Source organism: Rhipicephalus microplus, chromosome 7 (genome assembly GCF_043290135.1).
Source record: "Rhipicephalus microplus isolate Deutch F79 chromosome 7, USDA_Rmic, whole genome shotgun sequence".
Taxonomy (NCBI): domain Eukaryota; kingdom Metazoa; phylum Arthropoda; class Arachnida; order Ixodida; family Ixodidae; genus Rhipicephalus; species Rhipicephalus microplus.
In genome coordinates, this window is record NC_134706.1 from 79,165,396 (window position 1) to 79,309,170 (window position 143,775).

The following is a 143,775-nucleotide window of genomic DNA, read 5'->3' on the forward strand; positions in this document are numbered from 1 at the left end:
GCACTCTAGAAAGGGCCGCGGAAGCATTTGCGCCATTGGCCATTTCCAAAAAGAGGCCGATGGCACTTTTTGTGCAAACTGTGCTACCTGCAGTGGCCTTGAACCCTCTTTTCAGCCATAAAGGCGCTACTAGCGAGCACCGAGAAGCCATGGCGCGGCTAGTGTTGCAAAAATTTAGCCGTCCTTTCTTCTCAAACTACGTGCGGGACAAAACAGCCAAAGAAGGAAAGAGAAAGAGAATAGCCGAAAAGCCAAAATCTCGCAAGATTTTAAAAGTTTAGTTGCATGCCTCCATTGTATCATGTACGCGCCCAGAACCTTGCTAGCACATTTTATTGAACTATGACCCAAATGCACGCAGCTCTGTACGCGTACATATGTTTTTCTTTATTGCAGACACAAGCCGTCACTGTGTGCCAGCAAGTAGGATATTCTTCGAAAGTGCAGAAACTTTGTTTGAAACATCAGCTTTAACTGGCATATTGTGGCACGCATAAGTAAAGCGACAAATGTGTTTTGTTTCATTTTGAAGTGCTGTAACATTGCTCGAATCACACGCATACACTCGCCAAATTCTTTTAGCAGAAACCTTGATATCACTTTGAGGGATCTGCTTTTCATTGACAAACGAGTATAATGGCACATTTTCAGCATGTGTACGCGCCCCAACTGCGGGTGTCGCCCTTGGGCGCTATCAATCAAACATAACCACTAGTACAACAAAGGCGGTACTATTCCGCCCTAAAAATAAGTCTGTTAATGAAAACATACATTTCAAGTATGGCGATACTATTATTGAGTTAGTAAATTGTATAAAAATTCTTGGAGTTACATTTTCGAGCAATATGCTTTGAAACGATCGCATTTACAGTGTGCTGGGTCAGTTATCTCGCGTAGAGGGCACGGTGTACAGTGGCAAAACTGTTCTACTATACAAGGTAAAATTCTTACTTTATAAATGACTGTTCTGTTGGCATCTTGCTTATTGTTTCTTGGTATGAAGGACTACGACTAACACGCGCTTACAAAAACTGTACCTGATGCAAAAGACGTATATTAGAATAATTTTTTACTGGTCGTATGATGCTCGCAGAAGTGAATTGTTTCAACAGGCTGGAATACCACCCCTACATCGTCTCTACGATTTTAAGTTAGCATTGGTGGTCAGGCGTCAATTTCAAGAAAGTCGACATTATTTGTACGACCTCTCGAAACTGCAGCCAAATAATTTGTTCGAAACATGACATAAAGAAACATGGAAAATAAAAACTTCGAGAACAAACTACTCCACAGATAGGTTGTTCTACACAGTTTCTACGTTAATTGATAAATATGTGAAAGCTGGCATAGATTTCTTACTCTGTACCCGAACTCAATTGCACGATATACACATGTATAGTTTTCAAGATTTCTTTGCAGTTGCTACATTGTTATCATGGTTGCTATTTTTATTTTTAGAATTTGAACTTGATATTTTTGTAATTGTTGCTTAGATAACATTGCTAACTGTTTGCCAGTGCTGTCGTGCTAAAGGCGTCTGTGGGCCTATGTCAAGCTGCCTCTTTCGAAGAGCAGCTTTTACCTGCCGCTGTCCTTCATCAAACTATTGATGAAAAATAAAACATTATTATTATTATTATTATTATTATTATTATTATTATTATTATTATTATTATTATTATTATTATTATTATTATTATTATTATTATTATTATTATTAACTATGCTCGACAAGATGATGATAATGATGACGATAAAAACTTTATTGGGGTCGCAATGTGTTGCCCTCGATAGGCACATCACTGCCTTTACCATATCGTCTCATCGCACGGACATATAAAATCATAGAAACGCGCATCGGCCAGCGCTCCCCGTTCCAGCAGACAACCTCCCGTAGCGAAATTTGACGCACAATTTTTGTTGTGTAGGTCACAGTAAGAGTTAAAGCTTCAATTCCTGTGTCTCTCCTTGATATGCGTCCGTGGGCGTATGTGCATTATTCTCTTCTATCAATTGACTACAAGTGTAACACCTGTCCAGGGCGAGTGTCCAAGGTAAGTGCTCAACAGGGGCACTGCGTTTCACCTGACGCGTCCTAAACAACCTAAAATCAGTTTGATATTCTATTACCAATGAGTACATTATTAGTCAAAAGCTTTATGAATACTAAATTGAAGTTTTTTTAGGCTGGAATGGCAAAAACAACCATGCAGCAAGACATTTCTACGCAAATATACAGCTTTAGAAGTCAATCAACCAGTATAGCCTAACTACTAAAATGTAACACATAGCACACGTTAGCCTTTTCAGCAAAAAACAATCACACGTATAGGCAGTTTGTCACAGAAGCAGACGCATGGTATCAGTCCGTCGCCCTCCTGCCGGCCGCACAGTAGCAGACGAACAGGTTATAGGTAGCGCCACCTACGGCGAGCGATTGAACGAGAGCGGGGACACGCGCTCCCATAGGAACCCCGCTATCTGAACAGGTCAGGAGTGTAGTAGGTCATGGTCTTGATCCCAATCAGGCCTGATCGCGTTGGGAAGGGACCGTGTAGCAGCACCTAATCCTTAACGTGCTTAATTCGTATAGGAACTGATCGCGATTAAAGTGCTCATGTGACACCGGTACTATTGAAGCTCGTGTGGTTGATGGCAACTGACTAGCTGGTCAGCAAGCTCAGCAGCAACGCTATTACAAGCAAGAACCGCTAAATAAATGTACTTGGAACAAGGACGAAAGCCTTGAGATACTAGCATACATTTTATAAAGAAGTAATGAAATTGGTCACACTTAGGAAAGTTTCAAGTAGAGCTTTGTGTGTATATGCGTTTGCTCGGTAGGTCTGTAACAACATATTTGCGATAAGATACGATGGGCGAGTATACAATTGTTTCGGTGGTATCTTGTACCTTTATCTCCAATACCTCTCCCTTGAGTAACTTGTATCGTATCGCGATACAATTTCAGTGCATATTTGCCTAGCCTTGGCTAAGGCCACGAACGCGCCGTATTATTTGTCTTTCGGGAAAGCGCTCGTGGCGTACCTCTCTCGCGGGCGAGCGCGCATTCTCCCGAGCTTTTTCCGAGTGAAAAGGCCGTCCACTTACTTTACCACGACGGACGACAATAGGAGGCAACGTGACGGGCTACGTAAACAGGAGACTCTGATAGCCAGAGTGCACGGACAAAATGCTTCAGACCTAAAAAACGTTTCATTATTCGCCTCTACTCCACCGAAACTTAGCGTGTGAATATTCAGCAATGCGACGCGTATTTTAGGCGTGCTGTGACGACGAAAATGGCGGTATGTAAAACTTCGAGCTAGACAGTGACGTTTGTTTTTATTACCGTCCAAAGTCAGCGCCTTGGTGTGCGCGCGCGTGTGCCTAATCACTACCATAGCCTGAGGAGGCTATGTCGCTACATACACCCAGAACAAGGAAACGAAACCGGAAGCAAAGTTATTCAAACACCGACTTGCGCGCCGCCATGCGGCCAGTATGCAATATGGACTGGTCACGTGATTTTGTAATGCCAAAAAAACGCCTGTAGAGGAAGCCGCCGTTTACGAAAAATGTTGCCGTGTGTACGACAACAGTTCGCAATGTTGGCGAGTTCCACACTGTCCGCTGTCGGTATTTAGCGTTGAGCAGCCATGAGTCCCCCGAGGTCGGGAGGCGGCGGCGAAAGCTGCGTCTTGTTGCGCAGCGACATTGTGTTCAAAACGCTGCAACGGAAAGACTCGGTGCTGTTCGACAAGCTGGTGCGACACGGCGCGCTCTCGGACTTCGTCCTGCCCGACTCTGACGATGGCATGACCCTGTTGCACCTTGTCGTCAGCGTGGACGATTTCTCTGCCGAGTTCCTCGACAAGCTACTCGACAGCGGAGCAGACCCCAACGCGGCCAGCGCAGACGGTGTAACCGCCCTGCACATCGCCGCTGCTTCGGGCAACGAAGAAGCGCTACGACGACTCCTCGAGCGAGGCGGTGACCCTCGGCGTCGGGACCCCGCGGGAAATGACGTGTTTGACATTCTCGTAGCGAACGAACACTGGGACTGTCTCAGTATAGTGAGGGGGCTGCTCGAACTCCCCGTGAAAGACTATGGCGACTCCGCAGCGGTGGCTCCTCGAGTGAACGGGGCGTCACCGAATCCCGCAGAAGACTTGAACGACGCTTCCGTTGTTTCGGACGTCAACTTGAACGTGTCGCTGTGTCTGTCAAGCCCGTCTGACGTAAGCACTGAAACAGAGTCCCTTCTTAACACGGCCTACGTGTTCCCGCACCCTTACCTATCGCCCGTATACGTCAACGGCGAGAGGGCCCAGCTTAGGAAGCGTCAACGAGGAACCGCAGCTGACGACTTCGACGCCGCCCACCAGGACACGTCTGTCTGGCCGGCGACGTCCGAGTCGTCTTCGTTCGACGGCGGCAGCTACTACGACGAAGTCGCCAACTCGACCGACGATTCTGTGCAGGTGTCGTCGAACTTGTCGCTGGAGCTGTTGCGACTGAGCGACGAGGAACTTCGAGAGCAACTCGCCGCCTGCTGCGGTCACGACGTCGGTCCGGTTCTCGACTCGAACCGCAACGTCCACCGGCACGCGCTCGCCCACTACCGGTTGGGACCACGAGCGCGAGTCCGGCTCGCCTCGCCCGACGCGTCGTATGGGTCTGCTTCCAACGGCATCAACAGGGCCGGCATAGCGCGAACGTGCGACTTCTGCGAGGTCGTCCACAAGGACCCAGAAACCGGGTTTGTCCTCAAAGAGGAGCACTACCACTCGTCCTCGGAGGCAGACTCGAGCGGCACCTCGGTAGTGAGCAGCAGCGGGCCCGAGAACGACACCGTAGTCGTGCCTCCGGAACTGGCGTGCCTCACGAATGAACAGCTCTTCGCCAAGCTCAGAAGTCTGGGTGACGCGCCGGGACCCGTGACGGACGGTACGCGAGTGGTGTACTTGAATCGGCTCGCCAGGCTCACCTCGGGCCTTGTGACGCTCCACAAGTCCCGCGACATCGTGTCCCCGGACATCCACACGCTGGTGCTAAACGCCGCCAATTTGGATGCCTACGCGGAGCTGGAGATCGCCATGATGAGCGACTTCGACGCTCCTAGACCCAACGGCTACTGGAGGGAGGGCAACGCGAAGGGGTCCTTCACATACCTCCTCCTGGACACCAGGGTCACCCGGAACCTGCCCCTGAGGGCCCACGGCCTGACCCTGGCGGAGCGCATGGCCGACTTCCTCAAGGCGGTCTTCTACGTTGGCAAGGGCAAGCGGTCCAGGCCATTCAGTCACCTCTGCGAGGCCCTGCTTGTCCGAAAGGGCATGGACAAGTCGTTGCAAAAGAAAGAGGTTGAGAAGACCCGAAAGATCCTGCAGATCTGGGACTCGAGAAACGGTGTAGTGTCGCTGCATGTCTTCCAGAACACCCTGGCCGTCGAGGCATACACGAGAGAAGCCTGCATGATCGAAGCGATCGGCCTGCGCCGGCTAACAAACCAGAAGAAAGGAGACTTGTATGGCATTGTCCGGTCGTGGCCTGAAAAAAAGCGCCGGAAACTAGGGGCGTACCTTGTGTACAAGGCGCTCAACATATTCCTCAGCGAAGGCGAACGACATTTGGGACCGCTGGACTTGTGATTTGTGTAGTTTTTAAGCCGGATGCTCCTGGCACCGGCTTCAGTGCCAAGCTGAGAGCACCACTACATTCTGTTAAATTCTCATGCGACTGTTGAAAATGTGGACTCAGTGTGGTACACCAGAATATGTGCAACAGCAGGGAGCAAGCTGTTTTCGTGACATCATTTGCTTTCTTTTTCTTATTGCTTTTTATCATGACCACGCATTTTATTCTTACAAGCTTATTTTACAAGTTTTATTCTTACAAGCTTTTAAAAATTCTATACAGACTATGCGGACATTTCAGCTCTTTTTTTCATGCAACTGCAAAAGAGCTTCATCATACCGTCCATTGTGCAGCTTGTGTCACTTTCATTGGATTTTTGAAACCCTCGAAGATACTGCACACTGTGATGTGATCTTTTAACAAACTTTTCATTGTCTTTCCTGCAATCTCTGGTTGCACCTTTTTGTTTAGTATTTTAACGTAGACGTATTTTAAAGTATAAGCAATTTCTTTTAACATCCGTCTTCGTGGATGAAGGTTTTGATCAAATTGACTGCTAGTCGCACAAATAGTCTTCAGAGAGCTGTTATGAGTGTTATGAATTGTATTGTATTGCTTTTATTTAATGACTTGGACATAAAGTTTGTGTTTTGTATGGTGATTATACTGTATTAAAACATTCCGTTTCACATGTTATCTGTTTGTTGTGTTCTTGTGAGCCACTTCTTTGGCCACAATATGCAGTAACTATAAAAATAATTAAGGATGCACATATAATTAATTACATGTTCCACTAGTCACTTTTGAGTGGATTCTCACCTATTTTAGGGCCAAACAAGGGCACTTCACACAATTCAGAACTGCTACTGGAATTCACAATAAGTCATTTGATAATTCATAATTATAAGCCGTATTATCTGAACAAGATCATTCAAAACCACTAACATGAGCATTCAAGTAAGTCGGCTGAAAAGTATATTTGTTGCAAACTACAAAACAAAATAAAGACAAATAAAGACTCTCTCTCTTGTGTACGCAAAGCGATTCACTATGAACCAACTAGTTCTCTAATGATATTTGTTCAAAACTTTGTTCGACGTATCCTTTAATAAAAATGAATGATCAATTTGGCTTTTATGTCCCATGGCCATGATTCGATTGAGACACGCCATAGTAGAGGGCTCTAGAAATTCCTACCATCTGGTGTTCCTTAACGAGCGCCCAAATCTAAACTCATTGGCATCTGGCGTTCGTGATAAATTCCAGGTTCATTTTTATTCATAAATGACGATGCAACAGTCATTTACAAGACCACAAAAGTGTTTCAAATCAGTCAATGTCAAGCTCCGATTTTACAAACGAAAGTCGAACACACCATTACTGTTGTTAATCAGTTAAAAGGCTTATTTTTGTTGTATTGCATGTAGTTCTCATTCTCAGTTATTGTGATACAATGACTTACTTGGCAAGTCCCTTAGTTTAGGCAAAATAATTTTCCTCAAAAAGGCACATGATATGTTTTGATATTTTAGGAACTACACGAGGTAATATAAAAACAATAGCATATTTGAAATCTGCACACAATTATACACGAACTCACCAAGCTTTATCAATATCGATTTTTTTTAATGTTGTCAAGAGCAGTGACCCCCTTAGAACATGTTTTTATATTTGATTAGTGTATGTAAAAATGTGCGCCATTAAAACAGGCCATCGTTGCTGGTAATCAAACTCGCAACCTCACATTTTGCAGAACAGTGTGCAAGCCACTATATAATAATATCTGAGATTTCATGTCCCAAAACCACGATATGATAAAAAGCGACGGCGCAGTGGAGGGCTCTGGAAATTTCGACCACCCGGTGTTCTTTAGCATGCACTGACATCGCACAGCACATGGACTTCAACTATTTCACCTCCATCGACATGCAACTGCCGTAACCGAACACGCGACCTCTGGGTCAGCAGCCGAGCACCGTAGCTGCTACACTGCAGCGGTGGACGCCATTGAACTACCTCAACGGTAGGCAGGATAGTATTGCTGTGAGCTCCAGCATTATCCAGAGAACTTTATCTAGTACCAATTCTTTTAGTATAGACAAGGATGGTCATACCTGTTCATAAGCTCCGACAGTTTTCAATTCTGGCCAGCCAAGACATAACAATCATAATTAGCTCAAGTATTTATCATATGTAGAGAAAAATTCCGTAGATTTTCTTCACTTATAGACAATTTTACATAGGACATACGGAAGCCACCATGTTAGCTTGGATGTTCAACAAATGTTTTCTTATTTTGGTATACCTTGACGTAAACTTACAAGGTCAGCAAACGTGGAATGCACCAACCACACCCTTTTTATGAGCACAAGTCCACTGTTGGACATGTAAGATGGGGACAGGAGGAGGTACGACAACACGTATGGTAACTGACGCGCGAACTTTCGAAAGGGTTCCGAAAGAGCAGTTGATGTTTTGGGCCGTTCGCTATATATGGAGAGGAGAAGGTTACAGCGAACGTCCCAAAACATCAACCGCTCTTTCGGAACCCGTCCGCCAGTGTATGCACACTGGTCTGCACTCCACGGCAAAACGAAAGAGAGGGGGGGGGGTCATTAGCCGCCTCGCGACTGCTTTGAAGACGCCGTTGCTACGTAGTCCCAGTTTACCCTGAGGAAGGAACCAAGTCGGTTCTGAAACGTCAGGTTTCTTCACAAACTTTTTGGTCGGAGTTTAAATCATTTGCCAGTTATATAGTGTATGCTCTGTCATGTCACCTTCTTTTGCTTATATATTATCACAAGCTAAGTATTTCCCTTGTTGAAAAATTGTCATGTCACATGAGGAGGACTTTTTGGTCTAGTTAGTATTGCTTACCGTACAACATTTCGTCGCTAGTAAAGACAACACACACAAGAAAGACCCCACCATGGCGTCATGCTTGTGCCTTTCTTGTGCGTTATTTTGACTACATAGCAGCGAAACAGCCTACACTTCATGGTCCCCTACAAAACGTAATAATCTTGTGCAGTACCTCTGACATAAACCAACGTGCCTAAATAAAGATATTTCTTTATTTGCTGTACTACTATCAGTTACCGTCTCCTCGGCGTCGTACACAAGCATACGCGCTATTGGCTGGATTGCGAGTGACGTTATTTATCCCATAACAACCAGGACACCAAGTACGTGCGCATCTCAATTTCTACTAAGAACTTTCCCATTGGTAAACCATGGACAACTCTAGAAGAGCACCAACAGTGTAAATGTGAGGGAGCTCGCGTTCCCCGGGCCAATGGTGTAGTCCGGGCACAAAAACAGGCCCGGCAGCCTTCCAATCCGCGCTAAATCGTGAACGAGAATTCAAGTGGCGGTAGCAGGCAGATCCTGCAAAGCATGCCACTGAGCTAACTCACAAAATCAAATGCATGCAACAACGCCACGCTGAACAAGCACCGTTGCGGGCATGACAGCGTCAACGTGACAATAGCGAGAGCGCATTCGCCAGCGAGAGTTTCTCAAGCGGCACTTTGGCTTTGGTCACGACAACTGTGACCACCTGTGGTTCAAGGACCACCACAGTGATTTACGCATTGCGAAATGCCTTTAACCGTTCATTAGACTCCTGCGTGACCATGATCATGCGAAGCACAATGTGCAGCATGTGAAATAAACACTGTGGTAAACCCAAGCCAAACGTGTGCCTAATCCCATTAAAAAGCATGAATATGTAACAATAAATTGCGATAAGCTTAAGTGCCTTGTCGGGTTGAACACACTACTAAACACTGGGGCCGAACGTTTCAACTTTCGCTGGTCAACCGTTTGTACGAAGTGCTTAGGCGGTGATTATTATTATTTTTTTACTACGATAGCTGAATCAGTGAATTCATCTTCTTATGTTGATCTATCGCTCACCAAGCAAATTATTCTCACACACGGGTGACATTTTTATTCAGGCAGGAATACGAACACTGCTATACACACGTCTATGCACACGCTGAAGACACAGCGGCAAACACTGCATGTAATAACACAGCAGCTTGCTTGTGGAAGAACAAATACTGACAGTTTCTTTCCGTTCAATTAGCACTTCCAGAACTATACATGTGCAGAACTATAAAATGGCAAGAGATGAAATTCGGTGCAGTGGAGACAATGCCTGTTTTTCAGCAATGAATGACAGCACTAATAGAGGCAGGCACGTTTGAATGTGTTGTGGTACCCCATTATCAAATCAGCTACTGGAACTAACGAGCCAACTATTTAATAATTATTCTAAGGCAGGTGTTACAGTAGGGAACCCGAAACCAGCCCGAGTGTCAAGATGTCCCTCCCCAAGCTTGCCGATAAGTATGGTGCTTTAATCTGCATTTAACCCATAAGCATCGCTTCTGCAATACAATTATAAAAGGCAATAGAACGTTGACAAATAGCGTAGCACGACTACATTAGACCTGGCAGGAGTCTCAAGATTTCTCCAAAGTGAGACTGCTTCGTGAACTGGCCCACTTCAATAAGGCAAATGCAACATGAACGCTGCCTTGATTACTTTTCGAATAGCTATACTACCTTGGCTTTGTTCTAATTGTTAGACACCATCGTAGACTGTCTACGCAGACGGCTTAGAAGACAGCACCAAGCCCATGATGTTCGAAAAATAGAACACGCCTGGACGGTTTCAATGGGACAAGGCTCTACCTTGCGTCGAGAAGAAAAAGCTAAAATAAACAAACATAACTGTTATGCTTTCTGGCTTATTTCGTATTGAAATAAAAAAAAAATTGAACGCTACTCACATTGAGAATTTGAAAAAGCGCCTGCTTGCGTGCAGACGACCTTTCCGGTGAGATTGGATTTATCTGAGCGATTCGCTGAGCCGCCATCTTGTTTGGGCAGCAAAGTAGCCTGGATCGTGTTTGTCTACGATGCCATCTTCTCTGATCTGTCTATTTTGCCGGCTATGTGAGAATTGGAATGAGACTTAAGATGGTCGCCATCCATTTAGACATCTGCGGTGAGTATTGGAACACATCCCTTGACTACTTGAGTACCGAAGTTTGCCTACCATAATGCACGTTTTATGATTCCATGGGTGTGAAAACTACCTTCGCATTACAACCACTTGAGACACAATGAGAACAAAGTTTCTTATGCTGGCCGCAGCTTACTATTACAGTCACTATTATCAACATTCTTATCAAAAAATAAAAATCTAGAAGTGTTTTTATATATAAATTGCTAGAAACTATAGGTTTTCATTATGAAAGTATGGTAAATAATTTTGTGACAGTAGAGTAGTGTCCTGTCTTGCATAAGAGAAACTTGCATGCACTGCAAGACAATCTTACGAAAGGTTCATATCAGCTACCTCTGTAATGTATGCTTTAGTCATTAAAAAAGAAACAGCTATCTTAAATACAATTTACAATGCAGCAGTTGATAAGCAGTGACAGGAAGGAGACACATTACAAAAATGACTCAGAACAAATGGAACAAAAATACACTGTACATCTTGCATTTGTTGCCAGACTGGAAGCAACAAATAAAGCTGGAACACTTGTAGAGCGCCTCGCATAGCTTGAACAGTGACTCATCAGTCACAAGGACGCTATGTTCACTGGTCATCCTCGTTGCGTGGAACACTGATCCCCATTGCCGAGAGAAGGTTCCCAGCAGGACCGGGAAGCCCTTCCTGGGAGCTGTACGACTCGAGAATGTTCTTGAGTGCAGTCAGGTTAACGTCGATCGGCCGGTATCCGTCGCCACCCGCAGCCTCTTCATCGTCGTCGGAGTCTAGCTCATCGAGGCTCTCTGCCGTGGCTCGCGGTGCTTCCTTAGCCTGTTTTGGAAATAAATTAGTATGTCACTACACTCAAACGTCGATATATCAAACCCAGTTATAACAAACTAAATAAAAAATGGCCTTGCAATAGATACAAAGCTAAATATACACCTTCATGACGAATTTTTGGATATAACAAACTTATTTACGCGTATTATGCAATTTTGTTATAATGAGGTTTCAGTGTATTCAATAGCAAGACAGAAGACTAAGTGAATTGGTATATTATATATACCAAAACAAACCAATAAACAAAACGCACCACGAAAGATGCACCCCACAAACACAAAAACAAATGCTAGGCAAGTAGATATTCTATAATACTATATGAAATATTGATGGATAGGAGAGCAATATTATTACTCTCCTATCATGCTGTCTGTATTTTTTGTCTTTTCGTAAGCACCACTGTTTTTTACACTATTACTGTCGTTAGCTTCATATCACATTCTACAGATTAAGTTAGAGTGGCAGAATTAGCGCACTACACCTTTCTCGATTTTTCAGTCACAGACAAGATGATTTTTCGCTTCACAAACAACAATGGCTATATAGACATCGACGCTAGAATTTCGGCGAAACGACAATAAACTCTATTCCTTAAAGGACCAGTAAACAGCCTTGAGGTCCAAAAAATTTTTAAAAATATATATGTGCCCTTCTTCTTTGCGAACTTGGCGCCGCAAGAATTTTGCAAATACGTGCTATATTAAGGAAGTTGCAGTGATTAGAACATCGGTCTAAGCTGGTTTCAAATTTTCACGCGGTCTCGCTCCCCTTTTCCCTTTCATGAAGGGGAAGGCGTAGCGCATCGTCGCTACTCCGCCCACTGCGGCAACGTGACACCACGTCAGCGATTGACGTCATCCGCGAACTCGATCAGTCGCAACGCACTTCCGCTTGCAGCGAAGCGTGGTTGTTTGTTTACCGTTTGCCATGGGTCAACCATGTAAGCGTCAGGGGCGAAGTGTTGGCCACAAACGATCAGGTCCCCAACGTACGTCGCTGGATGGCCGATTCGCTTCAGCCATGCAGCGCGCAGGGCCCCATCGTGAAGCTCCCGGTGCCTATGCTTCTCCACTGCCCAGTCGCTGAATTTGCAGCCGACGACAGAGCAACGCTTTTTACCCGTGTTGCTCATGTCAAGGGCGAAGTACGTTCGTATGTGCGCACAGGCGCTGTAGTTGAGCTAGGAGTGGACAAGAGCACGGGACAACTGCGAGACTGGTTCTTTCACCGCAGTGCCAAGAAACAAGGGGCAGTTTCGTAGCTGTGGTTGGAAACAGAAACTGAAGTTGACTTCACTAGTGTTTTTTACATCTGATTTAGACCAATCGACGAGCTGCGTGCTACGTCACGTCGCCGATCGCTGAGTTGACGTCACTGCTCGTACAAGGGGGTCGGTCAGGCGTAGGATAGACGGGCAGGAATTTTTTTTCAATATGGAGGCTCGGCGTGGCACGCAGCGCTGCAATATTCAGAAAATGTGATCGCTGCGGTCTAATCTATGAATTACCAAGCTTGTATGGGGGGTGTAAAAAAAAAAGTCGGAGCCTGTTTACTGGCCCTTTAAAAAAAATGCAACCATAATTACGACACTGCTTAATGTGAATTCTGAGCGCAGCTTCGTGTTAGGGAAAGGCCAACTGTTCAAAGTTTCGGCTTTCTGAAAGGCATCGACTACGACAAAAAGTCACAGCATTGCCACAAAGGCAAAGCAATGAACGCAATAGCAACAAATTAGAAGGTCACACGAAGAATGGCAAGCAGATTGAAACAAAGCCCCCAATAAATTCAAATAAACGTCTCAGTTGTTACTTCGCTGGGTCTGAAAAGTGCGCCCTTTTTGCGCCTGGTAACTACAACAAAATCATTCTGGTGAAAGCCCTAGACGTACAATTATCCCCACTGCAAGATAAGTGCGCACACGCGTGAGCGTTCATCCTGCGCTCCTCTCCATGGGCAAAGTACACATAGAAGATAAGAGAGCGCGCCGCCACGTCGTGACGATCTGGCGACCCGCACTCATTGCTCTATCTCCCTGGAGATGCTGAAAACACGATAGCTCCCCCGGGATGGCCATCGCCAGCGGTAAGTGGTAGATATATATATATAGCTTGTCGTTTCAGTGTAGAACGAGGTACTCCTTCGTGGCTCAGAGGTTAACGCGTCGCACTCACAAGCCAAAGGTCGGACGTTCAATTCTGTGCCCCGCAGTCTTTTTCTAAATTATTTTTCTTTCTTGAGTTTTCAAATATGTACATATAGATACATAGATACGTATACACATACAGTGTATGACGCCGACCCCGACAGCAAACTCCAGTCGAGGGTGTCCATATAATTGCTATCGCAATAAAAATCACAATTTCTATGAAGGACAGAACCTACTACGCCATTATTTGTGTTTCTGCAAATAAGGAAGGTAGCGCTATGCATTTTTAGGGCATTATCTGCAACCTTGTTGATGCTGTATGTGGCCAATGAAAAATTATAGAGCGAACAGAAAGCATTAAACCCAACACACTTTGTGCCATTAGCATTTCATGAAGGTTAAACTGTAGTGCATTCTGCAGTCTTATAGTTCACATCTCAGAAAACAATGAGCAGAATTTCTTTCACCTTGGGCGGCAATGATTTGGCCTCTGGATCAGCCTCCTCCTCGGTTGCTGCCGGCTTGGCGACCGGCTGACGTTCGAAGCTCAGCCCAACATTGGTTCCGGCCAGTTCATGGTCCATAAGTTCCATGTAGCTTTTCATATCTAACGCAAGGCGTGAAAGGTCCACTCCGGGTCCATTCAAATCGCCATCTTCGTCGTCACTGCCATAGCTGTCGTCATCACCGTTGATTATGTCGGCCAAGCGATCTGGGAGATTTAAGAGAAAAAAATATCGCAGAGACCATACAAGCTGTGGAAACAAATGTAAGAAAATATTGGTCAGCTTGGACGCCTAAAACCATACAATCATACCTGCCAAGTTCAGGGATTCTTACCGGGAGATTTCCCCAACAGGGGGCAGGGCAAAGGGTGCATTTAATTGTTTTTCACCTTTTTTGCACCAAAGGAGAAAAAAATAACACCGAAAAAAAGGGGGGGGGGTGCGGGTCACATTGTTTTATTTGTCCCTCCTTTTCTCTCTCTCTCTCTCTCTCTCACACACACACGCACACACACACACACACACAGACATCTAAAATAATGGGGGTAATGTATTGATTTATTCGCCGCCCCCCACCCTTCTTTTTTTGCACCAAAAAACAACAGAAAAACGCAAGAAAAAGGGCTCTAAAATTCAGCGTTGTGGTTTTCTGATAGCTTGGAGTGGCCGAACACACGAACTACAGCAGAAGCCCCGAGTCTTAAACGGTGGCGAAAATATTCGTATCTCCAAAAATTTCCTGGGATCAAAAGCAGCTTAGCAAAATCTATTTCTGTCAAAAGAAGTCACGTCTATTCCTGGGACACACGTAATTGGATGGAACGGCACAGCCAGCTGTCAGTAAAGTGCAGGTCGAAGCGTTGCTTGAGACCAACTGAAACCTGAATGCCAAAGTATAACCTAGGTATGCAGATCGAGAGGAAAAACTTGTGTTACTAGATTACAGTAACTTATGTTACTAGATTACAAGAACACCGAAAACTTTCTGGCCTTTATTTATGTGTTTATTGCCTTTAATGTACCACTACGTTAGGCACGTGCCCTCGTTTAGTAGTTGCTATTGATGATCGTGTTGCCAAAATCACGGTTTCACTTGTGGTGGTTGCAAAAAACGGTAGTTCCGTTTTCAATCCACGTGCGCTGGCTGCGTACATGCTTTTAAAACCAAGTCGTTTTCAAATACGAAGCATTTCTTTGCGTACTGCCGGATCTTTTGGCATCTATCTAAGTATCTATCTAGCCGCCTATGTCTGGGTGCTCTCATGATCACCCCTTTAAGTTGCGGTGATCATGATTCCAAGAGAAGGCAAGCGGGTGAAGGGAAGACAGAAAGTTAGGTGGGAAAATAAGATTAGGGTAGGACATTTTTTAGTATAAAGTGGCAGGAGCAAGCGCAGGACTGAGTTGACTGGCGAAACGTAAGAGAAACCTTTGTCCTACAGTGAGTGTAGTCAGGCTGACGATGATGATGAAACCAAAAGTGGTATCGGAGGGTGAGATGGTTTGACGAATACGACTCACTGGTAATGACATGAAAGATGACACAACCTCGTCTGATACGTAATCAAACACTTTCTGCCAGACAGTGGCACATACTCACGGGTGGGTGTGTGCCACTGGTATGCGGGTATGTGCCACAGGCGATTGACACTTCATATCTACCCATGAATGGCAAGAATACACATGGGTAATTTCAACGCGTGAGCATCAAAGGCCAACTGTGACAAAATTGTGCACACCACAAAAATCCAATTTATAGGCAGTCAAGCTGGAGACAATGCCACCTGCCGAATTTCACCTTCGAAACACATGGTTACGCAAGAAAAAAAAACTCGTCAACAACACAATTTTTGATACTGAAACTAGAAAAAACAACGGCATTACAACTGACCAGAAGTTTCGTAGACAGCAGCTCGAGAGACCGACCGATGCAGGCGAATCGTCTGCTCTGAGCTCCGAAGCATGCGCTTCGTGACCGCGCTCCAGAGTTTTCTTTTTGAACGGTAAGAGAAAAACAAGTAATTTAAACATGCACCGTGAAGGATACATGATTGTAAGAGCTTGTTAAAGCGCATATTTAAACAACTGTCCGCCTCGCACCTACAGTCTTGTCCTGATGTCTTGGCAAACTCACCAGTTCACAATAAATGATGCCGCTCGCTTACGCTTCAAATTTCCTCATTTCATTCATAACTACACATGATAAGAGAGGCTGTTTTCAATACCTATGCTCGGTTTTGCACATTCCCATATCTGCCAAAAGCGTCCCTGAATTTCTGTAAATACTTGTTTGACTGTGGCCAAGACATTTACAATAAACCTAACATAGCACAATTCGTTTTCGTATAATACGTTTATGTGCTTGAATTTCTTTGAACTGAGCACAAAATATTTCTGTCGAACTTCGCTGCTTTGACTACTCACAACTAGAAGCAAGCCGATCAGCTTTTGGAGTTTTGATCAGGTGATCATAGATGACGCTGGAATGGTGTTACGCTATAACTTAGCGAGCGAAACGTGCTAATAAAAACAATTTACGCTATACTAAAGCTGTCTAATATGAATACATTTCGTCACCGGTGTTTCTCTAAGCTCCAGTTGGGGCATCGCACTGTTGTGTTTGCAGTGGCTGAATAGTGAACGCACTGCGTCAGCATTCAACATTTTTTTCAACAGTATTTCGGCGGAGAGACACCAGTTGTACTTATATTCGTCATCTTTGAAGTGCACTGCATAAAGCACCACGCTCTTCAGTACCTCCCATTGCCATAGACTCATTCCAATAATCCGCAGCTTTTGGAGCTTCACATTTTTTTGGAAAAGCATGAAAGCTGGTCGCAGCCATAACATATGGCCACACGCGTCTTTCCGAAGCTTCGAGCACGCTGCTCTCGACCTTTGTTCGACGGTTTCGGCACTAAAGTTCATACAACCAGCCACAATAAGGAAAAGTGTTCCGAAAATCTGAATTTTGGCCCAATGAACATTGTGAAACTTGACTAAAGAATTTCTGGAATTTGTATCTGCTGGTGTTGCATCATTGAGATTCTACTGTACGTTTAGATTCAAGCACTAGGATATCGGCAGAAAATTTTAAAATGGTATTTCTACCTTCATATTCTCAGCTAATGATGAATTTATGATAGTAAAACATGTAGCATTAGAGTTTTTAAAGTGCAGCTCGTCAATCTGACCCAGGTCATTGTTTCTCTTTAGTGTTCCTTCAAAATGGTCCCTGCAACAATTTTTGAGCATGGTCAGAAAGTGCTCCTGATCGGTAGTAAAGGCTCCAGAAAACATGCGAGCGAAATGTTATGGTGCAGCACGCGGCCTGAAATCCACAATAAATTATCAAAGTCAGCTAAAAATTGCTTTGTCTTCTCTCGACAAATGACTGAAGACGCTCGAAAATCACTTGTAGCAAGCCTATTCATCAGCCATTGGCTGATTTGAACATGGTGCGCTTATTCGTTACAAAAATCTTCGCATGACGCCGCGACATGTCTATGCGTGCGCGCACGATCACACTAAAAAAGCCGCGCATTCGAAGAAAAAAAAGCCTCAAGGTCAGAAGGTGCGGATGAAGTATTTCATTGCCCCTGCCATCCCTCCCTGCTTAGCTTCCAGCGCTTCGGTCGGGACGAGAAAAGAAGGAATACAATTGCAGCATGCGACAAATCTCGATTGATTGATTTATTTATATGTGGGATTTAACGTCCCAAAACCACCCTATGATGAGAGCCGTAGTGGAGGGCTCCGAAAGTTTTGACCACCTGGGGTTCTTTAAAGTGCAACCAAATCTGATAACACGAGCCTACAACATTTCCGCCTCCATCGGAAATGCAGCCGCCGCAGCCGGGATTCAATCCCGCGACCTGCAGGTCAGCAGCCGAGTACCTTAGCCACTAGACCACCGCGGTAAGGCATGGGACAAATCTTTGTAAATCCACTCGCACGAGACGAATTCTTAAAATTTTTGCAGAGTTGAATTCGTAAGGCAATAAGCTCTTATAGCGAACTCATTCTACGGTTACTTGAAAAAGTGTTTCAGGGCCCCTTTAAGGCATGTTTCCACCTTTTCGGAAATCTTCTTCAGATTTTGATTGTAAACTGATCGATTTGTGTTTGCCTTAAGAAGGGCTGTTTAAAGTCACACTTCAAGTATGCTGGGCAAGAGAAGTGCGACTAATCACAACTTTATTATGGAAATAACCCAAAATATGCCCATCACGCAAAGAGCGATAAGTACTGATCGTGTGATACAAACCAACCTCGCTTTGCAGGAATATAGCTATACAAAAAGCTGTGCAATGAACTAAAATATTTGCACTGTTGTCAATGTTATGTGTACTGTGGCCAAAAAGCCCAGAGTTGTGTAGATTAAAAAGGTTGTATATCAACCGAAACCTTGCAACATCAAAAGTTAGTGGTTGTTTTAAATTACCCTAGTTCATGGCATATATTAATGTTCCAGAAAGCAGCATGAGAAGTTTGGTTAAAAAATGTTGGACCATTCAGAAGTTATGGCTCTTGGTGCATTACAACAAATACAAATAATGTTTTGCCAAGAACAAGAAAGAAGTATTCCAAACATGTTATATACATAAATGGAACCTTTTCGGTCGCTAAAAGCTGCCAGGCTAATAGCTGGGACCTTCCTTAGCTGGCTCAAGTACACTTTTAGGTGGCTTAGCAGCTTCTAGTTTTGTTTTGTTTTTTAAGCTTGCTTTTGATCAACCGTTGACTGGCAGCTAACGTTCTTAAAGATAGTTCGGCACTTGCTGAGGCAAGCTACGGTGATGTAGTAGCCAAGATCGACACCTTCCTGTTTCAAGACAATTAGTGTGCCACTATTTTTATTGCCTAACTGACATACCGTATACACGTGTGTAAGGACAGCACCCGTGTAAGGGCCGCATCCCGTTTTTAAGAAGCACATATTAAAAAAAAATTGCGTGTAAGGGCCGCATCCGCACTTTCCTTAACCCATACGTATTCAAAATGCGCGCGCGAGTGTGAGTTACTAGACGTTCTCAGTAGATGGCGTTAGAGAATGCAATTATCATCACCACCATATAGTACGTCATTAGAATAATTTGTTGGTTTTCTTCATGCTAATATGTTCATGAAGTTGGCTAAACATTTTAAGTTTTTTCAGTAGTATTCATACACCCGCCAACTAAAGGTTAAAGCGGGATTTTATCTTTAACTTCTGACACTTCTATACAAACGTGCTATCCATATCTGCATTAGCATCACCAACTTTAGTATTTGTGCGTTGTTCGGTTATTGTGCTGTTCAGCCTGCCATGTGCTAGAGTTTTGCGCACCGTTGTACGACTCTGGGACTCTAGCTAGTTTTCTGCGGGACGTTTACGATTTGACACGATGGGCAAGCAGCTGAATAGCTATACAGCTGGCTATAAGTTGAAGGTGATCGAGTTTGCTCTCGAGCACGGGAAACAGGCCGCCAGCAGAAAATTCGACGTTGACGAGAAGTGTGTTCGACGTTGGTGCGCTCAGAAGAAAGCCTTGCAGAACACCAACATCAAAAAGCGCGCTTTCCGAGGAAAACAGTGCAAGTATACCGATTTGGAAGAGGAGTTGCTCCGGTATGTGACTGAGATGCGGAACGATGGTTTTGCGCTTACTACCGAGATGCTGCACATGAAGGCACTTGCCTTGGCCCGTGCAAAAAATATACCGGCCGGGGATTTCAAGGCTAGTGCTGGCTGGGTGCGAAGGTTTCTGAAAAGAAAGGGACTCTCCTTTCGGCAAAGGACCACGCTGTGCCAGCGGCTGCCAGAAGACTATACCGACAAGGTGCTTAGTTTTCACAAGCATGTCATCGGCCTGCGCCATCAGCACAATTATCTGTTGTTTCGAATGGCGAACGCTGATCAAACTCCTGTGTGGTCTGACTCTCCCGAGAACTACACAGTCGAAGTAAAAGGCAAGAAGAGTGTCGCCTTGCGGACAACCGGTGCTGAGCACCACTGCTGGACCGTGATGCCTTGTGTGACCACGGACGGGCGGAAGCTACCCCCGTACGTTGTTTTGAAAAGGAAAAGAATTGCCAGCGAAGTTTTCCCCAAAGGCATCATAGTTAGAGCCCAAGAGAAGGGATGATTTAGTGCTTGACTGGGTGAAAAGTGTTTGGCAGAACAGACCGGGAGCTTTGTTGGCCAAACATTCACTTTTAGTGTTGGATAGTTTCCGCGGCCACCTTAAGGCGGCCACCGATAAGGTGAAAAAGCAGCTGCGCCGTGTCAACACAGACATGGCCGTGATTCCAGGCGGCCTCACAGGAATGTTGCAACCATTGGATGCGAGCGTGAATCGACCATTCAAAGTTGAATTCCGAAGACTCTACACGGGCTGGATGGCAACCGGCAACCATGAGCAGACGCCGACCAGACAGCTGAAGGGGGCACCGCTTGCTACTGTTCTCGGTTGGGTATTGTCAGTGTCGACGGACCTTGTGTCTTAAAGTTTTAAGGCCACTGGGATATCCAACAGCCTGGATGGCACCGAAGATGACTGTTTGTGGAATGATAGTGCTCCGCAACACACCATCTCGTACTCCGAGTTAGAGGACTCGTCGAGTGACGACAATTAAGCGCACATGCGACATACTGCAATAAACGCTCTTCGTTCGCTAACTGGTACGTTGTTTTTAGTTCACAAAAAGAAAAAGTTCCGTGTATGGGCCGCACCCTGAAAATTGGCCCTCATTTCCTGAAAAAAAAGTGCGGCCCTTACACGCGTTTATACGGTATCCTCTTCTGATTCCATGTACATTAAAATGCGAATTTCTTTTTTAATTGTTTTGAATGTTCATGCTTCTGCTCGAGCCACCATTCTTCATGCCATCGTATTCTCTATCATGTGGTGTCATCTGGTCAGAAATACAATAAACACTCTGCAGTGGAAGCCATGTTTTTCCAATTCCAAACATGGCGGAATTCTTCACTTCAGCATTCTACCGGCGGTATCCTACTAAGTCCGAAATTACTCAATAACCATCCAATCATATTTTTCAATGGTTGTTTCAATATACTTAGAAAGGGTTTAAGAGTAATTCCCGCTCGTCTTATAACCCCAGCAGCCAGTGTTTTTATTACCATAAGCTGTTTCCTTCAAATGTTGTGATGAGTGCAGTGCGTGCATTAGGTGAGCCTTTGGTGAGACTGAGGGTGCACTTTATGTTGACATCGCGGGTCTCACCTCATTTTGTTTTTGTCTCTTCCCAATTTACTTGTCAGTTCACCTGCACTGATGACAATGTGAACTCTACACAAGATGAGGAACTCGAGTCGCAAGCGATAATGACATTCCACGGCTGGAGCAACACGTCTGATGCAGATGTGTGCATGTGCGAAACTTTCGCTCTCTCTCGGACTGTGGTTTTCTCAAAACGAAGGGCACGCAACTTTCTGCTTGAAGTATTGACTGCTTCTGGGTCACGCAGACATTTGACAGTTTGCGAACTTGACCACCATCAAACGATTTACCCGCCATGCTTGTTTGATGGTAGTGAAGAAGCAAAATATGGGCCACTCATTTACGTTCACATTCCAAGAAAGTTGCTATACTTTCTTTTGATCAGGGCTTTTCAAACACAGAAAGATGGACTATGGATGCATCATAAATAAGGCATGTTGATACTGACACAAGAAAAGAGAACACAACGGAAACTTGTCTCTTTTCAGTGGCACAAGCGCAGAGTGCCATTTTGGTTTCTCTTTCAAGTACTCACCTCCAATTTCGAGAATATGTTCAAACCTCGTTATAGGAGACACTGACGTCAGAGACAAATTGGTAGATGTAAATGATATAAGGGACAAAGAAGAGACACCGGTGTGGCTGCAGTAAAATGCGGGTAGAGAAAAAAAGGCATACGTGGTACACTGCGTATAAGAGGCCCCTCCTATACAGTAAAAGACTAGAATTGCTCCCCAGCGCTTGTCTCTTACAAAAGGTTTCAACTGTATATTCAGGAAAACTATACTAAAAATGAAAATCCCATGGTTCTGGTTCAAGTTATAATGGATACATGTGATCAGAGCACATGTTTACTTAAGGTAAGGATCAATTAACTGAATAATAAGTTAACTGAATAAAATTGACTGAGTTCACGAAAAGAGCGAGCAGCTGGGATCATAGCGCCACCTGCCTGTGCAGATCTCAACCCTGCGTTTCTTTCCACGCAGCCTCTGCTCCAGCAGCTCGACAAAACAATGTTGCCCCAAGAAATACACCAGAGTACATGAACATCAATGCGTGAATGCCACTACGAGATGCCGAAGCCAAGGAATAGAGTCGCCTCCAGAATTTTTTTGCACCTGTGTTTCTACACCACCTACTTTAAACTAAAAATAGTGCAGCTAAGGTATTGGGACCACTGCAAGAGCATTGACACTTGATTTATTCACGCAACCTGCGGTCTCCCAATTTTCGTTATGCCATATATGCTGCCTCCCTCCTGCTTTCACAAGACTAAACTTACCATGAGAATCAACTTCGTCTCCATAGCTGCTCATAGAAGAACTTGACTCATCATCTGACTGAGGAAGCTTGAAGTCTGGAAGTATAAACATACACAGCATAAACGAGTGAACTTGCCACAGTCACGCAATGCAAACAGCTATAGCGACAAGATCGTAATATATGCGAATGCATTGAAGAACAGATACTATTACTTTCTGTGCTCAGCACGAATCTCTGAGTGACGTAAGACTGTTGCCGACTGATGTGTTCCACATACCATATTTTCCTGTGCATAAGACGTGTTTGCTTTCAAAATTCTCGAAAATGCATCAATGCTACCGTATGAACCCGCATAGAGCTTGCACCGACACACTGTTTAAAGTGTTTTTCAGTAATAGCAAACGCGTAAAAAGTTTTCGCTCAACTGTAGCCACAGGAAAAAAGAAATTGCATACATTTATATACACGCTCATTCATCGTCGTCTGATGTGCTTCATTCCGAAAATCCCTTGTCGGAGATGACTTCTCACAAAACCTGATCCACAGTGCCATCAAGGGCATATTGGGGATGCAAACTCAAGCATCGGTGACCCATGCGCACAGCATCACTGAAGAGGTCCATTTCATCCATCCGGCAGGGGTCACTTTCGTCTCGCTAGACCTTATCCACTCCCAATGCAGGTGCTTGATGAGGTCTTTAAATGGTTTATTTCGGTGCGTATCAACATGCTACAGCTAGGATGCCCTCCCGGAATTACAAGCTCAACGCTGCAGTCAAACAAGCTCAGCACTATAGTTTGTGTAGTCGAAGTTTGATGGTGCGCATGCCTTAATGTCTGACGATTTTTTACTTCTATTTTGTCTTTCAATAAAAAAAATCTGTTGATGTCTAGGACCCGTCCTGTGTACGGGTTCCTTCTGTGTCTGCATCTGGTTCTTTTTTGTGTTACGAATATGAATACAAGTCAGCGCTGTAGTCACGAAGCAGTCTCTTGAGGGAGGTCACACCGAAACGTGTCAAGTACGAGTATAGATGGGAGCCCCAGCATTGCCGAGCTGCTTTCAAAAGAAGCCCACTAATTTCCATTCAATGTGGGTAATACTTCCTTTTACAGCCCCCAGAAACTATTTTCTCAGGCTGCTGCCCTCAAAGAAGGCTTCTTTCTGTTTCCTTCACTGCACATGCTTAGCTTGTTTACCCTTAACAGCTGCTATGCAATGGTTGTCGATGGTTTCGGCAGCTGAGATTACCATTGTTTTAATGGCAGCCACATATAATCATAACAGTAGGACGTAGGACTAAATGCTACCCTATGCAGAAGCTTCATGATGATAATGAGAGCAGCATGCAATGCTGAAACTGAAACCGTGAGTTTGGGCCGAAAATTCTTGGTATTCGCATATAGTACGGGGCAGACATTTCTTATGAAATCTCGAGGAAAAACCTCGGACTACACATCGGCCTTTATGGTATTGCCCATTGAAAAACGGCCCCATAGGCCCGATTTCTTTAGCAATCCTAACAATCACATCCCAGATGACAGTGCACCACAGCCATGGAATCATTGTAGCAAGTAACCCACTCACCAAGAATAGCACCGAGCGCCTCGACGAAGCGGTCAGGATCAAAGTCAATGCCGTCTGCTTTGGCTTGATGGCTGGCTTCGCTTGACTGGGACTTCCCTTTGGCCGCCGCATTCGACGGCACTTCCGCTCCTTCGTAGCCGGAAACATGACGCACAAAGCGGTCCAGGCTCTCTGTTATTGTCTTGCCAAGGGTTTCTTCTGTCTTCTGCACAGGTCTAGTGAGAAACGTGTTCAGCCATTAAGAAATGCATTATAAATGACAACCGTTTTGTGGCTGACAGCACGAAAACCCACACATACACTAGAAGTGGACGTGGCAAAGCACTGTGGCGTGTCCACTTCTAGTCTATGTCAGGGTTTTTACGCTCTTAGCCACAATAAACCTGCACCAACTCGCCCAGTTTTCCATCTTACTTAAGTAACCTCTTTGACATACTGAAGAACAAGGCATGAAATATCAAACAAACACAGTGTAGCGAAGCCTCCACACTCTGAAATGGGTCGAACTCTTGAGTACCTTCTACTGGGGCTACCCAACGAGGACGCCGCTCGCGCTGAGAGCCTGTGCTTGGCTGTGACTGTTGCCATTGTATATTCTCGCTCGTTGCCGGCTAATAAACGCCTTAACAATTTGGTGGAGAGTGCTGCGATCCCTGTCTATGCCTTTGGAGCTACGATCACGTACCCTGCCATCTACTATGTACCACGACGCTTCTCAGCAAACGCCTCCTCCAATGCCACCCCCTTGTCCCGGTGTCCCCTGAATCCGCGATCCACCCATCTTCACTGGCGCTGATGGCACTGACGTAGAGGACTGGCTCGCCATTTATGAGCGCGTGAGCGTCCCCAACAAATGGGACGAGGACGGCAAGCTGACCAACTTGGTATTCTACCTTACAAGGGTTGCCAGTTTGTGGTACAACAACCACGCGTCCAATTTTGCCACCTGGTCCGATTTTAAGACCGCAATCATCAACGTCTTCGGCCGCCCTGCTGTTCGCAAGCTGCAAGCCGAGCAGCGCTTACGTGAACGTGCGCAGGAGGCTGGTGAGTCATTCACCAGCTATATTAAAGACGTCCTGGACCTATGGAACAAATCTAATCCCACCATGTCCGAGTCTGACAAGATCAGAAACATCATAAAAGGCATTGACGATGATGCCTTCACGATGCTGCTCGCCAAAAACCCCGGCACAGTGGCTGAGGTCATCACACTGTGCCAGAGCTACGAGGAGCTCCGCCGGCAGCGTTCGATGACCCAACGCTCCCCACCACGAGCTGCAACGCTTGCTGGCTTGGAGGCCAGTTGTGACCAAGTGGCGTAGATGGCAGACCTAAAGTCCTTCATCCGTGAGGAAATCGCGCGTCAGTTCTCGCTCCTGCCCTTTGCCCACCAACCGACTGTTCAACAATCGCCTACTACCCTTCTTCCTCCCATCCGTCGAGCGATTGAACAGGAAATAGCGGAGGTAATGCCTGCGTACCACCCTCCACAGCCTCCGGCTCCTGCGCCCCTGAGTTACGCGCAAGTGGTCGCCAGGCCGCCCCAAGTCGTTCCAGCAACCGCCCCTCTGACTTATGCCAAAGCTGCCGCTCGACCTCCGCCTTTGCAGCGGGTGTGCCCGCTACGTATGTTGACGTAACCCCTCAGCCTCAGCTTCAGTCCACCATGCAGCCATCGTTCCGTCCATCAGCCCTTGCGACATGGGTGAGACCTACCCCGGTGAACAGATGGCGCACACCCGACAACCGGCCCATCTGCTTTGCCTGCGGTTACGCCGGTCACGTGGCCCGTTATTGCCATCGCGCACAGCCGGCTCCAATTTCTTCACCTGTTGCTGGCCAACTCAGCCGTCCTTATCGCGAAGAACCGCCGTCTATGCCACCTCGATCTCGCCCAGGTCCATCTCGAAGATCGCCGTCTCCACGACGTCGTTCCCTGTCCCCCATGCGGCCAAGTGCGGCAGCTCATGAGCGGGAAAACTAGTCGTCGCAGTCCTTGCCTCGGGGACTGCGACGCTATCGCAATGTGAAAGCCCTCAGAGCAGCCCCTCGAATGTCATTGACGTGCTTGTGGATGGTGTTTGTGCATCGGCTCATATTGACACTGGAGCTGCCGTATCAGTTATGGACGAAAAACTCTGCCGCTTACTTCGAAAAGTGACGACGCCACTTTCTGGGCTATCCCTCCGTACTGCAAGTTTGCACCGCATTCATCCTACAGCAGGATGCACAGCTCGCGTTGTCATCCAGGACGTTCTGTATGTCGCCCAGTTCATCATAATTCAGTCATGCTCTCATGACATCATCCTGGGATGGGACTTTCTCTCCCGCCTTGACGCCGTCATCCATTGTGCCGCCGCCAAAATTGAGCTCTCACTCTTTTGGCATTTGACGCCAGAAGACAGTCCCCGACACTGAGCAAGATTCTAACGAAAGACGATACAACAGTGCCTCCAAACTCGACGACGGCTGTGTCTGTCTACTGCGCTGGTCTGTCCGACACCATTGGACTTGTTTCGCCATCTGACATATTCTTGCAGCAGGAAAGGGTTGCTAGTACCTTTCGCGACCGTGCAGGTCAACCAGGGCAACACTGCTATTTTTGTAACCAACCCGTCCCCGTACGCTGTTACCTTGCTTCGAGGGGAATGTCTCGGCAGAGTGGAACCAGTCGACGACGCACAAGTCTTGGACGTACCCGATGACACGCGTGGTCTCAGGTCGTGTACCGTCAATGCTGTTTCCACTTCTGATTCGTCATCTGCTGATGTTTTTGGCCCCTCCATCGCTGACAACCTTACGGCCGTACAGCGTTCCCAACTTCTGGACCTGTTGCAAGAATATCGTTCTTCTTTCAATGTCGGGCGAAGTTCTCTCGGTCGCACGTTCGTTGTTACGCATCGCATCGACACTGGTGCCCATCCACCTTTACGGCAACGTCCATATCGCGTGTCGCCTGCTGAACGTCGCGTAATTAATGATCAGGTTGACGATATGCTCCGACGCGACGTTATTCGGCCCTCGGACAGTCCATGGGCGTCTCCTGTTGTTCTTGTTGCGAAGAAAGATGGTTCTGTGCGGTTCTGTGTGGACTACAGACGGCTCAATAAGATCACTCGCAAGGATGTTTATCCATTGCCACGCATCGATGACGCGATTGACAGCCTTCATAGAGCCGATTTTTTTTTCTTCTCTCGATCTGCGCTCGCGGTACTGGCAAGTACCCATGGCTGACGACGCTCGACCAAAGACCACCTTCGTCACGCCAGACGACTTGTACGAGTTCAACGTCATGCCGTTTGGTCTATGTAATGCACCTCCGACCTTTGAGCGCATGATGGACACCGTTCTGCGCAACTTCAAATGGTACACGTGCTTGTGTTACCTCGACGATGTCATTGTCTTTGCTCCAGATTTCTCCGCGCATCTCCAACGTCTGAAAGAAGTTTTCGCACGTGTGAGCAATGCCGGCTTGCAACTAAATCTGAAAAAGTGCCGCTTTGCAGCACGGCAACTCACCGTACTGGGGTACGTCGTGTCCAAAGACGGCATTCTTCCTGATCCTGCCAAGCTTCAGGCAGTGGCCGAATTCCCCAAACCTGCATCTGTCAAAGAACTGCGTAGTTTCGTGGGCCTGTGCTCATACTTCCGACGCTTCATACGAAATTTTGCCACGATCATATCACCGCTGACGAAGCTCCTTGGAAGTAACGGGCCCTTCAATTCGTGGTCATCCGAGTGCGACGACGCATTCGCGAAGCTCCGCCATTTGTTGACGTCGCCTCCCATTCTACGACACTACGACCCCACAGCCCCAACGGAGGTGCACACGGACGCCAGCGGTGTAGGCCTCGGCGCTGTCCTGGCGCAGCGAAAACCCGGATTCCCTGAATATGTCGTAGCATATGCAAGCCGTACGCTCACGAGAGCCGAGAAAAACTACACCGTCACGGAGAAAGAGTGCCTGGCGATCGTCTGGGCTCTTACAAAGTTTCGACCTTATTTGTATGGTCGCCCATTCGATGTCGTCACCGACCATCATGCACTATGCTGGCTTTCATCATTGAAGGATCCCTCAGGCCGTCTCGCCCGTTGGGCTCTTCGCTTACAAGACTACGACATCCGCGTGCTGTACCGCAACGGACGCCAGCATGCTGACGCCGACGCCCTCTCGCGCTCTCCTCCGCCTGAAGGTGATGTGCTCTGCTCAGTATCCTCGGCTGCTGTTTCTGCCATTGATGTTGACATCATCGCTACCGAACAGCGAAAGGATAATTGGATCGGCCCGCTCATCGACATGCTCTCTGATCCATCCGCAACGCCATCCACGTGTGCCTTGCGTCGTCAAGCTCGCCATTTCGCCATCCGTGACGGCCTTCAACACCGACGCAATTACGACGCCGACGGTCGGCAGTGGTTACTCGTGATACCCCGCAGTCTGCGCTCAGAGATATGTGAATCCTTCCATTCTGATCCGCAATGCGCGCACTCTGGGGTATTCAAAACCTACCATCGCAATCGACAACGCTACTTCTGGCGCGGGATGTACAGCTATGTGCAGCAGTTCGTTCGCTCTTGCCTCACTTGCCAACGCCGTAAACCGTCAGCCGACATGTCGCACGCCGGTCTGCAACCGTTACCTTGCCCTGACCGTCCCTTTGGGCGCGTAGGTATCGATTTGTATGGACCACTTCCTCTGACGTTGGCTGGTAACCACTGGGCCATCGTTGCCGTTGACCATTTAACGCGATACGCCGAAACCGCCGCTCTCCCTGCGGCTACTGCGCGCGATGTTGCGTCCTTCCTGCTGCATCAATTTATACTGCGCCACGGACCACCCCAAAAGCTTCTCAGCGATCGAGGCCGTGTCTTCTTGTCGGAAGTCATCGAAGCCATTCTGACGGAGTGCCATTCTGTCCACCGCAAAACTACTGCTTACCACCCACAGACGAGTGGCCTCACCGAACGCTTTAACCGCACCCTCGGCGACATGCTTTCTATGTACGTCGCTGCCAACCACACTAATTGGGATAATATACTGCCCTTCGTCACCTACGCCTACAACACCGCCCCTCAGAGCACGACTGGTTTTTCACCTTTCTACTTGCTGTACGGAAGGCACCCGTCGCACACCATGGACACGATACTCCCGTTCACGCCGGATCCATCTGAGTGTACACCTATTTCCGAGACAGCCAGGCTTGCTGAAGAGTGCCGCGAGCTTGCCAAGACTTTTACGACGCAAGAGCAAGAGCGGCAGAAGAGTATTCGTGATGGCTCCACCACTTCTGAGCCCACGTTCCTTCCTGGTGCGCTTGTGTGGCTCTCGATCCCGACCTCTGCAGCTGGCCTCTCTTCCAAACTACGTCCCAAATACGAAGGCCCCTACCGTGTCATTGAGCGCACCTTACCCGTCAACTATCTGATCGAACCCGTTGAACAATCTTCGGACATGCGCCGCCGTGGGCGAGACATCGTCAACGTGGAGCGCCTGAAGGCTTATTATGACCCGCTCATATTAACAAGCTGTTAGGTCGCCAGGCGGCTCCCTCTTCGACCCCGGGGTAATTGTAGCGAAGCCTCCGAACTCTGAAATGGGTCGCACTCTTGAGTACCTTCTAGTGGGGCTACCCAACGAGGACGCCGCTCGCGCTGAGAGCCTGTGCTTGGCTGTGACTGTCGCCATTGTATATTCTCGCTCGTTGCCGGCTAATAAACGCCTTAACAACAGTCACAGTGCTTATTGCCTGGTTCTCATCAGTGCACTGTATCATACCTGTCAAGTTCAAGGATTTCGAACCTGGGAGATTTCCACAATGGGGGTGGGGGGGACAATTTCTCTCCCACACAAAAGGGGAAGGGGGTGCCGCGCCCCTCCGCAAGCGTAAACATCAGCATTGCAGTCTTATCATGGCTTGGAGCGGCCGAACACACGAGGGTATAGTTTCCCAACAACAGTAGAAGGTGCCAGTCTCAAACGGGGTGGGAAAATACTTTTGTGTCTCCCGAAATTTCGTATTATCAAAAATTATCAAAAAACAAGCAACACCAGTTTTCAAGCCATGATATAAGCACAGAACATCTATTTCTGCCAAAAGAATACCCATATGCTTTCCTGCGACACACGTGACCAGACCAATATGGGACAGTACAGCTGCCAGTGGTGAAAGCTTCACTTGAGCCCAAGTGAATACTGAGTGCCAAAGTATAGTTGAAGTATTCAGATTGAGAGGAATGCCGAAACGCTTCTAGCCTTTTTAACGTCCTTATTGCCTTTAATCTACCTCTGCATTAGCTCCGTGCCTTTGTAGCTTGTAGTCTTTATCAATGATCATGTTGCAGCGACTGCGGTTTTGAGTGTGGCGGCGGCAGCAAACTGCAGTTACATTTCAAATCCACGTGTGCTGGGTGCGCACGTACCTTCAAAACCAAGTCGGTTTTCGTTGTCTATGATCGCATCTGCCCCGATTTTGACAGCAGCCTTTGCGGCAAGCAGCATTGCCTTTAGTAGACGCCCGTGCATTTTCGGAGTTCTGTCAGTTACGTCATCACCATACATGATTGTGTCAAGTGCAACCGCTTCTAAAGTACGCGCACGGCCAGTGAGTGCAATGGCCGTGCGCATACTTTAGAAGGTTCTAGATGCTGCTTTCAGCCTTTGCTCAACAGTTTCAATACTGAAGTTTGTGTTACCCGCCACAATGAGGAAAAGTGTTCGGAACATCCAAATTCTGGCCATACGAATACAGTAGAATTTGGCTGAAGAATTCCACAAGCCCATACCTGCCGGTTCCACATCACCGAGACTCAAGTGTACATTTACGAAAACGCCTCCTAAATTTATTTACAATAAAACGCAATGGGTTTGCAAAAAGCCTGAATCGGAGTGGGCTAAATTTTTGTCATTGCGGCCAGATAACGCCCCGAAATTTATATTTTCAGGAGATTTTTCAGTCAAGCGTACAAATGTAAGAAATGGTCGAATTTTGGGAGTTTACCGGAAAATCCGGGAGGATTGGCAGGTACGCACTATACAAGTTTCACATTTTCTCGCAATAAGCGACGCAAAAATATTCAATTTGAAGTTAAAGCTAAAAACAAATTTTGGGCTGCAAAGGCAGCTTTACAGCAGTGCTTCGGAACTATGCGAGAAAGCTAGTTTTGCAGAAATACACAAAAACAACTTTTTTTTTAATTTTCTGCAAATCCTGGGTGTGGGTTATACAAGAGAAATTATTGACACCTCCAAGCAAATGCTCATTCGTGGTATATAGCACAGAGTTCCACGCTGAAATAATGCTGAGCATCCCAAAGGCACTCGGAGAACACATAAAGAAAGCCCATGCTAGAGGACCGCAGATCCCAGAAAATGGCGAGACTTTCTGTGTGATTAATTACATGTTTAGTTGTTTACTTGGTTTATGGGGCCCCGACGTACCAAAAGTCGCCCAGCCTGAGAGGGATGCCATAGCGGAGGGCTTCGGATAATTTTGACCACTCGGGATTGTGAAACATGCGCCGACGTAATGCAGTACTCATACCTCTAGTTTTTCGCCTTCACTGAAGTGCATACACTGCGGCGAGGATCGAAATGATGCCTTTTAGATCAACAGCCACATAACGTATCTAGTCGACTAAGGACCATTCTCGTGTAAGGGCTGCTCCCCTCCAACTTGGCAGTCCAAATTTTGCAGAAAAAAAAATATCAGCAAATGGCAGCGTTGTCGCATCTCGCGCACACTGTATTTCACGGGAGCCATCGGATGGCAATAGGTGTCCTGTGGCTTCTTCACGTAGTGATATCTGTGAGCTGCATATGCCATGAGGAAACAGGTTTTCCCATATAGCATCGGAAGTTCAACAAAAATTTCACAATTTCGTGGAAAGACCACACCCCATTAATATTATGGGGAAAGAACAGTGTGGCTTTTACACGCGTGTACATGGTCTGTTTCAGTTGCGAATGGTTGAAACGAAAGAAGCCTTGGTGCGTACCCCTGGCTTTTTATGCAAGAAATGAAACACTGTGATGACATGGTGCTTCATATTCGCAGCAGACTTCTCTCATAGAGCGATTGAAAGTGAGCACTCACTTGGCGCCCTTGTGCTTCTCTCCTCCAGAACTTCGTGAAGAGTAGTCTTCGAGCAGGCGGTCCAAATCCTGCGGCGTGACCTCCATCCACTTTTCATCTGGCACCAAAAAAGAAGCAGTGTGAGAAACTTCCGCTGAAACAACAAAACAATTGAGCTCTGGCGTTTCTGCGAGCAACATGCTTGATCCTTTGTTGGAACATTGCAACTCTAAAGATATTTGGTGCGACTCGGCACTAGGGCAAATCTAAAGGTATGAGCAAAGTCCTTCCGATGCTATCAAGCGTGCTTTTATATCCATGCCATTAACACCACTGCCTATGTGTGTGGAGCTCGGTCCCCAAAAGAAGATGCAATTTATTACACAATTCTAGAAATCTCTTCCAGGAGTTTGCTATTCGTGTAGACACCAGGACAGTGCGCAGGCACACCTGTGACGGTGCAATGTCATGCAATTTGATAGGTGGGAAGAAAAATTCATTTGAGCGCAGTTTTTCGCTGTTTTTCACATATAGAACAACAAAAGACAAACGTACAAGTTCTAAAAGTTTGACCAAAGAACCACCACTGAGCCCACCGGGAAACCTTATTAAACTGCACTGAAGGGCTTTCTGGGCTATGTTAGTGTTACCCAGGCTGTACCGTATTTATGAACCCACCTTTTTTCAGAAAAGTTGACACCAGTTAGGGGGGTAGCGGCGAAATTACGGAGCCTCTATTTGAGAACTTCGTTCTCCACAAGGAGAAGCTACCGATATTTAAGTGAACGACAAACTTTTTTAGTAGCCCGAAGCTGTAAACATGCTACTTGCATCGCACGTGCCGGGGCACATACTGCCTGCAAACATAGGGCAAAAGAGCGTATTGGGGACACTTGTTCGCCCTCCGCTTGGTGCAGCAGATGTTTGAGCACGTGGGGCGCAGCTGTGCAGATTGCGCGTGTACAGGCCAACGCACGTTGATTGACGCTGAAAGGGCCATCCAGGCGCCTGGTTCCTATGCTCCTGTGCATGCTCGACCAAGTGTAAGTTTAAAACTGGCCGTGTTGCTAGCGTACTGGCCAATCCTCCACAGAAACGCAGTGCCGGGTAGGGTCACACGCATGTTGAGGGTGCACATCCTGCTGGGCGCGGTTGCGCTTCGTTTTTGCGCCCCTGTGCTTGCATGGAACTATAAGCAGAAGGTTTCTTCTGCGTTCAACAGACATCACTCTGCTGCGAAAGACCAACTTCTAAATTTAAATTTGATGGATTGCTTTATTGATATGTAGGGTTTACCGTCCCAAAACCACCATATGTTTATGAGAGATGCCGTGGTGGAGCATTCCGAAAATTTCGACCACCTGGGGTTTTTTATAGTGCACCCAAATCTAAGCACGTGGGCTTACAGCACTTTCGCCTCCATCAAAAAGGCAGCTGCGGCAGCCGGGATTCACCTGCGACCTGCGGGTCAGCAGCCGAGTACCTTAGCCACTAGACCACCACGGTGGGGCGCAACTTCTAAATTTCGATTGACGTCGTCCACGCTCACACTGCTCGCAACTGTTTAGCATAGTTGTTAAGTTTTGACTTTTAATGCATCGTTAATTTGTGATGTGATGATGTGACTAAACATTGTTTTGATTGTCTACAGCACTGGAAATCACACCAAAATAAAATACACATATATTTTTTTTCTCCAAGGACCAAAGCGGGGGCCGAGTTTGTTATGCAAGTGAGTGCATAATGAATTATGCGAGTAAATGCGGTAATAGAGGGACTAACTTCCAGCAAATTTTTTTCATTTGCAGACAAAGTATAATGCTCTTTTTCTGCGAAAAGCTACGAAATGTGCAAAAGGGCCACTACTAACGGGAAATATTTGGCCGTTTAGCCAGAGCAAAATGCCGTATTAGCCCAGTTAACCCCAGTTCTGATTGCGCGTTCAGTGATGTCCCATGGCGCACAGTGTGAAGACACTCACCGTCTGGCTCTCCCAGTTTCTCGCTCTCTTCTCGTAGTTTCTCGACGTTGACGTCGAGCTGTCGCAGCTGGCGCGAGACTCGCGCGTGAGCCGAGCACCTTCCCCGGCGCTCGCTCTCTCCATCCTCCGCTGCTGCGACCGTGTGGACAAAATACTCGCGGGCGCGTTGAAGCAGGTTGTGGTACAACTTGGACCCCTCCAGTTCACCCTGCAAGAGATGTAGCAAGCAGGAGAGTACACTTGTCAACGTTAATTCAACAATAGGCATCATTGAAGGGGCCCAGTGATGCCTTCTCAGCATGGCCAGAGAAGTGTGCAGAATGGTAGTCAAGGTTGCCGGGAACTTGTGAGCCAGACATTATAGCAATGCGCGCGGCCTAAATTTGCAATTAAATTCTCAAATTCAGTGAGAAATCACTCGCTCTTCTCTAGACAAGTGATGCCTTCAACCCAAATGACTGTCCATAAATGAAGTCCAGCGCCATTGGTTGCATTAAGGACTGCATAGATACTGTGGCCGCTACAAGATGCTGCGACATGCCCGTGGGCTTGCTTGTGAGCAAGCTGAAACTGAGTTGCGAGTTCCAAGACAAAAACTGCCAGGCCTGCACGGAAAGTGTCGCTGAGTCACAGCGAAAGCAGGAAGAGCGCCATTATAGACCCTGTTGCAAACACTCTTGGGGCTACTAATACACGTACGGTTGCAAGGTACTCACTACTCCATTAATTGATTCGGTGCCTGACAACGACGAAGAATTACGGCTGAGCCATTTGTAATGGGTATGAAGCACTTCACGACCTACTCGTCAAGCCATTTATATAGAGTGACGCCTGGTTACACAATTCGCATTTTGTGACACCCGGTTGTTATCGTACTCTTCTACCGTGCTATGTTACAAATGCTAACGTGGTTTCTTCCTGATGCTTGCGCATGCTTTTGCACATGGGAGTTTCCAGAACAGGCATGGCTGAACGGTAAAATACAAGGCTGCCACAAAAAGGATCCAGGTTTGAACACCATTCCAATCTGGACATTTTTTATCATTTCATTTTTTTCTTTCTCATTTCATGCGACAGAAGTTACGGACACCAGCGGCAACAGCGGCGAACAACTACGGCATCGTTCTTATGATTTCGTAACAGCTTTTGCAGTAAAAAGATAAAAAAGAAGCGCTCAAGGTCATGACACACGCCGACTAATGGACGTAGCTTCTAGGTGCCTAGTCACCCTCCTGTCACGGATGAAAAGAAAAAGGGCGGACAAAGAAAAAGAAGAAAATAAAGTCATGGAGCAGGTGCAGGAAAAGAAATTGGAGGACGAAAAAGAAGTGCGTGCTTGCATGAAAGATTAGAAGGTGGGCGCGTGTGGAAGAGAAGGTTGGCCAGGACGGCGGAGAAAACGACGGATCGTCGAGGCAGCCTGGGTCTCTCCTCAGGACTGCATTGCTTCAAGAGTCGCCCGAGTTACTACTCCGGCAAGCTGCCATTATCATGCTTTTGTCGTCCAGCTGGCGGGCAGTGCAGCGAGCAGCCGGAACAGGTCAGCGTCACGCCGCCAACCTTGAACGAGCCTGGGCTTGCGGCCAGCCGTCCCCATGCCAACGCCGCACTGGCCAGAGCGGCCTGGGAGGTGCCCGGAGTTCCTGCCGGCAACCCGATTCTCACCACCCAATGGGAACGACGTCCGTGTGCCTCACCTCGTTGACATGGTGCCCTTCTACAGTAGCGGGGACGCCGATACTGACGGTCGCAGTGACGTTCAAGTGTGAGCACGATCAATAGGCACAGTAAGTGGCCAACACTGCACATACAGTTCAGTCGGTATTTACCAATAGGCTTGAGAGGAGATTAGAGACGCACGTGGGACTTGGCCATGCTAGGACTTGTTAACTCTTGTGTTTGGATAACCTAGTCGTTTCTAGATAGTTTTAGTCTTTTGTATGTACAGTCCAGCCCACATATAACGGCCCCACTTAAAACGAACAATATCCGTGTGACCGTGAAAATATAGATTAGTTCAATGGCACAAAATCGCACTTACAACGAACGTCTCCGAGCGCCGCTGATCGGTTACAGCAAACGGAGTCGGCGGTGTGCCGACTTCCCAGGAAACCACTTTCGGCCACTGATCAGGCTTCGGGGAGGTGCCCATACATTCTTATTGTTAAACGCTCACCCTGCTTCCGCGACCCTCTAGTTGCCGTTCTCCCCGACCCATGGAGGAAGAAAAGCTGTTTCCTTCCTCCGTGCCCCAACTGCTTTTTGTTACGCACCCCTCCGTCTTTTGTCCCTCCACTACTCTGAGGACCACGCATTGCCAGACGAGGCCCGTGTTTTCACACTGCCACCGATCTTTGGAAGACCGGTCGGCCATCTACCCTGTTTTTGATCCCTGGTACTGTCTTTGGCGTCGCCAGCTTGGAGTGACCAGACCATTTGGCAACATAGTCGGCCATCGACTGTATCTGATAGTCTGCGCCTAGTGCACGCGCGTACGCAACCCCACCGACTCTGATAATTTGCGATTCGTTTCGTGTTTAGGACTTGTTCTCGCTCACTTCGCACTCGGCTCAGCATGCCTTCTGCACGCGTGCGGAAGCGTGAAAACGGCTGTTAATTTGCGCGGAATGAATCGCGAAATATCAAAGTTCCTGAGGCCACGCAAACCTGCCAGTGCAACAAAATGATTTTTTTACCACAGCCGCAGATTCTTCAAACACCGCCGCGGGCACCGATCCAGGCAGCCGTGCTTTGACTTTTACACGCGCAGGCACTCTTTCATGTTTTCCTACGTGCGAGTTTCGCGGACCTTTCACGCAAGCTACCAAATTTGCCTCCTTCTCATGTGTTTTGGTTTTCAAGGTCGCCCTCCCGCCGCATCCTCCCATCTCTTCACTATTGCAACTCCTTGCCCTTCTCTCACAAATCTGCTCTCCTCTCTTGATCACAACCCCTTCGCCCGTATCTATCGCTCCGCGATGCCAGCCCCGCTGGCTCGAATTAGTTTTGTTTTCTGACTGAAAACAAGCCCAGAGCTGTACCACGCGTTCTGGAACGTGTGTCGCGTGTGCGCGTCTTGCTCCCTCTTGGTGTGCGTGTGTGGTCATGATGGCAGACGGGAGGACTAGCACACTTTTTCCTGCCACTCAACAAAACGTCAAAAGTGTGACCGCGTGGCTTGAGCGTAATCGGCACGTTAGGTGCCGCGTTGCGGAGCGCTTTCTCATAGCTGTTGACCACCTGGATGCAAACTTTGCACTTCGGGTGTCCCGGTATTCAGCTGTGGAGATGGTGAATATTTTGTGGGCGGCGGTGACGGCTACATGCGCGCCAAACTGTTTTCACGAGGCCGACTTTGTCGACGTCGGGCCCGATGCCGAGCCTGAAGCTTCCGAACAGGACCACTGCGGCGGCAATTTGTGGCAGCGCGTCGTCGACTCCGACCTGGGAGAGCGGGTGGGACATCTGTTGCGATGGTTTAATAATGGCCGACCGATGATGATGCCGACACTGCGGAACCGTGCACGGATTGGGGCATTGTGAATGAAGTACCGTAATTACTCGAATCAAACGCGCACCTTTTTTCCAGTTAAGCGAGTTCATAAATCGCATGCGCGCTAGAATCGAGCACGAACAAAAAATTTACGGTCAATCTATTGCCATCGGGAAATCCAAAATGGCCGCCCCCTACGTGCGTCGGCATGGCACGTCGGCCATTTCTGCCTATGTGTTTCCCATGTGCGGCACTTCGTACGTGTGCTGAGGAGTTCGTCATCTAGTAGTGCATTAGCATCGACGACGTGAAAGGGCTGACTCCAAAAACTCGAGTGCACCGCGATGCCACTTTTAAAAGAAAAGTCATCGCGTGTGCAGAAACGGACAGAAATCGGGCTGCATCGCAGTCGTTCGGAGTTCCCGAAACGTGCGTGCGGGACCGGCGGAAAGAAAAGCAAAATATTGTCGACAGCAAAGCTTCACGCAAAGGCTTCAGTGGACCACAGCAGGGTCAGTTTCCGCAAATTAAAGAGCTGCTCGCCGAGTATGTGCTTGAGCAGCGAGCGGCACAGCGGCCCGTGACGACAGAACTGCTCCAAGTGCGGGCTATGCAATTAGTCTTAGAAAAAAAGTCTAATGCGGAGCCAGTTTAAAGCGAGCAGGTGCTGGCTAACTAACTTTATGAAGAGGAAAGGCTTTTTCCTCCGAAGGGGAACATGCATATGCGAAAAGTTTTGCGGAGGAGTACGATGAAAAGCTTCACAGTTTTCAGAGGTTCGTCCTAAACTTGCGGCGCAACAACGACTACCTGCTTGGGCAAATCGGGAATGTCGATCAGACACCTCTTTACTTCGACATGCCTGGCACCACAACCGTCGAGAAGAAGGGGGCGAAGCAAGTTCATGTGCTGACATCGGTCCACGGTAAAACTACAGTGACGGCAATGCTCTGTTACACGTCAGATGAGCACAAGCTTCGCCCGTACCTCATATTTAAATGGAAGACGCTCACGAAAAGAGTCGTTTTTCCGAGTGGTGTGATCGTGCGGGCCAGCGAGAAAAATGGGTGCGCGTTGCAATCGATGTCTTACGTTTTTTTTTGTTTTTTTTTTTTCGCGGTGGAAATCGGGTGCGCGTTACAATCGAGGGCGCGGTAGAATCGAGTAAATACGGTACATGGCGAAAGCGATTTGAAGGAATAGGATTGTAAGAACGACAATACTTTGGAGCCAGTGCCTCATGCAGCTTATGCCACGTGCCTCGGTGAACGAGCACCCTGCCGTTTTAAGTGAACTTGAGACCGCCTTTATCGCTTCTGCTCTTCGAAACATGTGCATCACGGACTTTTTGGGGCAAAAAGACTTTGCGTGTTCACTCGCAACATTTTTTAAAAGCTGTGTTTCATTTACTACGAACTTCAAGATACAGCGAACGGATGCCGCGTCACGCTCAGGTCCGTTATAAGCGGGCTAGACTGTACTTGTTTATGACTGTGTGTGAGCAATAAAGTGTGCTTTTGTGCCACATCTTGCAGCGTTCATGTGTCAATACCGCTTGCTCAAACAAAATTTACTGGGCGAAATCCACACATTGTGACATCCCCTTCCCCTGCAGGATAGCTTTCAGCACACTCGATGGTACAAAAAGGAGCAAAAACTGGCCTGAAGTGTGGGAAAAATCCCTGTAACTGTGCTTACATTTTACGGTAAATAATTCTTTGCAGGCGATGTCATACCTGCCAAGTTCAAGGATTCTGAATCCGGGAGATTTTCACTACAGGGGGGGGGGGGGGGTGCGCTGAATTATATGACTATTTTTTTGGCCCAAACTAAACCCAAGGACAAAAAAAACATCTCAAAAAACAAAATGGGGTGGGGGGTCTTAATCGCAAGGGCCGACATCGACGTTGCGGTCTTATAGTGGCTTGGAGTGGCCAAACATGAGAGGGTAGGGTTTCCGACTAATGTAAGAGTCGAGGGTAGGGTTTCGCACTAAGATGCAAGTACAACTAGCAGAATCTTTTTCCGTCAAAATAACTCACGTATGTTTTCCTGGGACACACTTAAATGGACTGGACGGCGCAGCTCGCTGCCACAACAGCACGGGCCAAAGCTTTGCTCACTACTAGATTATTTTGACAGTAATGCCAAAATGCGTCTGGCCTTTTTTTTTTACGTATTTACAGCCTTTCTGCTGCTGCATTAGCCGTGTGCCCTCGGGACTCATAGATCGCTATTGCGTCGCCGCGACCGCAGTTTTGTTCGTAGCGGTTGCGGCAAACGGTAGTTCCTTTTTCAATCCCCGTGCGCGTGGCTGCGCACGCACTGCACCATCGTTTTGTGCCATCTACGATCGCATCTGCCGCAGTTATGTTCGCACATTTTCCGAAAAGCAGCATTGCTTTGACTGTTTGAGCGTTGGACGCATGCAGACTTTCGAGGTTCTGTCAGTTACGTCGTCGCCATACGTAATCGTGTCAAGAATGACCGCGGTTTCATCCACAGCGGTTGTCGCAACGACAATCACACGCGCTGTAGAAGACAGTGGGTGTGCCAATCGCACGCGTACTTCCGAAGCTTCGAAAACGCTGCTCTCCGCCTTCATTCGACGGCTTCCGTATTAAAGTTTGTATCACCCGCCTTGATTAGGAAAGGTGTTTGCAACATTCGAATGCAGGTCCAATAAGCATAGTGAAATCTGGCTGGGGAATTTCCAAAATTTGCATTTGCCCAGTTTCACATCAGTGAGACTCTACTGTACGCATATATAGATGAATGCCTCTTAAATTCATTTATCATAAAATAGGGTAGGTTCGAAAAGCCTGGAGTGAATTGAGCAGCTTTTTTGTCAATGCGACCAAATCACATACAGAAAATTCGATTTCCGGGAGCTTTTCATGACAACCGTACAAACGGAAAAAAAGGTCGAAATCGGGGAGTCTCCCAGCCAATCCAAGAGACTTTGCAAGTATGCAATGTGTAGTAAAAGAATAAGGTTATTTAAAGTGACAGCAAATGTAAGAGCTAAAAGACAGACAAATGCAAGTACGTCTGGCACCCACACAACCTAGCAGAAGAGATACCGTATTTACTCACGTAATTTGCACCCTCACATAATTTGCACACCCCTAATATTTTGTCAGCTTTACGAAAATATATATATATATACTTGCATATTTTGTGCTCCTCTAACTGCCCGAGCCAGCTCACCAGCGCACAGACGAACAGACTTCGGACCTGTGGATTCTTCGGACGAGCGCGCCCTGCTGATTAAGTGATTAAGTGAGTGCAGCCATGCCTCTGCCAAGCACTCCAGCATGAAGTTCTTCTACGTGTGACGATTGGTGCAATCGTTACAGGAGGAAGCAGAAGAATGCCCGCTTGCTAATACAATTTTTTTGCCACTGAAGAAGGCCTTTTCACTTATGTGCAAATGCTTAGGTCCTCCGGTATCGCTGTGTCGTGAGAACTAGTTTCTCTCAGCATTGTCGAGAAAAATTTAGAGAAAATAGGACATTCGAATGGGCTGGACAGAACCGAGGACTATGCGCTTTGGGATGACAGTGACAGCAGCTGCGAGAATGATTCTCAATCGGACCTCTCAATAAGGGATTCCGCGCGTGACCGGATCTTACTGGTTAAAGTACATGCTAATTCTGTTAAATAAACAAGTACACTTCCTTCCTGCCCCAATTTATTTTATCTTTTCAATGTATATGCTGGCGGGTTAGAACTACTGCACATTATTTCGGATGCGTTCACGAAATCCGAAATCCCCCCGTTATTTGCACAGCCCCTTCTCAAAGCTCTAAAATTGCGAAAAAAAATGCACAAATTATGCGGATAAATACAGTATCTGCTCACTAACAAGGCAAAGAAGATGTTTACCGTGATAGAGACGGTAATGATATAAATCACAATGACAATGACAACAGTGGTAACGATAAGCTACCTGAAAGTAGCCCTTGGTGCTGAGGCTCTTGAGGAAGCGCTTCCACCGAACGTCATCGCCAAGCTCGGAAAGGTCAGGTTCACCATTGACGGTTGTCTTGTCGGACCCAGCGGCCAGTATCTCCAGGCCGCAAGCCTAGCAAGGTAATCAGAGGCATTCACATTTTTAATGAGATAGAAATTACCATAATAACTCGAGCGATAGCCCGCTTATACTCAAGAAATATTTGTATGAAAATATGAGATGGGCTACCTTTTGTTGGGCAACAAGAAGAGTTGAACATGCGTTTATTAGCACTGAACTCATTCATTACCAGAATTGTAAAACTAATGGCACATTCATCTGGGTGCCATCTGACACAGATAGTAACAGCGTGGCGCCTTGTCTTGATCAGAGCCAGAGAATGCGTGTCTGGGAAGAACATGCAGCCGCTTGTCACAGCAATCGGCAGTCAGAAATGAATACATGTCACCTCGTGTTCCGTCGCAAACAGACGAGGCACAGAGTCACGTGATCAAGTCTCGGTCACGCTCCGAAGCCAAAGTGAAAGAGCCTCAGATAGTTCTCAGCTGAGAGCGTGGTGCTCGGAAAGAACCAGCCGAGCGTATTCAGAGCACTCCAACACTAACTAGCCGAGTGTGACGGGCGTTGCCAGAGCGCTCAAAAGCAACCAGTCGAATATTAACCGTCCCTCTTACTGCCGAACACCTCCTCCTGTACGGAGCTGTATTAACCGTCCCTCTTACTGTTGACAACCTCCTCCTGTACGGTGTTCAATGCGGCTGGCAGGGCCACAGATTGAGAAACCACCGAAAAGCAAGTGTTAACTGGAAATACCCTCATAATGCCACCTCATTTAAAGCTGAGCAAATGTCATGAGTAAGAGGGCATGAGGCACGTGCCGGGCGCTGGAATACGGTGCACGTGCCCGAGACCCCCAATGGTGCGCATACGCGCCACGTTCACGTATGAGATTGGACAAGACAGCTCGTGGCGGTAATGAAAAATCCCAGAGGATGAGCTGTCGTCGTGCTGTGGGGCTCCAAGCTGCGAAGATGTGGGAAACCAGCGTCGGTACCACGACGGAAGTAGCATAGCTGCCCGGTTCAGAAGAATGTCTGCATGAGAGACCCGGGAAGTGGCCAGCGAACTCGAAGGTCCTCTTGAGACAGGATGCCCGGACTCGCCGCCCCTTTACCAGCACTTCCTGGTAGACTTGCACCTATCCCACTTCGCGCCGGGAGGGTAGCAGCCCACACCAGTCAGCAGAGTGGACCCGTCAGCAAAGGAGTTCATGACGAACTAAGCCTAGCCTAGCAAGGTTGAAGACTGCGACGAAGACCGGGGCAACGGCAATGAAGACAAATGACACATTGGGTGGAAACTACCGACGATGACCGTAAGAGCTTAAGGAGAACATCAATGACAGACCCAATGAACCGTGGACACGACAAGGGCACGGAGTCAATGCAACAACAGGATGAACTGTAAGAACGCTTCGTTATCGTAACACCATTTTTGCAAGAGAAACATTACGGCTAAAGATTGAACTCAACTTGGGCTAACGTTAGTGCCAGTTTCACTGTATAGCCCATTATTGTGTGATTTCTTTTTTTGCATTTGGAGGGATTGTTCGGATTTTTGCCATTTCGTGCAGTATTAAACTAGGTTTGACATGTTACTGCTGACTCTCGTCTCTTTCCGAACTCCACCCACTGCAAATGCTCCCGAGAAAAATTCGTGACAGCAAACACGTGCCACTAACCTCAAGTACCAAATCCCTCAAAGCTCGTACTTCCCATCACTGCCATGGTGGTTGAAGCATCGCTCAAGAAGCCACAATATGCACTTGCGCAAGACTGCCCTCTAGTTATTGTTGTTTGAAACACTATGACAGAAACAGTATAGGACATATAAAAGCCAATAAGATAAAAAATGCAAACATGTTAGACAAATGGCGTTATCTTAAAGCTACAACAAACCGCATTCTTTTATCATTTCTATATCATCGCATGAACTAGAGCATGCTATTTTACGAATCCTGCATGTAACTTGTTAACACAGCCAGAGTTTAGTTAGTGCCAATGGCTCACTTATCTTCCACCCTCGCTAACTTTGCTCTTGCAGACATTATCAACGAAAGGAACGGTGCTGATGTCAGGAGTCCATTATCCTACCAAAACTAGAAAATTGTAACAAAAGTAGTGGTGGGTTATCCATCAAAGGGTGGAGAATCTCAAGATTGTACAAAGATCAGATTATGAGACTTAATCACAAACAAGGTACACATGAAGAGAAATAGTATGATTAGTAGCAAGCCTCTTTGCAAAGAAAAATATAAAGAAGGGCTTTCTGAGGGTTTTCAAGGGTGCAAAAAATGCCAGGCCTGCGCAGAAGGCGCAGCACAGTCACAGCGAAAGCTGGAAGAGTGGCCTTTCAGAGCCTTTCGAAATACTCGTTGGGTAACTACTGCAAGCACACTTGCTTGATACCCACTAGAACATTAATATTAAAATCTTTTGGGTAGTAGGCCGGCATTCGCTGTGCTAGTTTTCGTCATTCTTCTGAGAAGCGTGGTATCTGCTAAACAATTGCAAGGAATTTTGTGCCAATTGTTCATGCAGTGGCTGACGACGATGAGGAATTATTGCTGAAGTGTGTATGCCCCACAGTTAATAGAAGAACAAGAACAAGCTTTTGTAATGGGTTGAAGCATTGGTCGACCCACTCGTTACACTATTCACATTGTGCGACGACTGGTTGCCCTTTCACTGTTTTAAAACGCTTTATAAGTCTTATTAACGCGATTGCTTTCCCAACATCAAGCCTGCCTGAGGCAAGTTTGCCAACAAGTCCCAAGCACTAGTATGGCTCAGTGGTAGAACACTGGGCTCACACCTAGGTATTTTTTTATATATTGTCGCAGTGCAACGCGAACAAAAGATGACAGCAGCTTACGGCAGCGAAAAGAGCGTATTCAGGATCAGCTGTACAGCAAGATGCCTGCTTCGTTGTCGTCCCGAAAAACCACCTGACCCACTAGCTGGAATCTACAAAACATTCCTATCATCGTTCTTTTTCATATAAACACGTGTCACTTGCCCCTCCTTATAAGAGCATCGCCCCGATGCTGATGCAGACGCACAGTAATTTTTTTTAACGTGCAGTCAGTCACTCACGTACGGCCTCATAAGCACTACATGAACAAGTTCAGGCTGGTGCTGGCGACGCCTCGGGCATTGGGGACTGTCGGAGACAACCTCGTAGGTGACGTCACTTAGCTGGCGCATTGTGGTTTGCGCAATGCGCAATTTTGCGCATTGTGGTTGTGGACATCGGTAAAGACGATGCACAACTGCGCATGACCCGAGTTGTGACCTCATAACAGTTTTCGCTGTAAAAAGAGCTACTATGGGCAACAACCTCACATTTGACAGTTCAAGGAAAAGTCACTGGGTTCATTAACAAGAAAATGCTTGTTTTGACGCATAAAATAACAGGGTTAAAACAAGAAACAAAGTGCATACAGAATGCTTAGCAAGCACACAAGCAACAAAGACCACAACGCTGCTGCACAAAGCATTGAGTTATGAACCTGACCAATGCTCCTATCAGATGACTCAACCAAAGTTCTCTAGGGACCCCGAAATAGTGTTCAGATTGCTTAAAATAAAAGCTTCATATTGCTATACAAACACTCATAGTAAGTTAGAAATAAATATGTGACCATGTTGGAGTATTTACTTTTTGGTATCCATCACTTCAAACAGCGACTGTCACAACACATTTTCCGAAAACTTGACTAGTACGTCTACCATTCATTCTTTTCTCAGAAAATCCACAGCAGTGAAGCATCACTACAATTCTTAGCTGCCGGGGAATGTGACAGATGCATTGTGGCGCCATGAAGATGACAAGCTTTTCAATTTCTATATCAGTCAAAGTTAGAACAAGCAATGTTGTGCTTTGGGCAATTTTTCCTCGCTTACCAATTTGAGGCCTAGGTCGTGGGCGATGAACTCGGGAGCGTGAGGGGGTGGCATGTTCCAGCCGACACGCCGGTCGGGCGCGAAGCGCTGCTGCCGCAGCTGAGCGTAGAGGCAGCGAGTGAAGATCACCTCAGCCATCACGCGCGTCTCAGGTGGGAAGTGCCTGCAGCATTGACGAGAGAAGCGAAAAATGTGAAGACGAATAAACCCAGGTATGTAACACATTATTCGTACCTGTTCACCTTACCAAATTCATGACTCTTTCTATGATTGTAAACTCTCGGCCAAACGCCCCCTTCAGTTTTTCAAGGAGCTCTAATACGAAATCGATAGCTTGATGAAGCATCATCTGGTTGAGAAGAACTGTGAACAAGGTTACCGTACGGTAGCCAATACATCATTTTTAACGTTCTAAAACTTTTCATTTTTCTCGGCGTTATTCCATTTCGTTTGTATTTCAAAGATGATGATGATGAGTGGTTGTTAATGGCGCAAGGGCCAATTGATGGCCAAAGAGCGCCATTTCGAAAGACCAGATATGTGAACAATGATATGATGTGTGGCTGTGAAGGGGCCTTAAAAGTCCTCGCGCTAACGTGGGTAAAAACATGGAAGTAATAAAAACATGACAGTGGCGTGAGAAATGTGCACTGAACGTGGATGGCAAAATGACATGATAATAAAACCATGACAGAGATGTAGTCACCACAGCCACGACCACGGTACAGAGGTCGTGCTACGGAGAGCCTCGAAATATGGGGTGAAGCTATGAACATCGTTTAAAAACGTGAAAAGTGATTGCAGTTTAAAAAGCGGATCCCTACCGATAAGCATCCCAAGATGTAGTGGGAGCTGCTGCTGGTAGGGCAGTAAAAAGTGCTTTTTTCTTAGAGCATCTAACTCATTGCACGTGGAGAATGTGGAGAACCGTAAGTGGTTCTCCACATCTCTTACAATATAATGGATTGCCGGTATATAGAAGAAATGAATGTGTAGAGTGTGTATGTCCTGTTCTAAGCCTTGTTAGTGTTACTTCTGTGTGTCGTGATTTTGATAGTGGCGGCCAATAACCTAGTTGCGGCTTAATAGCATGGAGTTTATTATCTGTGTGTTTATCCCACGTGCTCTGCCAATACCCCCCAAGCTTTCGTTTTAGAAAAGGTTTTAAGTAAAGTGCAGGGATTGGTATAGATGCATTGGAAGTAGTGTCGTTGGCGGAAGCAGCCAGCTTGTCGGCCAAAACGTTCCCTTGTATCTAAGGTGTCCTGGAAACCAGCAGACAATGACATGCTGTTTTGATGTGTACAGTGTGCACAGAAGTAAGTAAAGTGACACCAGCACGAGGTTCTTGTGTTTTTAGGAGTTTTCAGGGCTTTGACCACGCTTAGGGAATCTGTGTATATTACCACCTTTTGTAATTTTATCTGTTTGATGTGTTTTACGATCGTCAGTATTGCGTAAGCTTCTCCTGTGAAAATGCTTGCATCAGGATGAAGAACGCCGGCCTCGGAAAAGGATTGGCCTACCGCTGCATGACATTGAAGTGTTGGACTTTGACGCATAAGTAAAGAACTCAGGGCATGTGTATTTATGTTGTAGTTCTAGGAAGTATGTATGTATGTGTGCAAGTGGTGCGTGCTTTGTGACTTCAACAAAAGAGACATCACAGTCTGTAAGCTGCCACTGCCACGGTGGCAGATGTGTTGCAGGAGCCATCAAACTGTGTTCAAGAAGAGGCACACCTGTTTCTTTGGCCAGGCCCCTTACACGGAGCGCGTAGGGCTGCCTAAACGAAGAACGGTTCTCAAACAAGCCAGAACAAGACAAACCATTAATTGTGAAATGGGAAGGATGTTTCTTGTCTGCCTTCACCTTCAAAAAGTACTTTAAAACATCTTTGCAGGCAGAGCGACCATTCATTCGAATCCACGTGCAGGCTCTCCACAGGGCTAGTTCAGAAAGCACCCGTAGAAAGACGAATGCCTAGATGGTGGACAGGGTCGAGAATCTTCAAGGCTGATGGTGTTGCCGACTGATAGATTATAGCACCGTAATCTAGGCGTGCGCGTACGAGGCTTTTATATAAATTCATTAGACATTTCATGTCACTATCCCAGTAGTGCGTGACAACACTTTCAAAATGTTCATTGTTTTTATGCACCTGTCCTTTAAATACTTGATGTGTGGGATGAAGGTTAGTTTAGTGTCTAATATGAGACCAAGAAACTTGTGCTCGGTCTTCATTTACAGAGGTTGACCATGCAGGTCAATGTCAGGGTCAGGATGGAGGCCCCTCTTTCGGCTGAACAAGACACAAGTGGTCTTTTGCGCGTTGAGTATAAAACTATTCTCATCTGCCCATTGAGATACCTCATTCACCCGGAGTTGAACCTGACGTTGGCACACTGAGACGTTGCATAATTTGAAACCAATCTGTACATCATCGACATATATGCAATAAAAAATATTACGTGGGAGAGACAGGTGCAAGGAATTCATTTTAACTATGAAAAGTGTGCAGCTCAATAACCTCCTTGTGGCCCTCCTGTTTCTTGAACAAATATTCGAGACAAGACAGTGCCAACTCAAACACCGAATGTTCGGTTGGACAAGTAGCTTTCGATGATTGACAGCATTCTACCCCGCACACCTAAATGTGACAGGTCTCGCAATATGCCAAAGCGCCATGTAGAGTCATATGCCATTTCCATATTGAGGAACACAGAAAGAAAAATTGCTTATGAACAAAAGCGTCGCGAATTCGTGCCTCGATACGGACAAGGTGGTCAGTGATGGACCGAGCCTCTCGAAACCCACACTGATATGGGTCAAGTAGGCCATTATTTTCAAGGAAGTGCATCAGGCGCCTGTTAATCATTTTTTCAAAGACCTCGCAAAGACAGCTGGTTAATGCTATTGGCCTGTAGCTGGAGACTGAGACCGGGTCCTTGCCTTGTTTTAGAATTGGGGTAACGATAGCTTCCTTCCAGGCTGAGGGTAGCTCGCTGGAAGACCATATCGCATTATACAGGGAGAGGAGAGCTTTTTGGGTTTCAATGGGCAGGTGTTTTAACATTTCATATGCCACACGGTCCGGGCCTGGGGTAGATTTATTGCAGCAGGTAAGCAAGGCTTGTAGCTTGGCGAAACAGAAAGGTTTATTGTATGCCTCATGTATTGTGGGTTTGCACTCTAATCTGTTTTCCTATTGTGTTTTGTATCTTCGGAACGCTTCTCTATAGTGTGATGAGCTGGAGACATGCTCGAAGTGCGCTCCGAGAGTGTTTGCCTGGTCTTACAAACTCTACCCTTGTGTGTTCACTAATGGAAGTGAATGTGCTTTTTGTCCTGCCACCTTACCAACCATGTTTCAGACTCTCGACTCATCTGTGTATGAGTTAATGCCTGATAAAAATTTGTGCCAACTCTGCCTTCTCGCCTGTCGGCGTGTCCTCCTTGCTTGCGACTTGACGTTCTTAAAGTTTACAAAATTCTCAGCTGTGGGCAAGTCTCTAAGCAACTTCCATGCCTTGTTTTGTTTTTTTTTCAAGCATCAGGGCACTCATTATTCTTCCATGGGACTCGTCGTTTGCTTGACGGTCCACATGTTTTGGGAATACATTTCGTTGCTGCATCAACCAAGAAAGCTGTAAAGTAGCACACAGCATCCTCTATGCTCAACGCCGCCATGTCAGTCAAAGGTAATAGAGTCATTTTTTGAAACATTTCCCAATCGGCTTTGTCGGTGAGCCATTTGGGAACTTGCACAGGACATGTATTTGTTATTGATGTGCTGACAATGATAGGAAAATGGTCACTACCATATGGATTATTAATGACTTCCAATTTAAGTAAAGGCAGGAGTGATGGGAATGTTATGCTGAGGTCTATTGTTGAGAACGTATTGTTAGCGATGTTGTAATATGTTGGCTCTTTTCGATTCAGCTGGCATGCACCGGAGGGAAAAAAAGGAACTGTTCAATCAGGCGACCTCGAGCATCGCAGCGAGAGTCACCCCATAGATTGCTATGTGCAGTGAAATCTCCAAGGAGAATATAAGGTTCTGGAAGTTCGTCTATGAGGGACTCGAATTCATGCTTTCCAAGACGGTGTTGTGGAGGTATGTAGAGAGAGCAGATGGTGACGAACTTATTCAAAAAAACTGCTCGAACAGCCACCGCCTCAAGGAATGTTTGTAATGGTAGGTGTATGCATGCAATCCTTTGATTGACTATAATGGCAGCACCACCGGATGGCACAATGGCATCATTCCGGTCCTTCCGAAAAGTAACGTAATGACGTAAAAAGTTGGTGTGTTTAGGTTTCAGGTGTCTCTCTCTCTTGTACGCACAGAACCTTAGGTGTGTGTTTGTGTAAAAGTTCCTGGATACCGTAAAAACCCGCGTATAGCCCGGGGTTTTTTTCTAAAATTTAGGGTGCAAAATTTCAGCCCCGTACTATATGCGGATCCCAAAAAAGTTTCGGCCCGAATTCAGTTTTGGTTTCGGCATTGGTTGGTGCTATCATCATTATCAGGTGTCTGCGCACTTCTACGTTAGGTGGCGTGGTAGCGTGAGCGGCATTAGTCCTAGAGACCTACAGGTACAGGCATGCATAAGGCGAGCAACAGTGGCCATTGCAATCACTTGGCGCACATCACGACGGCCACGATTTTACGTGATTTTAAGCCATGTCGGGACCGCGCAGGCAGTACTCGGCTGCCTTTAACAGGAAAGTTATTTCTGCTGCCGAAACCATCGGCAACTGTGCCGCGGAGCGGCAGTTCGGCGTGAATGAGCGGAGCATTCGCGGTTGGCGGAAGCAGAAGGAAGCCCTTTTTGCATGCTGCGGCAAGAGAAAAAGTTTCCGGGGACCGAAAAATGGAGCATTTCCAGACGTGGAACGAGAACTGACGGACTTTGTTCGGGAGCAACGAGCTGCACAACCTGCTGTGCACATCGAGCTACTGCAGGCAAAGGCAGGCAAAAGCTCCATCTCAAACGCGCTTGATGGCACGGAGGATGAGGTGCTGTGGGAGGACATTTCGAACAAGGGAGATTCGGAAGACAGTGTGTCAGACAAAGACAATGACTAATCGTGCGCGCGCGTGCGTGCGCATGCAAGTGTGTAAATAAATGCATTTTTTCTGTTTTCCTCGAACAATATTCGCGTGAATATGTTTTTTCTCGCGTTTGCTATCACCGAGTTACACCTCGAACTATACGCGGGTCCGAACTATACGCGGGTTTTTACGGTACCTTCGAGGTGGCGGCATTACAGCCAGTACCTGATCGCATCCTCTTCGTGTTACGCGCCGGTGCTGCTTTCCCTGCTCGTCGAGGTCGACCGCTGGTTTTCCCTGACCCTTCGGTGTCGCCTATCGTCAAGCGAGACCGTCATCGCTGAAAGTTTCAACTGCCCACTCATGCACACATAGACTGTCGCTGTGCTATATCTACGTACCGCAGCAAGCTACGCTGTTCACCTGACGCCACTACTGGACACGTGTCTGCAGCTACGTTTATAAAACAGCGCACTTCACTCAGGCGGAAATCGGTGGTGGTGGCGGCATTACAGCCAGTAGCTGATCGCATCCTCTCCGTGTTACAGGTTAGAACTTTACTGTCTTTACTTCTACGATTGTTTTTGATGCTGTCCCGCTGCCACCACTGCCACCACTATTGTACCAGTGCATTAAACTAGTGTACCGTGTACTGGAGCCGTGTACTAGAGTGTACCGAATTAGCGCTACTGCACTGTCACCATGACGAAAGAATACGTAAGACTTCAGAATTTCAAGGAAGACTTCAAAACAGAATTTCGATCGTTTAAAGAAGCTATGGAAAGAAACATGCGCACAGAGGAACGCAAATTTCAGGGGGAGCTGGAGGAAATGAAGAAAAGCATGGAATTCCTCAGTAAGAGCTTTGAGGAATCCAACCGTCTGGTTTCAACCGCTGTAAATGAAAACAAAGCTTTAATAAAACAGAACGAGGAACTTCACCAGAGAGTAAACCTGCTTGAGAAGAATCTTGGTGAATGCCAAGCAAACCTGGTCAAAGACGAACAATATTCAAGAAACAGGAATTAGGAAATCAAGGGCGTGTTCCAAAGTCCCAATGAAAGCATTCCTGATGTCCTGAAGAAGTTAGGTGATGCTGTTGGCGAAGCTATCACAAGTGCTGATATAGAAGTGTGCCACAGAGTAAACACCAGAGACAAAAAGAACACTAACATCATCGTACAATTTCAAAGGCGGAGCAAGCGCGACCAAGTGCTAGAAAAAGCTTGAAAGAAACGATTAACAAATAATCATCTTGGTCTGACATCATCAGAAGAATCCCCGGAAGACCTACCAATTTACATTAATGAGCACCTCTGCCCACATCTCAAGAAACTCTTGGGAAAGATGACTGCGCGCAGGCGTGAATGCGGGTGGAAATACGCATGGTCCAAAAACGGATCCATTTACGCTCGTCGAACTGACACATCACCTGCTCTGCTAGTTCAGCGCGAAAGCGATCTTGACAAGATCACCGCGTAAAATCCCGTGACATTCTAGCCATCTCTGCTGCGTCCAAACAATGGCAAACGGTGCAATTTTCCCAGCGCACGTTGCGCAAAGTACAGCAGAGATAGAAACCAGTAAATCGGTTGAACTTCTGCATATTAACGCTAGATCAATCAGATCAAAAAGTGATGACATAATTACATTTATCTATTTTTGTAATACGACATTCAATGTACTTATGTTCACCGAAACATGGTACGATGATGACACTGAGCATCTTGTGATGCCCGGGTACAACCACTTCTTCCTAAATCGTAAAGAAAGTAGAGGAGGTGGTGTGGCCTTGCAAACTAATTTTTCTGGATTTCAGTTGATTGATGACTACACTGTTGCCACGGAAGACTACGAAATTTTGTACGTTAGGAAAGACTCCCAAATGTTTAAGGTTATTTATCGACCACCACATGTTAGCATACGCGGGTTTCTCGGTTTTTTCGACAAACTGCTTTCGTTTGCGAGCAACAATGCATATACCCTAACTATAGGTGGTGATTTGAATGTTGATGCATTAAGAGATTCAGTGCCTGCTGTTGACTTGTTAATCACACACACTGCAATGTAATGGTTTTCGCAATAAAACCACTACGCCAACCCGTGTTGCCACTACATCCACATCTTTGCTTGACCTGTTCATCACAAACACAGTTGCTGAAAACGTAATTTCCCGTGTTATAATCTCCGATTTGAGCGATCATCTGCCTATCATGCTAATACTTGAACAGCAATCAACGCCTAAAAACGAAATAAAATGAAAACATACCGAGACATATCAACACGTACCTTTGAAGATTTTAGGGAAAGACTTTTGCTCATTAATTGGAGTGAGATAACGGCCCTTACAGATGTGAATAATGCATACGATAAGTTTCTACACATATTTGAACAGTGTTATTACGCTTCTTTCCCAGGTAAAGCATACCACGTGTGCAAGAGAGCTCGCAAACCGCGGGTCACTCGCGACTTGCTAAAATTAATCAACGTGAAAAACAGGATGTTTGAGGCTTTCCTTGAGACACGCAACAGCGAAACGCTGCAGGAATTTAAATGTTTCAGAAACAAATTGAACAAAGCCATTTCGAAAGCAAAGGAAAAATATTTTAGAACAATTTTCGACAATAACTGTCTACGAAAGAGTGACGTAGTCTGAAAAAAATAAATAATCTCTTGAATAGAAAGCCAGTATCAGACGCCGTTGATTGTATGGTGGTTGATAATGTGTTACTAAGCGGGGAAACACTCGCGAATAGTTTCAGTGACTTTTTTGTCCAGATAGGAAACACGGATACTTTCCCGGTAACTTCTGTAGATGTTCCACGGTTATCACGGTCTTTCTTTTTTCAGCCTACTTCTGTTTCTGAGGTGATTACTCTTTTTTCCGGCCTTCGGAACAATCGTAGCCCCGATGCAGACGAATTAGTAATTAAACCAGTTAAGTACGTACTAGATTTGATCGCTCCTGTCATCGCACACATACTTAACAAAGCTATCTCATGTGGCATTTTTCCAAGTAGCATGCGAGTTGCTTGAGTGACAGTAATTCATAAAGGCGGCGACAAAAATAGTTTCTCCAACTACCGTCCAGTCTCAATATTGCCAGTTTTTTCGAAAGGCCTTGAGAAAGTTATTGATACCCGCATCGAGAGCTTTAGTAGAAGATTTAATTTCTTAACTACCTATCGATTCGAATTTAGAAAAAATCTTTCCTCAGAGGACGCACTCTTGCTTCAAAAAGAGCTCATATTAGAAAACATAGAAAACAAAACATTCACAGTAGGACTATACCTCGATTTTAGCAAAGCCTTCGATCGTGTCAATCATGATATTCTCTTACAGAAAATGAAATGCTATGGATTTCGGGGAGTTGAATCACAACTTCTTCGCTCCTACTTAGACGAAAGACTTCAATTTACCGAAATAGGCACTCTCAGATCACGTCTCAGGCGTATCTCTTGTGGAGTATTACAAGGCAGTATTTTAGGGCCAATGCTTTTCCTGTTTTACATTAATGATGTTATACAATTAAACACCACTTGTCAGTTCATCATTTACGCCGATGATTGCGCTGTCTTTTTTAAAGGCCAGGAATTATGTAGCATTCAAGCTGAAGAAAGTATGTCCTGTTCGAAGCTGAATGACTGGTGCAAGGCGAACAGCCTTGTATTGAATGAAGCCAAAACTAAGTGCATTATATATCGTGCTCGCGGCACGCTAGCTGTAGTACCTGAGGAGCTTGTCCTAGGTCCGTTCACTGTTCGCATTGAAAAATGCGTTAAAATACTTTCCATCATCTTCAACGAGCACATGTCATGGAATGACCAGGTAACGCGGTTACGCTGAAATTGGCTAAGTCTGTAGGACTAATTAGCCATCATTGACACATACTACCAGCTAAAATAAAGAGATTACTTTACGATGCGCTCTTTAATTCCCACCTATGTTACTGCTTCCTGGTATGGGGTAAAACTACAGCCTTTAATATGTCAAAACCGAGCGTGTTACAAAAGAAAATGGTTCGACTTATTTCAAATGCTCCCTTTCTAAAACACACCGCCCCTCTTTTCAAACAGTATCAAATTGTGAAAATATCAGATCTATATACTTACAAATTGCTGTGCTGCTACAAAAAGGTAGCACTCGGGAAATCGGACACACTTCTTAAACTCGTGACCCTTACACAAAACGCAATTTCTTATCATGTCCGATATCAACCGCCTTGGCACGTACCATTCTCACGCACACACTATGGAACACAACGCACCCAACACATCGTCCCAACAACATTAAACTATTTCGAAACGCAAGGAACAGATGTTTTATTCCGCACAAAAAAGAAATTAGAAGTATGTTCACATAACAAACTTGCCTTTTCCAATATTGGAGTATACACGTGTTTCGCAAGTTATTTGTGTTTTCCTTTTTCCTTCATTATTCATATGATGTATGTATGTATATATATATATATATGTATATATATATATATGAATCATATGCGCATGCATATCAGTACATAACTGCACATTGTACGTTTAAATGTACTTGAAGTGCCTAATATATTTTTTCCATTTTTTGTTCTTACTTGAACGTTCTTACTTGAACGCTAATTGGTCATTTTTTAAATCAAGCTTAGTTCTCTCTGTGGGTTTTGCGTACCTTTTGTGCCTCATTGTTTTTTATGTTTATTTTCCGTGTTCTGTCATAAACGTGGTGTGTGTTGTTACCGCGTCCTCTCTCAGTCCGTTTCTCCTCACACGACACGCAAAACAAGCGTTGACGAGCCTTAGCCCTGATAAAGAATAAATTTTCATTACAGTGTCATTTTAATGAGTGGTGCTGTGTGTACAGAAGTGTTGCGTTAGGTTACAGGGCCTTTTGGGGGCCCTGTCATTCAAGGTTTTTCTTTTCTGACGCGCTCCAAGGAGTTGCGCCTATCCTTCGACGTCTGAGGCACCGGAGGAGCGGGACTTGTATCCATCACCTCTTGTGAGGTGGTGGATGGGGCCTGCTCGGCAGGCACATTCACAGAACTTTCGGAACTAACTGCGCTTGCAGTGGTCCGAGGTCTGGCAGACACAAGGGTCTGCCAACCCTGTTTGTCTGATGGCGGAGCAGTACAGGCTGCTCCAGCCGGGGGCGCTGGTGGCACTGCCACGGGCACACTCTGTGTTGACATTCGCGGGTGCCAAAACGTATGGCGCGGCGCCCCGGCGCGTCACATCGGCGAAGGAGGGAAAAGACTAGTTGTGTAGAGTGAACTGTTGACGTGCTTCTTGGAATGACAGATTAAATTTGGCCTTAATTTATACTATTTGTTTCCCTTTTTTCCATGTGGGCATGATCTCGAGTAGGCAGCGTGATCTCCTTCACAGTTCGAACAATGAGTTGTTTCTGAGGTGCAGTTGTCGGATATGTGTTGCATGAATGCACACTTTGCGCAAGTGGCGCGCCCTCTGCAACTCTGCGATCCAAGCCCAAAACGTTGACACTTGAAACGTCGACGAGGATTGGGAATGTATGGTCTTACGTGGAGCTTACAATAGCCGGTTTCAATTGATGCTGGTAAGTCACTGGTTCCGAAGGTAATTATTACGTGTTTTGTGGGGGTCTGTTTGTTGTCACGCTTGATTATTATTCTCTGTACCTTCACAACGTTTTGGTCTTGCCATCCTTCTAACAGTTCGCTTTCACTCAGATTGATAAGATCATCATCGGAAATTACCCCATGGACTGTGTTACAGACCTGTATGGGCCCACTGAAACAGGAGTGTCCCCAAATGTTACAATTTTGGATAGTTTGTCATATTGAGTTTTGTCGCGAACCTCCAGAAGGAGATTGCCACTTCCTATCTTTGTTCCTTTATAACCTGGGCCTATTGCTTCGGTGAGAGTTTTCGACACGAGAAAAGGTGAAATTGCACGTGCTGTCTTATTTTCGTTCTCACTATGAATAACATGGTATTTTGGGAAGCTTGGTTTAGGTGTATTGAGCATGAATGTGTCTTCGGTACGCCACCTTTTCAGGGAGCGATCAAGAAGGGGGGGGGGGGGGAGCATTTGCCAAAAATAAACTATAAAATTCAGCAGTGGTGCCAGCCGCCCACCACCGGGCCCAACCAGGGGACATGGCAGGAGATGCTAAGCAAGTCCTGTCGACACCAGCTGTACAGCGCTGCTATAACCTTATATGGAATAGCCAAGACTGGGCATCCACACAAGGTTAACCCTTGCCGCCAAGAAATTTGGAAGTAAACGGAAGAGAGTAGAAGACATGATAGATAGAAAGTGAGAGATAAAGACCAAGATGTAGGGAGAGTGAGATAGGAAAAGGCGACTGCCGATTTCCCCTGGGTGGGTCAGCCCAGGGGTGCCATCTACGTGAAGCCGGGGCCAAAGGGGTGTGTTGCCTCTGCTGGGGGGCCTTAAAGGTCCAATCACCCGGTGTAGACTCAACCCCCAGGACCCCCTTTTCCCCGGACACGGCAAGCCAGGCACGGCTAGGCGTGGGAGAGAGTCGGAACTCCCCCGTTAGCTCGGGTCCGTGGTGTCGCTACGCACCAAACGCCTACTTACGCAGACGCGGGGTTTGTTTGTATTTCAGATTTCAAATATGCACTAATGAACAAGCGAGTGCCCCCCCTTCCTTTAAGGAGTCTACACTCCTTTAAGAAGCTTTTCATCCCGTATTAGCAGATATTATTACAACACAACAATCTAATTGTTATATGCAATCAACACTGCCAACATCCACACTCTAAAGTAAAAGGGCGTACCTGGCGAGTCCTCTACAATGCAACAATCACCATCTAGTAGCTTGCTTGCATTTCCTTTCTCTAAAACTGCACTGACACTTTCCCGTCAAGAATGCCATGTATGGCCCACATTGCGTGCTACTATTAGCAAACTGGCAGTACTGAGAGTGCAGCATTAAGCTTGCGCCATTTAGCTTGGGGTCATGTAGTGTGAAGGGCATAGGTAGGCGAACTCAGTCATCAGTCGACTTTCTAAGACTCAGATCAAGCGGTGAGTCTGAGCCCGACTGAGGAACATTTCAGTGAGTCTAAGTCCGAGATAGTTCTCTATAAGAAATGTATTTCTTGAGCGAGTCTGAGTGACAGACAGACAGACGGACAGGCAGATAGACAGACGGACAGGCAGATAGACAGACAGACAAACAAGAAACTTTACTAAAGACCTGAGGAGCCAGCCAGTGCAGTCCTACTGAGGACCCCTGGCTTACTGTTGGCTAATCACATGTTGGAGCCGGAAGGCCATGCCACTCCACTCTCTCCCGTACCCTCTAGACTGCATTGGACTGGTCTTCGAGTTTTGGAGCTCGTGATAGCTTGTGAGTTTCAATTATTTTTGCCGATCTATGGTGGAGAGACACGGCTAGTCCAACTGCTGTTAATGCAGCTTTTACCCCGTATTCTTCACACCTTTTGCACGCCCTGTACTTGTTGTCAGCAATAAACTCACACAATGCAAAGGAAGGCACACACAGCATAGACGACGGTTACTGTTGCATCAAAAACACACCACAAGCATGTCCTTTCTTTTAGGAGTACACTATAAGTACGCTCTTTGAATGTAAGGGATGTCACTCTTGCAGCTACACTGTTGTATTAAGCATGAGATGGCATTATTAATTTAAAACCTTTAAAAAGGAGTTCATATTGTCTGAATTTGAAAGCAAACGTGCCATTTTCGGTATGTTTGTTGATTTTAGTATGGCCTTCGACAATATTCAGCATTCCACGTTGTTTGAAAAGTTACAATGCTATGGAATTCGTGGTCATGCACTAACCTAATAAAAAGTTAAATTAATTATTGCAAACAAGCGGTTGAAATAGATAGAAGATTCTCAGAGCTGAAACCTATCACTAAGGGTGCACCTCAGGGAAGCATCCTTGGACCCCTTTTTTTATAGCCTACATAAATGATTTAACGTGTATTTATCCAGATGCTAAATACGTCTTATATGCCAATGATGTCAGCATGTTTGTTTCAGTTGAAAATAGCATCGCGCTTGAGAAAAAAATGCACCAGTTTCTCTTGAAACTAAATCTCTGGTCATGCTGTAATAATTCAAACATAAACACTAGTAAAACAAAGGGTGTACTATTCCGACCTAAAGGTAAGCCTGTTAATGAAAACACACATCTCAAGTATGGCGATACTTATATTGAGCTAGTAAATAGTAGAAAAACTTTTAGAGTTACATTTTCAAGTAATATGCTTTGGAACGAACACATTAACAGTGTGCTGGGTCAGTTATCTCGTGTAGTGGGTATGGTGTACAGTGGCAAAACTGTTCTACCATACAAGGCATAGTAGAACAAAACAAAACTCTTACTTTATAAATCACTTTGCTATTCACATGTTACCTATTGTTTCTTGGTATGGGTGACTACAACTTACACGAACTTGCGAAAACTGTAGCTGATGCATAAGAAGTATATTAGAAACATTTTTTAACTTGTCGTATGATGCTCACACAAGCGAATTGTTTCAACAGGCTGGAACATTACCCGTACATCGTCTCTACAATTTTAAGTTAGCATTGGCGATCAGGCGTGTATTGAAAGACAGTCGACATTTTTTTGTAAGACCTCTCAAAACTACAGCCAAATACATTGTTTGAAACATGAAATAAAGAAACATGGAAAATAAAAACTTCGAGAACAAACTACTCCGCTGATAAGTTATCCTACATAGTTCCTACGTTACTTAATGAATATGTGAAAGCTGGCATAGATTTCTTACACTGTACACAGACTCAATTGCCCGATATACACATGTTTAGTTTTTAAGATTTCTTTGCAGTTGCTGTATTATCATCGTTACTATTTTTATTTTTGGAATTCGGACTTAACTTTTTTTTTATATTTTTCGTTTATTTTTATTTATTCATTTATTTATTTGTTGTTGTTGAGTTCACATTGCTGACTGTTTTCCACTGCTGTCATGCTAAAAGGTAGCTGTGGGTCTTTGTCAAGCTGCCTCTTTCGGAAAACAGCATTTACCTGCAGCTGTCCATCAAACTATTGAAGAAAAACAAAACATTATTATTATTATTATTATTATTATTATTATTATTATTATTATTATTATTATTATTATATCAATCAGAAAGTACACCTCAGTATGCAAGAGACACATATGGTTGTTCAACTCCAACAATCACCCCACAAAAAAAAACAGCATAATTTAAAGATGTGTGAATAATAAATTCTAGGTTCGAGCGAATGGCAATTTTGTCAAATAATTCAAATAGAATACATAGCGTATATGAGCACATTTGTCGTGGCCCAACCAACTTGCATAATATTTTTTAAACGAAACAAGACACAAACAAATGTCATTTTTTGGTTCAATGAGAACAGGGAACAACTTTGAATAGCAGCAGGACTTGATTTTCAATAAGATGCGAGTGATAACTGGTAAAAATATGACACACTACAAGGACGGCTATACTTAAAGGGGTACCGACACAAAATTTCGCCGCCAAAATAGCCTGCAGGGTCGATTCCCGTGAACATTTGTAAACAGTAAAAGCTCGCTTATCTGGATCTCATTAACTCCAAAATTTGGTTAACTCGGACACGCGTCGCGGTCCCAGCAAAACTGTGCATATTTCAATGGTGTCAAATGCTTGTTAATTCGGAGAGACTTAGACGTGCCTCGGTTAACTCGAACGGTTCCGGAGATGGCTATCGAGGCTTCATGCTTTCGGTAAGAGTTAAGTTCCGATGTTGTGGATGTTTTTGGTATCGACAGCCCCTTGGTGATCCAAGTGCACGCTGGCAATGCGAAGGAAGAGCCATAGCCTGGTTAAAGGCAGCGTTTATTGCATGACCGTCCGGTCGGGCCGCACCCGACGAACTCCTCGTTCAGTCTTCCAACAGCACATTCGTGTGCAGTTAAAAACAATCATAAACAAAAACGGTGTACACGCTCCCCCTCTTCCTTGCTATCAGCAAGGAGTAAAAGAATTCTCGGGACGCTCTCTTTTGGGCGCACCACCCGCGTTGGCCATTATCGCCCACGGACCGTAACTTAATCTCGCGCTTCTGCTCCTTGGTCGGGTCAGCCACATGGCCTGGACTGGGTCGCTCGCTTGGCCATCCCGAAACCGGCTGCAGTGGTTCGCCTCCCCGGTACAAACTCTCAAAGCAATAATTCAGGGAAACTGTCGCCGCCTTCAAGCTGCCTCTACCGACGACCCCTTGTGGCGTCAACTCCTCGGATCTGTGGTCGATGCGACCTTACAGCTCGAAAGCATATTCCAAGAAGCTCATGCACTCTGAGACTGTCTGTAACCGATTACGGTTACTGAAAGCATGAAGTCCCGGCTCCACTGTCGGAGAAACCGAAAACAAATGAACAGCAGCAGAATATGATCGCGATGATAGTGAATGACGGGGGAAGTGGCCAGATGGTGCTAGTCACCACCCGGCGGAAGCGCTTGGGCCGCCGATGCATCCAGTGTCTGCGAAATGCGCTGCACATGGCGCCGCACAGGACAGTTTGCACAGCCGCCGTTACCTCAGTTGCCTGCGACCCCTACGCTGCTGATTTCTTTGCGTTGTGTATTCGCACTTAGCGTGCGCAGCTCGGGTACATCAAAAGAGTTGACTGTTGGGCGAGTTGGCACTTTGACATTAGAAACAGTCGTTACGTTCTCAATCTGTGTTTGTGCGCGTCGATGATGGTGTGGCCGTTGCTGGTTTGCTGACTGATGATGACATATCGGAAGTGCTTGAAGAGGATCAGAATCACTGTTCCGATGATGACATTCAAGATGAGCCCATAGCGCAAAAAGCCGCCGAAGCTCTCGTTGTCCTCATGGAGTTCTGCGTCAATTCTCGGGACAGCAAGCGTGCACACCACCACCACATGGGGTTGAAGAAGATCGTTCTAGCACCAATTCCGATGACGAGGCAGACTAAGTTGAAGCAGTTTTTCATTAAATAAAGGTTTGTCTATGCCGAGTACATTTTCCTATTGTTTTGATGGTTCATTCGATAAACCGTAATTCAGTTCATTCGATAAACCGGAACTCAAACATTTTCACCGGTCCAGTGACATATGGGTTAACGAGCTTTTACTGTAAATCATATGCAAATATCAACAGCGAATATAGCTTGGAAGGTATTTTAAATTAGTTTTGAAGTTTGCGTGAGCACTCGACTCCACCGTGCTATTGACACTCTCGAAGATGACCCCCAACATCTGCAACGTCTTCACACTAGAGTCAATAAAACAAGTTATGATGATGTCATAGCTGTAATTTTTCTTTTGCTGCAATTGTTCCCGCACTCTATGTTTCTCTGCAACTGGTGGCGAGTGCAGGGTCGTGGCGCACGCTTTGAATGTTTTTTGTTTGGTGACACTGCAGTCCCATTTCCTATTCAAAGTAATTCTTAATGCGGACCATGCCGAACCATGTCACAGTTCTCTGTGCTGACGTGGTCAAGAGTTGCCCACGCTGGGTGGCGATAGCTGCTCCCGGCGCCTTCTTGTTTTTGGAGCTCTCTCAAAGCAAAACTGGTCAATATTGAGGGACCTGTAATTAATTATCTGTCGCATGCTATAGCAAATGATGTGTGGTGTTATGGCTAACAGGCCCCCAGCAACACACTGCAGCAGAAAAACGGGAAGCGAAAGTTTTTCTGTCAGTACCCCTTTAAAGCATGCAAGCCCATGAAACAAGTTTTTCAACTAAAAAAAATGATTAATCAATGCAAGTGTAATATGTTTTTTTACCTTCAAGTTGGCTTCATGGCAATGTGAATTTTCCCCAAATAGGTGTTTTGATGGGATAGTATGCCTACACTGCAATAAAACCACCTTTACAGGGCGACTACACGCAGTCTAATATTCATTCGTTTCGAGTCAAATTTTTTTTTAGTAACTTAAGTTCATGTTGAAGTGAACTTCAATACCGCAATAGTCGTTGAAATACTCAAAGTGCTTTGAATATCTGCCCATGCCTAGTGTATTTACTTACTCATTCGGCTAACCTATTCGACACCAGCATGCCCGCGTGTGCTGCTTAACGTGCTGTGTTTATCTCTCTTCCCTCTCCTCTCAATCTTTCATCTCCCCCTCCCATGTGCAGGGTAGCAAGCCGGCTGCCTATAGACCGGTTAACCTCCCTGCAGTTCTTTTCCTCCTATTTTTCCTTCTTCTATTCGACACCAGCAAGCATCACACACCTCATGGCCCTAAGTGCCTTCAGATCGAGAGGGTCACGTGAGACGAAGGCTCCCACTGCAGGCCCCAGCAAGGCAGGGTCCCTTTGCAGCAAGGCCACGGCTGCTGCTGGAAGATAGCAGTGGGCCCGGTGATGACTGGCACGATGCCTCACAGGTGCATCGTGTAAGCGGGCTGCCAAAGACTTCTGCACTGCCGGGGTCGCCCTGTAAGCGATAGCAATGAAGACAGCCTCGTTTTGTTCAAAAACGAATTGAGCTTATTCTGCAACAAAAACATCGGGGTTGTGAGAATCACAAACAAAACAACTGCAAGTAACGGCTTCAGGGTAACCTGCCACCTCACACACCATCCAGCAGTTAAAACACAAGGCCATAAAATAATATTTGCTAGCATTTTACATGACAAAGCTGCAATGTGATTATGAGATACACTGGAGTGGCGGGCTCTGGAAATATTGACCTAAATCTGTGCATCTAAATCTATTTCAACCTAAACAATGTACTCCAAAATCTAAGTAGATGGGCCTCTAGCATTATGCCTCCATCCAAATGCAACTGCAGGGGCCCAAGATTCAATGTGTATTTTTTAGGTCAAAAGAGAATGCACAAATCATACTGTAAACCGTATTTACTCAAGTAATGAACACACTTTTTTTTCTCAAGAAATCGGAGCAAAATCGGGGGGTACGTTTATTACGTAGAATAAATTTTACGAAAACTTTTTCAGGAGGAGCGAAAAATGCGGCAATGCAAAAAAAGTTAGGACACTTAGCCTTTTGCAATCGACATACGCCTACACTGCTTGGAAACAGCTTCTTTGTAACACTTTACTCCAACTTCGCGGTGACCTCGCACGACGCCGTTAACATTGTAGCAAGCACGACGAAGTCGTGGTAGCAAGTAACCAACAATGCAGCAAGCTATCCCCGAAGCATCAAAACAAACCGTCGATAACAAGATCAATGACAAAATACGGCCGCCACCTCACTTTTTCATGAGAAGTGCTTCTACGAGAGGATAACAAGCAAAGCAAGAAATAGGGGTGCTACCATCTTGCGGAAATCGTCGAGATCTCCTCTGTACGACAAGCGATTTTTTTCTGGTTTTCCAGAAACCTTCGACATGATAGCGACAAATGACCCTTCGCGACAGCAAATCCTGCCGTCTTCGCTTGAAAATCATGTGCACGTGGTTGGACATTTTGGTACTCGCAGGAAGCTGCCGACGTCGGGCAGTCTGGTGATCGGCGGGCAGTTTGAAACAGCGGTGAAACGGCGGGCAGTTTGGTGACCCTCGCTTGCTGTGTCTCAACACTCGCTCCGCTCGTGAACCCCGCTGTGGCGCACAAATAAGACGGGGACGTGCAATATGGCACGCGGCAACGAGCGAAGGGGGGAGGGAGTGAGCCGAGGCGGTTGAGGGGGGTCGGAAAAGTAATAAAAAACGAAAGAGCTACAACAAGTGAGGAGGCGCCAGGTGTAGGTCAGCGGGGCTGCAGCGGATTAATGTAGGGGGTGCGGTTATTACAGATAGAAAGAAAAGCGATACGGCACGCGGCAACGGGCCAAGGGGGCAAAGGGAGCGAGCCGAGGTGGTTGGGGGGGGGGGGGGGGGCGGTCGGCAAAGTAATAAAGAATGGAAGAAATCTAGCGAGTGAGGAGGCGACAAGTGTCGGTTAGCGGGACTGCAGCGAATGAATGTAAGGGGTGCGTTTATTACGCGGAGGAAAAAATAAACACATTTTGATGACTGACGTTGGGGGTGCGTTTATTTTATGCGCGTGCGTTTATTATGCAAGTAAATGCGGTATATAGCGTAAGGCACACTGTAATGCTCTGTAGCGTACCACAACACAGTCAAAATAATGAATAAGATTTTTAATAGAGCTTTAAAAAGATAAAAAGTAAATCCCTGTGAGCAAGAAAGTCACACTTTCTTTGTGAAACATCTAAGCTAACACTTCCTTTGCAAAATAGGCAACACCAAAGGATCACACGACTTTCCTCATCCACCACTTTTAGCACTGGCATTGAGTGACTGTTATCTATTTGCATGTGCTTTCTTTCATCCGTTTTACAGTCCTCAGAATGTCTCATCGTCAACATACAAGAAGCTTACAATGCTAAATAAAAAATGTTTTTTAATACAAACAATGCCTAGTGACAAGAAACACGTCTGCAGCTCAAAAGATGTGAATACAATGTTGATGAATGATAATAATAAGAATAACAATAATGTTATTATAATAATCAAAATATCTGGGTTATTGCATCTTAAAACCATTATATGATAATCAAATACGCCGTAGTGGAGGGCTCGTGACCTTCGTCGATGTTGACGAGTGGTGAACCAACAAGTACAGTAGGTCGTTATGAAGATTTGAGCACTGTTAGACCCAGTTACTTTTGCGGGTCACACACATACGAATACACCATTCTCATTTCCAATCGCAGCGTAACTCAGTGCGTGAATAGTCCTTGAGAAAGAAGTTATGTAACTTCATGAATGCATGCATTACTGCACGGCCACGAAAGCTTCCTCATATAAAGCACAAAAAATTCCAGCAGTCATTGTGAAAATTAAGAATCTATACTGCCATGCTTACTTTGTCTTCGCAATCGGAGACCTGATGATAGTGATGGCATCGTCGATTCTGGGAACACGGGTATTCTCCGAGGCCTTGCCATTCTCCAGGGGCACCACATGTAGACTGTTACGATAGATGTACACCTGTGGAAAGACAACATAGAAAAAAGAAGATGCAACAATTCATCAATAAATAGACTTCCTTTTTTTTTCTTTACACAGTAGGAATTCGCGTAAGCGGTTTTGATGAGCCCGCACGACCAAATGGGGCACCAGGATGAGAAATCTGAGACATATTTTAGTGATTAACTCTGTCTGCACAAATCATCGGCCACAGCTGATTACTTTTTCGAGTAAGGGCAAGTTTTATTCCACAGTGATACTGTCTGACATCTCTCAGCTGTGCACCGTCACCCAGGTGAAGATCCAGGGCTCTTTCAGGACCTTGAGATGTCGACTGATGATGACGACTGCACGGATGGTTCCTCGTGACAACAGTACGTCTGTCTGCACTCCAGCGAGCATTTTAATGACACAGTAAGCATTGGCAATATATCTTGTGAGCCTGTCACGCAAGCACTGCAAAAGTAAACTTCAAGGAAGTGAAAACGTACCTTCTGGATTTGCACACGCCCTCAATTTCACGACCTACTGCACGACTCAGTAGGACATGTTCAAGTGGATAACACTTTGTTCATGTTAACCTCCTTTAGGTACCAAAAAAAAAAGGGGGAATGGCCGGTAAACTAGACGCACTCACTCGGTTTTCGCTCGTCTCTGGGTTCAACCACTTCGGGAGGTGGTCGGCCGCCTCTATGAGCAGAAACTCTCCGTCTGTATCTTCGACTCTGCGTGAAAGAGGAAAGGCAATGTTCCTTAATAAAAGAAAGTTGTTCAACCTAATGGTGTACGTGAATTGTCAAGTGAATTCGGTGCTTCACTCCACAGGTGAATTTGGTGCTCCACTCACAAAACCACTGCATCCCTGCCCTTCAACTGTGGAAGCCAGTCATGCAAGATTGTTTCCATTCGAACAGTAACTACTTTATGATGGTTTGAGCACATACTACGCATGTAAATCGCCAAAGGTTCATCGTAACTATTACTTTTGACTGAGCAGCGATGCAAAAGTACCGGACCAAAATTTTCCACGACGTTGAAGTACCAGTGACACAGACATGCATCTGTATTGATAGCTTGCACGTAATGCCGTGGACACACAGCATGGCGGCTTAGATGACGTCAAGGCCATAGAGTTTCTTCAAATCTCTGGCTCTGCGATCGTTCAGCCACCATGGGAATTATTTGCCGAGTCTTCGTGCCAAGCGGCTTTGAACTTACTCGTCGCTTTGTTTACCGCTGTGTTCTGGCTTTGTTTAATGAAACGAATGTACCCCAGTGAACTTATTGAGGCTATTCGAATTGATGAGCCTAAATAGGTCAAGACAGAGAAGCGCAACTGCTGAACCTTTGCGGAACTTCGTCTTACAGCAAAGTAGATTCAGGCTGTCCAGAGCAAAACAGAGCCAAAATAATGACGATTAAACAAGTCTGTGCTGCCAACCTAGTGGATCAATGCAAATTTTTCTCTTTGAAGGAACCCAGTAACACTTCTTGAGTATGGTCAGACAATGCTGCCGATCCGTACTTGAGGCTCCCGAGAACACGCGTGCCAAATTTTATAGCTTAACACGTAACCTGGAAATGAACAAATGGTGCTATATACTCAAAAATCATTGCGTCATAGGCCAAAGTATCATGCCAATGGCTGGTTTGAGTGTGGAGCGCTTAAAGGTTACTGGGGCCACCATGAGAGGCCACATTGTGCCCGCACGTGCACACTGAAAAGCGATGCATTAGAATAAAAACAAAAGAAAACAATTGCTCAAGGCCACAAGGCACACGTTCTCCCGTGTCATTCCTCGCTGCTTAGCTTCTAGTGCTTTCGTTAGGACGAAAGAAAGCAATCGCAGCGTGATATAAATATTTGTAACTCCGCTCGTACTGGACGGATGTGAGAAGTTTTTGTCACGGTCAATTCATGAAGCAATAAGACCCTTTAATGGATCAATTCCATAGCTACTTAGAAAAGTGTTGCAGGGCCCCTTTAAGCCGTATGTCATGTGCCCTGTGTGGTTCCTCGAATTCTGCTTGAAGCTTAAGATGTTGGTATTTCATTGTTGTAAATGCTACATGTTTCAGTCATCACTGGTCCTAGCCTGCCCCACTTGTCCTTTAGCATTGTATTGTTGAGACTTATGAAACTATGATCATATTTCAATAACAAGAAAGTAAAGCATTAGCCGTGGTTCTACTTGGAAACGCAAACCAGTCATTTGTTATTTCTAGTGTCAATTTAAGAATGTCAGTGATGACACACGTGAACAAGGTAACTGAATTATGTGCTGCCTCGGGGTGGAGAGTGCGCATGCACATATTTTTGTAAAGACGGAGCAGAATGGTCAATACTGAAAGTACTGGCACAAGCGTGTAGCTACTCGTACTAACAGTCACACAGGATCAACGGACGCAGCTTTATTCACAGAGTTATTCCCTGAGAGGTTATGGACACTACCGTTGCCGTCACTTCTTGTATAGTTGGATGAATAACTATGCGTGGAAAACCACTCGATTATCACGGTGATGATGGCCTAAATGCATGGCTCACACCCACTCTAAGGAATTGGCCAAGAAACTGCTCGTTCGACTGCTCTTCATCATCTGTTGCTATGGCAACGACGTCATTCCAACACCAGGTGAGTCAAGCCGCGCCAAATCGATGACAGTGCGTCACAGGTCATCTACTCGCTGCATAACCTACGGAACATATTTGCGGGTGGATACACTGCTTCGGGAAATCCAGTAAACACTGTATCGACGCACTTAGTCGAGAGCAATTGAGAGGAGTCATTGAGCTTACTTGACGACCAAGTCCTTGTCATCCTTGGTGAGCTCATAGAGCAAGTACACGACAAACCATTCGTCCTCGACGTTGTCGCCGAAGTACGTGCTACCTTCCAGGTGTGGCGGAACACCGTCTAAATATGAAAACAAGGCAAAATAAAAAATGGTGCGCCTTTCAATCGTAACCGACGCTCCCTGCGCGAATTCTGCCCTCTCACCTCTTTGTGCGTCGACGACGCACAAGTTGAACTGTTCGTCCTGCCAGATGTAGGTGGTGATGAGCGGCAAGAGCTTTGCCGTGTACAGCTCGGCCCTTTTTTCAAGCTCTAGTCTGTCAAGTCTAGTCGTGGGGTATTCGAGCTTTGGAAACAAATAGTAGCGGACCGTGTCATCTGCAACTCGCTTGGCCGCCGCCATGTTTAAATGTGGAACTGCGTCTTGGCTGCTTTTATCCGTGAACTTGTTTCGTCGCACATTTTTTTTACTTCATATACAAAACATGCGTATGCTCTTTTAATTGCTGGCAGACGTTTAAAAATAAATTTAGTTGTTTTTATGTTTTTAGCAAGAATGTTATGCTTGCACTAGTGTGAGTTGCTGTGAATAACAGGCTGAATCAGCCATTTTGAGCGTTTGGTTTTATTTTGTAACGTAGTTTGTCACTGTGCATTCGTCACATGATTTGTGTTGATGCGATTACCGTCTTGATCTGACGGCGTTTGACATTGGATTCGGGCACTTGATCGGCCAGTCGAAGTGATCAGTGACCCTCCGACTGTCGTAAGAACATCGCGAAGAAGAATGCTGAAGCCACGGGCGTTGACTCAAGTCCTGTCGCAGGCCAACACAAGCGGCGTATTGTGCACTCTGTGAGTTGGTGTGTGGGTGTGCTTGCGTTTTCCTCGGTGGACCGAAGCTTTTTTTTTTTTTTTTTTCTTGTGGGCTTCTTTTGTGATTTATTCGAAGGAACTTTCTACTGTGGGGGCGGCTTCGTGCTAGCGAACTGAGTCACGTCAGTCAGCAACGCCTGTTTTTTGCTTGCTCGAAGTAGCTCACTCGCATCATTTCATTCAACCTGATAAGCGCTTTGATATTGCTACAGATATAATATTGCTGAACACGCAGCGGCGATAGGTAGGCCTTTTGATTGCGCGTACACCCAGTTGGGGTGTACGTGGCATCGCGTGAATCTATCCGGTGCATTGACTTCACTGTGGTTTAAAGGTACCGGCTGGTTGAGATGCTGCGTAAGCTCTTGCTCGAACGCGCGTAGCAAGAAATGGGGACACCAGATTAGTGGCGGGACACCCTCTAATCCTTTGTGTGCCCCCTTGGCGCAGCTGCGGAACAGAAGCATGCGGGGAGAGCACAAAAAAAAAAAACATAAGGAGTAAACGCTTGTTTGTGGACAAATATACATAATTACTAGCAACAGCGACTCCTGTAGTTACATGGGCTTCATTTTTGTTGATTTTCATTGAAGGTGAGCGTTCCCCTTCGACGATGTTATAATGCGCATCATCGTTGCAAATTCTGAACCCGCAGTCCGGCAAGGTACAGAAAGGTTTCAGGAAAGGTTTCAGGTTTTTTCATTAAAAGTTAAAACGATGAAGCGACAGAAAGAGCCCTAGTTCTTTTGGTCTCTTCTTGGTTCTTCTCGGTTCTAACCTTGCGCCACGTCTTCCAAGTTACGATGCACCAATTGGCCCTACATAGCCAGTCATATTACTGGTTCGATACCTTGCCTCAGCGACCGCACTTCGGCTGATACGAAATGCAAGTACACTTGTGTACATGGACTTCCTTGCGCATGAAGCAAAGCCAGGTGGCCGAAATTGATCCAACAGTCTGCCATGTCACGCCTAAAACATGGCAGACTGCCACGTCACGCCTCTGTGCTGAGAACAGGCTGTGTTGCATCCAAAAAGTCACGAAAACACTTGGAGTCTGTTAATGTGTGGATAGCACTGCACAGGATGAAGAAATCAAGGTGACTGGCGATTTCTCAGTACAGCCGTTCTTGGTGGAAGGATGTCTCGTGAAAGCCATCGATAATGTGCCTCGTAATGATGTCTTGGTTTTTCTGGCATTTGAAACTCTAAATTTTTTTTCTTTTTTGGCTTAGTATGCATGCAGGGACGCACTTCGTTGGCTAGTGTGAAATTGGCATCTCGGAATGGTTGCAAAATATTTATGGCAACACTGTGCAAAAGGTACTGAACCAAATTTTTGACACTAAGATCGGCAGCCAAATTGAAAGATTGGGTGCTTGAATAGATAGGTGCGCCCTTCATTTCAGGCAGTAACTAAAGGAAAATAATGAGTATGATGCATTTTTCTAGAAACTGCCACGTCTAGTGGCCATGCTGTGAACTCGTAGATGTGACGTTTGGCCACGTCACAAACGCCGAAAACGAGTATGCGAACAGTGCCAGCCCATCACCCTTATCTCTCAACCTACTCGGATCCCTCTATGGTTCCCAGAACCACTACAAGCAGCACGGACAGCGAGCAATGCTCCCGCCTAGGGTGAAGCATCAACGCTTTTGTGGCAGGGGGAGAGTTGGGTGAAACTAGAAGTTGAGAAAAGGGTAAGGAGGTTAGGAACATGTGCTCTCTGAGTGCGCCTTGGTGATCGCGACGGCGTGGTTCGTGTTCGCGTGCAGCCGCCACACTTTGACAATCCACCAAAGTACAGCCAGCTGTTCAAAAATCCTTAAAGTTAACTCTGTTTATCGGAACAGTCACATCTTCCGAGTAGAAATTGAATGTTTTCGTCAGTTTTGCCAATTTTCGTTCAGTATCTCTTTAAAGCACATATACACCCCTCTGGTGTCCTAAACGTATTCCCCGTTCTGAAACTTCAGAATTCATTGCATATGTCTTCTTTCCAGGCTGCTGAACAGAGAGGGCACCTTGCTGGCTTATTCTGGCTATGCAGACAAGGACGCCAAGATGACAGCGGCCATTGCCAGCAGCATTTGGCTCGCTAACGAGAAGAATGCACACGCCGCCATCAGTGAGGGTCAACTCCGGCTTGTCATCGTTGAGTGTGAGGTAATAGCTCTGCCTCCCATGACAACGTGTAAAAGGGCATCACTTGCAGCATGCATTCACTGCGAGCCCCAAGGGCCATGTTCTAACTAGTATTGTAGAAGGCGGTACTGTGCATATGGGGTGAAGCAGAAAACCAACATTCTCCACACTTTGTAAAACTGGTAATTACCCCCGAATGCAGAGATGTTACCTGACTCGTACTTGACTCAAGACAGTCTTGCCAGTCGCCATAAATCGTTCTCGAACTTGCGTATGACTTGAAGGCGACTTGGCTCGGTCGAAGTCAGGACAAGTTTCAAGTCAGCTGCGGGGCTAGCTTGAAAGCGACTTCGTACATTATTCCAACATGGCCACCTCTCGAATGGACGTCGCGCGGAGGGTGGCCGCTTTTGAGTTTGCTTGCCTCGCCATAAGCGTAGCATTTTCTGAAGCCCACCGCCTGCCGAAGAATCTTGGACCTGCTCTACGTGACCAAGGAAATCCGATGGAGTTGTACAACGAGGAACAATTTCACGCTCGATACAGATTCACGAAGAACGCCGTGCTGCAGCTGCTGGGTATGTTGCCGCTCCGTGAAAGTGGGGACAACCGAGGACAGCCTGTGCCCCCAGTGTTACAGCTACTGATGGCTCTCGGGTTTTACGGCGCTGGCACATTCCAAACAGTCACCGGGAATCTCGTCCGCATTCCGTAGTCGACTGTTTGCCATGCAGTAGGAAAAGTTACGCTACTCATCGCAAAGCACCTGTACGCAATGCTGGTGCACTTTCTGCAGCCGGTAGCACTTTCTATAGTTATGCGGGACTTTTATGATGTGGCTGAGTTCCCTGGTGTTGTAGGCTGTGTCGACTACACACACGTGCGTATTAATTGCTTCAGTGGGGACGACGCCAAAGTGTTCCGTAAGCGCAAAGGCCATTTCTGTTTTTCTTAAACACGACAATTTCCGCCTCTTTCGGTACAAAATTGACTCGGTGCTGTGTCTGTGTGCCTCGTCTATCCTTTTGCCCCGTCTAGGGCGCTGTTTCTCGCTCGGAAAGGCATCGCTCGTAGCACAACGCTACGTAGAATTCCACAAACATAAAAAAGAGGTGCTCTTATCACGGGTTTTTTTATCCGCTTCACCACCATGCAGGGAGACACTGCTGCACCCCGCGAGACAGAATTCTGCTGAGGACAATGTCCTGACCCCCGCTTTTTCTTTTGTTTACAAAGCTCAACAAAAGGATACGAATCACATTTGTTCCCAGAACTTGTTTTTTTTTTTCCATATATAACTGCGACCTAGCCCACTACTACAGGCATGCACACAGGCGAACAGAAAGGCAAATACCGTAAAAGTTGCGTCACCTCGTGAGCCAAGTCAGCACAAATACATGCCGTGGCGTTCGATCGAAAAAAAACAAATGATGAAAGAACCCAACGCGATGCTTGCTTCACCTCCAAACAAGCAACCGTGGAGAAACGCGCCGCATTTGGGCGGCCACTGAAATCAGCGGGCAACGAACGCTTCACAGAAGCAACACTGCGCATCGCTGTGACGGCTGGCACCACGTGCCGCTCGTTAGCCGTAAAATGGCAGGAATATGCTTGTGGCCCTTCGTTCTTATAGTTATTTTAAAACGTACAGTATTTTTTTAATGTAATGCATGCCTTACGTGAACAACTTCATTATTACCCTCGTTAGCAGGCGAGCAGCGTGTTTCTGCTTTGAAGATCGTTCTTGACTTGACCAAGCAAGGCAGCCTGAGCATCTATGAAACGCGAAGGCTGACTTGGGCGTTTTGAAGTCCACTGCTTGCTTCACGCCTACTTGCTCAAGTTAAGTTGAAGTCGCGAGCCAAGTAACATCTCTGCATTCGGGGGTTAGATGGGAAGGCATTAAGCAGTAATATATCCGAAAAGAATGCCACATGTCTGGATCACCTCGAGGTGCCATGGTACCTAGGAAGAGGGTGATTTTAGGAGAGGACACTGTTCTTGTATTGATTTTTTTTTATTTGGGCGTACTAGGAGACCATCCAGGCTTAAAAGACAGAGGGCTTCTGCTTTGGCTGGCATTCAGCACTGCTGTAGAGATTTAAACATAATACAAAACACATTAGTCGCATCATATAAAATTAATATCACACATGCTGTATGAGGTAAGCTAATTACAACAAAAAACACATTACCTTAATCAAATGGAGCAGCACTGAAATGTATAAAAGAATACATGCATTGTACAGAAATTGTAGAGACACAAACTAAGTAAAAGTCTGGATGTACGATTTCACAGACAAAAAAATAACTGCTGTAGATTTAGAATAAATCGTACTCTATGCTATGCCAAGCGATCAGCACAATAAGATGAAATATAAAATGTGTCTATTGTCTGCATTCTATTTCATGCGCTATGCAAATTGCGTACTTCCATAGATTTATTTATTAAAGGGGTACTGACACAAAAATTTTGGCCTCGTGCTTTTTTTTTTTTTTTTTTTTTGCTGCAATTTGTTGCTGGCAGCCTGTTAGTCGTAACGTGGCACATCGTTTGCTACAGGGCACAACAAATAACTACAGCCTCCTCATCACGGACCAGTCTTAATTTCAGTTTGAGGGAGCTCCATAAATGGCAAGCCACCGGGTGCAGCTATTGCAATCTAGCTTGTGCAACGCTCGACCACATCTGTACACAGAACTGTGATGCACTTCCACACAGTCCGCATCAAGCCATCCTTTCTAATAGGAAACTGGAAAGCAGTATCGCCAAACACAAATTTTTCGCTGCGTGTGCAGCTGCTATGCACTCTAGCAGCTGTGAAGTGGCAGTCTGCTGGAGCTACCACGGCAGAGAAAAAAAAATGACAGCTACGACATCATCATAACTTGTATTGAATGCAGCATGATGTTGTGAAGGAAGTAGGGTGTTACTTTTGATGGTGTCAATACTGAACGCATGCAAACTTCAAAACTCGCGTAATATACCTTTCAAACTACCTGTATTTGCTATTGGTCTTTACAGATGATATACGCATATTCATGGGAATTGATCCCGCAGGCTATAGGCTGCGAAATTTTGTGTCAGTACCCCTTTAAGTTACTGTAGTCAGATATATTTGTGCATATCAGTCAAATGTTCTTTGGCATAAACCTGTTCTAGTTCTTGATACTTCCCCAGCCTCCTTTGATTCATAATATTAATACTTTGATGTATATACAGTTTATCCTTTATATAATGAAGTTAAAGTATGAAGTGTAAACTCAACTAAAAATATTATTGTGTGCTCTATCAGTTGTGAAATGAGTATTTTAGCGGCAAAATCTGTCCCAAATGAGCATTTTCGCGCTATTCCAGGACGGCTTCAAAGGCACATTATGTCAATTCCACCCCTCAAATATCCAAGCTGAAGGTATTAAAATCGCCTCTTTTTTTTTTTTTGCTCTCTCTCTCAATATAACCAGGACGGCCAGGTGGCTATCACCCAGGTTGCCAACTTGCTTCTGTGCCTGCATGCCAAAACCAGCGTGGGACAGGGTCTGCTCCGGGCCAAGGCGCGTGCCCTGGTCGAGTATCTCGAGGGTCCCCTGCTCCAGGTTGCTGTGTCGTAGCCAAGAAGAGGCATCAGTATTCGTTGCCTGTCAACAGCAAAATGGGCCACTTGTTTAGAGAACTTTTCATGTTGTGCGTCTGTGGACTCGGGGTTGGTTGTCACAGCGAAGAAGGGGAGTGAGTCTTTGTTTTACAGAGTGAAAATGAAAAAAAAGAGACCTTTTTGTGGAATTGAAGTGATGTGTGTGAAAGAAGACAGGCCGTTAGGTGAGTTGGTATGATCAGCATAAGGCAATTTATAACGCAGGGAAGAAACACCTTGTTTGCCATCAGACTTTTTTTAGTTTCTTTCTTTGAGTGTAATCACAAAGATTTTTTGGTGTAACTTGGTGTCATTTACTAATATTTATTAAAAAGAAATATTGGAGCGCTGCTAAAGTCAGACTAAGTGCAGAAAGTTTTTAAAAGAACAGAGTCCCATTGTGTGTACGTTGTTTTGTGCGTCTTGCCTATTCTTGTGGCTATTAATCGCACGACAGATCGCGTTGTTGATTCAGACCACTGACCACCATTGCTATTAATAACAGTTCTAGTGAAAACTCTATCAACAATTCTATTCATCCTGATCATCCAGTTTTGCCATCTTCTAGCTAAGTGCTTCTATTTGATTGCAGTGCTGTATTATTTGCCTGATGCTTTGCATAAGTTTCCTGTTTTGCATGGAATTATTTCATTTATATTTTGACTGTGTTTTAGCATGCTTGTGCCTGAAGTGAGCCACCATTCTGTTCTTGACCATATTCGACTGAACCTCGAACTCATTTTTTCGATAATTGGAATTAAAATTCAAGGTTGCTAAAATTCTGACTCGACCTATGGTTTACATTAGATGCTTTACATGATCTAATGTAGGTTAAGCTCTACGTGAATTATTGCAAATGAGAACGTATTGGGAAAGAGATAAGCAGGCAATGGGATCAGCCAATTAGTGGTAAGCCATATTAGTGACAGGTTGCTTCTAGTGAACCATCAGCTAAAGCTTTAGCTATATATGACACAGAAATACAGAAGGCGGTATGAGGCACCATTTCCTAGCAGTGATATACCCTGGGAGCCTGTAAAGCCATTGCTACATAAGGATAGTCGTAAAAATTCAGTGCAATTATCGGTGGCATGTTCCAGTAACAATGTTTGAGGTTTTACGTCCCAAAATTAAAATATGATTATAGGGCCCACCATTGTGGGGGGCTTCGGAAATTCCGACCACCTGGTGTTCTTCAACCTGCATCGATATCGCACAGTACACGGGCCTCTATCATTTCGCCTCCACCAAAATGCAACAGCCGTGGCTGTGATCGAACCTGCGACCTCCATTTCAGCGGCCTAACTCAATGATGGACACTTAGCAAGTTCCAGTAATTATTGAAACGTGTGTCTTACAGAAACAGACAGCTGCTTCTAACTAGAATTTAGATAACCTCACAAGCGAGAGGATTGTACATCATAGGGGCTAAATTGAGCCTTGTTTTTCTCATGAGGTGCAGTTTCATATTTTCGTTCAGATGTTTGGTGCTGGCTGAGAATGAAGCCAGGCTAGCGATTGGGAAGGCAGTAGACGAATATGGTCTCATTACACTATGGCGTTCTACTCTTGAAAGTGAAAAAGCAACCTCCAAATCTTTTATGGCTTCTCGAATGAAAAAAATTAGGCTTACAAAATATCTATGCACTTTTGGAATCAACCGCTACTGACGAGGGGGTTCGTATTACGTCATAAAAAACGGATACGAGAAAAATCAATTGTCACTTCCTAAAAAAAAAGCCCTGCTACACTTTTTGAGCTTGGTCAGGAAACACTGTTGATTGGTAGTAGAGGCTGCTCAGAACACGCGAGCGAAATGTAGCGCAGCACGCGGCTTGAAATTCACAATAAATTATCAGAGCAAGTTGAAAATTGCTTTCTCCTCTCTTGACAAATGAAGGAAGATGCTTAAAAATCATTCTTAGAAGGCCTTCTATCAGCCACCGACTCTTTTGAACATAGCGTGCTCGGTCGTTACAGGCATCGCCACGACTTGTCCACGCGTGCGCGCACAATCACCCTGAAAAAGCCACGTATTCGAAGAAAAGAAAAAAAAGTGCTCAAAGTCACGAGCCGCACATGACATATTTTCTTTTCCCATGCCATCCTCCCAGGTTCCAGTGCTTTCATCTGGACAAGAAAAGAGAGAGAGAATTTATTTATAGAAAGGTAGAGAGGTCAGCCTGATATCGCTAATCGCAAGAAAAGAGAAAATGCGATGGCAGTGTGCAACAAATCTTTGTCACTCCGTTCGTACTGGACGGATTCTTACTATTTTTGTGGCTGTAAATTCCTGAGTCAATGAGCTTTTTAGGTGAATCTGTTCCGTGGGTACGTGAAAAAGTGTTTCAGGGCCCCTTTAGGCAAAAACCAGTACACGCAATTTTCAACATATTAGAAGAAATAAAGCAATATTACAGTTGTGATATTTTCATGTTAAGCAAGTTACTTGGTTTACCTGGAGCCTGACGTGAATTCTAAACCACAAACGCATCAATGAATTCTCATCAATTCTTTACCCGATTTCTGCGACATGCTGCTTTTCAAGCAACCTTGTCTTCACCCTGCTACCTTCGCATGATTTGTGCATAAATTGTACTCAAGTTCAATGCAGATAACTTCAGTGACAGACAGAAGTGGCCATAGGGCAAGTGCTTTGGTTTGAATCAGACGATGCACAGAACAAAGTACCTATGCTACACAAGAAGATTGTGCGGTGCTGCGTCCACTTTTAGGCAATTTTTAGGTTGTAGCTTCCCATTTCAATTGAACAGGGCTCCTTCAGTGTGGTCTCAGCCTAAACCAAAGAAAATGGCTCTGAACTTCAACAGCTGGCTTGAGTCATGTGATATTCTAGCTACACGGGAAGTTTGAAGGCCCAGTACCGTGCGGATCAAGAGTGCAATTTCGCTATTGTTGTTGTCTGAACTCGAGACTGCAGTTGGAGCAACTGACGTTCCTCAAAGCCCGATACTCAAAAGAAAGGAGCAGCCTTGCAAAGTATTACTGCAACGAAGAAGCACTCTTGCCACCGAGCTTGTAGGCACAAGAGTGTGTTTGTTGTAAAGCTGTTACTTCACTCTTCGGGAATAAATTTTATGTTGTCCCAACATAGACTTTTGTCACTTCCTTCATTAGCTCCGATGCAGAGCCTTACTATGTAAGAGGTTCTTGTTTAAGTTTTGCTAGTGTAGCTTCATCTTGCTGTGAACATTGTGCCTAAGCTCCGGAGGCAACGTTTACACTCGTTCACGCACCTTCTTTGATACAACAAGCATAACTAAAGTGTTCTGTAGAAGCAACTAGTGTCGCTACACTCTAGAGTGGCTGTGTGCCAAGACTCATTGACTTAGAAGTGTTTTTTCAAGTGTTCTCCTAGTGTTGTTGCCTAATGTAACATTATCAAGCACTCACCTTCAAGCACACCTTCATAAGGTGTAGAAAAACTTTGCATTGGATTTCCTTGATGAAAAATGCAGCAGTAGTGAAGTAGTACTCCTTCATAAGCTGATACTACCAGATAGTTGGGCAGAGTTAGCGAGTGCAGGCAGAGTCACTTGTGTAATGCCCCGCATAACCTCATATTCAGAAGAGACGGCTGCACTGGCGTCTTGTCATTTATGCTATTCATGCCATGCACGCCTGGATCTTAATCGGCAAAACTGCGTAGAGATGATGCCTTCACGATGTGGTAGGTTCAGAGGCTTAATTCAGGGGTGGGCGAGAATTAATAATTTGAGCTGCACAGTTCTCTTGTGCACTCCATATATTGACAGATTACAAACTAGGATTTGTTCTAGCAAGCTTATCTGCAACATTGTGCTGCAAACTCGTTAATAATGAATACAGCTGTCTTGGGCTGAAGCATGCTAACAGGTACTCGTGATCTTTACACTGATTTACCAGCACAGAATAATTGAAATTACGTGGTCACTGGGTCCATACGATAACTTTCCATAGCATCACTGCCCCAAGTGAAAAATATCACATGTACAAAGGATGCGAACCTGTACATAAGCAGTTATGGCGTTACGAAGTCTGCAATCACAAGGGTTCACTATACAACATTGTGATAACAAATACTGACTTGGTTATAAGTTATAGTAGACTAGATACAAACCTTGTTTGGTCTGACATTCAGTGACAATAATGTCATATTTAAAATGTAAACACAAGGGTTGATGCCATAGTGACTGTAATGAAGAAATATTCGGTTTGTGCAAGGCTTGAAGGTCTAAAGGTAACATTAACAGGGTTCGTACAGGTTTCCAAAGCAGAAAATCAAAGATATTCGAGGACTTTCTAGTACCCGTCACGGGTTCTTTAAGGACTAAAAGTGGCACACAATGTTGAAATTTTTTCACTCTAAATTTTAAAAATTGACTCATTTTTATTGCATTTTTATAGTACATGAATATATATGTTGCAGTTATAACAAACATTAGTCTAGTATGCACTTATGCCCACTTCAGCTTCACTAGCTTTACTTCTTGCACAATAGGGAATGAGCCAGGACCAAAAAGCATTACGAGTCTCTCACCTCGTTTGTTCGTGGTAAAACTTTATTGTCCATTCAGTTTTGGAAAAGAACACCATATCAACGCCAAATTACTGTTTCGAAAATGGGCAGTTGGTCAGTTTGATGCCGATCCATACCAGCCAAGTTCAAGGATTCTGAATTTGGGAGATTTCAGCAACGGGCGGGGGAGGTCGCGCTGATTTATTTGCCCCCCCCCCCCTTTTTTTTTCGCACACACACAGAAAAAAAAACACTGCGAAAAAAAAAGCAGGAGAAGAGGGCAGTAAACATCGGCATTGCGCGGTCTCATTTCAGCTTGGATGGCTGAAACACCCAAATCTAGGGTTTCCCAACTACAGCTTGAGGTGTGCGCCGAGGGGTCGGCGCGTCGCCGCCGACCATGGAGGAAGAAAAAAAAAGTTCTTCCTTCTTCCATGCCGCCGACAGTTTTTGCTACGCCGCCGCTGCTGACGCCAACCGATCGGCGCGCCGCCACCACCGACGTGTTCCCTCGACGCGCCATTTAAAGAGGATTTTTTTTTTTTTTTCAGCTAACCTACGTTTAGTTTGCACCTTCACTCACCAGTCTGGCCTTAATTCTCTCCACTTCGCAAACGCATCGAAATTAGTTCCCCTGCCATTTCAAGTTAAAAAAGTGGACTATTAAAAAAAAAAAAACTTGTCGAGCGCTCCTAATCATGCTGGACTAGATTTAAACGTGAATCTTAAGATACTTTTGAGTCCATTGTATTTCAGAGAACCCCGGTCAGTGACAGCACCAACAGTGGTGTTTGGCGATGATTGTCTACATATTCTAGCTGACAAGAATATGTGAGGTGGGCTTTGAACAATGATGAAAGGTGTGGAAAGTTGGTACTGAAACATCCATAATTGCGACTGTTCAAGCGAGTCTAAAAGAACAAAGGCAGCTCATATGCGAAGGGTGGAGGTCATAACTGGGGACGGGCAGGGTAGAAGTGCAATGTGCAATGCACATTGCAGATGTGCAATGCAGATGTGCAAAGTGCAATGCAAAGATATTGTTATAACTGAGGCAGGGCTAGCTGTTTAAGGCATATTTACAAAAAAAAAAGAAAATAGTCAAGAAACTAGACCACGTGCATGGCTTTTAATGGACAAAAAAAGATAAAATCACAATTATTATACGAAATTCTCTATCAAACAGAAACTTTCCCCATCGTATCGGCAGGTTGAGCAAGATCAACAATATTGGACGAAATGGTGATCACCATAAATTAAGTTTGTGTGAACTGTGAAGTAACGCACAAAAGACGAATGCGGACAAAACACTGAAGCGTGGGCTTGTATTTTCAACGTGCTTTGTACTGCACACCGTGCGATGCTCCGCGCCGCGCTATGAAACCAAGTAATCAGCTGCCTTTCCTCCACCAGTTTTCATCTCAGACTTAATTCAACTAACTATAGATGCCGATTTGTCACAACCGTCTTTCAAAAAGGACACCACATATGTATAGCTTGCTCAGCGAGTTGGTTTATAATATTTTTGAAACAACAAACTAAGGAGCTCAACGTGACAGGACATCGAGCGAAAGGTTTATGGCGGAAAGTCCACAAACCCATGTACCCGAAGCGCATTCATGAAAAATAGGCTGAGGCGTTCCACAGCTGTTTACCTAACACTACAAAGGCAAGAAGCGTGTCAAAATGGTGCAACCAGCACACTTCTGTGATCAACGCCACGTGCACCCGCTACCTAGCAACGCGAACCCCCTTATCTAGCTGTAAGGACAACTGAAGGATCACTTATACATGCGTTGCACATTGCCCTTTTTTTGTTCCTTTAAGGCTTCAAAATCTTCACGTTCGATATATTTCTTCCTTTCCCGGTGACACTGATATATTGGTGACGCAGTGACTAGCGAAGAGGTCAGTCTTTTGCCTGAAGGATGTTCACACTGCCTATATATAGGTGGCCTCCACCCGTCTGATCTCTGTAGACACGGCCACGTTACAAAGGAATTTCTTTCAAATCATTGTGTGCTATTGGAAAAGGTGAAAAAAAAAAAAAGATCGAACGCGAAACTCGTGAAGCCTTCGAAATAAAAACAAAGCAAAGTTGTATGTGTGAGTGATCCCCCAGCTTTCCTCACAGGTAAAAAAAAAAAAAAAAAAAAACTCGCGGTATAGATAGCGGGTATACTTGGCATTGATATTTTGGTGTTCTATGAAAATCGGCTGTTTCATACCACCTTGAAACATTTGCTGGAAAAAAAAGTACAGTTAATTGTGCAACCGTGGTTTAGATAGCTTTTTTAAGCATGTGCTTCTGGTTAATTATTGTAGGGGCTTTCTTTAATAACATTTAGTTGTAAGTTCAGCACTTGTCTTTCCTAGTTCCTACGCTGCATTCGTGTTTTTCGTTCGTTTCTTCTTACGTAGATCGGGAAAGGTCATCCCTATATTATCGTCATGTGGGCATCGCAACCACCCTTCCTAATTCTCCCATATTTCACCACCGTGAACGCACACAAAAGGTCTTCATCAACGCGTGACGTGAACGAGAGATGTGTTCCGATTATAAGTCGGGAAAGTCACTGATGAGTCTATCAGATGAATTGAAAGACTCAGATTGAGGTGTGAGACAGAGTCTGAGTGAGTCCTGCTGAACTGTACTTAGGTAAGCAGTTCGAGTGAGCCCGGCTGAGTTTCACCACGATGAGTCTGAGTTCGAGCGGGTTCCTAGTTCGATTTAGCGAAATTTTGGTTAGTCTGGGTTCTTGTGAGTCCTGTGCGAAAAAAAAAAAACTTATTTAATAAGGGCATCTTTTTATTTTGCTGACTTATGGTTACAAATATTTATAGTCTCATTTTATGGCGTGCCTTGTAATCGTGTATGTGCCGGCTTGTAAAGCCACAGAAGTGATTTTCCGAATTGTAAATTTGTCTGATTCCCCACACCCTTGGAACTCGTTCCAGTGAAGGTCCTTAATTAAAGCCACTTGCTCATATCTTCGAATAAAAATGATAACCTTAACTTAAAGGCACGGAATGAAATGGCGACTTAAAATGCACCACTAAGATGAGATATCAACATTAAAATGCTAACATGACTAGGAAGCTAATGTACACTGCCTACTTCCTAGGTGCACAGCTAGTTGTAAATTTGTTTGCAGTGTATTTGGTCACGGAGCTAATGCCGTTCGCGCCGGCATGATTTCACAATATGAAGTAAAATTTCCAACAAGACGCTATAGGAGTTGCTCCTAAAAAACCCGTAATTTTTGGTGATGTAATATCAATTTTATTCATCGCACTGGCTGCCACATTGTCGAATTCCGCCATGTTGTCAGATTCCGCTATTAATCGATGCTAATTGGCCAAGTGAGCCGCTACGACCTTTCTGATGGCTTAAAATGCCGCCATTACGAAATTTGACAATATGGCGGAATTAGTGTCCAGAATAAGAGTTATTCAATCATACAGATCGACAGGAACAGCAATACTAGACTCTTTAAACAGGTACGCTAAAACGCTTTTAGCATTTCTTTTTTTACACATATTTGTCGCTTTTACCACCGCGTTCCCTCGGTTACATAGGCTAGTAATCACGTCACCGCAACCACGGTTTTGCACGCGGCGATTGCGGAAAACGGTAGTTTCGTTTTCAATGTACGTGAGCTACCTGCGCACGTGCCTTTAAAACTAAGTTGTTGTTTTTTTCTTTTGTTGTGATCGCATCTGCCGCAAATTTTTCCGCCGCGTTTGTGAAAAGTAAGGTATACCTTTAACTTGTCGAGCGTTGAACGGGCTAGCACTTTCGGATTCCTGTCAGTTACGTCGTCGCCACATCGTGTCAAGATCTCGAGCGACTCGTCCACAGCGGTTCGTGGAAAATGACAACCGCGCGGTTCTGACAGTGCGTGCTACCGAAGCTTCGAGCACGCATCTCTCGGCCTTCGTTCCCCGGTTTCGGCATTAAAGGTTTATACGACCCACTGCGAAGAGGAAAAGAGCTCGGAACATCTTAATTTTGGCCCAATGGACATTGAAAACCTCCCGATGGGTGAGCAAAACACCAGGATTGGGCTGCATTTTTGTCAATGCAGCCAGATCACGCACATAAGTTTTAATTTCCGGGACACTTTCCTTACAAATGTCCGGGAGACTTGGCAAGTATGCCGATCTACCACATAAACGAGGCCGTCATGTTGATTGGGAGTGCTCAGGAAATTCAAGGATTTTCAAGGACTGGAAAAAATTCCAGGGCTTTCAAGGACCTTGAAAATGCAATTTTTAAACTCAAGGGTTTTGAAAGACCTGTATGCACCCTGATTAAAAGCAAAATAAATATTGAAAACTATTTACTACCGCCCATTCTTAAATGTGACTAAAATTAAAAGTATGATTGCGAATCTGGTTCAAGAAATATGCAGTGGTACGTTGCAACACTAATTTTGTTGTGTCGTAATTAACGTGTTGATTGATTGATATGTGGGGTTTAACTTCCCAAAACCACGATATGATTATGAAATACGCAGTGGTGGAGGGCTCCGGAAATTTCGATCACCTGGGGTTCTTTAACGTGCAGCCAAATCTGAGCACACGGGCCTACAACATTTCCATCGTAATTAACGTGTTCCGATTCATTATTTTGAAATGGAAGAGATTAAGATTACTTCATCTGGAGGAATTGATTTAAAGTTGGTCTGAAGCCAAGAATAATGCATTTTTGTAAGTGCGCCAGGTGGTGCTGGTTGTATAGGCGAGCATTTTTTGTTGCTAAGCAACAGGCTTGTGCTGCAAAGCCCCAACACAACCAAAAAAAAAAAAAAAAAAAAGAAAATATCGAGAAAACAGCGTCGGCGCTTGCACACTTGTCTTGGTCGTGATAGTGAGCGCCACAAGGTGGCTCGATCTTTCAGCTAGACGGTGACGTTGTTGAGACGAGAAATAGATTGTTTTGTGTTTCACAGAATATTTGTAAACGAAGTATAGCAATCGATCGTTCAGTCAAGCGGCTACCTCACGGGCTCGCAAGCCACAGCAGGAACCACGAGAAGCACCAAGGATCGTGCCTTCATTTATAATGCTGTAAAATACACTGTTGTAATCGGCTTTTCCGAGAAATTCCACTATGCGCACACAAGAGCAAAGAACTTTTCTGCACAGCCGGTGCACCAGTACGTGCGCTGATCGAGAAGCCGACTACAAATTTTGCTGCTGTACATGTAACGGGCTCACAGCATCCCTATGACAAAACAAATCAAAATAATTAAGGCACGCTAGAGCCCACAGTTCCGCCATGTGGACAAAACCAACGAATGCGATAACAAACTGGAATGTAGTATGTACGACCGTTCCAGCGAGCGAAGCGGTTTTCGCGCGGCATGTGCTCAACACGAAGTAACCATTGAGAACACAACACGTACGAAGACGAGCCGAGTACTCACCTCGGCTATGATCGACCAAGCTTGATTGGTTGGTCGAAGTAGGCATTCACCCCTGGAGACACACCCCTTCGGGCCTTCTCTCCGCTTGCACAGCTATCGACGGCTGCACTAGCATGATGCTGTCGACGAACGTTATTCTATGCACCCTTCACGCAGGAAAACTTGAGCCAGGAGAGGCCCCACCCAGACAACCGAAACGCGGCAGCCGGTCATCTCAGCGACTGAATAGTCCCGCTCTTACCCTCAGCAGAGTTCTCTGCAGGTGGTGTCAACGGCCGTCCGGCTCATGACGTAAGTCTTTATTACACGCCCATTGGTGCAGGCTTGTGGGCGTCCGCCTCCGAGGAAAAAATGCCGCTGACTCAACTACAGTTTCATCTCTGCTTCAGCGGCATAGATCGGCAGCGCTTGCGAGATTTTACTCGCATGCAAAACAAGAAGTGCGTTGCGATGTTAACAGTTGGCACTTCTCACATTTACGGAACATGACGGCGACGGCAGAAACCTTTCCACACGCAATGCACTGGCATTACGTGCAGAAACGTTAGGTTACATTGACTATGAACAGCACTGCGCATCAGTACACGGACAGACTTGCTGTATGGGCCACCAGCACAACAGCAAAAGGTCATCGCTTTAGGGGGGCGGTGTTGCACTCTCCGTTTCCGAAAGAGCGAGATGACAAGTAGGAAAATGAGGAAGTGCTCAAATTTTAACGCTTTCGTCAGAGCGAAGGTGTTTGTAATGGTAAAAAATGAGTCAAATGCCAAGTGTCACTCAAATGTCACTAAGGCCCTAAGGCAAATGTATTACAACAGTTTTCTCTTCGTAACAAAACATCATTGCTAAATGTCAGTAGAGTTTGTTATGGAATGAATGCATGTAGTTTTGTGTGATGCAAGTGTAGCTGGACAGCTTGTGAAGGTCGCCATATTGAAACAGTGCAGGAACATAATGGTCCGACACATTGATGTGATACATCATCCATGGTTGCCATATAAACGAGTACGCGTTGCTCTTTTTTCTTGTTCGAATGATACCACTACTTATAAGGTGCATAAAAACACAAGGACACCTGTGTTTCTTGCAGTCAGTACTAAAGTAGACTAAAGAAGAATGAAGGGAAGAAGATAAGAATCAACACTTCTTTTCTGCTTTTAATTTATTGTAAAAAGTGAGCAAAAAATCACTCCAACATGATGAACGCAATCAATACATTGGTGTAATTAGAAGGAGAAAGAGGTGTCAAAAGAAAAGTCGGAAGTGTGTAAAAAATGGTAGCTATAAAATTAACGTTTAGGGAAGATAAAAAAAAGAAAATGACGCGGACAATTCATTCCCTGCCAGTTTGCAAAAAGCGTCCATTTCAACAACACTAAGGCCCTAAGGCAAGACAACACTCTCCCACAAATTCATCGCAATAGGGAAACACAGGATATTAATGTCTGTGTGTGCGATTGGGGGTGGATACCACAGGTAACAGGAAACCAGTTTGCCGGATCACCCTTCATGTGCTGGCACAAGATAGACGCAGTGGTCCGGATTATAAGCGAAAGGCGTTGTGTGACCAGGCTTCCACGCACCGCCACTGTATCTTCGACAGCCGAAGACGTCAATGGCCCAGGGACCTTAGAATTGAAAGCTTAGCCTGCGGCATTTCATCGCAAGCTGAAGCATTAAGTACAATACCACTGTGCAAATTTTTTTTCAGGAGGCATGTCTTTCCAGATGCCTCAACGCAAGCTACACTATGCCCAGCTGAAGAACTGGTGCCAAAATTGCTGGCCATTTCTGAAGGGAAAAAGTAACCACTAGCGGAGCATCAGTTGATGCTCCCACGCGAACAAGGGGAACCTAGCTTGACCTGACAGCAAAGCCTTCACAATATTCTGTAATGAGAGTGCTAAAAAGCAGCATCAACTATACTCAATTCACTGCCAGTTTGCCATGCAATTTGTATGTGCGACTTTAGTTTGCAGTGGAAAATAAAATAGAAAGAAGTGCCAGGGCTCTTCTCGTACATCAAGAACTTGAACAGCTACCAAGTGACCATCACATGAGCTGTCATTGCACACGAAAGATTGTTGGGTTGCTTCCTCTCACCAGCAGCTAGCATTGCTCACCAGATAGTGGCTACATCTGCAAGAAAATTTAGGAATGCATAAAAAAATATTGCCATAGGATTCTTAGAACATTGTTTTTAGAGCATTGCAACAAAATTTCAACTGCCTTCTCGGTAAAGTAACAAAGAAAAAAACAGCACGACTTCTGCAAACTGTCCCAGAGAAAAAAATGAGGCATTTGGATTTGGATGCACAGAATTGAAAACTGGGAGATGAAGGAATCTTTCAAATGCAGTCAATAAGCATTAATTTTAATGGAGTCTGGAGGTCCCAAGAGTTCTACAGTGCTTAACAGGGGTTCTGCAAGAGAAGCCCCACATGAACAAACCATCAAAAAAAGGGGATGTATCTAGTCAAAATGGCTTCAAGCCACAGCTTCTTCCCATTTCCAGTTCTCAATAGGAATATCAGCTGGTCTTCATGTAAAGCACTAGGCAGTAAAGTGATAAAACCCGGCCAAGGTCCATTGACGCTGACCAGCTGCTGGCGGTGGCAGCACGATGAAAACCAGCTGCACTTCTGCAGAGCGTTGTGCGAGCTACCTCAGATGACAAATCTGAAGTACGATTTTAACGGAAAGGAGTGTGCCAATTGCAAAATTTTTATTTTCCTTATTCACTCGTATCACAGGTGAGCAAGCATACAAGTAGTACGCAGAATTACAGCTTAGGAAAGTTCGTTACTGACAAAGCATTTGGTTTTCTAACCAAACAACACCCCAAAAGTATACTAGTATAACCCCCCACATGCCATCCTTTTCTTAATGCAACGATACCTTAAGAAAAGGAAGTTCTGTAACAGCAGTGCCAGATTTTCCTAGCAAGCACTGCAATACATTCTAAACATGGAACAAATCTTGTATACATTTCATTTGTGTTCAAGTCATTGGCCGGACGGCAGCAGTCTGACAAATGGCTTGCGACAAAACGTGCAAGCCAAGACAGAACGTTCAAGAACTGAACGAAGGTATAAGATGCACCAAAAATTTGCCTCATGCCTACGGATATCCCAGCACTCTCATGCTACGAGCCACTCTTAAAAATCAGGAGTCAGCATCGCCATTTCTCTTTACTGGGCATTGTAAGAAAGTGCGCATGTTCCAACAGACGTGTCCTGAAAGTCTGCAGACGATGTCACCAGAGGTAGTGATAACAGAGTCAAGGGTGGTTGCTGGTTTACCAAATTCATTTTCTTTATATTGACCAACTCTTAAAGATGGTAGTGACATGCAACAAAGAAAAAAAAAAGCCACCAGCACAGTGCTCGACAGTTCTGAACAAGAAAGAGCACCTGGCCGGAGGACTAAAGGTCCCTAGGGTGTTGACATCTCGGCGACAGAAAACAGACGCCGTAGCATCTCGATGCCTGTTGTGGCAATTCACATGCCGAGGTCAGGATGACAAGTTCTAAAAGTGGTGATGGGGGAAAAAAAAGAGAAGGTACATACAGGGCAAAGGAATGAAGGTTAAATGAAAAGTGACCTTCTTTCCTAAATGAAAAAGGGAGGGAAAAAAAAGGTTGAAGTAGTAATGAGAAAATTAAATGGAAAATACAGAAGAACAAGTCAGTAGAAATGGACTGTCATGCAATGACATTACAGGTCAGTTTAACAGAGAAACAAAGATGAAAAAGGCAGAAAGAGAAAACGAACAACAAAATGAAAAAAAAAAAAATATTGATATGAGGACAGGGAAACATGGGAGGTGAGAAATAAACAAGTCCTCTCTCTTTTCATCGAAAGGTGGTGTCAGCGGCGAGGAGGGGTGGGTGGGACGGTGTGGGGCACGACGACAAAGTTTCACGCCCGCGCCTTTTTCTTGTCGTTTTCGGCAGACTCCTCGTCTTCGAGGTCCCGCTTGGTTCCTTTCCCCGCTGTCACATCTGGCACGACCGCGTCGTCTGCGGCGATGATGGCTGACGAAGAACTGTCGTCTTCGGCCGACTCGCCAGCTTCCACCGTCGACACTGCCCCGTTGTTTTCGGCTGGTCCGTCCTGGCTGGAGCTCTCGTCGTTTGTCACCTGGGCCAGGTCCGCGCTGGACCGGGAGTCGGACGGCGATGACAAGGGTGCGTCCTCGGCTGCGCCATTGGAAGCAACGTCGTGGTGGTCCTCCGCCGCATCGCTTGATGTGGTGGTGGCGGAGGGTCCATTGCCGTTGGCGGATGGCACGGACTCCTTGTACTTGGAAAGGTCATCTAGGAGAGACGGCTTCAGCTCCCGAGCGACGTAGTGTGCCCAGAGAACCAGCTCTACCTTGTGCGGTGTCCACGTGCCGTTGGGGTCTGCGGCAAAAGAGAGCGCAGGAGACATTGAGTGTGGAACAAAGCCTGAAAGCAGAAATGGCTTTTCTTGGCATCATTGGAGGATGCATGAAGAAGTTAGAGTGCGAGACAAAGAAGGACAAGTCATACAAGAAGGTGACACAGACCCATATCAGTGATCATGCGCATTAAAGGACCTCTCACAGCGAAAGTTCTGCTTGCAATTTTTTTACTGTAAGTTGTTTCTTTGCGTCTGACAATGCCGAGATTGCACCGTAAATGCTTTAACGCATAATATAATTAATGTTAGCGGCATTAATTCAGAACGATTTTGCACGAGTTTGAAACGCCTGCTTAAATATCGTAAGAAACTAGCGCCCCACAGCGGAGCAGAGCGTGAGACTGTTTTCGAATAGGGAGACCCGCGTGCGCTGAAGAATGAAACGATGTAGGTTTTTTGAGCGTGCCCTCCTCAGAAAAAAAAAAGAAGAGCATTCCTTGCGTAAGCAGCCAAAACCTCCTTGAGAGTAGCTCGCCAACAGAGCGAGAGAGGTGGCAAACAATAGTCCTCACCAGGTGCCAGTCAGGTTATTGTGCACACTCCGCAAATGCTGACCCTGCAATGTCACAAGGGAAGTCCCGGTCTACGTCAAACCACAGAAAATGTCGATTGCACCTGAACACTCGGAAGAGCATGCACCCTTACATAAAAACCAAGTTAAAATATCTGCTATGCTACCCTCGCCACAAAGAATCGGTCAGAGATGGCCCCGCATGCAGGACTATCAAACAGTACAAGCATCTCCAGTTTCTAAATTTGGTGTCAGGGGTTCTTTAAGAGGTATCTTTCTTCACGGCACAAGTACAGAGCATCACACTGCCACTGCATTACTCTACTGCAATTAAGCACAGTGTGTTCAAGCTCCCTGTGGGGATGGGGCATCAGCGCTACAAAATCTCCCGCATCCCTTGCAGGAGTTAGCGCAAATATATATTGTGCGTTAGCACGCGTGTGCCCTCCTCTGAATAATTCCATTTGCATGGCGCACAGAACTGGCTAGGCCATGCCAGACTCACGTGCACAGGATGTAGTTTTGCTGTTACCACCTAGTGGTGTGACACAATCTTAGGATCACTGCACATGCACTTACTTCTTCAGCTTTGGTGGCCTCGGAACGTTGACCACTTGGACCGCAGAAAAGCTAGACTTGCACGTGGTGTGTCGTTGTGGCAAAATGTAAGTACCACACGCGCACACATCAAGAACATCGAAGTACAACAAAGCCTTAACTGCTCGACGGTAGCATGCAGCCTGCGGCTTCCTGAAGGATGAAGAGGAGGTCCATTGGAAATGTAGTTGTATCTTGAAAGTCTGCAGCCGTTATCACTAGAGGCAGTAGAGGTAGGTAGTATCACAGAGCTAAGCCCTCCATAGGCAGCATTGGCAAACAAGTTGCCGTAGCTATAGCCCATCTGAGGTCATCATGCATAATGAATTTAATTGGACAGACTGTTATAGCCGTGCAGAAATAAACATATTACAATGCCATTAGGTTTAATTCACTGGTTTGTTTTACGACATTGCAATTAATTGTAGAAACCTAAGGCAATGCTAGTGAGACTCGCAGAGTGAATATAAAATGGTGCCTGTCGCATCCAAAATATGGTGTCTACCAGCTAAACACAAGTTCTGAAGCGGTTTTTCAAGTGATTGGTGTAGTAAAAGACGTGAAAAGTGTGTTTCCAGCTAAATAGAATGCTGTTTTATATAATCTTGGTATATCGCCCTTCGTCACCTGCGCCTTCGATAGTATGCACTTCTCAGTCGAATAAGTTCTGGCATTGGCATGAGGTGACAAATGGCATTTGGCTGAATGCCATTTCGTTTGTCCACGTGGCACCTTGCAATTTGTTTAGTGCATCATCATCGTTCTCTCGACCACCGCGCCTCTCGAGCAGCTGATGCACAGCTCGAGTTCTGCGAGAACAGAACGGGTTCACGTGCCTGGCGCATCGGACGCTGGCAGGCGCCGCCGAGCTCCGATCCGAGGAATAAAGCGGCGAGATTTCGCACGGCCCCGTTGGCCGCCTTCACGACGTCATCTGACATCTCCCTCTCTCGCTACATGTTATTAAATCTGAAGGCCTCAGGAAGGACATATCTTCTCTGCTCGTGTGGCACAGGTGTTATTCTGATTCTGTCACCTATTTCCAGTGCGACTGTACACGAGGAGTGTTGTAACATAAAGGTGCCAGTTTGACTTTTTCAGCCGATGTCGATGTCGCAACGCTTAGAGGGAGAATGGGCAAGGTGGCTTCCCTTAATTAATTTTGGCATACAAGCCATATTATGAGCACAGTGTTCTTTCAGCTAAATAGCTGCGACATAGCATGTGGGTCAGTGATGTCACAGCAACCCTAACCTCTCTGGCCAGGAGTGTGAACACTATGAAATGCTCGCACACACCCCAACCGCAGACTGACCTTTCTGTGCAAGCTGCTCTGTGCAGGTCTTGATGCGCTCGGCGTAGTTGAGGTACTCGGCCAGGGTGTAATCTGTGGCCTCAACGCCTGGCGTGCTCAGCATGCTCTCGTCAGCCATGTAGGGTGCCTGCTCGGGGAAGGCCGCTGCAAGGATGGCCGATGCCGTGGCCGGCCCGATGCCCTTCAAGTTGGTCAGCGCTGTGATTGCACCCGACAGGTTGGGCAGCTTGCGGAACGCTTTCTTGCTCGTCGACTTCACAGCCAGCTCTGTGTTGATGCGCACCAGGTCTAATAGTTGCGGCCGATACTTGCCCCTCTGGGAGAAAAAAAAAAAAGGGTGAAGCATTGAATTTCTTTACAGTAGCCGAGCTAAGAGCATGGTACAGTTTGTCTTGGTCCCCTAGGCAACTAAGTGACTGATAAGGTCATGTGACTGACAAAAAACAAAAACGCAGATGGCATAGATAAAACATTTTATAGAGAAAGACTTGTGCCCCGTAAGTAAAGCAATGCTCAAGGTGTAGTGAATGCGGCAAGCACAGACCACGGTCATCAGTGATCCAAGCAGTGATAAAGCATGTCGGCATTTATACATGTGCCATCGAAGATCTTAGCCTCATTGGTGGCTGGTTTAGTTTGAGAATGAACTCTACTGACATGCTGCACACTAAAGCCTGTCCGAACACTACAACATAATCAGGAGTGCTTGACATTCCAGTACAGCGAGCGCATGGTAGTAGTTACATGTGTAACAGGTTAGTTACATGAAAATACAAAAGCAGCGTGCATGGCAGTAGTGTCCTCGACAAACCACACAAGCCCTTTTAAATTGAGGATGTCGTTTGTTTAAAATAGTGCCATAAAATATCACAAGATTGTGGAACGACACTGACTCAGACACAAGCACTGGTATTTCACAAAGGCGTTCAAGATATCCTGAAAACAGTGTTCCACATTCTTGCAATATTCTGCAACACAGCTTTATGTTAATAAATGCCTAGCAACTCTCTTGAATCTCAGTTTTCATTGGGGACGATAAGCCATTCCGGCATTACAGGACTGTCATCAAAGCCAAGTTAAAATTATTTTCAGGCTGCAGCAACCTATTGATGCATACGTGCCTACAAGAGAAAAAACTTCAATAAGAGCCTCTTAAAATGACAGTGCTTCAAACAAAAGTCTGGATACCTGCATAGTAGGGCCCATTTCAAAGAGACATTGAAGTGGAACGCTAAATAAACTTAGGCTGATAAACTATCCTAAAAGAGCGCACGCAAGAGTTCCATGCAAAATTTAAGCACCGAAGTGTTACTGTGACGTCATGGTTTACACATCACTTTTTAATATTTTCACCTTGTTGGATTCTGAAGTGTTCCTGAAACTGGGTATATTAAGCCTGGGTCACTTAGGACACAATATAATTTATTTTACAAATAAAGAATATAGATCGCCATAGCAGACATCATCAGTGATGGGCTCTCTCAGTGAGCACTCTTTAAGGCAGTACTGCCAGCTGCATGTGTTGCCCATTTTCTCGATTTAAGCGCACACTGGTGACAAGAGTGCTTCTTTTGAAATTGTGGAAGGGTGGTTAACTGTTATGAGAAACACCGCTTTCTCTTTGGTGTTTTTTCAACAACAACCACAACAACAACAGTATTAATAATAAACCAAAAAAAGACGGGCATTCTCATTCAATGAGCCTTTCTCCCCTTAGAGCATAAAAGTAATCAGCAATGCATCAGGCAGCCTTTCATTGAAGGAGCGTAGAAAGGCTATGCCCTCGTAGTTTGCCTAAAGTTATTATGCCCTGGAGAAATACGGCTACATTCAGGCCCATTTAAACGATGTATGATCAATTCAAATGCAGTGCACATGGACGTATACTCAGCTGCACGGACACCTATTTTTCGTCCATTCCACAGCAAGCACCTTTGAAGTAGTAACCAAACAAGCCCTCCCACACCTTTAAACAAATGCAACATTAAAATAATAAGCTCTGTAATATCAGTGGTTCTACTAAGGTTCCTAAAGAACCCTCAATGCTGGAAATCTAAATAAACAAGCACATATTAGAGATGTGGTCACGCTATTGCAGTAGAGGTAGACATGATTGAAAACACATAATAGAACTAACTTGATCTCTATTTATGAATGAGCTTTTTTTTCCCACTACGTGACCTGTGCACATTTACATTGGCTGTTTAAACAAAAGCTCAGCTGATAGCCTGCAATACGTTCGTGGGCACTTCTGTCGTGTATCTGCGTCCTTTTCGCATGCCATCGCTTCATTACTACTCGGATGCGAGTTGCGCCAGCTGCACTTTGCATACCCAAACAAGAGCAAGGCTTACTGCTATAGTTGAGGAAAAAGGAACACAAAAAATTTAATCAGAAATGATTTGCTGCTCAAGGTGGTATTCACTGAAAAAAAAAAAAAAGTAAAAAAGTCCTATGGCGTTCTGCAGAAGCCCTAAGAACAGGCAATCTGCATGTAGTTACTTTTAGGACAAATAATCTGCTTCACTGACAACAGGAAAATTGACGAAGTTTAAGTGATAATGAAAATGAGAGCTGAAATTTCAGCTGACTTTTTACAATGTTCTTATGGGGTACAATGCGATAGACCTAAAATCGTCTGCTCTCGAGATATTTAGCTCTGAAACAGGGCTTTTTTTTTTTCACACAAGTTATGCTGTACAGTTGTGGCTACCATTATGACAATTATGAACAGCCCATGAAATAGAAACTGCACACACGCAATTATTGAGTGAATGAGACGAGCCAGCCATGGAATGGCGTTCAGATAGACCTAAAATCGTCTGCACTCGAGATACTTAGCTCTAAAACAGGGCTTTTTTTCTTTTTTTCACACAAGTTATGCTGTATAGTTGTGGCTACCATTATGACAATTATGAACAGCCCATAAAATAGAAACTGCACACACGCAATTATTGAGTGACTGAGACGAGCCAGTCATTGTATGGTGTTCTGTTCCTGCCACCAGTCACGTCGCCTGGATATTATGAGGAAATTCCACCCATTATCAGGGACATCATCTTGTCTGTGTTCTATCAAAGAATGCTGGTCCATAACGCATGCAAGTATGTCCCCCGTTCTGCGATGTTTACGAATGGGTCAACGACCGTTCTATCTGCTTACAAAGTCATCCACCTGCCATGGCTTAACCTGGAAGCTGCCATCCATGCCAATAGGGCTCCTTCTGCAGCTCTTTCTGTTTTATCAATGCCATGACAACAAGAAATCATTGTTGAAGAAACGGTAAGACCAAAATAGGTTGTAGTTACTAGCGCAAAAGGAATACCGACGAGAAGAAAGAATACTGGACAGAACCGTGTGTTCTCTCTTCTTATTCTTGCGCCATTTGTGTTAGTAGTCATTTCCCATTTTGTTCGATACGAGCGGGCCAGACTGGAATTCAGTAGCTGCTGTCAGGTGTGCCAAACTCACCATTAGTTTCCATTTCATTATTTTAACAAGCTCTTCATGGACCAAATGCTTGTCTTTGCGTGCCTGTATGGTCTTGGGAAGCTGCTCCTGGTACCTGCACATTGGCGAAGAGAATGGCCAGCGAGAAAAATCAACACAGCTGCTACTATCAACATAAATGACTATGCAAAAACATTGCACAATAGCAACCTATGCGACACAAAAGAACAAAACATGCCACGAAGATACAATAGTCGGGCAAGTATTGACCAGCTGTTCAGCATAGAATAACTGACTCAGCTAATGGAAATTAATTTTTCCGCTTTTCGAATATCCATCATTTCTTGAATTTCAGTCCTGTTTGGGTTAGTCAATATACATTTTCAATGGTACGAAAGTCACAACAAACCCAACAATTACAGAAACACGAAAGGTTTTCCCATATCTCGCACCTTTCTCTGTGTGACGTATTTTCAGTAGGTTGTTTTTGCCATGTACACAGTGTGATCTACAGTCGAAAGGAGCAGATTGACATTAATAACGAAAAATAAGCACTGCTCACAACACTACTGAAAAAAAAAAAAAAGTGATACATACATTTACTTCAAGTCCTTGCACTGCATCAAACCAATAATGAATGGCCAAAAACAAACCGTCATTTTCCCTTCACCAGCAGGCCAGATTGTACGCAAGAGATCACGTAATATAATTTTTCAGTATACAATGCTCAGGCTCAGATACAAAGAACGAAATTTAAGATTTTAGTTGAATGAGCACGAATTAGTTCTTCAGAAAGATTAAAGGCAATTAAAGCGACGCCAGTTTCTTCGTAAACTGGTGCCCACTCAAGAGCATATTTGCCACAGGTAAAACACATGCGAAAAGAACAGGCACACAGATAGCACATACTACTACCAAGTTTCCATGCACCTTACTTGTGGCAAATCCTTTGGTTAGGAAAAAACTTCGGTTCATGCTTTGTAGATCTGAGCCTAATCATTGGACATTATAAACTGAAATTACGCGATCCCTTGTGTATAGTCTAATATGCTGGTAGAGGGAAGATGACGGTTTGGTTTGGGCCATTCATTATTGCTGGGTGCAGTGCACAGACATGCAGTACATGTATATCTAATTGATTATATCAGAATTGTTTTTTTTCCAATAGTTGTGCGAGCAGTGCCTAATTATTCCTATTAACGTCAATCTGCTCCTTTCCACCCTGAACCGCACAGTACCTAGGTAAAAACAAGAACCTGTTTGAAATACATGACACGGATGAAGGTGAGGGATATGGAAAAATCGCTCGTGCGTTTCTGTATTTATTGTGTTTCTTGTGACAAAACGTTTCTCACACATCTAAATTTTTACTTAAGTTACTGACTTAACCGCCATGACAAGCAAGTCAACCAATAAAAGCATAGCCAGCCACACACCTCATTGTTTAACCAATGTTTAACTAATATACAGCTTTAAGGAAGGTGCAGTTGGAATACAGCCGTACAATAACAAAAAAGAAATGAGGAAAAGGAAGAAAAGCTACAATGCTCACATTTTATAACAAAATTTCACAATGCTTTCTTTGAAGACAAAGCGGAAGACAATTCACAAACAGTGAAACCCCAGCCAGCTATTTTTCAAAACAAAGATCGCAGCTGCAGCGGACAGCTGCTCAGAAGAAACGTTGCGAACCAACTAAAAGGTTAGGTGCACTTTCCGTTTATACTGCTCACACAAAGTTCCCATGCTTAAGACACCCCCAACAAAGAAAAAAAAGGACAAAATATAGAAACAAACAAAATCACACACTATCACACACGCAGTGCACTCCTGTTATACAACCGTATAAATTTCTCATTCAGTTCATTACATAACCACATAATTGACTCAGAAAATTTAAGTTTTGTTGTACCTATTGTTGGGTGAGTGAATGCCGGAGCAGAGGGCTTTGAAATGGAGCTTTCAATCTTGTTATGACAAATAAACTAGCCTCACAATTCATCTTTTGCCGTTTATAAACTGCACATGCATGCATGCGGTGGCGTACGACGCGCGAGAAATGCAGTCCCTTGACGGCATTTACTTAATAATAAACTCTCTTACGCACTTGCACCGATATGTCGGCATTGTAAATGACTATAAAGGAACCTACAAATGAGCGAGATTATTGCCAATATCAGTGCAGCAACCATAAAAATGCAAAGAAACACTAACGGACAACTCGTAATGCTATTACACCAGTCAAAAAGCTTTACAGATCACGTTCGATGATGATAAGAGCGTAAGTTCAAGAGAAAACTGTTCCAGAGTTCAGCAAGTTTCCCTGGTGTTCAAATTGACGTCTGCAGAGCAATACGCAGCATGCTAGACGTGGCCAAAAAATGCAGTTGAAAAAGCTGCAATACCGGCATACACCGCACACTACGCATGAAATGAGCTGTAGGCGTAAAGCACACAACTGCTCTAACAAATGGTCGATTAGTGCGTGGAACAGCGGAACCACAGAGGAGAAGGTCCAGTATTCTGCCTCGCCATCTCAATGCCAACTTTTCCTGCTCAATTTCTCAGTATAAAAGAACATTTCACGCGCATCCGAATGAAAAGAGAATGATGAGACCACAACAAAGGCCCCTGTGAGCTGGTTGCACATCACCTACACAAATGCAGTCAACCTACCCTAGACTGCTGCATCGAAGCTGTCTACTTCATGCCCTTTGCATGTGCGAGAGCTTACACAAGCTTAGAGGAAAGGCGCCGAGCAGGCAGCTACCTTATGTAAAACGCTCCAAAAGAAAGGCGATAAGGCATACTCGTCACTGTGCATGTAACTATGCACATAGGGAGACTATAAAGAACAAAGATTCTTGGCGAGAGCAACAACTTGTCTGCGTTGGCATAGGAGATACAAGGAAAAAAGAGAAAGAAATATACTTATATATAAAATAAATCCATGCATTAGGAAGACACCCACATGCTTATACACTCCCGGGCACAACTGCATGTGTTCTGCACCTTGACTTGCACAGTGTTCACATAGTAATTGTGTAGCGACAGAAGCAGTTGGGGCACAAGAGCTCAGAATACACATATCGGCATGTTCTGTGGACCAATATTTCACAATTTCGACTAATGTACTGTTCTTTAAGATGCACCTAAATCTAAGTACACGGACATCTACCATTCAGCGTCAATGGGGAAGGGGGATTTCTAGAGGACAGCTGGAGATTAGTAGAATTTACCCAACCTTCTTTGCACATACCCATTTTTGTGATGCAACTGTGACGACATTAAGACACCAACAAGGCAAGGTGCCTCACACCTAACACAACGGGCATATGACACGAGTAGCAAAGCTTAACAAGTGGTGTTCTCTTTATCAAGGCACCTAGTTGCTATTCCTGAGCCTGGATGTTTAAGCTATGCACCTCTTAACACGCCTAACACTGTCTCTGAGTGTAGTCTGTAAAAAGGAGTGCTGTTTTGTAAAGTTGCCACTTTTGTATGGTATGTTAAGGACAAACAAGGTAACACTCTAACCAGAGGATAGTACCAACATTTCTACTTATAACTTTCTGCCTGACGCATTATTCGACCGTCACAAGTTGTTCAGTCCCTGCCAGCAGCTAGTCATGTTTCTGTTTGCTTTTGTTTCTTGGCATTCACATTACAATGACTTCTAACAACATCGCCTATAGTTAACATTCCCTTTACTTTGCATCTTTGTCTGTTCTCATTCGTATCAATTCAGGTGACTTTACGTGCCCGTACGACTAGATACACTAGCGTCAGTTACAAAAACTGCCAAAATGGTTGCTTGTGCGTCACCGACAAAGTGACCTATGGAAACGTCACAATAACTTGTGCGAGTACATGACAAAACACTCATGCTGTGTTGCGATGTCTTGGTACAGCAGCAACAAAAACTAGGAACCCACTGTAATTAATTTTTTTGGTGCACTCACGCCTATAGTATATTTTGCAGACTGGAGTGCTTTGTCCTTTCCGTAGACAAAAAAAAAAAAAAAAGACCCCCTGAAAACTTGTCAACCTGTAACACAAGGACTAGTAATGCGTCCACACTATAGTTGATGTTTTTTTTTCTCTATATTATTAGATTTGTGGGGTTTAACGTCCCAAAACCACCATTAGATTACGAGAGACGCCGTAGTGGAGAGCTCCGGAGATTTTGACCACCTGGGGTTCTTTAACGTGCACCCACGGGCCTACGACATTTCCGCCTCCATCGCAAATGCAGCCGGGATTTGAACCCGCGACCTGCGGGTCAGCAGCCGAGTACCTTAGCCACTAGACCACCGCGGCGAGGTTTCTCTATATTGTCAAAATGAACTTGTTATGCTTGCTGCTGCACTGCTTCTAATTCCACCAGAAATTTAATTAACATGTGGATGGCTTTCCCAGGCAATCAAAAAAGCATTATTTATAGTGAAGACAAGTTGAAGGGCGTTTTTTCTCAAGAAAACAAAAAGCGCACTCCGCCGCCGTGCTCGATTTTGTAACGACCTCTTCGTTAGCGCTCTGAAAACGATCGGATCGATTTTTTGTCCTCCCTTTCGCAGACAGCGCAATAAAGGAGGTAAAAAGAAAATTCGCGCAATGGCAAGCAGAAAATCTGTCAAATTTTTTTAAGGCTTAGCACGGTTCTGACGTGCCTTTTCTCGTTTTGCTAGCAGGCGCACGCAAGAAATTTGCGCGACAGCGCGCGAATTGTTTCGCGCCCGCGCGGTGGTTAAAAAAAAAAAAGAAAATCGCTACGGAGCACGCGTTCACTGGACAGGAATGAACGAGATTAAGAGGCATGGCAGGAAAGAAGACAAAAATGCGTGACGTAAAATGAGGTGAGGGCGAGCAGAGTTGAAGTGGAAGAGAGCGAGGGAGAAAGAGCGCGGACTAGTTCGAAATCGCTCTTTATCCGCCGACCTAGCAGCGCGCCGCCGGTTCCCGTTCAAAGAGAACGACCGGCGAATATGAGAAAGAGAAAAAAGCAATAAAAAAAAAAAAGACCCGCCGCGTTTCCATCGAACGAGCCGGCCGGCTGGCCCCCCAAGCGATACTCTCTCCCTCACTCACTCCCGGCGCGGTTTCAGCTGCCGCCGGATGTTGAAAAAAAACTTTCCACACAACAACACAAATGTTGAAGGCACCGACGGCAGCAGCAACGAGCGGTAGGGAAACCTCCGGGGCAGCAAAGCCGGCTCGGTCCCCGCGCACGCTTGCCTCGGTTTTCAGGGGACAGGCGGCGCTCTCTCTACAGAGTGCGTTCGCTCCGAGCCGGTCGCAAGCGCTGTTTTTCGCGTTCTTCGCACACAGCTCCCAGCCGCTGCGACTTTGTTGCTTCGGTTTTCTTCTTTCTCCCCGTCATACAAGAACGGCCTCTCTCCCTCGCCGCCACGGTCACCGCACGCAGTCGCCGACAAAAACACCCTCGCATTTCGTTATCCTCCTCGCTCCCGCTGGCACGGCTCGCGCTATCGCACGTCCTCCACACGCCAGCCGGGTCGAGGCACGAAACACCGGCCGAGCGCGCGAGCTGCCAGCAGGCAACCGTGCCGAGAACGTTCCGAGCCAGCAGCAACGACAGAGAGAGAGCGGAAGACCCAGAGGAGGAGGAGAGACGCTGCTGGCTTTTTCGTGACGCACGACCGTTTTGTTTGTTTTTTTTTCTTTCGCCGGCTGCGTTTCTTTTTTTTTTTTTCCTTTTCACATTCCCACCGGCGCCCGGGGGAAGCGGCTCTTCCCTTCGCCGGTCCGTCTTCATTTTTTTTTGACGTTCCCTGCACCTCCCTTCTTTTTTACTATCCCTGCGGCGGCCCCGCGAACCCAGCTTTTTCCTACCTCCTACGGCTCGCTAGGCCTAACGCAGCCCCGAAATCGATGTGCCGTGCAGCACGCACGGAGGGCGGCGAGTCGTCCCACTGCGTGCCTCGTTTCCTCTCCCTCCTCGCCTCTTCAGCGAACGCCACCCACGTATCTCCTTCTCGCCCTTGTGGGACATCAGACACGAGCCGGCAACATGAGGAAAAAAAAAAAAGAGCGTAGCCTACAATGCAGCGAGAAAATACAAAGCGAAGGGAAAAGGTTGCGCACGGGATTGCGCCCCAAAACAAAAGCGGGCCGTCGGAAGCGATTGGTGGAAAGGAAGTGTCGACGTCGAAGACGGCGGGGGCAAGAGGGAAAAGGAACGAGGGGGGCGAACAGGGCAATCCGTCCGCACACTTGAACAAAACAAAACGCGCAGAGCGCCCGCCTGGAAAGAAAAAAAAAATGATGAAAACGGAGCGCCGCGCGTTGGGCAAGAGGCTGTTCGCCGCACGCGACGAACGGGCCAGCAGTAGTAGAGACGGTTTTCGCGCGAGCAGGGGGTTCGGAACGGCGTTCGCTCGCACCGCTGTCAAAAGCCGCGGCGGACTCGGGCCGTGCGTGCGAGAGATCGCGCCGGTGTTCGCTTCGGCAGATGAGAACGCGGCGGCTAGACGCTGCGTTTCAGGCACGGCACAACACAGCACACTTATTACAGCATCTAGAGCATCGATACAACTAAAACATCGCCGGACACTACACGCCGGCTCGCCAAAACACGCGACAACACGCGTTCGCCCGTTCTTTTCGCCTAGAGATTCTCTGCCCCGAACGGCCTTGGTGCTGGCACTCTTTTTTTCCCGCACCATCGCGACGAATAAAAAAAGTTTTTTTCCACTTGCCAGGCGTCGAGCTTGATGAGTTCCTCGGGGCCTCCCTTTTTGGTGCGCAATGCGGCTTTCTGTTTGAGGACTTCTTTGTACATTGACAGCACATAACTCCACTGACTCGGCGTCGCCTTGGTGAAGAAAGTTAAAGTCGTGTCGCTCGGCTCGGCCATGGTGTGTAGCTTGAACACGTACACTTCTCTTGTGACTTGGCTGCGGCCTTTCCGGGAACAATGAAGCAGGCAGCGCGATTCGGTTTTTCGACCCAACGACAGATGGCGCCACCAAACCGTTTGGGTGCGTTCGGTTGGTCAAGTTTTGCACAACGTCGCTTCCACTGCAGCGCTAGTAGCACACAATCTGTTCTCTCGCGTTTGTGACGTCAAAAAACGATTCTTTTTTGCGTTTGTCTCTGACGTGACGCCGGTAAACGGAACATTAACGCCATTTGGCAACTGAAAAATAGTTTCGGTTTATTTTTAGTTTGGACAGGCAGCGCTTAGGTATGCGGCGGCTGCCGAGCGAAGCTCACGTCAGGCCAGCCATTGACTGTGTTGACCCACGAGTTGTTGCGATATGTTAGGCCCTGCGCTGAGCCCGTAAATCGGAGTTAGCGTCGAAAACTGGCGTTTCGGCTCGGGTGCGTCGCCTCCGCAGCGAGATACGAGCATCGGAGAGGCCCGTGGACGCCGATACGTGCAGTGGAAAAGCACCAAAGCGTGGGATTACGTCAACATCCGAGAGGGCGGAGTTGTCGACGAGCTGGGCCATGGCAGCGCTTGGATCGTGGAGGGAAGCTTGAAATCGCGAGCGAAGACTTGGCGAAATTCGCTTCCCCGTCTTGAGTTTCTAGCCGTGGATCGCTGAATTGCGCCCACGTAGCACGGCTGATCGTCGGTGCCCGCTTGAGCGGTGATATGAGTGACTTCAATGCGGAAAGAGGTGCGATTGTTTTGCTTTATTTTATGCTTGATATTGTGGTGTGCTTCGGCGTCCTTGCATTATTGAAAGCGTCATCAGAAACCTCCCAACAATGTTTGCTGCCTGTGCGCGTCCGTGACATTTCGCCAGCTTGCGACCTGTCACATGTCTGATGAATGGTGCATTGAACGGCGGCGGTGTGTGTTCAGTTTCCGGTTCGTTTAACGCTTCTAGACAGTGTGGCGCTGTGTCCCCCCCCTCCCCCCCTTTTTTTTGTTAGTAACGTGCTTCGGTTCCGAGGCTATGCTTATCCCGCATCGTTGTGGGAAGTCCTTGTTGTGTCATCTGAGCCGCTCACGCCAGCAATGTTCCTAATGATCAATCGCATCCACATAAACACTTCCGTTATCGACTAAGAAAAGGCCACTGCTTGAATTTTTTTTTACGTGCGTTGCTGCTTTGCGTGCACATTTAGTGTGCACACGAGTAGATAGATCTTCAAGTACACTCTGAAGATCTTTCCCGGAAAGCTTGTCGTTTTCGCAACCTTACGATTAGATTGATGCGAGCGCCTTCGTCTTTGGGGCCATGCATTAGCTCCCAATCTGCGTCTGTATGCTCACGTTTATATTGAATACAGCAATGCAATTGTGGCCACACATGAACGATTTGTTTTGACACAGTTTCCCAGCTCAGACACCCCATGCTTTGATTTTACTGGCAAGCTGGGCAGCATGAACATAGTTACAGGACTTGTCTAGGTAAATGATATTCGCATTGGGCAGACCACTGTAACTTAGCATGCGAGGGTGGCACATCCGGCAGCAACTTTTCTGTACGGTGCTGCAAATAGAATTTCAGTTTATGGAGGTGTCATTCATGCTTGTAAGCCCAGGCCGCTTGACTCTAGACTCGTGCATTCAAAGGATCCGCCGTGCATGTTCACTAAAGACTGCACTCTAGATGACCACTCTGGTTCTCATGAGCCGTTAAAAGTTTACCCTCGCTACGAAACTCCTTTCATTATAAACTTGGTAGATTGGTTATCCCTTGATTCTAGCAGTTGCTCTCACGAATGGGGGTGCAGCTAAACTGCTTTTGCACTTGGATGTATTTATTCCCCAAAATGAAATCCCCAAAATTTATTCCCCAAAATGATCAAAATGTGCAGAATCTCTCCTCACCCCCTCTTTTTACTGTTTTCTCAGTGGGTGTAGTATGCTTGGATGCCATACCTCGGAGATAGGTTTTCAGATATTTTAATTGCATATTTTCAGAAATGCATGAATCGCAGACCCTGTTACCTTAGAAGTGTTGAAGCTCAGCGGGTTCGGTCATCCATGAATTTAGCTTGTATTACTGCTGCACATATAACAAAGAAACACGACACAGATGTTCAGCAGGAGGGTTCCTAGCAGGGCACTGCGAAGGTTGGGAGTGTTCCCTAATCTGTACAGCTGTGTCATTATTGGCTGCTTTAGGAGTCGGCTCACACGTGAAATAAAGGAACTCGAACATATAGCAGAAATGGGAAACGTGTTTGTGAGCCCAACATCAGTTGCTTTCATGGAAAAGAAAATGATGTTTCTTAGAATGAGGTCACATGCAAAATGGGTTGTGTTTTTTCATGCACGTGTAAGATGGAGAGCGCAGGGCATGGAATAAACGGGTGGAAGTTTAGCGCCTATCTTTCTCGTTACCTCTGCGTCCTGTTTCTTTATATATGCCGCGCTGATACAAGCTAAGTTCCTATTATATCATGTGCATTCGAAATGCGTTGCCTCTAAATTGCAACAGTCAATTGGTTCGCAATACTGTGGGCCACTGTATCGAAAAGGAATGAAAACTGATATAAAAAAAAACTGTATTTCGGGATGAAATGAAAGCGTAACCAAAACGTTATTCATTATTTCGTTCTAGAGTTAACAGGAAATTTTTTCTTAACACTTTTCGATTCACGCGGGAACTCTGCAGTCTGGAATAACCGAGGTCATGCAACGTGAGCAATAATGCACATCTCAGCGTACAGTGCTAGAGCGTATCTTGGGTAGTAATTACAAAGTAAAGATGTGTCAAAATTGTGTGAAAAAAGAAAACAGTGGAAACCAGATATGTTTGTATTAACACTAGTTAACTTTTATGTGCCCGTGACACATGCCAATCTGGAGAAAGCATTGTCGGCTCGAAAGTTTGTTTTATGTGAACGGCAGTCTCGCAAATGAGCGGTTCACTCAATGACGGACTGCTTTTGAGATCATTCTCACTTCCTTGACTCAAGCATTCAGCCTGCTAAAAAAATTCGTATTTCACTTTTGAGAAAGTCTACTATAACTAACAAAAGCGCTGGTTTCCACTAATTTGTAAGAATTTGTGGCACAGTTAGGTTTGTTCTTAAGAACGTGGAATGAGTGAATCTGTCCTACTCCTGTCCCACGCCTCAAGAGGACTGTGAGTAATGATGCCACAAAGCCAATATTTTTATTGTTACTCTAGCTTCAAATTTTGCACACGATTAAATAGAATTGCGGACCATTACGAAACATCTTTTTCGTTCAGCAATGGAATTTTTCGTTCCATAACATGAAACAAAAACCAAAACAAAAGACATTTCGTTCCGACACTCTGCTGTGGGCAAACTTTCCACTGCACAACAATAGAGCAATGATGACAATGTAGCGAAAGGGAATGCCAGAAGAAAATTAGTGGCTCGTTCACGACATTAGCTTAGATGCTGTAACATTCTGCATCTGTGCTTAATGTTGCGAGTTCAACCCTGGTGACTGCAGTCATGTCGTCATGAGTGCAAGACGCTAAACTGCCCACTTATGTCAATTTCTGCCTTGCTAATGAACAGATTGGTCAACAGGATTAACCCCATGTTTTTTGCTATACAGGACACATCGTAACGGGACTGTGGTGTTGGCAAGCAAAAACCCAGGTGTTAGTTTATGTATGAAAGGAAATGCCAAATAGCTATAGACTAGTCATGTAACTTTTTATTCAGTTGCGAGCCTTGCATGGCTCATCAGATATAAATATTGACTGTCAGCGTCGGTGTCTTCGAGACTTGGCAATTATTCGCGAGAGACGGGTGTCATCATCGACACGAGTGATGCAAAAAATTATCATAATGTGATGACATCACAAATAGCCAAAATTTGTTACTGTACGAAAGAAGATCAGTTTTAAGGGTTCGTTGTTCTTTGTTAGACACAATATTTATGAAAATTGTAAGACAATCAAGCTTTCCTTGGCTTGATTGTCTGTTATTTCATTAAAATTTATGGCGTGATTGAATGCAATATCAGTGCTTGGTCAATAATGGGCCGTTCTCAGAGGCCAGTGAGGTACAGAAAGACTTGCTGGCCTCGAACCCACTTGTGGCTTCGTTTATTGCTGTGTTTTGCTTTTGTTTCCAATGAAAGAATGAATCCTCTTGAACTTCGTGACCCGATTTGAAATGGTGAGCCGGAAAGATAAAGGTGGGGAAGTGAAACTGCTGAACGTTTGATGATTTTTTGTTTCGTAACAAAGCGACTCCATACCAGGCGAACCCAAACGGAGTCAGAAGTACGAAGATTAGACAAATCCATGTGCTATTTATTGTTGCCATGCTTGCTGTAGTGCCGTGTATGGAACTCCCATAGACACTACCATCAGAGTTCCCTCTGGTGTATTTATAGTAAACTCAGTGGTTTTTGCAACAAGTGGGGGGGGGGGGGGTCAACACAATTCGCTAAAAAGATAAAGATGACTTTCATCTTTTAGTCATCTTAGAGAAATAGATAAGGGAATCTATGAATATTAAGGAGTCTTGTCAAAGAATGTTGCCTCTGAACGAATCAAACGAGGGTTCCCGACGCTTCCTCTTCCATTCTTTTTTCTTTTACGAAATACGCAGTGTGCCTGGAGCTTGTCAACAAGATCATCATACAATGCCAGCTTCCCCACCCCCGAATCGGAAAACTGTCAGCCCTCTCTCCTCAATTGGTCCTCATGCTGTTCAAGGCTTGCTGTGGAATCGAAGTGCCAGGTGAGGATAATCAACAATGAACGCCAGGCAGATTGACTCCTAGATGAAAGGGTAGTCAACCTGGATCGCAAGGTTATTATTCTATACTGTGTTACACACATCAGGTGCATCAGTAAGGAAGTTGGTGAGATTTCTCGCAGTGCATGCATATTCTCACTAAGAGTTAGCTCAATCATCTTACCTCCCATTTTATTATTTCTTTTTCTGTTTTTACAGGTAACAAATGAAGATGCTTAGTGTCTTAAAAATAAACAAACCTTCTCGTTTGTGCGATTGTCGATAGCTTGTTCTGGACTTTAGCAGTAAGGCTCAGCCAGAGCCACTTGTGGATGCCATGTTTGTGACAAAGTTCAACTGCAAGACACGTGGTCTTACACATTTTTCAGATCGAAATTCTTGTGAAGCCGTGGAGCTGATGTATGGGGTGGAGTGTAGGAACTGCAGTGTTTATTATCTGCAAAGTTCATTGGCGTCTGGGCTGTAGAGTAAGTAACATATCTTGCATATCTGTCTGGTATGTACACAACAATAGCTGTTTAAGGAATGGCTAAGAAAAAAGTAACAGCTTTTTTTTCTGAAATTAAGCTAAACGTTCGACACAAACGAGCACTTCACCCAATGTGCACCACCCCCAACAGATGATAGTATCAAAAGACAGTGGTAGTGCCAGTCGAGCCTCGGCTGAACACGAACATGAAATATTTAAATATATATATATATATATATAGAAAGGTGCCCAAAGCATCTCTTCACCTCCTTTGGAGACGATGCAGGTCAAGAAAGCTAATACCCATGCAAGATGGAGAAAATTCTAGAGGTAAGTGCGGCTACCGCCGGCGCATCCGCCACCACAGAGCGAGAAGGAGCTCGCCAATTCCCCAAGCTTCCACTGTGCTATGAGCGAATGAGTCACCTCGAAGATTTGCGGGCCGAGGCGCAACTCGGTGTGAGCGCACGTGGATGGTAGTTGGTTAGTGGGTGAGGAAGTTGTGTTGTAGAAGTGTGGGTCCATATTATTCAAAGCAGCGCAAACTGCAGGACAAGAAATAAGGATACTGTGAACTTGAGGGCTCTTTTTTTTTGTTAGACACATTATAATGATAACTAGCAGACAATAATGCCAGGGAAAATATAGGGGTTGTTATTAGAAGTAATTGTAATGTGAAGAAAGAAAAGTGGACGGAAAGATAACTTGCCACTGGCAGGATCCGAGCATGCGACCTTCGCATAGCGTGTCCGATGCAATTTTATTGGGTATAAAAGTGGACAGAGGGATGCCCGCCGCTGTAGCTCAGTGGTAGAGCATCAGACACAATAGTCGAAAGTCGCAGGTTCGGCTTCTGCCGTTGGCAGGTTCTCTTTTCGTCCACTTTTCTCTTCACATTACAATTACTTCTAATAACAACGGCTGCACTTTCCCTGGCATTATTGTCTGTAGTTATCATTATAAAGACAAGAAGTGGGCACCTAAAAATGTGGGGCTCGGTCAGCCGTACAACATGTGTGGTTTTATGATGTAATGCCAGCAGTCGGTCTTGGAAATGTGGAGGAATGACACTGTGGGAGCAGTGAAAAGTTTTGAAGACATTGTCATGTAGACACGTGATTGCTGACTGGGAAGAGAAACGATTCATCATCGCTACAGTGTACGAGGAGGGATTCACCAAGCTAGTGAATATGAAAAGACTAAGTGTTCTTGAGTATTCTCGAGTGGTTCTATATTTGCACAAATAATTCATTGTTCCCGTTACTATTAAACCCATGTGAGTTGTGTTGCAATTGAACCAGCCAAGTGTGCATATTGATGTGATTCTTGTTCTGCCTTAGCTGATTTTTTTTTTGTGTGTGTTATCAACTCTTAGTTCTGACTTGGTCTTTAGATCACCACCGGGGTTTGCTGGCATGCTAAAAGAACCTAACCTTTCATGCATTCGTAGTGCACTTTGAGGCACTGATACATTAACCTTTGGAATCTGGCCGGTGATTTCCTTCGCATTGACAGGGTTGTGACAACATTTCATTCTAAATAGGCTGTCCATACTCCCAGTATGGACAGCTTATTCACTAGCAGCTCTTAGTCACTAGCGAACATGAGAGAAGCATCAACGAAATTTCGCTTGACAGGCAGTTGTAACCGTGACAACCTACTTTTTTGCAGGGCTAATCGAAAACCCGCAGACTCGTGTTGAAGAAGCAGTGAACGTGCAGGCGGCCCTGGACATACTCGCAAACCGCGTGCTACAGACGTCCCTGCCACACATTCAAGGCCGCGATGTTGTCGCACGCGACCCGCAAGTAGTAATGCATCTGCTCGAGATTTTCGCTGGATGCCTCGACTTGCAGGGAGGTTCCTCATCGTCATTGTCGCCAACGCTGTCATCACCAGACTTGTCACTACCTGGATCGTCATCCGAAAGGGCCGCGGGGCGTATGTTTCCATCTTTTTCTCGTTGCCATATCTTTACCTTTGCTTATTGAGTTTGCAGGCCCAATGAGTTGGCCACACAAACCGCATTTCTGGGATGTGGTGCTCGTGAAAATGGGGGAAACTTGCATTCGTAGGCCAGGAATTCAGTGTTTAAATTGACAGCGATTCTTTTTAACCTTGAAAATATGTTTTAAGGTCATAAACAGCCCCTTGAACTTGATGAGGAAACACATCCTGCGGAAAGCAGACACTGCTGTGAACTAGAGTTGCGCAAGTAGCACAATTTTGGGTGCAAAGCGAATTATAATAATAATGTTTGAGTGCAAATCAAATATATTTGTAATACTACGAAGCGGAACTGCAGAAAAAGGTTGCAGAGCATTCTCAAGCATATTTTTTAAAGATAGAAACATGAAAACGTTCCTTTCGACCTGGTTGACAAAGCTCTGAAGGGGTGCTGCCAAGTCACATTTCCTGAACCTCTTACAGAGAATGAGAAAATGCAGAGGCCGAATTGTATTCATTTACGCTATTCAGTAGTGTCAACAGCACAATTATTGCAGAAGTCGTAAAAACAAGCGTCGCTAAAATAATTATTGGTCTGGAACGGAACAACCGGGCGGTGCCATTTTGGGATAGTCATCATAACGAGCGTTTCCCCATCTGTAACTTTCTTACTTTGGCCAAGTCCTTCATGTTTATAAAGTTTGTCTTGGGGCCTTAGATTGGCCGCACTCGCCATTTCGCTCCAACACGCTTCAACATTGGTCCGGTACTTGCTCTGCGAAAGCATCGTCTGCTGCTTGTACATTACGAGGTTGCGCCTGTCAAAAGTCGTGCTATTTAGTGATACGTTCGTAGAACTCATGCTGTCTTCGCGGGTTGACAATCATTTAGAATATATTTATGCTTTAGTTTGACATTTGCATGTGGAAGTGCAATCATCTAATAACGATGGCGCACCTTGCTCGTTGGAAATGATAGCACCCACACGAAACCCAGCGAGGTGCGCTGCTCGCCACTCGCACCACTGCCATCAGTGCCCCTAGCGGCGTTGGCCCATCAACGAACCCTCTCCGATAAATGAAAAACGCTGCGCTCATTACACCTCCTCCTTCTAGCCACCCTACTGGAGCCTTTCCATGTGCACTTAGTTTCGAGTGCACGCAAGCGTACACAGTGCTCAAAAAAAGAGTGAACGACACTGATACTGAAGAATACTATTAGGAAAATTGGAGAACTGCTTACCATATCTGACACATGCTCGAAGCGTGACGACACGGAGCAAAATTTTTTTTTTAGTGGCATCATTTGGGGCCACTGTAACGAAGTGCAGTTCAGAGACTTGTGTAGCAACTGAAGAGTTGTGCTGCCATCGCAACAGTTGTTTTCTTTTCATTTTTTTTTTTTTTTGGTTTGAAGGGAGAGGGGAGGGTACAGTTTTCACATGTTCCAGTGGTGGCAAAAACGGCGGCTATGCCGGCTCGAGTCATCACCTCACACTTACTGGGGCTTCAAACGTGTCATGCAGATGATGCTACCTCAAGCTTAGTTGTTTGCAAGTAATTGGTAAAGATGGAGGGTCAATCTAGAATGATAAAATTTAAGGCAAATTCTTTCGTTTGTCGGTCACCAGACTTCATTATATCAAGGGTGTCTCATGCTGCCACTTTGTTACATAGAGGTCGCAAATACATGTGCTCTATGGAGTGGTGGTGGGGCATATAAAAAATTTGTAATGTCGAGAAATGAGTTGTCTGGAGTTTTGTTATGGGCAGGTTTAACTGTGATTGAGTTCTCACTGTACACTGACATCGGAGAACTTGCACAATGTGTAATGGGGCTGGCAGCTATAGCAACATTTAAAGTGGATGTGCCTACGTTGACGCTCAGTCATGTCCAATCTTACGACTAACGTTGGTACATCTCCAATCTGACGACTAACGTCCATGATCAATGATTAAACAAAGCTTTTTGGTAGCTGTAATTGTTAACTATGAAAGCGTAATCAGAGAAAAAAGTGGGTTGGCCACTTGAGCATCGTATGGATGCCTGAGCTAAGTTCGCCAACCCACCGGCGTGTTATAGTGTGATTGAACACACTGGTTGGAGTAGAGGGAAATGCACAGAGCGTTATGTTGCCCCAGTAATCCGGCCACAATATTTCTAGGGGCAAGCGTAAGCGACGAACGTGATATTACAGCCAAGTGAGTCAGGCAAGCGTCGCAGAGCTATTTTGGATCTGGATGAATGGTCTGAGGGAGGCCAACGCTTGGGCTAAGTTTGCTGCCTCACGGTATTGGGGTGTTGACAGAATTGCATTTCTATTGAAAACGTGCCGAATGGGAAGGAAGCATAGCAACATGCATTGCAGTTGCTTCTAGTGGAGGCCCCAGTAATGATGAATTAGTTTACTTAACCGATCCAAGAGGGCGTCACCACCCTGCTGACCAAGAGCACCAAGAGAAAGTGTGCAATATAAAAAGTGCGTTTGTAAAGCCGTCAGCGTGTGTGGCCGTGGCGCAAGGAGTGGCGTGCTTGGCATTTGTTGCTGTGGACTGAGAGGTCGTTGGTTCGATGGCTGTTCGGAACTTTTATTCTTTTACATCTGATCGTGTACATTTTTTCAACGTCATTTTTGGGGCAGAAAATACGTGACTGAAGTCTTGGTAGACCCCGGCATAAAACACTTTCATGTTAATAAAAAAAAGCCAGACATAATCTAGTGCATTCTTTAACCGCATCTGTGGTTTACTTTTTCTTTTTGTTTTTCACCCAGGTAACACCTGCCACCGGTGTGGCACCAAGAACGAAGCAGCAAGCCACTCAACACCTCGAGAATTGTCATCGACGGACTCCGAGTCGTTCTACAGCGAGGCCTCCTGCTTTCTCTGCGACTATGTAGCTGCCAGAGAATGCAGTGCTGCCGAGGCCCTTCGAGCCAGGCTCCGTGCCTATCCCGAGTGCCCACCACGAAACCGGCCTGCACCCGATACGCCGTCTCCCACGACAAGCTACACTACGGCGGAATCTGGCCTGGATGACGTTGATGCAAGGAAGTTTTCAGATGGCAGTGCCACGGATTACTACCTGCCGAGGACTGCTTTCGAAGGCAGGAAGCAGGGAAGTCCGTACTGGCTTCGTGGCACGCCAAAGCACGAAGACTCGGGGTCGACGGAATCGGACACCAGCGTGGAGGAGAGGCTGAGAGCAACCCTGGCCGAGCTCAGGCAGCGGTTGGAAGAAGCCGACAAGGTGTGGTAACTTGGTTCAAGAGAAAGTTATATTTGTAGTCAGACTTCCATTTAGAAAACCTTGTCTGAACAAAATCTTTGTAATTTAACAGTTTTGTGCTGTGGTTTAGATTTTAATAAAATTCTTATGGATTGTACCCAATCGAGCGGTCTTCCTAGAAGATGAAAAATACAGCTCAAATTGGTCTAGAAGGAATCTATGTCTCACGGGGGACCTTTCTTGTAATGATATTGCAAGCGGGTGTCAAAAAAAGAATAGAGGGAATGGTACAAAGCAGTGTTGCGCGGCGTCTGTCACAGTGCAGAGTTGATGAATGCTTCAATTGATGCATCGAATAGATTGTAACATGTCACACTGCTCCGGTAGCTTTTCTCATGGGACCAATAAGTGTGCTTCTTGGGCTGTGTTTCAATTCTTAGACAGCATCGCAGGCAGTCTAGGCAGACAGCTTCAAAGGCAGCACCGAGCCCTTGGTGTCCGAGAAATGGAACACGTCTGGACGGCTTCTATGCGACGAAGCGCCACCTCGCGTCGAAAAGAGAAAGCTAAGAGAGACAAACATAACTGTTGTATTTTCTGGCTTATTTCGTGTTGAAACCCAAAAAGCAAACATTACTCACGTTGAGCATATGGGAAAGCGTCTGCTTGTGTGCAGACGACCATTCTGGTGAGATCCGATCTATCTGAGCGATTCGCTGAGCCGCCATCTTCGATTGTTTGTAAATTTGAGACTAAAAATTCGCTCGCACCTCTTGCAACTAAGCGACGCTCCATTGGCTGCCACTGGCAAGAATAATTTAGTCCACCTTCCTTGAAGAGGCAGAAAGTCGTGCCGTGGGCTTATTCAGGCAGTCTGTGCCCGGTTTTCAGGCAAGGCTGAGTGCCATTGTTTATAATCTTAGTTTTTCGATTTTACAACTCCCGAATTATACAGGGGTTTCGCGTGGTCTGCCGAAAGTCGTATAATCGGGATTCCACTGTAGTGGCACTCCCGGCTTTTGTTAGCTGCAAGACAGTGCCGCGCACTGCTGTAAATAACAAGGGAAACATATGCGCAACCATTGCTTATGCTTCTTTTTAAGGCACCACCAGAGATGTGCTTAAATATCCCCTCTCTTTCTTTTCATGTCAGTTCTCTGTTTCACTACTATGGACTGAAGTGTGGCATCGCTTTTTTTCTAGTATGATGACTGCTTTTGAGCAATCGCTCGTGATAGCCATGTTATGTTGCTACAAATCTGACCACGAAATTAATGTTGTCTCTGACATAAGTGTTTGAGAAAAAATTGCGTCGATTCGACGCAAACTGTACACTCTGGAAACGAAAGTACGCGCATTACTCGGCTCTAAATTTTTCCATTTCATTCTGTGAGTACTTTACATGAGCAGTTTTGAGTAGTGCAAAGAAAAATCAAAAGTGCACAGTCGACAGAAAGCAGCTAAAAAGTAAGCACTATTTGCACCAGCTTTCCAGGAACGACTTTGTGCACGTGACCATCGTTGGGCACGTGCTCTCTTGGCGCAAACAGCACGGCGGGAATGTTGTTTTTACGGGAGAGTGGTTTGTGGGCTTGTGGATACCGTCACCTAATTTTTGTTTATTATTGAAGTGGTGACGTGCGGTGCGGTCAATACCGGTGTGATAATATAAAATATTTAACCTGTGTGCGTTTGGCGAGTTGAGTTGCTGTTGCATTTTTCTGCAATGAGGTTTTCCTTCTTTTAACACGTAAGTGTTTGCCTGGGTCCACCATGACTCCGCTGGCAAAAAGGAAAGGAGCTGTCGCGGGGCGTCGAATCAGCGGCTTCTTGATCCGCACCGCGTGGCAATAAGCACTAAACCGTCATTGTCAAGAGTGTTAACGGCAAGCAATTTATTTACACCATATATCGTTTTGCAGTCCTCAGAGATTCGCAACTTCCGTGCGTTTTTTAATCAGTAGTGAGATGGCGCGACGAGCTCGTGTGGTGTTGGGGCATTTGAGCGTGCTCTGGAGGTCGTTGCCTCGCTCCTCTATGCCTTCCGCGTTTCAATGAGTGCTGCATCCACGCAGTTTGGTCACTCCTGCATGCCCGCTTATCAGACTCTCAATTCAGGAGAGCACAAAGGTCACTCCGCTCGCTGCCGCAGCCACGTTTACCAAAGGAGCACGCTGCTCGCACACGAAAAAGTAAGGATTGTGACTGTTGTTCACGCTTGTCCTGTGGATACTTGCCTGTCCTGTGTATACTTGTCCGGTGTTTTTGTTTAAAAAGCACGTTTTAAAAGGCCCTGCAACACTTTTTGAGCATGGTCAGAAAACGCTGCCAATCGATATAGAGGCTCCCAACAACACGCGAGTCAAGTATTATTAGGCAGCAAGCGCCCTGGAATTCATAAGAAATTATAAAAGACACGTTTCTCTTTTGTGTTATGCTGATTTCTAGAAGGAGAGAGCAGCCACATTTCTTTTTTCTTTTATAGCTTGCCGGTGACGAGAGGCCACCACGCAAGCGACCACGTCCAGTGAAGAAGTCTGGTACGTTTTCGTAATGGCCTTTACCACTACCGCCAAATGGCCTAATGATTAACACTGCCATCCTTTAGTGTAGGGGCATAGACAACTGGCTAGTTGGTAATTGTTGTTGAATATTTGAAAAGCTGCGTGAAAAGACAACAAAAATTGAAGGACAGTGCTGTGGCGTATTTTTCGATGTCTACTTGTCTATGTCGTATTTAGTTCTGTTTTAGGATCTTCAAGGGTCTCTTCAGTGACTAATGTCAGTGAGGACGCCAGATAGAAAAATAAAATACTTAAATTACCATATAATGCCTAGCAAGCATCCCCACCCGTTCGAACGCCCCCCTCCCTTTTTGAGGAGGTCTTGGGATACCCAGAAAAATGTGTTTCATGTATATTCTTCATCAACACAGAATAAAGTCGTGAGATCGAATCCCGACTGCGGTGGCTGTGTTTTCGATGGGGGCGATTCTTCTTCAGGCCTGTGTCCACGTTAATTTAAGGTCCACGTTAATGAAACCCAGGTGGTCGAAATTTCTGGAGCCCTCCACTACGGCACGTCTCATAATCGTATCATGACTTTGGGACGTTGAACCCCAGCTATGATCATTACGAACACAAAGTGCAGAAGTTACATAACGAGGCACTATACATTCAGGTTTTGATGTCTTGTTCTGATACCTGTCACTCTGTTGTCATTACTCTGTTAGTAATTGTTGCTGTTCTTGTGGCTTCTTTTTTTTTTTTTTTCCTTGGCTTTATTTGCCATTTCCTTATCCAGTGCTGCTCTCGCCTTCTGCTCGTGCCATCAAACGGGCTGGTAGCAGCGGTGCCTCCAGGAAGCGTCTTCGTTCCGAAACTGAGGGTGAGTTCTCTTGTTCTGAAACTGGCACTTTCCAAAGGCATGTGCCTCAGTATCTTTTTAGTGAAACTGCTGCTTAAATGAAACTGCTTCTAATACTGGTTTTGTACTAATAGCGGTTCATCTCTCAACAAACACTACTCTTGTCAAACAAAACACATTCTCCTGGTCCCTTAAGGTTCCATTTAACGAGAGTATACCTCATCGGGAATGTTATGGAGTTCCCAAGTTAGGTCTTATAAGTGCGAGTTTCTGTGTACACTTGATACCATTTCGTATGGTATCTTCACCAGGAGAATGAAGAAGGGGGCAAGATGCTGAGCAAGGGACCTGCGATCGAAGCACGGAAGGTTCTCTGCTTTGAATCGAGAGCCCTGCATGGTGTTCGAGCCACTTACTTCGTAGTGGTATTCAAGAATGGAGTGGCAAGTTTCGCTCGATTCTTGGCTGCGGCAGCTAGATTTTAACTGTGGGCCAACCTCGTGAAGTGACGGTGCCTTTGTTTCAAAGCATTGTCTTCCGGCGGAGGTTGGTTGCCAAACAGTGAATGCTCTGTGTAAAGTCACTATAGCAGTTCTATTTTCAGTTTTTCTTTTCTCTTTTTCAGTTTTATTCATGTGTAGAAGTTTTCATAATTTTTTGTTGACACATTACATTCTAACAGATTAAAAAAATGAGGAGATCGGTCTGCCACCAATGCAATGCTCTGAAGAAGGCCCATAGAGTAAAATTTAAAAAAATGAAATTACTATAGCCAGCAGTAGCAAGATTTATAGTGATGCCTGAGCCCCTTTGATGGTGTTGCAAGTGTGTGCAAGTTTTACATGTCTGCACATGTAAAGCAAGTATGGCAATGTAAGGATAATGTGGCTTGGCAAAAGTAACAGTGCTTAGGCAACTGCCAGGTATTTCATAATGCTGGTATGATGGCCATCACCAGTGGCATTGCAGGCGTCTTTCCTCAGCGGTACGTGCAATGGGACCTACAATACAGTGAACGCCCACTGAAGAGATACTGACGTAATTTTCGCCGCCGAAATTTTCACCCATACTGACAGATCAGGTGCTGAAAACTTCAACACAACCATCATTCTAGACGGAAACTAGCGGAACATAATAAATTTCACGAGTTTTTCACAAACTACCCCGTCTAGCAGCTGTATTCTGACCTAGAAGAGGTGGAGTTTATCGTCACTGGAAATGGACCTGCCAACTGTTCCAGCCGTCACCCGCGGCTCTCAACCCACTCAGCTCCCTCTACGGTTCCTAGAACTACTCCGAATGGCACTGGTAGTGAATAGTGCTGCCTACCCGGTGGCATAGAGCAACACTCTTGTATAGAGGGTCTTGAGCGGAGCCCCCGAAGAGCAACGCACATCTTAGTGCCTTTGTGGAAGGGGGATAGAAGTAGCAGGGCAGGAAAATGTGCACCCTGCATCTACCGCGGTGACCCTTGACGTCACGACTCACGCTGCCCATTCTCCGAAATATGCAGCCAACTGTTCAAAATACTTAGCAAACTGTTTTTCAAATCATTTGCATTTTCCACGTATAATTTAGATGTTTAAATCATTTTTTTTTCTATTTTTGTTTGTTGTCCTTCGAAGAAAACCTCAGGGACCAGCAAATCAGTCCCGTTTATCAGACCTTTGAATTCATCAATTTGAAACATTACCAAGCTTGGGTAACCTCAGAATTTGAATGCCTGTCAGGCAGGGATAGTAGTAGTACAAGCGAAGGCCAGCTGAACACACCACTCTTGGTTCTAATCTAAATTTGTCGTTCACTGCAGTGGCAGATGTTTCTCTAGTTATTGCACCAAAGCACAGAGGAAAAGGTTGCACGCAACCTGAGCTGTACACTTTGTGTGTGTGTGGGTATCCCCTGATGTAACAGCTGTGCAGACCAGTATGGAGCTGGCATTCCTGATGCTAAGTTCATTCTGTTGCTAAGAAAAATCTTTTCTGTTTGTGCATGCTTCTATGTCGGCATCAGTCTGCTCCGATCGAAGGCCTATTTCATTGCACAAAAGCACACACACACGCACACACACACGCGCACACACACAGAGAGAGAGAGAGACAGATACATATATATACATATATATAAGGGAAAGAAGTGTATAGCTAAGGGCTCGTTTTTCCGTGTTTTGACACAAAATTAATGAGATCTAACAGACAGTAATGCCAAGCAATGTATAGGGGAAGTTATTAAAACCAATAGAATGTAAATAAGAAGAAAGAGAAGTGGGTGAAAAAATAACCAGCCGTGAGCAGGATTCGAACCTACGACCTTCGAATAACGCGTTCGAACGCGTTATTCGAATCCTGCTGACGGCTGGTTATTTTTTCACCCACTTTTCTTTCTTCTTATTTACATCCCATTGGTTTTAATAACTTCCCCTATACATTCCTTGGCATTACTGTCTGTTAGATCTCATTAATATATATATATATATATATATATATATTGTGAGCGCTGATTGTGTTGCTCATCATTTTCACTTTCACCTGCGCATACAAAGCACCGTGATCATCATCATCGTAGCGGCTCGCTGCTTGTTCGGTTGCTGGCTCGCGCGTCTGGGTTGACAATAAAACGGTCGCTCCTTCGTACCTGACGTCGTCTCACAAGTGGTGGAGCGTGCTGTGATTCCCAAGTCCTCCTGCACTACCGGTCACCCCTGGAGCTCCGATCAGGTCGACGGCTGTGCTTGCCAACAGTGATGGCGCAAAACGACCCACCCCCTACCGCCTTCTTCGCACCACCCGCTCAGCCTGCTGGGCCTCACCACACCGTGAGTACCTCGCAACGAGACCCTCCAGTGTTTTCTGGCCTTCGCGGTGAGGACGTAGAAGAATGGCTGGACAGTTACGACCGTACCAGTGCTTGCAATTACTGGGATGAGGCACATAAGCTGCGCTATGTACCCTTTTATCTGAAGGAGGTTGCTAAGACGTGGTATCATAACCACGAACGCGACTTTCCTGATTGGTCAGCATTCACGGTGCAGCTGCGTCAAATATTCGGCACTTCTACAGGACGCTCTGAGGTAGCTAAACAGAAGCTCGCTACCCGCATCCAGGGGCCTGACGAATCGTACACATCGTACATTGAAGACGTTCTGGCCCTCTGCCGCCGCGCCCAAAAGGACATGCCGGAGGCCGATCGTATTCGGCAAGTAATGAAAGGCATCAACTCCGTCGCCTTTAATGCTCTTGTCATGCAGAGCCCGACAACAGTTCAGGACATTATTACCACCTGCCAGCGCCTGGACGCACTTTACTCAATGCGCCTTCCACACGCCTCCTATGACACTCGTCTTACTGGCGAGCATGAGCTGCGAGCTCTAATTCGCACCATAGTGAGAGAGGAACTTCACAGCCTTGTTCCTGCCAGCGCACCGACTTCACCTGCCCGCTCACCCCCTCCTAACCTGCGGGAAATTATAAAGGACGAATTGGCGTCGATGACGAGCGTCGCACGTGCCCCGCCTCCTGTGCCCTTACATGTGCCTACGTATGCCGAAGTCGTGTCACGGCCTCCTCCACCTACTCCACCTGTAACTACGGACGTCGTATACGACCATTTGGCCGCGATGGCAGCCAAGGCACCACCACAACCACACTTCCCTGCCTGGCGCCCTACGCGCCCCGTCTGTTACTACTGTGGCATAAGAGGACATATCTCCCGCTTTTGCCGTCGGCGCCAGCAAGATGAACGACGAGGTTATTCTTCGTACGAGAGTGACCGGGCTGCGAGGTCTGACCCCTACGTTCCAGGAACCTACATTCCCTCGTCACGACGTTCGCCTTCGCCTCCTTTGTCCCACGGTGAACCTCGTTCTTCCCGCTCACCCCGCCGTCGTTCACCATCGCCCTTCCGCCGTACTACTTCGCCTTTACGTTCTGCCCTGATGCCCCTCGACAGCCACTCGGAAAACTAGCAGCTGCAGTTTTTGGAGGAGAAACTGCCTGTCGTCGAAGTGTCCCAATTCCTCCTGCGCGCCCTGCAAATTTACTAACTGTTTGTGTAGAAGGCATTTCGGTTGACGCACTCGTGGACACTGGAGCAGCCATTTCGGTCATTGATCGCGAACTATGTCATCGTCTACGAAAAGTGCAAACTCCATATGTTGGTCCGGTGTTATGTGGTGCTAATGAAAATAGAATTTACCCTATTGGACAATGCACTGTTCGTGTTCTGATCGACGGAATTCGTCACCATATACAATTGGCTGTGCTTTCTTCATGTGCTCATCCGATTATATTGGGCTGGGACTTCCTGTCAGCCGCTTCCGCTGTCATTTCGTGTGGTCCGCCCGTTATTCGCATTACGGACACTGAAAATTCTAGTGCTTACGATTTTTCGTCGCCTCACCTTGTTGCAGCTGCAGACTTTGTACTGCCCCCGGCCCAAGAACGTATCCTCACCATTAGATCCAGCGATACCATTGACGGTGACGCAGTGGTTGTCCCCGATCAGCGCTGCATTTTCCGTGGAATCGCCATCGCATGTTGTCTAGTGCGGTTTTCGCGTGGTCATGCCAGTCTCACCGCCTACAACACGACAACAGAGCCACAACTACTGCCAGAGGGGTCCACTGTTGCCAGCCTTATCGACATAGCACCGGTATGTGTCGTCACTGTATCGTCTCCGCCGTCAGTCGCTAAGTGTACGCCACCAGGAGGCTCATCTAATGCGCTTAAAGCCACTTTGAGTCCATATCTCACTCCAACGCAAACTAATGACTTAATGGCCCTTTTAACAAAACACAAGACTTGTTTTGACGTTTGTTCGGATGGCTTAGGTCAAACTACGGTGACCTCTCATCACATCGCCACAGACGGTTCTCGTATTATCCGCCGTCGCCCTTACCGCGTGTCGTCTTCAGAACGCAAGGTCATCGAGGAACAAGTCAATGACATGCTCGCACGCAACGTTATCAGACCTTCCACAAGCCCTTGGTCTTCTCCTGTTGTCCTAGTTAAGAAAAGGGACGGATCAGTGCGATTTTGCGTTGATTACAGGGCACTAAACAAAATTACGCGCAAGGATGTATATCCTATGCCTCGAATTGACGATGCACTTGACACCTTACAGGGTGCAGAATATTTCTCAAGTCTCGACCTACGATCTGGGTATTGGCAGATCCCGATGCATGAGTCTGATAAAGAGAAGACAGCGTTTGCTACTCCTGATGGTCTCTTCGAATTCAATGTGATGCCTTTTGGGCTCTGCAATGCCCCAGCCACATTTGAGCGGATGATCGATACGGTGCTGCGTGGCCTAAAATGGAAGACCTGTCTTTGTTACCTGGATGACATCGTCATCTTTTCATCCAGCTTCTCGCAACACCTAGAACGTCTAGACGAGGTGCTCACATGTCTAGCCAAAGCCGGTCTCCAGCTAAATACCAAGAAGTGTCGGTTTGCGAGCCGCAGCATCAAAGTGTTAGGCCACGTTGTCAGCAAGCTTGGCATCGAACCTGATCCCGACAAAGTGGCCGCTGTGCTGCACTTTCCTAAGCCCACCACGCTCAAAGACCTTCGCAGCTTCCTCGGCTTAGCCTCTTACTTCCGCCGTTTTGTCCGTGATTTTGCCACTATCGCGGCTCCTCTTCACAAACTCCTGACCACAAGTGCATCATTTCTTTGGACAGATGACTGTGAAGCTGCTTTCCAGACCCTGAAGCGATGCCTCACGTCAGGGCCAGTTCTTCGCCATTTTGATCCCACAGCCCCTACTATATTACACACTGACGCAAGTGGGCACGGAATCGGCGCTGTTCTGCTGCAGCGTGACCAGGCTTCACAAGAGCAAGTCGTGGCTTACGCGAGCCGTACTCTCTCCCCAGCGGAACGCAATTACAGCATCACTGAACAGGAATGTCTCGCTATCGTATGGTCCGTGCAAAAATTTCGCCCCTATTTGTATGGCCGCCGCTTCACGATCGTCACGGATCATCATGCGCTCTGTTGGTTGTCATCATTAAAAAACTTGTCAGGACGCCTCGGTCGTTGGGTGCTCCGACTGCAGGAGTATGACTACAGTGTCACATACCGGTCGGGCCGCAAACACCAAGATGCCGACGCTTTGTCACGCTGTCCGCTGTTGCAAAATCATGACGCATCTACCTGCTGCGCAGCACCTCCCAGCCAAGAGACCACGCAGATGACCAGTCTTAGTCCCATCGAGCCCACTGCACCGGATGACTTCCTTCAATCCGCAGACCTCACCTCGCTCCAACGTGCAGACACATACTGCCGTACAATCATCGATCGGCTCACCGGCTCATCTCGTGCTCCCAACAGCCGCTTGCGACGACAACTCACGCGTTTCAAACTTCATGACGGAACGCTACTTCGACAAACTTACCATCCTCTCGGTAGCCGATGGGTCCCGGTCATACCTCGCTCACTTCGACTCCAAGTCTTAGAAGCCTTTCATGACGACCCGACGGCTGGCCACTTGGGTTTTCATAAAACCTACGATCGCATTAAGACTCGCTGCTTCTGGCCTGGCCTCTCCACTAGTGTTTCCAGGTACGTCACTTCCTGTTCATCATGTCAACACCGAAAACGTTCGACATCTCTTCCCGCCGGCCCTCTACAGCCTCTCCCGTGCCCATCCGCTCCCTTCGAGTTCGTCGGCATAGACTTATACGGACCCCTTCCGCTTACCGCCGCCGGTCACCGCTGGATTGTTACTGCCGTAGACCATCTTACTCGCTACGCTGAGACGGCAGCTCTTCCTACTGGAGCTGCCAGCGAAGTAGCCGACTTTGTTCTGCGTGCCATTATCCTGCGCCACGGCGCCCCTCGTGTTCTCCTGAGTGACCGTGGCAAGACATTTCTTTCTCGTGTGCTCGCTGAAGTTTTACAGGCCTCTGACACAATCCATAAGACCACCTCGGCATATCATCCGCAAACCAATGGTCTTACTGAGCGTTTTCATAGAACTTTGTCAGACATGATCTCTATGTATGTCCAACCCGATCACAAGAACTGGGACACAATACTACCTTTCGTCACGTTTGCCTATAACACTGCCATACAACGCACTACAAGTTACAGCCCGTTTTTTCTTGTGTATGGCCGTGCACCATCTTTTGTTCTAGACACCAGCTTTTTGTCCACGCCTTCTGTCCCATCTGCGTCCCTTCCGGAAGAATTCGCTGCCCGTGTCAACCACTGCCGCACAATCGCCCGCGCCAACACCTCTACCATTCAGGCCCAGCGAAAAGTTCGTTGTGATGCGACACGTCGAGTTGTGTCATTCTACCCAGGCGACGAAGTGCTCCTCTGGACACCTGTTCGCACACCCGGCCTCTGTGAAAAATTCATTCACAGATACCTGGGTCCTAACACCGTGCTTGAACGAACATCAGCCGTAAATTATCGCGTCGCGCCGGTTACTTCGGCTTCTGATCGCCGTCGTCGCGGGACCGAGATCGTCCATGTGTCTCGCCTGAAACCTTATATCCAGCGCTCATACACTTACTAAATGAACGTCTTGCAGACCGCTTTCGTGTAGGGGGGAAATAGTGTGAGCGCTGATTGTGTTGCTCATCATTTTCACTTTCACCTGCGCATACAAAGCACCGTGATCATCATCATCGTAGCGGCTCGCTGCTTGTTCGGTTGCTGGCTCGCGCGTCTGGGTTGACAATAAAACGGTCGCTCCTTCGTACCTGACGTCGTCTCACAATATATATGTATATATATATGCACTGACCATCTATTTCATTGCACTGAAATATATACTATATACAGATGATAAGATTACTGGTGACACCATCAGATTAGAGCATACTTGCAGTGCCATTTAGAAGTAACATTAAACAATACCAACATAAACTCTACATTGTCAAATGTGGATCTTGATGACTCCTACCCTAATTCTTCCAGTTTCTAGTGTTGTGATAGATGCAAATTTGATTATTGTTGTTAGTATGCTTTGTGAGGAAGATAAATTGTAGTGTTGCATGTTTACTACACATGGAAATTTTGATGCATGCATTATAATGCTTCAGAGCATCATTATTTTTATTATGGAGAAGCAAAGAAATGGAGCATACTTGTGTGGAACACAAGTGAAAGTACAATTAACAAACAAACGAAAATCGCCAAGGACATTACACATTAAAGTTTAAATGTGCGGCTTTAGCATTTTTCGCGTGCTCTCGGGTCTATAAAAGTGTGTGGCTATTGACTTCTTTATCACCCCATTTTAAGAGATGCGTGCTTCAAACTTTACCGTTGGTGGCGTTAGCTTAAAGGATGTTAAGAACATGTACAAGATTTTATGGGTAGCGATTCATGCTGCAGCGGGTGTCATTCCTAGCTTCGAATGCCAAGTAAACCAAGACGGAACTAGTGTTAGCAAAGAGACCCTTCGATGCACTGTACACTAACGTTGCTTCTTGGTTACAATACTTTCGCACTCATGAAGGCTCTCGTACACCTTTTATGACCCATGTTCGTGGAGCCGAATGCTGCGAACTCGTTCACGGCATAATTTTTGCCAACACAGCCTCATAAAATGTAAGGCCCAGGGAACGGCCAATTCATTTTTTGTTAGAACTGTTAAAGGGTGTAATGAATTGTCTGCCATGCAAGTGTGCTGTAAGAATGAAGCATTGTTTATGTCGTTTCTGTAACCCCCCTGCTGTTACGCCTTTGGGCAATGCGGGGTAAGCATTGAATAAAGAATAAATAAAGAATAAAGTGGAGTGCCATGTACTCTAACCTCCAAGCCATACACAGAAGGAAGGGATGTTGCCAGACTAATGAGCTAATTAATTCAGCAACATTTTGATCTGCACAATGGCAGCACAAAAACAGGAACACAGATGGTTGCAGCTCGGCTGTAAAACATTTAGATCCAACACTGTAGATGTCGTGTTGCAATGGTTGACTGAAAATTCTGTGGACCGCTTACGGATGTCGCAGGAGACGAGTCATCACCTGACGTCAGCATGTCTCCGCACGCCGAGCGCGTGCTTCGGCGCTTGCACGAGCAGCACGTGCGGTTTGCCATCCAGGCGTCCTCGTCGGCTTCAGATGTGGCTGTCGACGCTGAGCAGCTTCAGCGGAAGTACGAGGAGCTTCGAGAGAGGCACGCACGCAAGATGGAGCAACTGCAGAGGGACCTGGCACGCTCCCGCCGCCTGGTGAGGAAAACACCCCAGTTGTTTGTCGGCACAAAATAGTAGTGCTGTAAAATATCTTTAATTCAAAAGTTGGGACTCTGAAAAATCTTTTAATCAAGTGAGCTTTTGAATGGACAAAATGGACAAAGAATGGCATGCATGGAACTTTGAAACATTAAAAGTGGTCAGAGGTGAGCGTCTGCTGTGCTGACCAGTTTCCGGCTCCAGGGGTAATGTTTGGTTCCAATTTTGTTGCTAACACAAGGGAGCAGTAAGCCTAGCTGCTGCCAGCAAAAAAAAAAAAAGTCCTGCGGAAAAGAAGATGTCCTTCACTGCAACATAGCGGGGACACGCAGGCAGCATGTCGCATGCTCATTGCAGCGTCAGCGCGTCATGATGCGACCGTTCGCCCATTCTTTCTGGTAAAATAAAGAACTAAAAAATGGCCAGTGTAACAGAATTTGCGATGCATTTTCGCTGGAAAATACGATCATTTGAGGTTTTCAAATCGAGTTTTTGAAGTAGGCATTGCTGGCAACAACTCTGCCAGCAGTGGAAGTGCTCCAATTGTTAGACCAATCGCCAATCGGAGGTACGCATACATAGGCAATCCTGTTAGACTGTCCTTTATTAATTTTTTTATGTTCCCAGGAACAATGGGTAAATCATTGCATGCTGATCTTGTGAGAAGCTCACTACTGCATTGCAGTGAAGCATGTCTTTTCCACAGGTGCACATTCTAGTTAATTAAAGGACCCCTTTTTTCTTTTCCCTCTGGCAGCAGTATTTGTTGTCACTCATTCACATCGATTCATCGCATTGCCCTGTGGCTTCTAAGGGCTGTCGTTTCCGTGAACTTGCAGAGAAATGATTTGGAATTGGCACATGGCACTAAATGTTCTTAGAATAACCGGGCAGTTTCTGATGGCTGCTTCAAATTATCCACTCATACTTACCTTGAAAAACATGGGACCACTGGAATCCCTTTAGATTGTAGCGGCGAGAGAAGAGAGACGTGAGATGACGTCAAAGGCGGCCGATGGGGCCGTGCCGATCTCGCCACTTTATTGCAGGCCTGAAGCGGAGCCACGTCGACTACCAGCGTCCAAACCGCCAGGCCAGAAGCTCGTTCTAAAACTCGCGCAGCTCGAGCTAGCATCAGCTGCGCGAGAGGCGCGGCGCGGTGATGAAGAAATGATGATGGTGATGATGGCGCTACAGGGCTCCCCCCCTAGCGCTTTGCGCGATTTGAAGGCATGTGAAAAAGAAAGAGAAAGAGACTATATACATGAACGACAATCCGCAAGGTGTCCGTTTAGGAAGTCCAGTTTGTCAACGTGTAGTGACCATCGGGAACCAGTGGGTCTCTGGTGGGCGACACTGGGAATGGCGCAGCGGACGAGGGTGGCCAGGCCGACACGCTGTTGGAAGGAGCGGGCGAGGGTCGTGATGAAGGGACACCCTTGTCGACAGCGAGCCCCAACAACAAGGTGAAAAATGGCCAAGGGCCGAGAACACACACTGGCCGCCCCGGCGCGGCCGATTGTCGCGCGCACTTGGACGCTGATGCTCAAAAAATGAACTGCAGCATGAGCGCAGCACGGCCAGTTCAGAGGGTCCAGCGTTACCTCCACGTTGGAGCTGGTGGGGACGACGACAGGGAGTGCGGTAAACCCTGGCAGTGCGCCCACCGTGCCGGTACCGTCGCTTCCGGTGGCACATCACCGGGCGCGGCGGCCGCCTGGTCGGCCGAGCAGGGTGCAGATAAGTCTGAAACGGTGCGCTCTGGACCGACGAAGTGCGACATGGTTTACAGTGACAACGAGCCGGCCCAGAGGGCACTGACAGACTGCTTTTCTCGACCTCTGACGACGCGCGACGCGTAGGCGTACGCCGATGAATTGCGCGCTGTTCGAGCCAAACCCGACGTCCGGTGATGCGAGACCGAGCGGCGGGCATGCGGCGTCACAGCCGTCATGGGTCGTCGACGGCGCCGAAATGCTCGAGCACGCGCACGCAGTGGCAGGCGGATGGCCCAACTGCGCATCCGTTGGGGCACGCACGGTGTGCTCCACCCGCGGTGAGCCAGGCGTGCGGCCCTCGGGACCCCCTGACATCGCCACAGCATCACGCACGTCCAGCCGTGCATGCCCAGGGGCCTGAACCCCCGCAGGACACATCGAGAATGATGTCAGTAGGCGCCGGCAGTCCACGAGGCCCTGAGCAGCAGGCACCGGTGTGCAGGGGAAACTGATGGCGTGAAGTGTCACAGTGGGCTCTGGGTCCACAGTGCGAGTGGTGCCGCGGGCCTCCACAGGCGCCGGGACAGGCGGGGAGTCTGCAGGAAGGTAAGCTGGCCCAGCCGAGGTCGTCATGGAGTCTGGTGGGGCCACGGTGTCACGTGCCGTCGCTTTCGTAGAAAACGTGCAGGTCGCAGGTACGTGTGATGAAGCTCTGCACGGGGGCTCTGAGGGAATGTACCTCTCGGAGGGAAGGTCAGTCGCAGTGGGGGAGTCTTCTACCTCGCGGTCGTGATCAGGTGCAGGAGTGGATGTTTCTGCGACCGGATCAGGTGTAGAAGTAGTCGAAGCCGGGGTACCGAGGTAGCGGTCAATGGAGGGCTGCGGACCGGTTCGTACCTTGCTCTGTGACGCCGGGGAAACCTGCCTGGTGCGGGTAAACGGAAGCGGACGGTATGTGTTGCCGCTGCGGGCGAGCACCGCAGTGCAGAGGGCATCGTAAGGCTGCGGGCTGGTGCTTGAAGTGGCAGCGAGATGGCGCAACTCTACCGGGAGGGCGTCGAGAAGAATGGCGTGCATCAGCAGCTGGTCCGTGATGCGATTCACCGCAAGAACGGCGTCGAGCTGCATAAACCATACCTTGGGGTAGGTCGATTGGAACGGTGGCACTGGCGGGCAGAGTTGCGGGAACATGGCAGCGGGCCGTTCGGCGAAGGGCGTGTTCTCCGGGTCACCAATGTAGCGGCGAGAGAAGAGAGACGTGAGATGACGTCGAAGGCGGCCGATGGGGCCGTGCCGATCTCGCCACTTTATTGCAGGCCTGAAGCGGAGCCACGTCGACTACCAGCGTCCAAACCGCCAGGCCAGAAGCTCGTTCTAAAACTCGCGCAGCTCGAGCTAGCATCAGCTGCGCGAGAGGCGCGGCGCGGTGATGAAGAAATGATGATGGTGATGATGGCGCTACAAGATTAAGTGGCATTTCAAAATAACAGAGTTCAAATTAATGCAGTTTGATTGAATATATGTACATTGTTTTTTGTTAGCATGTACTATACATGTCAAATGGAACAAACAGCGGCAAGCATTTGCAGTGGTGCAGTGCACACCCTCCTGTCATCACCATAGACAGGCACAGATACGTGCAGTGCTGCCAGACTGTATGCACGTGCCTGGTTATTGTCAGGACTGGAGGGCGCGCACTGTACCACTGCCAATGCTTGCCACTGCTCGCATTTTATATGGTATGCATGGTACACCCTTAAAAATCTTCAATTGAGGATGGATGTGGCAGTGGGAATGGCAAACTTGGTCAAAATTAAAAAAAAATATTGAAAGTGCGTTCACCTTCCAGTGAATGCTTACAGGCTGTGAAGTTTTTGAACAAACTGTATTCTGAACCTGCAGGGTCAGTCACCAGAATTTTCTTTTCTGGAGAAGCTCTTACAAAAAGTGAGGTCGCGTAGGCAGGAAGACAACTTATGCACATGCATTTTGTTTTGATTATGTTTGCTCTAAGAAAAGCAACGAGAAGGAAAGACGAGAGGGAGGGGAAGAAAGAACTTTTGTTTCTTGTCCTCCCACTCCCCTTATCGCCCCAGTCACTCTGTATGAAAGCACGGCCTTCAATTAAATGTTTTAGCCTGTAGCAGTTATTACAACCTATGAGGTCACCCGCTAGATTACAAGCATCATGAAAAGAGCAGAAAGGCTAATCTGAAGTTGGGCCCACATTCCTGTAAAGGTTTGCTGGGGGTGTTTTTTGGGCTCTAAATATTTTAGAAGCACAGGAAGCAGTAACTAGCAACACTAAAATACTGCCATGCACATTTATTTCTTCATTGTTATGTGATCAAACTTCACTCTCGAAAAATTGCTTGCACCTCGGCAATGTTTGTGAAATGTTTTTGAAATTTCGAAATGTTTGCCATACTTCGTGGCTGCTTTTTAGATGGTTTTGATAATGCTGCGTGTGTGGCACAATTAGTTGAGTTTATTCTGGAGATAACATGAGCACCAGCAAGAAAGCAGGAATTTTTATCACTCACGTATAAAAGATGTCTTTTGCCAATGATCAGATTACTTATAGCTGTATTCATTGCTGTCAGTGTACAGAGTTCATTTCTCAAACTTGCCAGTTAACTTAGTCTTTTTGGGGACGGGTTTGCCTAATAAAAAGATATGTCTCCACCAGCGTATGCGCCACCTTTTTTTACTATCACTACCACGCAATATTGTAGTACAAAAGCGCATTTATTACTCCTGGTATATATTAAACTCATATAGCAGAAAATTCATGGGTAGTGTAGCATTTTGCGTCACTAGCTTAGCCTTTGAGCAAAAAGATGCATCTTGAGGTGAGCCAACGTATTATTCCTTTTTTTTTTTGTTTGCAGAATGAGCTCGACGCACAAAGGCAGCTACACCAGGCCATCGATGCGCTGGAGAAGGACCGGCGGCAACAGGCTGCGCGGCTCAAGCGGCACCACGACGAACGCAGCCGGATTATGCGCTCTCGCCGCCTCTCCTATCAGCACCGCCAGCAGCAGGTCAGTTGGCATTGTGGTCTGTGCTGTGTTGGTATAGCGTAGTAGTGGAATGTTTCAGCCACTGCAGCGGTAGGCTTGGCAGTGCAGTGACAAAGCTTAGTTTGCCCTAATGCATGAAGAATTTGATGCACTCACTAACGAGGCTTAGGAAGATAGCTGGTGAAAGTCAAGTTATGCTGCACTGTTTCTCAGGTGCACAGCCTGCTTCTTCAGCAGCTGTGTGCTTGCAGTTTAGCTATTGTTCTTGGAAACTTGGATATGTATCACTTGATGAACGTACGAAGGCATCATTGTGGCATAGTGTAACTCTGCTTCACATTCTTTCTCCTTTTGTTGTGAGCTGTTGCCAAATTGTTTATTGGTCAAAAGTATTTGCCCCCCCCCCCCCCCTCCCCATTTTGCCATCAATCAAGAAGCAGCCCAGAACCACTGAAATTCACGATGTCGGAACGAACATTTTCGCAGAGATTGCAACAAATTAAGTCAGACATGCTCAATACCTGCACTACGAAACTTGAGGAGAAATGGTTGAGAATGTCTTAAGGAAAGAAAAGAACGGTGATGCTGTATGGCCATGTAAAGCATAATCATGCACAAAAATTTCCCATCACCAAGTATTGGCATGACAAAAAGAAATGCTAGCAGTGCGGCACCAGCGTGCTCTGCCCAACTGTTTGCATTTGTTTTTATCTTGCGCTTATGATGATGGTATGCAAGACGCTGGGCAGGTCACCGATTGAATCATGGCCGACTCTGAGGCCTTCTGATTACTGCATAGGTTAGAAGTATTCGAAAACAAATGCTTTCACCTTTTTTATAGTTATGGTATGTGTAACAAATATAACTATAATTACTGATCAGCTATCTTCTATTGGATCTATTTATATTCGGATTGAGGGAGTCTCCTGCTCTTCTGAGTATTTTGCTTCTGCTTCACTCTTGTGATGCAAAGGATATGGCCTTGACCAGTGATAAATTGCTGTTAGTGATCAAACGGAAACAGAATGAAATAGTTTAACGCTATCATGTGCATGCTTTGTGCTTGTAAAGTACCAATGAAGTGAAATTTGACTTAGTCATTTTGTTTTAGCATAACGACTGCTACAAGAAATTGCTTGTGATAACCACACCATGTCGCTGCAAATCTGGCTGCTAAAAGTGATGTTGGCTCTGATCTAAGTGTTCGAGTCAAAACTACACCAATTTGATACAAGTTGTCCATGCTGTAAACTAATGTATCTCCACTACTAGCGCCAAATTTTCCCAATTCAGCCCTTTACTATTGAACATTCTTTTGTATCTGTGTCTTCATTTGCTATTTTCGCACTGTGTCTTTGTGCAAAAGCGTGCCACCGTATTGTTTTTCCTTCCAAGTTGCCTTCTCTTCCACTTTGTGGGGACAGTGTACTAAATGTTTGTTGACTATTTCACTAATCTACCAAGGGCTAGGACCATGAAAAAGCATGAAACTGTAGTGAGAGAGATGAGACGTAGTGAAGGCGGCAGACGTGGCCGTGCCAATCTTGCCATTTTATTGGTAACTTCTTATCTTGGGAGCAGATACTAGCAACTTGATATTGTGATTCCACCTGAAGAAACCATGCCGACAGGTGCTGGTTCCAGTACTGAGGAAATGGACAGGGATGGCTGAACTCGCCACGTTGCTCGGGAAGGTTCTGGTTCCGAGAACTTGTACCGTTGGTCTGTTCCATGGTCACTTCTGCCATGGAAGCGTACGGCCACAGTCACGTCTGGGTCACCAAACTGTGGAGGTGTGCGACTTCACAGACCGGCGAAATTTCTGCATTTCTAGTCAGAGAGCAAGCCCAACACGACTGCTGTGATCAAAAGTATTTTAATGACTGACTCGAACGCTAGTGCGTGCAGGTCCGTGGCAGCGGCACCTGTTTCGTGCAAGAGCGAGCGTCTCATCTTTTACGCAATGCTGTTGCCACTACAAATCAAAGATAACAGAATCTGCTTAGCTGGCCACATTCTTCTCAATACTTTGCAGATGCTACAAGAAGAGTTCAAGGAGAGCATTCGTGCACGGAAGCAGGACCTCATTGACATCAAAGCTGCCGTGCGTGAGCGACAGGTCCGTGAGCAGGACAGGCATCGGGTGTACCTGGCTTCGCTCGAAAACTTGTATCCTTGGGGCATTGATGTGTTTATTTGCTTGGTGCTTGTTTTATGTGTTTGTTATTCAACACAGTTTACAGTGTTCATCGACTGCAAAGAGCCCGACCAAGAAAGAACACTGTGGTGTACAGAGTTGAACGTCGCACACTACTATGTTTGGCGTCTGTCATAATCGTATTATAGTTTTGGGACGTTAAATACCCCAAATTATTGTTGTTGCACGTGCAAAAGCACTGCGTTGTTATGCACATCAGCATGTGTGCCGAGGAATCTACCGTAAAAATCGACATATAGGTCGAATTAACAAACAAAACGCAATGAAAAGTCGAACGTCGTCTTACTTTGGTCATCGGTAGAAAAAAAATGTGGAAGTCTCTCAACAATAGGCAGCTGAAGTTGAAAGCCACCATCGCCATCGTGAGCATCAGGAGTGGCGCCGTTGGGAAAAGCTAGATAAGGCCTACAGTGTTCTAGCGACGTCATTTTGCCTGGGTTATCTGCTGTCAGTCTGCTGTTTTTTTTCTATTTCCTTCAGAAGTGAGTGGTAGTCAATGGCAGTTTACGATAAGCTTTAAGAAAAAAAGTTATCGAGTATGCCGAAGTGCACGGCAACCTGGCAGCACAATGGAAATTCGGTGCATTGGAGAAAAGCGTCCGATACCGGGGGAGCCAAAAGCAGTGCATCACATCCCGCAGCAACAAAAAAGAAAACAGTTTCGTGGGCGGACTACAGTGCACCCTGAACTGGAAACGCTACACGCTGAATTTGTCTGGGAGATACGTGCAAAGTTGCTACCTGTAACAGCGGAGTGCATTCGCATGAAAGCTCTCGAGATAGCGCGCGACTCTGGGCTCACGAGGGTGCAGTTCAAGGCATCGCCATTGTGGGTGCGCCAATTTACGGTGCGGAAGAGCTTTGCACTGAGGCTGCTTCTGTCTTTCCACAAATGCTTCATCAGTAACGCATTAGATGGAACACAGGACAATGCACTCTGGGACATTACTAGCGAAAAACAGACGTCATCGGAATCAAGTTTGGACGAGTCTGAGCCATAGCAGCTTTTGGCCTTCTGGCGTTTCACTACATAAAATTGGTGTCCAAATAAAAAGTATCACCTCTGTGCAGCTGGTTGTGTCGTACATTTACCAAGAGGAGGGTGCGGCGTGATACTTTACAATTCTTAAAGATTTCTTTTTCGGGGATTCAAAGTTTAGGGGGTCGACATATATTCTGGTTTTTATAGTAACTTCACTGGCACCGATTTCATATTGTCATTGCTGTGGCACTGGAAAAAAATTTTTGTCGTGTCTTTGTTGGCTTCAAGGAGAAAGAACGACGACTCCCCTGCAGATTGTTGCAACCTTACTTGAGGTACTTGTTGGGCACGGCCATTGTTAGGGGATTTCCACGTGTCACCCCCTTTGACTTCCTCCTTGACTTGTGATGCCACGCACTCCTGCAGCTACCAGACGCAGCTCTCTCTGCTCACAGAGTCGTTGGCCAAGGAGAAGGTCGAGATGAAGCAGCGAGCGGCAGCTCAGAGCAGGGTAAGTGAAATCGAGCGTGCCTCAAAAGTTCGTCTCTTCTGTAGTCTCTGGGGATACGACCTAGAGAGAAACGTGGTTCCACTGTTTGTATGAGTTTCGTAACGGGCACACTGCCATCATGGGTGTATGTTCTCACTGTGAGCGGCACTTTTCACTTGCCGTGATTGTCTGGTGTAGTTGTCAACCATGTTTTCTTTGGTTGTCATCTGAAAAAAAAAAAATTAAAAAATAAAAACTGCGGTGGGACGTAAACTGTCGAGTGCAGCGAGTTTCATTATGGCTTTTTCGTTCATCTCATCTCAGGTGCTGGAGCGAATGCGGCGCGACTTCAAGGAGCAGTTAGAAGCCGAGACGCAAAACCTGTACCGGTTAGTGGCCGAGCCGCAGGAAGGCTGGGTGTCCACGAACAAAACTGTGCCAAGCCAGAAGCGAAGCAGACGCGTCTGAGAGTTATCACTCTAGACAACAAAACCGCACAACTCTTTCATTTCGTGTCGTGTTTTACTGCCATGACCACTGCCCTCATTGATGCATTCATCACTATCATTGCCTTACTTTTTCCGCTTCAAAGCAGCCATATTGGCATCAGTTGGGGAAAAAATTATTTTATATGTGGGCTTTATGCCTTCTATTACTTCAACGGACTTAGGCAAATAAAAGAATATTTATTTTTCTTTGTCTCTTCATTTCTCGCATTGAGAGTGTACACGAAGTGAAATGTTCCCTTGTTGGGTTAATGAGATGTAACAGGCAATCATGCCTACGAAATTATAGGGGATGTTGTTAGAAGTTTTTGTTATGCAAGTGTGAAGAAATAAAAGTGTACCGAACCTGCGACCGGTAGTATGTGTGAATAAACAAAAGTGGAGAGAAAGATAACTTGCCGTGGGCAAAGACCGAACCTGCGACCTTCGCATAACGCGTTCGATGCCCTACCGGCCGCAGGTTAGATCCCTGCTCGTGGCAAGTTATCTTTTAGTCCACTTTTCTTTCTTCAAATTTACATTACAATTACTTCTAATAACATCCCCTATACTTTCATTGCCATGATAGTCTGTTAGATCTCGTTAATATTGTACCTAACAAAGAAAACGAGCCCTTAAATGTACACTTCTTGTTGGGTCAAGTAATTCGTGTACCTTTGTTTTCACATTTCAGTCTGTGTCACATCAGCGCGATATTGGCTTTCACACTTGCACCAGATCCCAGATCACCTTTATCATCCAGGCTCGTGGCAACAAGACATGGTTATCTATAAAATGTGCACGCAAGTTGTATCTAAAGTCTTGCCATCGCATTTCATTCCGCAAGCACAGTAAATCTAGTTATGAAAACTCACGGGACACAGAAAATGAATCTGTGATCTAGTTATGCAGAAGAAGTCTAAATAAATGAATAATCTTGGTGGTGAGCACATCTTTCTACCAGCTGAAACCTCTAATTGTCTGATCTGCGGTGCTCGCAGGTCAAACAGGAGTCCAGATTTTTCGCATGCCTCGTGTCCCGTAAATGCCTACTGCCAGGTTTACAGCCTAAACCCTTTCTTCAGGCACCAATCGATTGTGTCTGTCATTACCTAGCATGCAAGAAGCAATTTTGAAAATACATTGACGCCTCTTTGAATGGGTACTGAAGGGAAGAGCTATATGATCTGTGTTGTCAATTACGATTTTATAGTCGCATACAACTGACGAAGGCTGGTGAGGCCTCATCCAAATGAACGAAGTGCAACCGCTGATTGGCTCGGCAACTGAACGAACAGTCCCGCGCTCGTTCTCGGCTACATACTTAGGCAGCAGACTCACTGGCCGAGACATCACATTGTCGCAGTCTTGTACTAGTCTGCCTTTGAGGAAGAAATGCCACAGTCTTCAAAAGTTGTACTCAATGAACAACCTGATACCAAAAATGTGTGAGGTTGCCGAGTTTGTAGTGCTAATCCCCACATTACTGAACAGCAACCTCTAAATATCAGATTGTCTATTTTAAGCATCACATAAGCACAGCGAGTCCTAAAAAGGTTCTGTAGAGTTTGAAATGTCATATTGAAGTCGTTCAAACTGCGTGCAGCAGAGTGTAATCATGAGTTGTCGCCAGTGACGTTGTATCGCCCAGGTTGCATTCCAGTGTCCTAAAAATGGTGTCCTAGTGTGTCTTTTTATAGTCTAAAGACAGGCCCGTAGCTAGGAAGGGTGCCCTATGGGCCCGGTCTCCCTCCCCAAAATTCTCGGGAAGGGGTGTTATACCGTGGACACAATAAGAACAGCCATTTTTAAGGCCTTCAACAAGTCCCCCTCTCCCACCCTGAAAACAATTCCTGGCTACGGGCTAGCTTACAGCATTCGTGGCAGTCCAGTCAAAGCTACCTTATTGTACAAGCATGTTTAGGTGCTTGTAGTGCGGCAATGGATGCCTGATTACTAACTGAGGAATGAATGTAGTATTTGCAAATTGGGTCGGTTGGTACACAGTCAATGCAAAGTATGGTGATCTTGCACGAACAAATAAGGATATCATGGACGTGAATGATGAAACACTTTAATGAGACGAAAACGTGGTGCTAACGGCCATATAGCAAATGGCCTCGGAGTATGTGTCCGTTGCCTTTCTTTGTTTTCATCTTGGGTAACAACACAACGTAAAAGTAATGAAAACTGGGGGAGCTGGTGGGATATCAATACCTCACGAATTTGATCGAGGCCGTGGTCGCATTTCGATGGAGGCGAAATGGTAGAGGTCGGTGTACTGTGCGATGTTGGTGCACGTCACAGAACACCAGATAGCCTAAATTTCCAGACTTCTCCACTACGGCATCTCTCGTAATCATAACGCTGTTTTCGCATATCCAAGCCCAGGTATTATGATCATTAGAAATTCTATATCAGATGATTTCAGCATGCACAGAACAGACGAAAAGAATTTGACAAACAAGCACAGACTCGCTCACAACTCCTTTTACAGCGAAAGCTGTTATGAGATCACAACTAGGGTCAGGCGCAGTTGTCCGTTTCTGCTGTCCGTAACCACATCGCTCGAAATTAGAAAATAAAAAAAAACCTAGCACCAAAGACACAGGGGGTTCGAAACCCGGGTCTTCTGGATGCGACTGAGCTACACTGGCGCTTGAGACTTCTTGGCAAACTTGATCTCAGGAAAGCAATTGCGTTAATACAACTTATAAAGCGTTTTGAAACAGCGAAAGAACAACCAGTCGTCGCTCAATTCCATTAGCGTAACGAGTGGGCCATCCAATGCTACAACCAATTACAAAACCTTGCATTTGTTCCCCTATTAACTGTGGTGCATACCCACTTCAACCATAATTCCTCATCGTCATCAGCCACTGCATGAACGATTGGCACGAAATTCCTTGCAAGTGCTTAGTGGATACCACGCTTCTCAGAATACTGACAAAAAATTGCATAGCAAATGCCGGCCTACTACCCAAAAGATTTTAATATTAATGTTTTAGTGGGTATCAAGCAAGTGTGCTTGCTGTAGTTACCCAATGAGTGTTCTGAAAAGGCTCAGAAAGGCCGCTCTTCTAGCTTTCGCTGCGTCTTCCGCGCAGGCCTGGCGTTTTTTTATTGGTGAACAAGCACGCACACGTGTATCTACATCCATGATACATGTGCTTTAGAGCTAACCTCGGTACATGTATATGTGTGTTCTCCTTTTTCAGCAATAAAACTGATTGTTTACTTCATTTCAAGTTTGTCTGTTCTGTGTGGCCCGAAATTAGCCTATAATAAGGAGGCACATTCTTCTTCGTGTCTTAGATGAGCTGCCACACAAATTGAAGCTTTGAGGGAACAGCGTGAAGGAGACCAATTGAAGGAACAGCATCTCAGCCGGCACCCATGTAGTACAGTGGAGAGTTAGTTCAAGGGAAGTCACGGTACTGCAGAACTTCGCATTTCTGATACAAGGACAGAGAAGAAAGGCCAAACGTCAACAATTGGCTGCTATTAAATCGAGACGATACAAGTAATGAAGCTATCAGTTATTGACCCTATGCAATCTCTCGGTAACTGATGTGTGGTACTACAACTTTGGCTTTCTTACAGCAAAAGTAATTCGGAAAACCTTTCTCTTCGTGCCTATCTCTCCTGCGAGACTAGAACCCTATGCATCGGAATGAAAGCAATGTTCAACAATCTCAAATGATGAAGCTTTTACCTGAGCATAGGCTCACTTAGGAAAAACTATGCAGGCTGTATTTAAAATAGCGAATATTTTAGTGCTCTCCAAAATAGTTACAAGTAATTTTGGGGAAAGCTCAGTAAAGACAAAAAGTGCGAGAATTTAAGTGTGGCACTATTATTGATTTCTTGCTTTAGCTTGCCAAACGTGCATTTGAAGCCTGTTTATAGTTCAATGCTCTTTAATTTATAATGATGAACTGCACTGTGCCATGAAAAGGCCAAGTACAAAATGACTGCCGACATCTCTAAAAGCCCAAGTATTAAAAGAAAATAACTTAGAACAAGTTAGACCTTTGCCTTCTGAACAGAATAGAGCTCTGCCTTCAAGTTCCTGTGCTCAGGCTTTCCAAGTTTGTGCGTGGAAGCTCAGTTCCTTAGCTGTCTCAGACATTCAATACACCTGAAAATTTAGCTTCTATTACAAACTTGCTTCTCAATTCTGTTATGCCCGAGAGGTGTTCACATCTTGACTGTATTGCTTATGAAAACTTCAACTGGCAGCAGTTTGTATTCGGAATGCTACAACGAATTCAGGAATGCTGGAGGATTAAAAAAAATTTGCCTCGTTAGGTAACAGTGCAATAGAATAGTCAACACCAACCAAATAAAAATTTAACTAGCGGAGTGTGTATGCATCTCTCGTTCATATGCGTTAAGACCAAGGGACCCATACAAGCTCTGAAACATCTCTGCTTGTTTGTGATCATGACTTCGTTAGCAACCCAATCGTAAATGAAGAAACTACATAGCACTGCAGGCCTGCTTTGTATGCCAAATGAGTAAGAACCAGTGATAATAGTGAAGCTGCGTATATCATTACTGTAGTCTCCTTGCTTCACTGCAAAGCTTGAGTACTCTCATAGGAGACTGTTGTAATGCGACAGTAGTAGTCTGAGGTCAGTCATAGATGGCCATTAGGGAGCAAGAAAGTCCAACTGTGCTGTCACTCACATATTCAGTTCCTATATAGAACTTGACATATGCTATCACTATGGAGCAGCAGACTATACAGCTATAGAAATGATATTCGAAGTTTTACGTCCATTGTGACAAATGCCATATTGAAAGGCTCAGGGAATTCCAACCATCTGGTCTTTTACGTGCACTGACATCGTGCAGTACGTGGGCCTCTACCATGCAGCCGCCATCGAGATGTGGAACTGGAGCTTGGAGAAGTATACAAGCATGTCTCGTAATTTATCACTTCTTTCTGTAATTCTGTAATTTAATCACTCTGTAATCCACGGTGCAGCCCTATTTGACAAGCATGAACTGTTAAACTCAACAATGTTCTCTACATTGATGCAATGCAGGATGAAAAGGCACACCAATGATTTGCAGGCCTGACACATTTTTAAGGAGACGAATGAAGGTATGTTGAGCACATGCACCGTGTCAACGCAGTCATGAGCTCGCAAAGAAATAGCTTCCTTCAAGCAAAGCCTGGGACCGCAGCCACCTGCAGACCAACACGTTTCCAAATTTTCACGAGTTTTACATCATGTACCCATAGAGATATCCCAACATACACCCATGGCAGAAAGATGTTTCAACACTCGCACACATAACCTCAGCTGTCCAGAGCGACTCGCTACAATCGACATTGGACATAGCGACCAATATACACTTAGTCGCTGGAGGCACAACTTACTGAGTGAACTCTGGAAGGCCAACTGGCGACCCGAGGCCAGGCCTGGCGAGCCACTATAGCCAATGGAGCTTCAGAAGAAGAATCACTTTTTTTATTATTAATGAATGTGTCTCTCTCTTGAGCCAACCATGGGCAAGCAAGAGGAATCGCTTCACTCCAAGGTCCACAGATCACTTAGAAGCTCTTCCTTTTGCTTCAAAAGTCCCTCAACCTTGTGGAAATTGGTCGGCGCTTCCTTGTGCTTAGCAGATTTTGCGCGCTTCATCATTTCTGCGTACCCTTCCTCGAGCCTTTCAGAGAAGTCCCACTCCATCCGTGGCAAGTTGTTGTCAATGAACTTAGCCTTCTTTGCTACTGTTGGATGCCAGTGGCTCTGAAGAGTCTTCAGCTCCCAGAGGGAGCTGTCGGCGGCCTGCGACTTGCTCGGGTTCTCCTGCTCAATGTCATATGGGTCGACGGAGACGTCCCGGTCTGATGAGTCGTTGATCATCGTTGCCAGGCTGCGGTGCCTAATCAGAAGGTTGCCTATGAATGGAATGACGTAGAGGAGGGCATAAGGGGGCGCCTGGAGGGCCATGCGGGCCAACCTCTTGGCGAACGAGGCGACCAGGTAAGCCGGCAGATGAGATGACGAGAGGAACAGGTCAGTGAGGAAGAAGAAGCGGGCACGGTACTTCTCGTAGAAGACGCCCGGCTCCAGCAGGGCATACAGCTTCTCATAGAAGTTGGGGTAGTCCAGGTGGTAGCGGTGGATGAGCAGGAAGAGCCCGTTGAGGGCCAAGAGGCTGTAGGAACCGCCACGGTTGTACGACTCAATGAAGAAGTCGGTGACCAGAAGCGGGTTGTGCATATAAGGCACCACTTTTTCGGGCAGCAAGATGAGTAGCTCGCGGTACAGCTTTACAGGGAGCTTCTGGCGCAGGAAGGTGATCCAGACGGCCGACAGGCGCTTGACCTCTTGTTCGCGGTTGACAATGTAGTTGGTGCTTTCCCCTCCCAACACGGGAATGGGCTCTCCGGCCTTGTGTTGTTCTGCGGTCATATCGAAACCAAGGAGCAAGTGATAGAGGTTCGACAAGTACCGGTCGGTCATTTCCGGCTGCTTCGCGGTGGTCGTCTGCACCGACTCTTCTTTCTTCACGTCTTCTTTGGACGTCGCCTTGTCCTCGTCGCCATCTTGCATAGTACCCGCCTCCGAGTCCACCCTCCTCCACGCCCGGGCTACCTTACCAAGTGCCCGAAGCGCGTACGTCTTAACGTCGGCGAGGTCGAGGAACTGATTGAACTTGGAGATGACGTTCTTCATGTCTCGCTCGGCGTCCAACAACGTCTCGACAACCGCGGCAACTTTTGCGCTGGGTACGTGGTGTTCTCCTTCCTTCCTATGCACCGTCTCCACCTCGATCCACTTCATGGCGACTTGGAGCGCCAGGCTCTGCTTCCGTGAGGAGGCGTCCGACAGCATCGCGATGACACGACGCCACGCCTCGGCGTACCGCTGCCGAAGCCAAGCATTGAACTTCTCGAGGGCATTTTGCGATTCAGCTGGTTTTACCGCACCGTCGCTCTCGTAGAGCGCCGTGCTTGTCTTGAGGAAGTGGCAGAAAACCTTGTTGCACGCCTGTAGGGCGGCGACGACGACGTCCTCCGAGTCTGCCGACAGGGAATACACGATGTCGATGAGGAGGTTGACGCTTTTCCTGTCTTCAACAATCAGTGCGGCGTTTTGCTTGATTTCGCTGTCTGATAGGTCCGCGCGGTTCCGCTTCTTCACCACGGTTTGCTGAACGACTAGCGAATGATCGGGCGTGTCCAAGTCCTTCTCGTCCTCGGTGGCGCAGTCGTTGTCGACTACGAGGATCGCTTCGTCTGCCGTCCGACCTGTTTCCACCGAGGTCTCTTCGGCACTCTGTGACGGCTGCTCGACGGCGTCGAAAACGTCTCCGTCTTCGATGACGGAGCCATTGCCAACATTTCTGGGCACCTTCTTAGTATTCTTGCTCTTCCTGCGCTTAGCCATGGTCCCTCAGCTTAGTAAATACACAGAACACCTACCAGTAAGTACTGCCTGAGAGCCTCAGCAAATGAATTTGACACGTTACTGAGCACGCACATGCGTTTTTGATTGCCGGTTGGAAGCAGCCATGTTTGACTGCCAGCGTGGCGTCCCCTGGCGTCCAAGTTAAAATAGTTTCGGTTTTTGTGTTTTTTTTTCAATTAACACACAATTGGCCCTCAATTATTTTCTTGAAATAGGAATAATATTCCAGGTATTATGCAGAACTGAACTGATTTTATTTCTTTGCCGTGCTGCAGCAGTTCATGACAAACGGCATGTCTCGTATTTGTCGCTTGCGGTGTGGCTTGCGACGGTTCGAAATCACATATGATTCACAACTTCTGCTCAAGTGCCTTCAAAACTTATTTTTTAGAACATAAAGCACAACACAAGGCAATGATGGGGTGACAACTAACGAAGAAAGCAAGCTTATGCTCATATTACGTATATGCATGCGTATGGGCTGACTTGATCGCCGCTAACCGCATGCTATGGCTTGCTTTCTTGGATGAATACTCGCCAGAGCTTTCACCGCGCTTTTGAGCGAAGTATGTGAATTGCGCCCGTTGCATAGAAGTTACTTTATTTCGATCACAAACAGGGTATGAAGGCTCAACGCTGCCTTCAGTACTCTGCGACATCGACAGTATTATCGTTTCCCCAGGTCCCGCACCAGGCGCTCAGTGACGATGTATTACTAACGGTTAATACACTGTAGAAACAATAACGTAGACGATCTGAATGTTACCGCGGGGCAGACCGGTGGCGACGTCTGTCAATAACTGTACGCTCATTACATCTCTGTTGAAGACGTCTTTTTGTAGCGTAGCCGTCTTGATTTCATTGGGCTTTGCAACATTTCAGCTGTTCTTCGTGTTTTTGTTTATCAGGAAGTGTTTGAATAATTTATTGTTACGTTTCATTCAATTCCTTAAAACAAGTTTTATCCAGCCCAAATTTTCTAGCTTTGCGTGTATGCTTGAGCTGTTTATAAGAAAGCATTTTTTATTTGCAAACCTTTTATCAGTTCGTCATGAAAAAAATGTAGGCGACTCTGGTTCATGCTCGCGATGCACGTCTGATCAATCAGTTCTATCTCCCTGCGAAATGCAGCCAATGTAAATGGGTGATTCCACGAGAGATCGACACGGGTCCAAAAGTTGATATTTTAGATTTCATTGAGTATTTTATATTTCGTGCACCTCTCACCAGGTTGCCCGAAAGTCAACTTCGTTATGATTAACGGCATAACTTACGAGATAAAAAAAATCACACTTCACCAACACGGAGGCACCAATTTCGTCACCTGTCATTTTCGAAAATTGCAGATGCTATAAAAAGACAAATATTTTTGTTTCAAGGAAGATATTTTTTACCTGAATTGCATGTCTAATGAAGAATGAATTCATACGGTTTCAAGTTTGTAGACCTTAAAAATAGCTTTTAAAAAAGTCTAATTTTGCGACAGTTTAAAATAAGTTACGTATTGCCCATTTTTTTTTCTCCGAAAGTAATGCAAGCAGCGTTTCACATCTTACTGTGACGTGTGGTCTGCTCACCGTATTCAAACGCGCCGTGTGGTCTGCTCACCGTATTCACGGCGTCTGCTCTCCGAACTGCTCACCGAACATCTCGACGACGAAGAAAGAGAAGAGGCTTGACGCACACAGGCTCCGCTGTTTTGCTGCAAAAGGTCAGCTATTCTGTCTTCCGGCTCTCTGAACTTATTCAGGGGTTGCTTTCGAACACCTTGGGATTCCGTTCGACACGGACTCGAGTCTCTCTCAGTGGCATTCGGCCGCAATTACCAGTCGTACTATAGGCCGCCGGCTGCCGGTTCCAACATGGCTGGCTCATACCCGCTCGGGTATGTCTGAGCCGCAGGCCGTTTCTGTACAGCCTCCAATGGCAGGCAGTCACCCTGGTCCGGGGGATTCGCCTCGATCGAATGGTTTGACATTTTCGCCGGACGGGGACAGGGCGCTGCTCGATGTAGATTTGCAGAATGCGCCAGTTACTTCCGTTCCCGCAATCCCAGACGTTCCCGACATCCAGTTGCCTGCTGCAGCGGGTGTGGCGCAAAATGCAAGGCTGCCT

The 143,775-nt window shown here is 46.0% G+C and overlaps 6 protein-coding genes across 7 annotated transcripts; 3 read left to right on the forward strand and 3 right to left on the reverse strand.

Annotated features, from left to right (window-relative positions):
- The first annotated feature begins 3,531 nt into the window (after nt 1-3,531).
- On the forward strand, nt 3,532-5,863 carry LOC119179889 (uncharacterized). Its single transcript, XM_037431004.2, has one exon. The coding sequence runs from the start codon at nt 3,660-3,662 to the stop codon at nt 5,652-5,654; it is 1,995 nt and encodes a 664-aa protein (XP_037286901.1). The 5' UTR covers nt 3,532-3,659; the 3' UTR covers nt 5,655-5,863.
- Nucleotides 5,864-11,137: 5,274 nt separating this feature from the next.
- Nucleotides 11,138-68,927, reverse strand: ecd (ecdysoneless cell cycle regulator). Its single transcript, XM_037431611.2, has 13 exons — nt 68,707-68,927; nt 68,505-68,622; nt 66,345-66,432; nt 65,604-65,728; nt 62,999-63,202; nt 45,713-45,875; nt 41,724-41,858; nt 34,279-34,486; nt 32,319-32,415; nt 24,223-24,437; nt 22,655-22,729; nt 14,108-14,352; nt 11,138-11,482 (listed from the first exon to the last, which is right to left on the reverse strand). Exons 1-13 carry the CDS (start codon nt 68,903-68,905, stop codon nt 11,258-11,260), a joined length of 2,097 nt encoding a protein of 698 aa, XP_037287508.1. The 5' UTR covers nt 68,906-68,927; the 3' UTR covers nt 11,138-11,257.
- Nucleotides 68,928-69,148: 221 nt separating this feature from the next.
- Nucleotides 69,149-75,538, forward strand: Lamtor2 (Late endosomal/lysosomal adaptor, MAPK and MTOR activator 2). Its single transcript, XM_037431460.2, has 3 exons — nt 69,149-69,357; nt 71,383-71,545; nt 74,990-75,538. The coding sequence occupies exons 1-3, from the start codon at nt 69,290-69,292 to the stop codon at nt 75,134-75,136; spliced, it is 378 nt and encodes a 125-aa protein (XP_037287357.1). The 5' UTR covers nt 69,149-69,289; the 3' UTR covers nt 75,137-75,538.
- A 13,423-nt stretch (nt 75,539-88,961) lies between these two features.
- Amun (protein amun) lies at nt 88,962-102,384 on the reverse strand. The gene is made up of 4 exons (XM_037431449.2): nt 102,149-102,384; nt 95,451-95,544; nt 91,980-92,295; nt 88,962-89,516 (listed from the first exon to the last, which is right to left on the reverse strand). The coding sequence occupies exons 1-4, from the start codon at nt 102,304-102,306 to the stop codon at nt 89,032-89,034; spliced, it is 1,053 nt and encodes a 350-aa protein (XP_037287346.1). The 5' UTR covers nt 102,307-102,384; the 3' UTR covers nt 88,962-89,031.
- A 327-nt stretch (nt 102,385-102,711) lies between these two features.
- LOC119179692 (uncharacterized) lies at nt 102,712-134,436 on the forward strand. Of its 2 annotated transcripts, none has more exons than XM_075869319.1 (11): nt 102,712-103,075; nt 106,956-107,087; nt 109,246-109,515; nt 112,295-112,770; nt 115,235-115,289; nt 116,053-116,136; nt 125,088-125,308; nt 129,921-130,073; nt 132,088-132,221; nt 133,679-133,763; nt 134,067-134,436. In XM_075869319.1, exons 1-11 carry the CDS (start codon nt 103,051-103,053, stop codon nt 134,208-134,210), a joined length of 1,779 nt encoding a protein of 592 aa, XP_075725434.1. In that variant the 5' UTR covers nt 102,712-103,050; the 3' UTR covers nt 134,211-134,436. The 2 variants fall into 2 exon arrangements, with proteins under 2 accessions (XP_075725434.1, XP_075725433.1); XM_075869318.1 differs by having other exon boundaries at nt 116,053-116,134; nt 125,077-125,308.
- A 5,252-nt stretch (nt 134,437-139,688) lies between these two features.
- On the reverse strand, nt 139,689-141,771 carry LOC119179644 (nucleolar complex protein 4 homolog B). Its single transcript, XM_037430763.2, has one exon. It carries the CDS (start codon nt 141,637-141,639, stop codon nt 139,771-139,773), a length of 1,869 nt encoding a protein of 622 aa, XP_037286660.2. The 5' UTR covers nt 141,640-141,771; the 3' UTR covers nt 139,689-139,770.
- Between the last annotated feature and the right edge of the window lie 2,004 nt (nt 141,772-143,775).

Bases quoted from the DNA above. Each gene is read 5' to 3' on its own strand.
- LOC119179889 (XM_037431004.2), top strand. From the start codon at position 3,660: ATGAGTCCCCCGAGGTCGGGAGGCGGCGGCGAAAGCTGCGTCTTGTTG.
- ecd (XM_037431611.2), bottom strand. From the start codon at position 68,905: ATGGCGGCGGCCAAGCGAGTTGCAGATGACACGGTCCGCTACTATTTG. The intron at 68,623-68,706 runs GTGAGAGGGCAG...TTTCATATTTAG, and splicing joins CGTCGTCGACGCACAAAGAG to ACGGTGTTCCGCCACACCTG. The intron at 66,433-68,504 runs GTAAGCTCAATG...TCTTTCACGCAG, and splicing joins GACAAGGACTTGGTCGTCAA to AGTCGAAGATACAGACGGAG.
- Lamtor2 (XM_037431460.2), top strand. From the start codon at position 69,290: ATGCTGAAGCCACGGGCGTTGACTCAAGTCCTGTCGCAGGCCAACACA. The intron at 69,358-71,382 runs GTGAGTTGGTGT...TCTTCTTTCCAG, and splicing joins AGCGGCGTATTGTGCACTCT to GCTGCTGAACAGAGAGGGCA. The intron at 71,546-74,989 runs GTAATAGCTCTG...CAATATAACCAG, and splicing joins TTGTCATCGTTGAGTGTGAG to GACGGCCAGGTGGCTATCAC.
- Amun (XM_037431449.2), bottom strand. From the start codon at position 102,306: ATGGCCGAGCCGAGCGACACGACTTTAACTTTCTTCACCAAGGCGACG. The intron at 92,296-95,450 runs GTGAGTTTGGCA...TTTTTCTCCCAG, and splicing joins TAATGAAATGGAAACTAATG to AGGGGCAAGTATCGGCCGCA. The intron at 89,517-91,979 runs GTCAGTCTGCGG...CTTTTGCCGCAG, and splicing joins AGAGCAGCTTGCACAGAAAG to ACCCCAACGGCACGTGGACA.
- LOC119179692 (XM_075869318.1), top strand. From the start codon at position 103,051: ATGAGTGACTTCAATGCGGAAAGAG. The intron at 103,076-106,955 runs GTGCGATTGTTT...CGAAATACGCAG, and splicing joins TGACTTCAATGCGGAAAGAG to TGTGCCTGGAGCTTGTCAAC. The intron at 130,074-132,087 runs GTCAGTTGGCAT...AATACTTTGCAG, and splicing joins ATCAGCACCGCCAGCAGCAG to ATGCTACAAGAAGAGTTCAA.
- LOC119179644 (XM_037430763.2), bottom strand. From the start codon at position 141,639: ATGGCTAAGCGCAGGAAGAGCAAGAATACTAAGAAGGTGCCCAGAAAT.